Genomic DNA, 137,165 nt, shown 5'->3' with positions numbered 1-137,165 from the left:
GCATCTCTGACACTTGTAACTGGCTGGGTAACGCTTTCCTTAAGGAGAGGCTCCATCATCAAAATCACTTGCACCAAACCAGGAAGCTGCATTTGTTAGGAACGGTTGTCCCCACAGTAGCAATTTAAATTGCACGCTGGCTTTATAACCACGCTGGATTTATTTGTAGTACATGTTAATAATAAAGACAGGGTAGATGAGAGTAAGTAGAGAACCTGGGGCACAAAGGCTGCTTGCATCTCTGTGTTGATAGACTGTGTTTTGTAGCAGAATGCAAATGTGGACAAAAGTGCATTCTAACACTCAGTCTGTGAGAATTTTTCAGACAACCAGGCATGCATTTTAGGACTATCGAAAAAACAATATCCTACTTACTGATCAGCCTCCAGTAAAGGACAGAGACGTGCAATCCACACAGCAGATTCCTGGACAGTTCCCACCGCACGCTGGACATGCGTTTCCATCACAGTCACACAGACCTCTATCCTGGGAGGAGCACAGGGACTGTGTGCCTGCATGGAACAGGGATGTGATTGTGACATCACAATGAGATAAAAACCCATAGCCAGTCACAGGCCCACAAATACAGAAGGAAGAACTCATGTGGCTTGTCACATGGAGCAGTCCTCCCCAATAACTGACTGGTTACTCAGATCTGTTAGCGATGTGACTTTCCTGGTAGAAACCTGTTTTTAGAGACACACGTGTCAGACTGGGCGATTAGCAACCACTTTCTGAGGGCCTGGGACTGCATGTCTGCCATGGTCAGTGCCAGACAAACTTATTTTTCTAACGAAAGACGCTTCTACATATATGAATATATTGTAAGAGTTTTTTTTTTTTTTTTTTTTTAACATAAAACAGTACAGTGTTGTTTATCTGGGTATCCGCAGATTTCTTTGGGCATTTTCATTGTTGTTAGCATACATAAACCAATAGCGGGTTAAATAAAAAAAACTAAGTAAAAGTATTACCCTTCTGCTTGACCAAAGTATTTTTGTTTAATGTTGAGGACAAGTGCAATGTGTTTTGTAACTGTTATTTTTGTATCTGTATTATATATGTACACAGTATATCTACATATTTAATATATATTTATGTAAAATGTGTATAATGATGTCTGCTTCCTAGTTGGAATCAAAGCTTGCTGAAGACAGGCGTTCTGAAAGGACAGACAGCAGGGGTCCTCCCAGTCCAGTAACAACGGCCTGATTTGCAAGATGTTTTTTTTTGACAAAGGGTCAACCAAACTTACATTTTTTTGGGGAAAAAAAAAAAAAAAAAAAAGCACTAAACAAAGGCATTTATTGTTATGAGTTTTACAAAACCTTTTTTTTGTAATACACATTACTTTCCTTGTGTTGCTGGTTTTATCATTATAATTTTTTTTTTTTTTTTTTATAACACACGGATGCATTCATTACCCTTCTCACAATCCCCAGGCGGACCAGTAAGAGGGTATGACTGCACGCCTTACACATGCGAGCAGCAGAAACTGTTACGAACTTGAAAGCGTTGCCACTAAAACTATGCAGGTGAAACAGATCACACAGAACAGTAAGAGCCAGTCCCAAGCTTTTTCTTTTATGAATAACTAAAAAGCAGGAGAGACTCTTGTGGAAGTTCCTGCTTTAAACAGACGGTGCGTGTGGGAGCTGGGAGCTCAGTGGAACCCGGGTTCCTGTGATCTCGAGTGTGTTAAATAACGTTCTGCTGCAGCGTAACCTCAATGCCGCGTCGGGTAGCGCCTGCGCTTCGTCACAGACCCGCAGGGTCTGGATGGTTGTACCAAATATATTTATTCTTTTCGAGGGTTGGGTGGGAGTGGCTTGCCTTTGATTTGTTTTTTTTCCCTCTCCCACTATTTGGCTCGTCACGGAGCTCGATCAATGGCATTAGTCTCGGCATAGGCAGCAATGGGTTGAAGTTACCCGTGTGTGGATGGATTGTGTTTTTGTTTTTTTTTAATTTGTGGTATTGTTGGTTTCCAATGTACTATACAGAGATTTGTATTTGTAACAAAAAAAACACAAGCTAAAGTTTCAATATTGTAGCGATGGAACACGGTTTGTATAAAATGGTGAAGATTTTAATTGTGCACCACTTCAATAAAGAGGGTCTTCGTATGTTTTAATCCTGCTGAGTTTTCACAAATTAATGAATTAAGGGGACACATTTAAATCAACGGAATTATACAAACTGTAATGCACAAAAAAGCAAGCAAAATGCACTTGAAATATATATATATATTTATTACATTTTACCAAAAACAACATTTGTCAATTAAACATTTGTCCATTAGCTAACATTACTGTATGTATAAAATATATATTTATTAAAAAAATGTAGTTTGTTGCACTGCACACTTTCCAACAGCTGCAGCAGCCCATAGAAAAGTTAACTTACTCCTTCATACAAAAGTGGTTCCTTCATATAAAACATTACAAAAAAATATCTATTTATTAGTGTCTTATTAAATGTGTACCAGTTACATTAAATACCCCAAATCCGCTCACTGAAACACAATACTGTTAATTCCCTTTGTCTAAAGTCATGTTAGCTGTTAGTTAATATTCATATAATAATGCTTATACCTAATGGCTATAGAAAAACGGTTTAAAAAACATTTTTTGCAAAACAAATCACTTTTTTTTTTAATCAAATAAAAGCCAGCTGCTTTTGGGATCGGAAGACGATGTCAGCGTTACCGTACAGCTGCTTTGAAGAGACGAGGCTTGAGAGAAGCGTGGAGTACTGGAAGGATTATGAAGTCCCTGTGAAACACAGCCCTCCACCGCAGGTAGTGTAGAACTACACACACATATAAAAAAAACACAATAGAAACACACGCAGACACAGAGCCCAGGGCAGCGATAGGCAAAATGCTGGCTGTCAACATGAAGAACACACAGAGAGAGAGAGAACATGGTGGCTTAGACACAGGAGACACAGATACACCCCCCCCCCAGTGCTTTATCCAGCGTTAAGGGGTAAACTGAGCTATCATTATGACCCCATTCCAAATTTCTGCACCACGAGAGAGAAGTGTCTAGATACTGTGTATTTACACTGTAGTTACTTAGTAAATGCATGTGTACTTACACGTAATTTAAATATTATTCATAGTTACCATGCACTTGTGTAATTAAATATATTGTGCAAAAAGATTTACACATCAAGTACATTAACAATTCATAACATTGTAATTGTGCGAGCACACATGTATTTACTAATTAACTACTACATAAATACACAGTAATGAGACACAAGTGTCACCGAATCCCGATCAGTCAGATATGAACCTGTAAGCAAACAGAAGAGACAAGACCAGGTATGATGACGGAAGCTGCAGTCAGGCTCAGTTTCCTTTGCGAATGTTTGATAAGGCTGCATCTTTCCAGCTGTGGACGGTGTCCCGAATCCTGGCAGTGTTGTTTCGGATGGATGCTCTGCGCGTCCCCTTGTGTTGAGAGGACTCGTAGCTCTCTACCATAAGCTGCTTGTAGTTTTCAACGGCTTGATCACTGCAAAGAGAAGGGCGTGCCTTTTAGGGCCTGACCAAAGCAGCTCACTGAAGCAACGGAGCTTGAACAAAGAGATGAGCACGTGGGGAGGGAGCTGGGTTAAAGCACGGGGAGACACGAAACAGCCAAGCCCTGGATAAACAGGTTCGGAGGAATCGTTAGAGGCAGCAGCATCAGCATCAGCCACAAACAAGGGCGTTGAGACAAAAAACAAGAAACGCGTGTTACTGAGGAGGGTTAGAGGCAGAACAGGCAAAACTTTACCTTCCCTGCTGCTCCGCTTACTCCACAGATGAGAGGAAGAGCGAGGTCGCTACTGAAGAATGGAAAGAGTATTACAGAATATCAACCTTGAGATTTGAGTTTCTTCACTTTGTGCCCACTGAATTGGTGAAGGACCCTTGTAATGGGAAGTGTAGCACACGTACAATTTACTGTCAACATGGTATAACCATGGATTAATTACCAAACTGCAAAAGAACAAGGGAGCTCAGCATACTGCAAGACGCAACTAAGACACTCCAAACCCAACAACCTTCAGCACTGCATCCTGGCACTCCACTGACTGAGCTACAAGACCTTTCAGATTTCCACACTCCGGAGCAAAAGCATTGGGCAGGATTAATAAATCAGACTCTTCCCAAGCGCTCCCCTCCCAGTTCTCTGGAAGCGTGCCAGTCAGGAAAGCGCAGCATTTCCGAGGAATGCAAGGAATCCATTCAGTTAACAAGAGTTGCAGCTGTCCTAGCAAAGGGCAGGACCCTGGGGCCCCAACACAGAGGGGAGAGGTAAATACTAAAGACATTAGCAAAGCAGCAATGAAAATAGCACTCCCACTGAATAGCAGTTTGATCCATACCTGGTTTTACTAGGAGTTTAATAAAAGACACACCTTAGCTTGTTAACTATAGACTGGCGCTAACTTCTCTGCAATAGGAGTCTTATTTCCATCCTTGCATGAAACTGACCGGCATATCCAAATCTGGATCCTCACTAACGCTAAATTAAGATAAATGTAAAAGTGACTGAGTGAGATCCTGGTAATTTCTACTGCAGTCTGACAGTTGGGATAGGAGCCTAAAAAAAAACAAACACACATTTAAAACAGGAAACGCCCACTTCCTTTCTCAACCCTTCTCCCATATGTGGGAACCAAAAGGAACAAAAAAAATCTCTTTATATAAAAACCGGGTGCTTCAGATCACATTGTTTCATAACCAAACAAGTTCACGGCAGTGCTCTGTGAATCCTTGCAAACGCACACAGTAGCTTTTGCACACGTTTATCCAATTACCCCAAAGCAGTGAGAAGCTTCTAAAGTGTGCAGGAGCCGAAGCTAGACGCTCCCCGGGTAAGAAGCAGCTTGTTTTTTAAAAGTATGGGAGACTCACCGCTCATCTTTCCCGATGACGTCATCGAAGACCTGGGAGAGCTTCTTCAGCTTGCTCAGCCCCGTGGACACGGACTCGAGGTCTGTGTCAAACTGCCTGCGAGCCGAGAGGAGAGCAGTCACACAGAGGCAAGGGCAGAACGCATTTACTAGAAGCATCAGGCATTCGAAGAACGTGCTCGTAATAATGCCTTAGGCTCCAAACAGGTCAACAGACAAGGCAATCAATTCAATTGAATCATCGTACAATCTCTACTGCAAGGCGTTCTGCTAAAGCAGGGCTCTGCTGATGCAGCTCACCTTCTGCTGGGGGAGGCAAAGGGGCTCCTCAGGGCCGCCATTCGAACCAGCTTCCTCCTGCCGCTCCACCCCTTCCCGGCCCGCAAGGAGCCGCCAGCCTCAGGGGTCCTGGCAGCGCGAGGGGGCCTCTTGGAGCCCGATTTGGGGGTGTGTTTGGGGTTGTATTTGGGGGAGGCCGCAGGCAGGCGGGTGCTGTTTTTCCGGGGCGTGCGGGCAGCCTGGCTCTTCTGTTTCTCTCCAGCGGGGGGCTTGCCGGGGGTCTGGACCAAACAGTCTTCCCGGGGCACGCAGCTCTTCTGGATTCTCTGTTACACAAACACAAACGCATCTTTCTTTTTTGTTGCATATAACACAACTGATTCCGAACATTGTTCTGAACTCCCTGAAGTATCAAGTGTGTGTTTTTTTTTTTGATCAACTTGACACCCAGTTTGAACTTTCTAATGCTTCAGGGGCTGAGTGTTGGAAGTTAAGGATGAATCCCCTACTTCTGCTGCAAGATTGACTCGACAGAAGCAGGAGCAAACGTTTGTCTAACTATAGAACACACTTATTCAGCTACAGCTCTGTAGTGTTTTTGGTCTTGCATCATGATCTATACATGCCACTGTTACTATATGATATATCATGCAAAGAAAGAGCCATGGCTCAGCGCTACACCATGCGCACCACCTCATGAGAAACCCACGAATGCGGTGCGGGGGAGCCCCTGGTCTGATGGTCTGGTTACCTGGGACACGTTGCCCAGGGTGCTGCGAGCGCTGCGGGTCAGGCTGCGCACGGCCCCGGGTTTCTGCCGGCTCTCCAGTGCCTCCCAGGTGGGGTTCTCCTGCACGTTGAGAGTCACGCTGCGCAGCGGCAGCCTCTTGCGCAGGGACATGCGCAGCGTGTTGAGCGAGCTGGACGAGGGGCGCTTGCGGAAGCGGTCGGGGAGCGGGCTGTCAGGTTCGTCCTCCAGGACACTGTGTGAACGCCAGCCCACCGCCACGCCCACGCTCTGCAACACTGAGGAGGTCATGGTCACAGGCTGCAGGGGAGACAGGGAGAGGTTATAATAACCCTCCCAACGTAACTTCAAACAAAATCAAAAACTGCAATCACAAGCTGATGCCTTCATAACCATTGCAGGAGACCCCTCCCCTTTAAAAACATATTGATTTATATTTGTGATAATTTGTATGGTTTATGGCTGTTTTTATTTTATTACAATCTGATTGAAATAAAGTGGGGGATAAACTATTCGTGAGGTCAGTGCATACAAATATTTAAAGACAAACCACCCATCTTATTCGGGGATGGAAATAAGACATTGCATAGCGGTTTGATCCATTCCTGGTTTTACTATGAGTTTAAGAAGATATACAAGAGCTTGTTATCTATACGCTGGGGCTAATCCAGCTTTTAATAAAACCTGTAAGGGATGAAACTGCTATGCAGTGTGAGACTCATTTCCATCTCTGCTTATTAAAAGCTTGTGAATAGAAAAGCAGACAGGATGTGAAGTAGCAATGTTTCAGGATTAAAAAGCCCTTCTGAATTGAGAATGTTCTTTCTGATGGTTACGTCTTGATACAGTATTGAGTTCCCAGCGAAGGACAATAATCCCATCCTGGGGTGGCTTTCTTTACTTTCCATCCTAAGGGCATCGTGTAAAACTCAAGGCTGTTAATGAGGTGTATTGTTTCCTTTCATCAACAGTGTGATCAAAGGAGAATCAGGCTCAGACAACGCCAGTCTCACCGCGTTTAATTGATTTGTTAAGTTCTTTAGAAAAGGGACAGGGTCTGCCATTCTCTTTTTAGTCATTTTAATTCTCTCAGGAAGAAAAATGTATTTAAAATGGGAAAGAAACCCAGTGTATGGGTAACAAGCTCAAGTGAGTCTTATTAACCGCGTAGTAAAACCAGGCATGGATCAAACTGCTGTGCAACAAGAGTCCTATTTGCACCCCTGAGATACATGAAGGGGTTGATCCGATACACCTATAATACCCCACTGGGATAAGGCACAGTTTGACTATTTTATAGCACTGGGGAAATCGCATTGGAATTCCCCTGAAGATGCATGGGGAATTCAGTCCAGAGGTATCCTTTGAGTAAAGGATTGTTGGGATTCTGAGCCACAACAAGCTATGAAATTATATGTTATGTCGCAGGCAGAAATATTCATGTGATTGAATTCGCGTTTATGGAACAGTAAAACTTTGGAGGAAGAACGTGCACATTTTAAAGTTTAACTTTACTGTGGTAAACAAACATCCAGGAGGTAGAACCGACATTTTCCATGACATCGATCCTAAACACAGAACTCCACACACACGCCCTATCCTCTAACGCAAGATGTCTACATGCCTTGCGGCCAGACTTCGTAACTTTACTAATAATGAACTGCGTAAAGTCAATGAAATGAACAGATTTAGAGTATACACCCTTTCCTACTATCAGCTAGAATAAACATAAAAACACAACCTGACCGCCGTGCCCGCCACTGTAGTTTAAACGCCGGGCAGTACGCAATTGCACGCAATGTCTCTTTGTTTTCTTCTGGTTTGTTTTTAAAAATTTGAAAAAAAAACACGTGTTGAAACACAGCATCTATTTCTGTTTATTTAGAATTGCATGTTAGTATTTTGACCGTCCTGTGTTTTTTTAAAGAGCCATTCGTTTTGTTTTCTGCATTGTGCTACCCCAAAAAACCCACATGTCGGCTCACCAAACTCCTACTTATTGAATACACTATTAACTTGTTTAACAATAATATTAATTAATAAATTATATATATATATATATGAGAAAAGTACCTACCTCTTGTTAGTCTCAATAGTCACACAACGTTCTCTACTGCGAGCGAACGCTGATTTTCCTTCTTTTTTTTTTCTTTGTTTGAATTTGGCGCAAGTCGTCCAACCCACCCTGCTCCTGCGTTCTGATTGGCAGACAGTGTCGTCACCGTTGCAGCAGCTTGATTCTCTTAAAGGGACAGTAGCTTGCGATTGCGCAAAAGTATTACCTTTCCATGTTGTTATAATGCCCGTGTACGCAATAACGGGTCACCCAGAATTAACCAACAGCGTTTTTATATAAATGGCTAATTAAAACGCCGAATCTTCACAGTGTGACGCAGTTAGCGATAACAGGTTACCTCTGCAAGGAGTAGAAGCTTATTGGACTAATATGACATATAAACTAACTGTCCGGTTTACAAGGTCTGCTTTTTGATAACGTCAACAGATAAGGGGAAATGAAGTAAAAATTAAAGCGTTTGTTTGTTGTCCTCAAGACTTTTTTTTTTTTAATTACCAGTATATAAAAAATATTTTTTGTTTATGATATTATTGTGGGTGTGGCATGTGGCAATACCTTTGGAGAGCTCTTCTGACATTGTTACCAATAATGTTTAACTTGGACTGTGTTCACTGTTCCACACCAGTGTCAATGTTTAACTCTGCTTTAATGGATTAATTCCCCTGCACTGGGAATATGACAATATAGACAAATCATTGCAAGAATTGTGAAATGTGCAATTTGGACTCTCTTCTGTCCCCATGAACCAGGGTGGCGATCACACACTGTATATACCATGGAAATGCTGTATCATTTCCTGCTACACTCCTGCATCACAAAAACATTAATTTATTTTGTGGAGCATTAAAAAAAAAAAAAGTGCTGATTGAGGCTTTAAAATCCACTTTCTAGCATCGGTAACGCGTCAGTCTGTTGTGCTATTGTGTCATCTTCAATATGGGATAAGCATTTTGGAATACAAAGCTATAGATTAACGACACTAAAGTGTTTCGGAACCTAATCATTCCCTGGCATGTAGGTCACATGGCTTGATTGCAGCTCCACTTTTGGAGTGAGACTCCAACCAGCACACAGGAAGTTCATTTATGTTCTAAACTTTTAAAAGATTTTTAGCAGGGGAAATAATGGTTTGAAAGCCATGGTTAGCCCTCGTTTAAGGTCATTATAATTACAGAAGGGCAGGGGCAGCGGAACACTGAGGGATGGACATAAGATTCCTACTGCATAGCAGTTTCACCCATTCCAGGTTTTACTATGAGCTTGATGAGCCGCAGTGTGCAGGTAGCAAGCTCAGGTGTGTCGTCTTAAACTCATAGTGAAACCAGGAGTGGATCAAACTGCTGTGCAACGGGAGTCTTATCTCCTTCCCTGCATGCTCCAAGTCACCTGTTTCCATCTCAGTGAATCAAAATGTATGATGAACGACCCACTGCCAGCCTGTGTGTGTGCAGAAGTACCTTTAACTACCGGAATCATCTTTGCTGTCCATTCTGAAAATAGATTTTTTTTTTTTACCTGTAATCACCTGGTACAGAACGCCACACAGCACAATAAGCATTCGTAATGCATCTGCAGTCAGCGGCTGCTGCAGTCATCTTACTCTTACTCTGTGTTTGCTTATATACGCAGGGTGCTGCTGTGGAAGAAGAAAACCCTGATTTCAAGGAAGCCGTCCAATCAGGAGGGGCTGCCCGGCCTTGGTCTAAGGAATATCAATGGAAAAACCAGGGAAGTGCGTGGCTGAGTGTGCATGTCGTTTAATAAGGGAGGCGTGGTTCAAATCAAACCAAACACTGCATTGCTGTTTCTACTGGAATTGTAGCTTGGATCAGAAGGCAGTCAGTGGCAGATCCAGGATGCTAAAGCTGAGGAAACACGGCTTGAAACCTGGTTCCAGGAGACCAGGAGACCTAGTTTGAGGCTGCTGTACCAAACCCCAAGTCTCCCATGCAGTGTCCTGAAACCTAGTCTCCTGAAGTCAAGTTCCATACCACAAAGTGGCTTTGTGTTCCCTCAGCTTTAAACAATAGCTGTTTATTCAGTTCATATTGAGGGACGAGGATCTTCAGCCAGCTGTAGTCTACTGGCCAGTGGGAGGCAGCTCACCCTTCTTGCAGCACTGGAAAAAAAAAAAAAAAACCCGTGTTAGATACCTGGTAACCAGTGCCTGGAATACAAACTCAATCAAATAGACAGAACGTTTTTGTTTTCTGCTTTATTTGACAGGAAAAATCTCTAAGCACTAGTTTCCAATCCTTAAACCAGGCTCAAGAACAAACTGTACTAAAGATTTAATTTAACACTTTCAAGTCTGGGTGAATTATATTTTTGACGGTTTCGTCCTGCTTTTTAAAACAGATCAATAAATCAGATATTTTTCTCTGTCTCTGTACTCATGCTCCTTAGCACAGAACTATTTCATTGCTAGTAGCATAGGGTGACTACATGGTCCCATGTTCACTGGGATAGTTCAGGCTTTTCTGTTTGTGTCTCTATTCTTTAAGAGAACCAGGACTACACTTAACAGAATGCATTGGGGTGTGAGTTAAAAAGCCTCAACTGTCCCAGACTGTCCCAGTGAGCATGGAGTCATACAGTCACCCTATTGTACGAGGAGATTTTAAAATGGAAAGTCTCACCTTGGCTATCCTCCTTATTCTGGAAATGAATGCCATGCCTAGTGTCAACACAGCCACCACCACTGCGGCTACGATGGGCTCAAATGGGACTCTGCTACTCTTACCTTAGGAAAAGGATTCAAACAGTTACACTCCGCATAGAACGTCTGAGACAAAGCAGGCTGCTTACATTTCAATTTGTTACAAAACAACCTTTTTACAATGCTCGTTCTGAACTGACACACACATTTTATGATGCTTAATGTTTCTACTCCTTAAAAAAAAAATGGATTTCAATTTAAAACGCTGGTTTTAAATGCTTTAAATATTCCATCCCAATATCTACTGGAGCCAGTGTCATAGAACACAACAATGTTACAAAAGCTGTTTAAAAGAACAGACAACCAGACTCTTGAATTCAAGTCAAGGCAGAACCTCTCTCCCTGCTGTGCGCAGGCGCTCACCGTCCACGTGAAGCTGGAAGGTCTTGCTGTAGCTGCCGTGGCTGCTGGTGGCCTCGCACTTGTACTCCCCCTGGTGGTAGGGCTGTGCCTTGGTGATGTGGAGCCGAGCCTCTCTCCCGTCCTGGATCAGCTGGCAGTGCAGCCCGATGTCCAGGCTGCTGCTGTTTTTGCTCCAGGACACGGCCGGCCGGGGGTTCGAATACACATCGCAGGTCAGGGTGACCTCGTTCCCTTTCTCCACTCTCACCTCCTCTGAGCCAGCCAGCAAGGGGGGGACTGTGGAACCACACAGACAGCATGAGCCCATCTTCAGACACAGCATGAGCCCACCCTCACTGCACACAGGGATCAGATCCCGCAGTCTAAGAACTTCTAACGCACTGAAGACAGCGCCACCCGAATTGATGGTCTACTTGAGTTTTACCCCAGAACTTTACCAGCTTCTTTTAGTATTGCTACATGATTGCGTGTGTTTATGGTTTTGCATGATTCAGTGTTAGCCATCATGTGCTAAAACCATATTGTCTTCTCACTCATTAATATTAAGTTGTGTTCCCCGTGCTTTCAAATGCATATTCTTACAGGACTTCTCACTAGCATTCTCATTTAGGTCCCTTCTAAACGTTTCCTATAGTAAAAGCCTAGCAAAGTGCGATAAAGCACAGTAAAAGCATGGTTAAGCACAGGTAAGCAATGTAAAGCCCAGAGAGGTATGGCAAACTATAATAGACTATGGTAAACACATCAATCAGACACATGACTCTCACTGCAATCAGACACACGACTCTCACTGCAATCAGACGTGTGACTCACACTGAACGTTGAGCTGCACAGAGGCGTTGACCAGCTCATCTCGTTTCAGGTGGCAGGCGAAGGTAACGAGATGGTCGGTGTCCGAGATGGGGTTGATGCAGATGCTGCTGTAGTTCAGCTTGTTGTGGGGTGGGAGGTTCACCCTCATTCTCTCCCGGTACCACACCAGCTCCTCCTCTTTCTCAGCCCCCTCCACGCGGCAGTCCAGGGTCACCGCCTCGGAGCGGTTCACCGTGATCCAGCCTTTCTGTTCCACAAGAGCACCGCGATTCCAGATGCCCACAGTCACCGCCGCTCCTGCAGCAGCACCAAATACAGAATCAGCACTCAGCTTACTGCTCATACCCAATCAATCAAATAGTGTGTGGTATACATGGAGCCATTCATTTAGACTTGTAGAGGTGCTGTACAGAATTCAGGTGTTTTTAATTGAAAAGCTTCTAGAATGATATGCAGTGCTGTGCTTCTATTACAGGTTAGTTTGATTGAATAAAGCCACAGAACTGTATATTGAGGGAGAGAAGGACCAAAGGGCACAAATAGAGCACAATGTGAATTCAGTATAGAAAGTACACTGCAGTGCATTAGGAAGCCCTTGCTTTAGATATATTTCAGTGGTATAACTTTTCACCCAAGAACTTTACCAGAGAGAGAGAGAAAGTACAGAGAATTCAAAAACAGCAAACAGCTCTGTATCCAAGGAGAATCAGGATCCAACAGGCTACTTTTCAATCACTAGAAATACTTCACGAAGAAGAAAACTTTTTGATAAAACTGAAAACTCACTATTTTAATAATTAGCTACATTTCGGCTTCCGCCTTCTTCAGCTAGCATGGTAGAAATCGCCAGGCAGACTGATGTTGCTGTCAATCAAACATCTGATATTCTTAACGCATATGATTTTTCATGTGGGTAATTTTCTCATTTACTTTCATATCTTGTATTGCAGAGATAAGAATGCCCCTCCCTTGGTAATACAGAAGCATCAATGCCATTGTGCATTGTGTAACTGAATCGAAATGTTGTTCCATGTTTGATCCGTTAACTGAATGACTGAACAGCTACCAGGAATAAACCCCTGGACTCCCTGCCAGTGAAACCCACCTTTCAGTTGTGAGCAGAGGGTGAGCAGGAGCAGGCAGGGAAGCACCTTCACAGCAATTCTCATTGTAAATAGCAGCAGTCTAGCAGCAGAATAGAAACATGGGAAAGGCATCAGCAAGACCGAACACAGCACCGTGCAGCGCATTGACTTAGTCAACGTGTCTGCTGACATTCGTACAACTACCCAAGCTTTTCATGATCTAAACAGTAGAGCAGCTCAACAGAAACTCTGCCCCAAAATGTTAGAACGCTGATCTTCGGCTGGAGCTAGCTCAGTCTTCTGTGTTTTTGTATTGTATTTAGTAATGTTAAGTTAAATAACTGTGTGTGCATATATATATATATATATATATATATATATATATATATATATATATATATATATTTATAGAGCGTGAGAGAGAGAGAGAGAGAGAGAGAGAGAGAGAGAGAGAGAGAGAGAATATAAGATTTATCAATGCACTTGTCTTGTTTCCACTTACCAGCGTGCAGTCCTATCTCTTGAGGTCTCTCTCCGTGTCTAAGGAGTCTGGAGTTCCAGGCTGGACTGGCTTACTCTTTTTAAGGCACGCTGCCTGTTTTTCATAATTATATTTTATTGAAGATTTTATTGCATTTTATTGGTTCAAGGTCAAGAAACCCTTTACTGCCTGCAGTCATCTTTGAGCAAACAGAGGGCAGGGTTGACAACCGTCAGACTGTGAACCTGATTTAATTATTACTTCCCTCCGCACTACTGGGAATAGCCTTGAAGGAAAGTCTTAGATTCCTCCTCCAGTGCACAGATTGCACAAGAGAATCTCCACTCACATGATCCGTTAACTGAATGACTGAACAGCTACCAGGAATAAACCCCTGGACTCCCTGCCAGTGAAACCCACCTTTCAGTTGTGAGCAGAGGGTGAGCAGGAGCAGGCAGGGAAGCACCTTCACAGCCATTCTCATTGTAAATAGCAGCAGTCTAGCAGCAGAATAGAAACATGGGAAAGGCATCAGCAAGACCGAACACAGCACCGTGCAGCGCATTGACTTAGTCAACGTGTCTGCTGACATTCGTACAACTACCCAAGCTTTTCATGATCTAAACAGTAGAGCAGCTCAACAGAAACTCTGCACCAAAATGTTAGAACGCTGATCTTCGGCTGGAGCTAGCTCAGTCTTCTGTGTTTTTGTATTGTATTTAGTAATGTTAAGTTAAATAACTGTGTGTGCATATATATATATATATATAGAGAGAGAGAGAGAGAGAGAGAGAGAGAGAGAGAGAGAGAGAGAGAGAGAGAGAGAGAGAATATAAGATTTATCAATGCACTTGTCTTGTTTCCACTTACCAGCGTGCAGTCCTATCTCTTGAGGTCTCTCTCCGTGTCTAAGGAGTCTGGAGTTCCAGGCTGGACTGGCTTACTCTTTTTAAGGCACGCTGCCTGTTTTTCATAATTGTATTTTATTGAAGATTTTATTGCATTTTATTGGTTCAAGGTCAAGAAACCCTTTACTGCCTGCAGTCATCTTTGAGCAAACAGAGGGCAGGGTTGACAACCGTCAGACTGTGAACCTGATTTAATTATTACTTCCCTCCGCACTACTGGGAATAGTCTTGAAGGAAAGTCTTAGATTCCTCCTCCAGTGCACAGATTGCACAAGAGAATCTCCACTCACATATATTGCAATTAAATAAACTGTACCGTTTACTCTAAGTGGAACAGACAGAGTTTCAGCTAGTGCCTTCTGTAGCATACTGTGCATTGCAGCTTGTGAGAGCTATAGCATCGGGTGTCACTGTTTCTTTGTGTAATGAGCGGATCTTGCCATGTTGCAGGGAAACTGTCCAGAACTCCGAAACGCTCGCTCATGCTTTAGACTGACTGGTCCGCAGAAAATGAGTTGTGTATCTCTCAAGGGCTCTATCCTGGTTACATAAATACTTTTGAAATTAGATATTCGATACAGTGTACCCCAGGAGACTATTTGTAACCCCCAGGTGTCACCACTGGACTGTATTGTTAGGAACAGATCTCTCAGTGTTACAAAAGTCATGCAGATGAATCACACCATAGCCTTGGCTGTGAGTAGTCTCTTTTATTAAAATACTTTGCACAGCAAGATGTGTTTGAACTCCATAGTGGAGTTTATTTGAATGATTTGAACAGGGATCTGCCTCCCACTAATACAATAGGTGACACTGCGGAAGAATGTTCTACAATACTTTGCATTTTCAGACTCACATAATTAGAAATGAACTGTCACAGTGATACAGAGATTATACAACTAAGGAGGTCAAAGTCTCATTCTACAATAAAATACAAACCAGAAATCAAAGTCTTATAATTCCACCGAAAAAAACAAAACAAAACGCATTCACGGTCAATTTCAACCAACGTTTCTAGGGTTTACAGCCAACAATACCGTACAAGTGCAAATACTTAGTTACATTTCTCTTTTTTATTTTAAAATCACCAAGCTGGTTTATACATACAAAAACCTTCCATGCTTTTATAGTGTACTAGAGCCGCTAACTATTGATACCGATCTCGAAATCAAGCATTTCTGTGAATCAATTTATCAGTGAACATTCCAGATAGCATAAAATAAAAAATGGCTACATGACAAAACACAGCAGTAACAGATATGAATTTAAAAGTAGCCAGTTTTTCACATTCCTATAAGGCGATTTTTTGTAACATTTTTTTAGTAAAATTTTGTTTTTACAAATAAAAAGAAAATGAAAAACAAAACAGTTTGTTCTTGATAACAATGTTTCCAACACCAAAGTAAAATATTCACTGCTGGAAACACTTATCAGGAACACACTGGTTTCTGTTTTTACCCCGCTCCTCAAAACCCCCAGTTATTTTTATTTTATTTTATTTATATTTTATTTTTTAGATCTAGGAAACCTTTGTTATAATGCATCATATGAAGTAAAAAGATAAAGCTGAGTGTGTAAAAAAAAAAGATCTGTCACGCATATTGGTTACTGTGAATAGACCTAATTTAGACGTAATACAAATACTAAAAAAGAGTTAGCAGAGGTCCTTCACAAGAGTGAAACTGGAATAGGGAGGCTATTAATAGAGTATAAGAGCCACCAGAACAGAGCAGAGGGAGGCTGTTAACAGAGTACAAGAGCTACCAGTATAGAGCAGAGGGAGGCTGCTAAGAGAGTACAAGAGCCACCAGTACAAAGCAGAGGGAGGCTGCTAAGAGAGTACAAGAGCCACCAGTACAGAGCAGAGGGAGGCTGCTAAGAGAGTACAAGAGCCACCAGTACAGAGCAGAGGGAGGCTGCTAAGAGAGTACAAGAGCCACCAGTACAGAGCAGAGGGAGGCTGCTAAGAGAGTACAAGAGCCACCAGTACAGAGCAGAGGGAGGCTGCTAAGAGAGTACAAGAGCCACCAGTACAGAGCAGAGGGAGGCTGCTAAGAGAGTACAAGAGCTACCAGTACAGAGCAGAGGGAGGCTGCTAAGAGAGTACAAGAGCCACCAGTACAGAGCAGAGGGAGGCTGTTAACAGAGTACAAGAGCCACCAGTACAGAGCAGAGGGAGGCTGTTAAGAGAGTACAAGAGCCACTAGTACAGAGCAGAGGGAGGCTGTTCTAACAGCTTCTCTGTGCTCTACTTCCGCCAGGCAGGATGCCTATAGTTTTGTTCTTTTCAGGGTGTGCAGTCTGTTAATAAAAGGGAGTTTCTTTGTCCACTCTGTAACAGCCGTGCTAGAAGCGGTGCTGTGTTGCGTTGCTGCCTGTGTCTGGCGACACCGTGCTGTTGGAGTGCCATGTGAACTCGGTGAGAGTGACGTTGACGATGATCCCCGCAGCCAGGATGAGGAGCCCCCCGATCACAGCCAGCCCCCGGCGCAGGACCAGCTGCTGGAGGGACAGGATCCCCCCCACCGGGCTCATCGAGCCCTCTGCTCTGCCGTCCCCAAGCCCCTCCGTGTCAGTGTGACTGGGACTCAGGTCCTCCATTGCCATCTCCTGCTCAGCCTTGGAGTCTGCACAGACACAGCACAGGCACTTTACAATGCAGTTCCAGCAGCTTAGCTAGAGATAGCATGCAATCAGCTAGAGATGCATTCGATTAACCAGATACCACACACATGACTTTCAGCCAGAGCTGCAATTCAATCAGATCAACTTCCATACAAATGGCATGCAATCAGATTCACTATTAGGCTCATTCTAAATGATCAGGCAATGAAGTGCTATGCAGTCCCCAATGTAACAACCTCAGCACCTTTTACATTGCCTTTTACAATGTATGTTACAATGCATTTTACAATCCAGTTGAGGCTGAGTCACAAAGCTTCTTTCTCCAGTGTAATGTGCACCAGTGTTTTTGAATAAGAGTGGGCCATGGCCTGCTGGATCCCAGGACCACAACTAAAATCCCAATGAAATTCGAGTTTCAAAGTAAAAACACTTGATTGGAAGCCTCTAGGATTGGTAGGATTGGAGACTGTGATTATCAAGGAGCCCTGCTGGCCAGTGAGGCCGTGCTGATGAATCATTACCTGGGGAGGGGTCCGCACTGTCAATCCCGTTCACATGAACCTCGTTCTCTCTGCCGTCTCTCAGGGTCTGCACCCCAGCTCGGACCAGGGCCTAGTAAACAAAACAGAGAGTCACCCAGGGCTGCTGGCAAACTAAACAGAGCTGTGCTACCGGCACAGCAGCGCCGTTAGTTTGGTGAGCACTGCTCACACTGGAATATGCAAAGAGCACACAATGAGACAGTACCTCCTGTGTGACCTTCTTCCAGTCCAGTTTCGCAATGAAGATATTGAAGGAGACTGCCTGCATAGCCACGGACAATAGCATGCCTGACCACAGACCTGTCAAGTGAAGAAGAACAGGTGAGGATTATGTTTTACTAACTTGTCACTGTCAGTTCATGGCTTTTAAATCAGTTGATTGGCTATTGATTGGTACTCAATTGGAAAACGTGAGGGAAGGACAGCTTGTTTTGTTTTGAAATCATCATGAATGGATGTATTGGATACCTTCTGATAATTACTTCTTAAAGGCAATTCCGAGTATGAGTGTCAGCACAGCCCTACGAAATAGATTTCAAAGGTAATCAATCACTGGCAATCGTACCTGAGATTTTCATATAATGCATTTAAACAAATCTTTGGGTACCATACAGAATTTCAACAGGATTAAAAAGGTACCGGTATTTGTATAAGAAAAAAGGAACAAAAAGGAAGAAAGAAATAAAGAAAGATGAAATAAACAGGATATTGGCAAATAAAGGAAAAAAGAGAATACGCTGCATTATGAGATCTTACCAACAATTCCCATATGCATAGCGAACATTAATGAAACTCCTACAGGTAACCCCACTACATAGTATCCAACCAAATTACAGATGGCTCCAAACTTCTGCCTGCCAACTCCTCTCACAATACCCCCAGAGACACCCTGGAGAGACAAAATAGACAGGGTCAACAGGCAACCTCCTCACTCGCCTCTTTCAAGCTACTGAATCTTGTAGGAGAGGACTCAGTCTGGACCAGTAGGGATCACTGAAGCACAGTGAGGTGAACTATACACGGCCAATTTTCCTCCCTAACCCCACAGGAGAGCAAAGGCCAATACAGTGCTAACTGTGGAACTCCAGACAACTCAGCAACTCAGTGCAACCAGGATTCGAACCAGAGAGTTCCTGCCTGCATGACTCTCCTTACACTGCAGCCCCATAGTGCTGTACTGGGGACCCCCTCTTATGTGTGTTTATCCATATAAATCTGTGAAATGAACTGATGAAAGAAGATGCCCTTAAATGTCATTAATTAAGACTAGAATAAATGCAGTAATGAAAACTCTCACCGCAAGCCCATCGCAGAAGTGGAATGGTGCGAACAGAACCATGACTTTTGAAACCAAGTCAATGATCTCTCTGTTGATAAAAAAAAAAAAACATGACTTAGTTATTGTGATGGGGTGCCAGCTCGCCCCTATAATTTGTGTTGTTATTATTGTTATTATTTTGTTGTTTTCATTATGTTTTATTAGAATTCTTGTTCGTTTTGGATTGGCAGGGAGGGGGTTAAATTCCTCCCTGCAAAATACATGTGAGAATGTGGCTGGAGCCTTAAGTGGTTAATTGTTAATTATTGCTTAACTGGGCTCCAGCCACAGACTATAAAAGGCATGTGAACCCCTTTGTCTGAGAAAGTGATTGAAGTGGTTTTATTTGAAGAGACACAGAGTAAGTGTTGTCTGTAGAAATACTGGTTTAATTTTATTTATTTTGTTCTGTGTTTTGTTTGAAAGCCTTTGTTTGGTGTTTATACCTTTTGTTTGGCCCTTGTGTCTTTATTTTGTTGTCTTTTGTCAATTAAAATATTTTTGTTTCACTGCACTTTCTGTCTCTGAGTCTTCCCTCTGCTGCTATCCTGCCACAGTTATACATTACAAACCAGAGGACATGTAAGTTACCTGGCGGTGTGGTGAGCTGGAACCTGTCTTACAGGTTATCAGCAGGCTGGTCTTCAGTGTTCATGCAAAACTAAAGTACAAACATTTTACTTGGTTTTGTTTGTAGACCATTGAAGTCTGTAAAAGTTTCATATTTTAGGAAAGGAGTTCTGAGGATACTGTATTGTAGTCTACAATAGCCCAACCAGGGGAATGCCAGAACTCACCTGACCCTAAAACTTTGCCTGTGCAAGTTTGATCAAAACACGATGAGCAGTTCACAATATATTAGTAAACGTGGACATACTGAGATAAAGCTTTATTTGATACATTTCGGAGCTGTGCTGAGCTGTATGGAGGTGTATGGAGCTGTGTGGAGCTGTATAGCGCTGACTTACACTTCCGTGGTGAAGATGTAGCCGACCAGGTCCTTCAAAGATGCAATTATTATAGCCAACAGCACTGCAAACACACCTGGAAATAAAACACAAACACACAACCCAATGCAACTAAAACAATTTCATGACATGGAGATGGGGGGGGGGGGCTGCAACATGCACCTTGTGAATTTCTTCTCAGTAGTTGTGTAACATGAGTTTTTAGTTTTTCCTTTTAGAAAAAAGTGGAGCAAACATGGGTGCATGCTTTGTGATTATGGATCTTAGTGAGCAAGGGTCGAGAGCAGCTCTATATGCAAGGGGAATCGGGGTCCAACAGGATACTCATCAATAAAGCCTTAAGACTGTGAATTCAGAAGCTTTCAAACTTAAACAACATTAGTCTGCCTAGCTATTTCTAGCACGCTGTCTGAAGATACCATACACACGGCGCGTTTACCTGTTCAACATAGCGAGTCTATGTTGCATCTGTGTTTGCTCAATGTCCGCTCACCTGCACCCATCATGGCCACTTTGCTGGTGGTCTTGGCCTCTTCTGTGTTCCCAGCACCCAGAGCGTTTCCCACGCGCACGCTGGCTGCCACGCTGATGCCTAAAGGGACCTGCCCAGTACAGGAAAGAAGAATATGCTTACACAGTACTCATACTGTGATTCAAGATTCAGTAAAAGTATAGCACGCACACTACAGTGTAATAAAGCATAGGCAAGCTCAGAGAGGTATGGTAAAGCACATTAAAAAATATATGGCAAACCATGGTAAACTATAGTAAATCCACAATATAATTACGGAAAAAGCATGGGAGAAAACTGCAAAATGACTGTGCAGATTTACCATGGTGAACTTTTAGGGACTTCCCTGACAGGCCATTAACATTGGATAATATATGGCGTACATCTTCTCATTGCCTGACTGACTGTCTACAGTAGCAATTACCTACTGATTAGCTCCTGTAAGTAATTCAGTTGTTTCTGAAGTGTTCCATTATTTACCATGTAGGTAATGTAAGCCAACTCGTATATGACAGACTGAGCCCCAAGTTCCACTTCGCTGATCAGACCTGCGGAGATGAAGAGAGGAAACCGTCAGAATGGATCTGGTCTTGAACTCTCCCAACACTGCAAACACACACACACTGTAACTCAGCTAACACACACACACTGTACCTCAGCTAACACACACACACTGTACATCAGCTAACACACACACACACACACACACTGTACCTCAGCTAACACACACACACACACACTGTACCTCAGCTAACACATACACACACACTGTACCTCAGCTAACACATACACACACACTGTACCTCAGCTAACACACATACACTGCACCTTAGTTAGCACATACACACACTGTACCTCAGCTAACACACATACGCTGTACCTCAGCTAACACACACACACTGTACCTCAGCTAACACACACACACACACACTATACTTCGTATATAAATGAAAACAATTAAACAAACTGGTGCAATGACCTGCGAGGAAGCCTCCGATCTCGTAAGTCCACCACTCTATACAGAGCATGAGCATGCTGGGGATCGCCAGGCGCACGAAGTCCCCCCATTCCTGCAGGCATTCTGTAGTCCAGCCTGCAGGGGGTGACAGGCAGAGCGGGTACAGCGTGTTACTCATTGGGACTGTTGAATTGCAGCCTAAGCAGAATAGCTGGGATGCACATGTACAGTGTGTGATTAGCATGTTCTTACTAATTGCTTGTTATGTTAGTTATTGAGTGACTGGCATGCATATGCGCTACACATGCACTTAACCAAGGTTATATGAGTTCTTGTTGTGAGCACACAAGGCTAGTTGAGTAGCAGTACCACAGCACAGTACATCAGTGTAATAATGAATGATGCTGCAACACAGCACAGTGCACTGCAGTGACATGGAAGAACACTGCGCCCCTACCTGCCCAGGTGTCTTTATGTAGCTTCTTCCAGTGGATGTACCCAAACAGAAGAACCATTAGAATGAACTGAGATATTACGTTGGCCCCCGCGGAGCCCCTGTAATAAAGCAGACAGCACGCTGTCATCATGGGACTCCTTTCAGCAGAGACAGCAAGTCCAATGCAATTCCAGAGGAGCTCAGACAACGGAGCCTACTTACGCCACTCCCAGGTCCAGCACATACAAAAATATGTAGTTTATGAGCGCATTTATAACATTCCCAATTGCACCAGTGATTACTTGAGGCCAGATTATACCCTGGAGGGGAAAAAAATGAAAGAATAGGGATTTTTATTTTTTAATGGAACACATGAGATTTCAACTAGATCCTTTAAAAAAAAAGAAGCATTTTACTAAAGCATATCAAATAAAAAACACTAAAGCAGGTTCTCCTACCTGATTCTGCAGATAGCGACCTTGTAACTGGTAAATAAATGTTGCCTACGAACAAACAAAACAAGGAGTTATGGGCAATGGACCAGTCTGATCATCACCACGACTTAGATGCCACAGAGTTTGCATGACTCTGAGTAGTATCTGTGCCAAATTTCACTCCTGTTTCATTGACTCTTGCTAATGCGAAGCCTGGTTGTCAGAACTGATCTCAAATCAGAACAATCTTAATGAAGTGTGTCACGGGCAGTGCTGTGTGATGCACCTCTGTCACAGATTGTGTCCCCTGTCGGTGAGATGAGATGCGATTAAAAGCTCTATAAGCACGAATGCAGACGAGCCCGGCTCTTTTGTATAGCAGTTAAGTCGCTCCCCTGTGGTGCGCAGTGTTGCCGGTTTGTGCCCAGCCTCTGCCCTGTAACAAAGGTATGTGGATTGCATTTCCACACTGCAGGTGAATCTTACAATTACTGCCAACACCAATCCCGCCCTCATTACCTGCACCTGTAGAGTATACTGCGGGGTACCATTCGCATAATGTTTTTTAATAAAAAACATACCTGTCTTTATTTTCCCCAAAGGAATATTAATGATTGTAAAACATGAAACAAAGATTAGACCAGGCTTGTTTTGTGATATCTTGTAACAATTGTAAGTCGCCCTGGATAAGGGCGTCAGCTAAGAAATAAATAATAATAATAATAACAAATCAACTGGTTCCAATCAGCTTAGCGAGTGTGACTGCTGTATCTGTGCTATTGCATTGCACTATACTGTATATCACTAGCGGCGTTTGCAATGTATCCACCTGATGAAACCGGTTTTGTTTTTGCAGCTCTGGTAGCTTGAATCAGTGGATACTTTTCTCTACTGTTTCAAAAACAGCAGCACTGTTATCAGCTGCGCAAGGTTGAGATACTCTGTGTCTGTGAGCTTCTGCGAGAACAGCCAATCCTGCTTTCATTGTTTCTGCAGTGATCCTTTTAAAAGAGCACAGCTTGATCCAGCTCTTACCAAGAGCGTGCAATCAGTGCACAGTTGTACAATGTGTTTGGTGTAACTTCGTAGGTTTACAGCACTGAATATACTCACAGGAAGAGCGGGCATGAATATCTTCACGTACAGCTGGGACATCCTGAAAAAACAACATCCACAGTTACTGGCCTGCAAACTAAAAGCCTCACCTCGTTATTGAGCTACTTCAAGAACATCAGTGCTCCAATCTTGAACCTTCAAGACCTTGGGGAAGCCCAGTGTTTTATTTGGAGTCCTCATAGCTAGACACACCACAGGTGAGCATCAGATTATCTCCAGTAGACTGCTGCCTCCTACATGTTCTTTAATAAAGCCTCACCTGGCCACCTCTGGGTTCTGCCTCACAGCCAGTAAAAGGGATTCAGTGTTTATTAAAAGAGCCCAACAAGGGAAGCAGAACAGCAGTAGAATGAGGATGCTTCTTTGCAGAATCACTCCCACTCGCTTCAAGTTCCCACTGCCGTACGTCTGAAAGGGAAATTTTAAAAAAGTTGTATCAGTGGACAGTAGTCTGGAAAACAAAATCTGTACGCAATTCTGCGTGAAAGGCATAGGACACTGTTGCAGGCATAGGGCAGGCTTGAGGCATGGAGACTGAACTGCACCCTCCCTCACCCCTTCAGAGAAAGGGTACTCCCTCCTGTCCAGGGAAGGCTTGAGGCATGAAGACTGAACTGCTCCCTCCCCATCAAAGAGAAAGAATACTCTCCCCTAGTCAACTCACAACTAAATCAATCAATCAATAAATAAATAAATAAAATCAGTAATTACAAATAAATCTAGATTGTTACCCACCTGCGATATTAACGTGTCACATGCTGAAGCTAAACCGGTTCCCACAGAAATGCCTGAAACATTTATGACCTGAAAAACAAGAAGGCATGGATGGTAGGGTGCAGCAGGAAGGACTAGCAAATTTAGGGGGGCAGCAGTTCAGTTCATCACCACTAAGAAATGTATTAACAATAAATAACGATAAACCTGTCAAGTACTGTATTTCGTGTTTGTGTATTTGCCGTGCATACAGACAGTGTTTGCTGCCTTCATGTTTAATAATAGGTGCTTACCCTTAAGAAAAAAGAAAAAAAAGGTATGCATTAGGACTTGTGCAAGTACTCTAAAAGCAAGACGATAGTTTATTTACAGTACTGTGTGCAATTAGACTGACAGTACTGGGGAAGGTGGTAGTTGGCCTGATGTCTGTCTGTGTTGCCCTTTCTGCCAAGTTTTTGTACAAGTTTGTATTTTCAAAAGGTACAGTAGTTCGGGAGTGTTAATAACATTGTCTAGTTCTGTTTTCTCCATAGATAAACGTGTGTTTCCCAACGCGTTATCATTTTAATGTTAGCACAGAGTCGTGTTTCATTGGGAGCCATATGTTCTTCTGTAGGATAGTTATTAAGCAAGAAAAAGCTAATTTACAACATCAAAGGAATGTTAATGATTTTACCAAAACATTGCATTTCAACCAGTACATTTAGTTTCTTATTACAGTTTAAAATGATGACGTTATTTAGCTCAATAAAAAATAAAAAAATAAACATAATACTCACCGCTATGGAGAGTGCAACACTAGCTAGTTCTAGTTTTCCCAGATGGCCGCAAAAAACGGTGCTGACGAATCCGATCAAAAAAATCATCAGCTGAGACACAAACTGAGAAAGAAAAGACAGAGAAAGGAAAAACAGCTTTGTTTAAGCAGCCAATCGATCTAGAATAAGGTAGTGGGCCCTAGTCATAAAACAAGACTGTTTGAGGAATGTTTTGAAGGACTGTTTGTAAATATTCTCTCTCGGTTTAAAAAGTTATTTAAAAACTAAGAATAAACTCCCAACCTTGAAAACAGTTGAAAATGAGAAGTTGATATAATGAGTCAATACAAATTTAAAATAAAAAAGAGAGTCTGTACCAGAAACAGTCCTTAACAGCAGATGTTTTATGTAACTACTGAGGGTCGATTGCAGTGGACACTGTTAGAAAGAAAGGTACAAAAGCTTGTCTCTGTAGTGGTACCTTTCAAGGTACAATATATGTACTATTTTGGAGTGTGCAGATTTGTACCATCTCATTTTGTACCTCACTTGGCAGTTATGTACCTATTAATGGTACTAATGTATTGGTACCAAATTGTACCTCTTCCTAATGTACCATGACAGGTACAAACATTTACCTTTAAGGGAACTATAATAAAGGATCTAAAATGTACCCCATAAAAAAATAGATTTGTCACTTAATGGTACTACTACAGTGACAAAGCATTTGTACCAGTGTACCAAATGTCACTATGTTCTTTAAGTACAGGCATTTTAATTGGTAGTAAACACAAAGCATGTTTCACAAATAGTCATAGCTGGTCAGTAAAAAAAGAACTAAGAATAATTAAATTGGATGCATAAAAGTGTATGTACAATGAATGGCAGCCAGCTTTAATACCTCTGCAAAAACCATTCACTCAAGGACCAATAAAACAGGAATTTCACCTTTTATTAATCATGTATGCAAACAATTACAACATTATTTTTCATTACAATTCATGGTTATAATAAATATGGGGACAAACATATTGGAAATTAAAATAAAAACTCTAGCTGTGTATTCAAACTCCATTGCCTTTAAAAAAAAAAAAAGTGGTATCAAGCGGCAGGTTTTCTTAAATTCACTTACATTTCTTATTTAATTTTATACTTTGAGCATTGTAAAGGTACAGAGGGTAAGTATTACCAACACATTTATGTTAACCAAATGAATTGCAAAGTCCAGTTGCTGGACAGAACATATTAGCAGTCTCAGTTGAAAACAAAAAATATTTTACAAAAAACAATGATTTACGTCTGTTGTAGAAGCAGTAACATTAAACATTTGCGAAAAAAAAAACAAAAAAAAAACTCCAGTTCATAATGCAATCCAAGTATTTTCACCTCGGTGGTCAATGACGCCGTTCTGACTAGAAAGTACAGAAAATAGCTTCATATATATATATATATATATATATATATATATATATATATATATATATATATATATATATATATATATATATATGGATGCTACACTACAGTTACAGTATAACCGAATTTGTACATTAATAAAGTATGATAACACAACAGGCTACGCTGTTCCAAAATAGCTGACAGAAAAACGAGGTCATGTTTTACCGTTTAATAATTACGCGCTGTTATATTGGAGTCGATACAATTAATATGAATTAATAACATCTCTTTAACCACAAAAAGGAAGACATTACTAGTTTAATACTCTTTCAGGTAAATGTCACACCTTTTAGAAATTAAATTCCCCTGTCCTGTTCCTTAGTTAAAATACCCCCCTTCCCCCCTCCCCAAGTTATTTCACAAGGAAACTTTTATTTTATTTCTTTCTTTCTTTTAATTAATTTTCATTGTATTTATTTTTTAACCTACCTTAATTTTAAACTACTTAATTTTACGACTTCATCCTCAGTAAAATGCACACCGTTTTCACCTAATTTTGCTATCAGGTTATCTGTCGACAACAAAAGTAAGACTGACATTTTCACGAAATTCAACCGCCAAAAAAAATAAAGCTTCTTAACTTCAACCGTCCTTGCTCGCGCTGTACAAAAATCACTCGAGAACGCGCAGGTTCGTTTTCTCCTTTCTGTGACGTAGGCAAGAAGAAATTGCACCTTATTCGAAGGACACGTTTGTACCTTTGATTTATATTTTAAAATGTTGTACCTTTTAATTAATTGAAAAGTAAAAAAAAAAAAAAAAAAGTACCATCAAGGATCTTAAGCGTACCTTAAAGGGAATGGGGTACTTATTTGTTCTTTGGGGCACATAAAAGTACTCTAGTTGTATGCTTTTTTAATTATTTAAATACACAGGATCTTATTGTTCAGCGTTTTACTAAAGTTTTTACAATATTTTAACACCTGTACTAACTTTAGTCTAAGCAAGTGGACTAAACCTGCTTAAAGGCGCATCAAGCGGACTGTAACTTTGGTAAGCTGCAATCGACCCAAAGGGTCTGGGAGAAGTTCCCAATAGAAACTGGAAACCTTACCACTGGCCCTGCCAAACATGACAGCTGGTATAACTCTTCTTTGAAACCAACCGGGATCACGCGTCGGAAGCATCTTAAACAAGCAGTGCAGCTTGAACCTGAAGTGGAGCTCGACTGAGAGGCGACCTCCTCCTCCTTACTGCTCACTGCAGCCGTGCTGGCCGGCTGTGGATTCCCAGCTTTGGGCATTTTCAAACCACTCTCTGTGCACCACAGCAGTGAATGCACCGAAGAAGCCCGGGTGAGATGCTCTAACTCATTAAAAAAAAAAAAAACTATGAGAGATACACTGTCCCCGGGGTTAATGTTTGAGAAAGGCAGCCAATCAGCACGAGGGTTGCGACTCGTCCGTGATTTCGCTCTTCTATAACCTGCTTGCGATTTCAAGTCTTGTTGCCCCCCTCCCTCCCGGCCGGTTAATGTCGTTACAGACAGTGCCCTTGACTTTGTTTCTGCCCCCCTCCCTCCCGGCCGGTTAATGTCGTTACAGACAGTGCCCTTGACTTTGTTTCTGCCCCCCTCCCTCCCGGCCGGTTAATGTCGTTACAGACAGTGCCCTTGACTTTGTTTCTGCCCCCCTCCCTCCCGGCCGGTTAATGTCGTTACAGACAGTGCCCTTGACTTTGTTTCACGTCGTTGACTTGTCGGAAACAAAACAACGAGTTACAATGTGTTGAGAAGAACGGGAATTTACAGGAATTGTGAAATACAACTGAGAATTTTGTCCCGGGCTCGGGCAATCCGGAGGGGGGGTCCGGGACTGGCCGATTTTCGATTTTCACACTATTACAGCTGGTTCCCACTGCACTGTCTGCTAGCATCGGTCTTTCAAACGGCACGCTTTCCAGTGAAGTGTTTGCTGTGCTGATGAAAGAAAGGCGCAATACAGGCTAACCGAGTCGCGTCACCAGGTTCCCTAACTGCACCACCCACATTTGGAAAGCGCCGAATTGTTTGTTTTCAGCCGTCTACCCTGTTTATAGTTAAATACCTGAAAATAGAACTATCTATTTATATCCCTACGCCTTTCACTTAAACGCACCAGTAAATATATATATATATATATATATATATATATATATATAAAACTTCAAGAAGATCAGCCTGCGGTCAGATCAGTGTTCCTTCACACTACCCTTCACCTAAACTAACTTTTCTTCTTATAAATAAAAACACATCCATTGAATTTGACTTCTTTCTGCAGAGGAAACGCAAACCCTTTAGATCTGCTTCAATAACCGCAGCGGTAACACTATAGAAGTAAAGTTGAACTGCTTTGAATGGAAAATCTAGTACAGCGCAAATGATACTAATGACGCAGGAACTCTGACGTCACTCCGATTGACAAATGCATGCAAGCGTCACCAAACCAGTGCCAACGGCATCTGTGCACGATGACTTAACTAGATTTGCAATTCGACACTATACATTTTTCTTTCAAATTTGATACATTATAATTCCATTTTGCGGTTAAGAAATTTAGAGTAAGTTATCATAATAATATAGTTACAGATAACATTAAAATAACAGGCAGATGCAGTTAGAAGGAGCCCGAGCGGACGCGGGCGGGTTAATCTTTGCTGGATTCAGGTGCTCATTAAACACGCTGCGTGTTGATTATTGTTTGAGTCAGTCTGTGGTCAGTGTCGTGCAGAGTTCGAGCGAGACGCGCCAAGTCTGTCGGGTCATTACGTCAGAGATACATGGAGACCGACGGGTCGACCGCAGAGCACGTTTTAACCAAACTGAAAAATACAACCATAGACTAAAAATGATTTCCATTACACGAGAGTAGATGTTAAAACTTCATGCTGATTTGAACTCGGCTCTCGCCAAGATAAGCACCAACTAAGACGTAGCTTTACAGTAAACTAATGTGATCCATATGTGTCTCCCTCCATTTACGTTTCCTTCCATATGATGATGTAGATATCCTTCTGTCTGGTGTTAATGGCTGAAGTGTAATGCTGGCTCCAGGGATCAGCTTATTTTGCCTCCCTGGCGCATCAGCACACACAACGGCTGCGATGCTGGCTCCGGGGATCAACCAAAGTGCGGCCTCCCCAGCGCATCAGCATGACAACCGTCTGGATTGAGCTAAGTAGGGTACATCTCTGGGGTTTTCAAGTGGGCACCTTCCATCCTCAGTGTTTCGTCGACTAGCCCACGACACCTCAAGAGGGCTCGACGGTGATTCTGGCGTCCCAGCATCACCCCCCTCCGTCCCCCACTCAACTCAGCCCAGCTTACTTACCTGTCCCCAGCCAGAATCTTTCCGTCTCAACCACAGCCAGTTGCTGCTCCTCTCTGCTGCTTCAGATAAGTTCTTCACTGTGCGACGCAACTCTTGGCCACTGAATCCGACGTCTCTGAGAAACCGGGTTATAGAGCGTGCCACAAATCCTCGACAACCCACTTCCACTGGGTAAACCCGAACTCTCCATCCTCGCTGTTCCGCTTCAGTGGCTAGTTGAGCATACCGCAGTTTCTTCCTCTCATACGCCTCATCTACAGCATCCTCCCATGGCACTGTTAACTCTACCAGGTGAACAAGGCGTGCTGATCCAGACCACAAGACAATATCTGGTCGAAGGTTAGTGGTGGCAATCTCAGGTGGAAAAATAAGCCGTTGACCAACATCTGCCAACATATTCCAGTCTCTAGCAGCTTCCAGTTGTCCTGGGCGAGGATTGGTTTTAACACCTTTTCTTGGTGGTTGCTCTCCTGGGCGGAGGAATGTTGTCTTTTGTGTGTAATGTTTTGATGGAACAGGTGGCAACTTATTGGTCATGTTACGCTTGTCTTCCAATGCTAAGGCCAAACATCGCAGCACCTGGTCATGGCGCCAAGTAAACCGTCCTTGGCTAAGAGCCACCTTACATCCTGTCAAAATGTGCCTTAATGTTGCAGGTGATGAACACAAAGGACATGAGGGATCCTCTCCTACCCAGAGGTTTAGGTTCTGTGGTGATGGGAGAACATCATATGTTGACCTGATGAGGAAACTGATCCTGCTCTGTTCCATTGACCATAGGTCTTGCCAGCCAATCTTGCGTTGTTCCACACTCTCCCATCTCATCCATTCTCCCTGTTTGGCCTGGGAAATGGCCTTTATACACCTCATCCTCTCCTCCTGCTTTTGCACCTCGTTGACTACCAGCTTCCTCCTTTGAGCTGGGGCCGCCTTGTGCCATGTAGGAGGAGTTGAACTGAAACCAAGACCCCCTCTTCCATGCTGAACTTGCCCCATGATATCACCAATTCGAAGGGCAGCCTTTGCATCTTCCACAGCTTTCTTTGCCGCCCACTTTCTTCCAGTTTTCAACACAGGTGCTGCCTCCCTTACGCATTTATCGCGTGACTCTACTAATGTCATTTCCAGTCTGACCTTGGCGCACTTAAACTCCTCGGTTAGAGCAGAGACTGGTAGCTGCAGTATTCCTTTACCATAAAGTCCCACTCTGCTGAGGCAGCGTGGAACTCCCAACCATTTCCTGATGTATGAACTGATTAAAGCTTCCAGCTTCTCTACTGTTGTCAAAGAAACCTCGTACACAGTCAGTGGCCACAGCAACCTCGGCAGTAGACCAAACTGAAAGCACCAGAGTTTTAGTTTACCTGGTAGAGCGCAGCTGTCTATGCTCTTCAACCCTTCCACTGCTTGTTGTCTAACTTCTCTCTGATTATTGTTTGAGTCAGTCTGTGGTCAGTGTCGTGCAGAGTTCGAGCGAGACGCGCCAAGTCTGTCGGGTCATTACGTCAGAGATACATGGAGACCGACGGGTCGACCACAGAGCACGTTTTAACCAAACTGAAAAATACAACCATAGACTAACAGAGAGCTTAATATAAAACAGACATGCATTTATTTATTTATTTATTTATTTATTTATTTATTTATTTGTTTGTTTATTTGTTTGTTTGTTTTAATTATTCGACTATGTACATTGCATATGCTCATGATTAATCAATTACACTTTTAAATGTTTTTGGAGATTACTATTATGTGTCTATTATTAAAAATGCAATTAAAATATTTTCTGAAAAAGGGTAGCTAGATAGATAGATAGACAGACAGACAGACAGACAGAGAAATAGATAGAGAAATAGACAGACAGACAGATAGAGAAATAGAGGCACAGACAGACAGACAGACAGATAGATAGATAGATAGATAGATAGATAGATAGATAGATAGATAGATAGATAGATAGATAGAAAGATAGAGACAGACAGACAGACAGACAGACAGACCGACAGATAGATAGAGAAATAGACACAGACAGACAGATAGATAGATAGATAGATAGATAGATAAATAGAGACAGACAGACAGACAGACAGACAGACAGACAGATACAGACAGACAGACAGACAGACAGATAGATAGATAGATAGATAGATAGATAGATAGATAGATAGATAGATAGACAGACAGACAGACCGCTCCCTCACACATCCATCCCTAAGATAAACGGGATTTAACAAAACAAATCCCAACTGCATTGAATAATTGTACACAGTTATCAAAGCTTTTGTTAAAATGATAGCGGCGGCATAATTCAATTGTGATCACTGGGTCCATTTGCACTTCCGGCTGGTTTTAGTTTATTGTATTTCTAGGAACTTTGTACCTAACGTTACTGCACAGTGCATTGCTGCTTTGTGGCCACTAGGCGGCGAGAGCTGCTTATGTTTGCAACGCCAGTGTGTATCCGTGCGCCGGGCAGCTCAGCCAGCAAGCTGCAATCCTTGCATTCCTAAGCACTCAAAAAGCTGGGAGCAGGCAGGCAGACAGTCGGTCTGTCAGAGCACATACCAGTGTCTGCTCTTAAAAACGAAAAGAACGTGCTCCGGTCACGTTTAAATCAACGGGGTTAACGCAGAGCGATATTTGGATACCCCCCGGACCTGAACATGTCGGAATTTCTGGTGAGCTTGCTCGGGGAGCGGCTCGTCAACAGCGAGAAAGCCGAGGTGGATGTGCAGTCTCTGGGCAGCAAGCTGTCGCTGGTCGGGCTCTACTTCGGCTGCAGCCTGAACGGCCCGTGCAAGCAGTTCAACGCCAGCCTCAGCGAGTTTTACAACAAGTTTAAAAAATCCTCAGAAAACAGAGACAAGCTGGAGATCGTGTTTATTTCATCCGACCAGGATCAGAAGCTCTGGCAGGAGTTTCTGCAAGAAATGCAATGGCCTGCATTGCCTTTCAAAGAGAAGCACAAAAAGGTAAGCTGGGAATAATATAGCCTGAACAAAATACTACCAGGGCAGGCAAACTTTCTGTACTGCAACCAGCTGAAAAGACGTGAGAGTACAGTACTTGTATTACAGGTGTGTGTGTGTGTGTGTGTGTGTGTGTGTGTGTGTGTGTGTGTGTGTATATATATAATGATACCTGGTGTCAAAATGCATAATAATAATAATAATAATAATAATAATAATAATAATAATAATAATAATAATAATAGGTGCTGTTGTCAGTATGGTTGGTTAGAATTCCGATGTGTTTTTGTTGCACGCTTCATGCTTGTTGGAGTTTTGTTCAGTGTGATGTGAGAGTTTCCTCTTAACTCGGTCACTTACTACATGGTACTGTGTAGCTGCTCAGCGCTGGATACCTAATGCGCTGTTAATGGATTTGTTGGCCTTTTATTTTGATTTTCAGCCAGAACATAAAATAATAACAATAAGAATAAAGAAATAATAATAAAGAATAGAAATCACCGAAGAACTTGATTTGTACATACGATTTGATTTCAAACACATTACTCTGTGTGTGTTTAATTACATTGCATCGTTCAGCGTTAAAGGAAATACACAAAAGATAGTATCAAAGATTAAAACAACGGTGTAACGTGAATATTAGCTGCTAACAGTGCTGTACTTGCCCGTAGATACATTAATGTGTCGCTACTAAAAACTCGTTCCCTGTGTAATTGTAGTTTATTAATAATACAGCATACCCACCTGGATACAGTATAATATCATTCCTGTACAACGTGTTTATACGCAGGGATTCAGAAGATACACATTATTATTATTATTATTATTATTATTATTATTATTATTATTATTATTATTATTCAGTTTTCTGTTTCTTTTTTTCTGTGCATTGCATGTATTTTATAGGGTTATTTAGTGGCTGGAGAGAAGCGTCGAATGGTTCATTTTAAAATGAAAATTGCAATGCAGCTGCAAACAAACCAACTTTTACATCATCCCTGCAGAAGCACTGCGACCTTTTATTGATTCTAGTTTGTATGTCTTTGTGGTCATTTGGCTCCAGCAAAACACACAATAATTTTAAACTGTGTATATTTGATACTGCAGACTATTATACACACACAGACACACACACACACACACACGTACACACACACAGACACACACAGACACACTGTACCGAATGAGTTTTGCTATTGTAGCACAGTAGTTTTTTTGTGTGTTTATCCGCTTTGTATAAGAACATAAGAAAGTTTACAAACGAGAGGAGGCCATTCAGCACATCTTGCTGGTTTGGTTGTTATGTGGTGATGGTGTTATTATTAGACAGTGTGTATTATTAGACAGTTTGTGTGTGGTGATGGTGTTATTATTAGACAGTTTGTGTGTGGTGATGGTGTTATTATTAGACAGTGTGTATTATTAGACAGTTTGTATGTGGTGATGGTGTTATTAGACAGTGTGTATTATTAGACAGTTTGTATGTGGTGATGGTGTTATTATTAGACAGTTTGTATGTGGTGATGGTGTTATTATTAGACAGTGTGTACTATTAGACAGTTTGTATGTGGTGACGGTATTATTATTAGACAGTTTGTATGTGGTGATGGTGTTATTATTAGACAGTGTGTATATTAGACAGTTTGTATGTGGTGATGGTGTTATTATTAGACAGTGTGTATTATTAGACAGTTTGTATGTGGTGATGGTGTTATTATTAGACAGTATTCATTTATTTATATATTATTTAGTTCTTATATACAGTATATACGTCCTCAATGATAATGCGCTTCTTTGCTGCATCACGCATGTACCGAATTGTTACAATGCTGTGTGTTTGACTCGGACGGAATTAAATGGCAGTGAAGCCCGCTCCGTCCAGTGGATTGATTTACTGGGTGTGAGCAGCTGGGGTCCCTGCTGTGCACCGGAATTTACTGCAAATAAACCGGCTGGCACGACGATGCGTTCAGAGGGGCAAACTGACGCCACATCGCCTCGTTAATTAAAGGGGCTCGGAAGTGGCGCGGTTTCGTTCTTTATTTCTGCGTGGGTTCGTTGAAGCTGGATCACCCGGTGTTAGCGCGTTATCACATTTCACTGGCCGGGCCCTGCTTCTCATTTCGCGTGGTTGCAGGGGAAAGCGGCACCGCTGAATGCAATTATGCTGTCGAAAAAAAAAAAAAAAAGAAAGTATTGTCTCTCTATTGAAAATTGCGTCGATCTTTACTTACGAAATGGATTAGGCTCATAACCCTATTTGCATAACACAGAATTTATACAATTATAAGAATTTAAGTGTCTTGCAGAAAGCGAAGTGTTATTAATGTAGTCATTATTTACTTACAAGGTTGCTAATGGCAGTGTGGTGTTTTGACTAGCTTTAGCATGATTAATATTCCTGGTGTAAAAAAACAAAACTATTGATGTGATAATGGTTCTGTATCCGTTAGCGATTCTCTTAGTACTGTTGTGAAAGTTAGTTAGTGATTCTGTGAAGCACTTTTCGAAGTCACCGGAGGGTCGTGGGTTCAATCCCAGGTGGGGGACGCTGGTGCTGTACCCTTGAGCAAGGTACTTTACCTAGATTGCTCCAGTAAAAACCCAACTGTATAAATGGGTAATTGTATGTAAAAATAACGTGATATCTTGTAACAATTGTAAGTCGCCCTGGATAAGGGTGTCTGCTAAGAAATAAATAAAAAAAAAAAATAATAATAATAATAATAATGCACACTACAATATTAAACATAAACCAAAAACCGTATATACACACACACAATGAAGACACTTCTTGCTATCTCTACCATGTGTTATTTCTGGTGATTGAGGAGTATCCTGTTGGATCGTGGTTCTCCTTGGATAAAGAGCTGTGTATATGCATGCTGCTTTGTGTATTGCAGTGTAAGGGCGAGAGAGAGAGGGATACTGGAGGGTTATTGACAGGAGTGTACTGTGTAAGGTACACTATTGAATAAACAGGCAGCCAGATGTGCTGGAAAAACTCGACCCCGGCTTTGCCCTCTTCTGCATTAGCTGTCATCTTGACTGCATTGCTTTAGCATTCCAACAAATGTCAGCCGCAGCCGAGGTAGGTCTGCTCTGCGTTTATCTGGCAGGCAGTTCATTTACAGTAACGTAGTGGTTTGAAACTCAGGCTCTCCTGCCGTTATTAACTGCACTCCCAGGCCTCGCACTTAACCCTTTGCAGGGTTGCACTGCTTCACTTGGCTTCTTTTAGGCTTTTTGTTCTGGGTTTGTGTAAAAGTTGCAAGCCACAAACCTTGGACTACCTAATGTCGCTTTAGCTACTAATTGGAGTTTGAAACCAGCGGTTACTTACTGTGAACTCAGCTGCAGGGGTTTTGAAGTGCTGGGTCATGTCTTAATTGGATAACGCAGGCAGGACTCAAGCTTGGTTGTGTCGTTAAGCTGATGATAAACCTGGAATGGTAGTACAGTGTGCTGTTTAATGGAAGTCCTGTGGTATGCATGCATGGCATGCGAGTGTGTGCGGAGGAGATCGTTGTGTTTTTCTTCAAACTCAATGTAAAGCGCTGGGGGTTCTCGGTCAGGTATCGCTGCTGGCTCCCGATTAGAGATGTCCCTGAGAGTTTATTAATGTGTACGGCATGTGGAACGCTAGGAGGTTGTCTTTGGTTGATGCTCTAAATCATTCCAGCTGCATTTCCCTGGAAGCAGCTCAGAAGACTGCCTTGTGTTTCGAGGATGGGAATAAGAATGTGTTTGAGTGATGCTTCTCCGGGAGGGGGGCTCCCCGAGTGTGGAGGTCCTTCAGTAAGTGATCCTGTTGCGTGATCTTCCCAGGACTTTATATCCTTGCAAGGAGAACGGAGATGAGAGAGAATCAAGCACGACACGTTATATACAGTGAACCCTGCGTGTGTCATATAGGAAGCTCGTTCTGGTTGGGTCAGGTGTGGATCTAGGGGCACATGCTGTGAGAGTGCAGCAAGCTCCAATCCCCCCGTCTACTCCATACAGAACCAGGCAGGAGGTCTGCTTCCATTGACTACGGAGGGAACGGAGACCCACACAAAACTGGACACTCGCTTAGAGAGAAACACTGTTTTTATTGTTTGTGTTTTAGCTAAAAAAATAATTAAGACAGAACCTTCTGAACTGCAAATAAAAAAATCAACATTCAGCAAATTGACGGATTTGAACAGGGAGAGAAAGTAGAGATTTGCATCAAGTGTTTTTTGTATAACTTTTTAGATGCGAGGGGTTTAACCAGAGAAGTTTTTGTCAGAACTGGCATACCCCTATCCCCTACCACCTTCCACCCCCACTCACACCCTCCAGCATCGAGCACATTTCTGGGCCTCGGTCTGCAGCACTATGGGGACCCCTATGGAGCCCTGGCCCCTCAGTCCTGCAGCCTCCAATGACTGTGTACTGCAACACTCACACATATTTTCAGCTTAATCTCTTCATGCTCCAGAGGATGTGTGCCATTATGGGAGCACATGTTTGTTTCCACATAATTTAACGTAGCACATGTCATTTCTGATTTCCCTATCCACAGCTGCCAAGAGTGCAGAAACTGTTTTAAAAAAACAAAACAAACAAAAAAAAAAATGTTTAAAATTCCCAGCACGGTACTGAGAGCTTGTAATGGGAGTGTTCAAGCCTCGAACAAAGTGATTCTCACCAAGAACTTGTTGAGTTTGCATAGTCGGATTCCTTGCATCTGTTTCTTTTTTAGAATTCAGACTCTTTCAACACTACAAACCTATACTGGTCATACTGGATGAAGTAAAGTCTCTGATAAGAAAACTACCACATTCTGTGTAAATATCTGCCTCCCTGCTTCCTATTACAAGAGTCTGCCCTCCAAATATGAGTCTAGTAGGGACTTGACTCTACAAGTGCCTTTTCACCCCCTCGACCCGCTAAGTGCCTGCTCCCTGCCCCTGACACGCTGGTAGTTTAGTACCAAGACATGGCGGTAATATAGGATCATTAACCTAATTGCTTTATGGCCTTCTTCCTCTCCAAGTGGTTTGCACAGGGCAGATGTGGGAGAGGTTTGCTGTAATAACACAGTGCCAGAGAGTACTGTTGTATTATTTTGAGAGTGCTACGGTTTACTGCAGCTGTGCCGCATTCCACTGTACGCCCTGCATTCGTTACGCTGCAGATCTAGGAGTATTGCATGCAAACTGTAATGCCGTTGTATGCTTTAGTAACGGAATCGTGAAACCGTTCTGGAATAAAGATGCATTCCACTCTCCAGTGAGCATTCCAACCTCCACTGCAATAAGAACTGGTGCAACAAAATCCTATACAAAGCTCCACAGCTTTTTTTTTATTCCTGTAAGCCTGAGTGTGTGGTAATCGCTTCCTGGGCACACATTTTAAAAGGCTCTGCGGGAGTCTATGCACAGCTGTTTCCTTTAAAGTGAGACCTGGGGCAGGCTCTCGCTGAATCTCGCATCTCCAATCACTGTCATGGTGTCATGCAGGATCTTGCAGGGGGTCGGGGATTGGAAATAATGACTAAATACACCCAAAACTTTCAATTCTGCTGCAGACACAGAAATACAAGCCAGCAGGCTTATTGAGCTGCGTTGCTTTTCTGCCATGCGAATCAAATAATGCAAATAAATAAATGCAGTTTGTAAAATCTGCAGGAAACATGAGGGTGCGAAGCTGAATTTTTTTGGTAGCGATGAAATGGCGATCTGTAATGAGTTCCTTGTGATTTTCATCGTGCTGGCTCCAGGAATCTGCAGTATGCGCCTGGATCAATGTAATAAGGTAATCTGATGCACTGGAGAAGGAGCTGGAGGGGAGTTCGCTTAATAGAGCTGAGGAGAGACTGGTAGAGGGGTTGGGGGGCAGAAGGCAGCCTCACAAGCAGCCAGGCGATTGGTCCGCAGCCTCACAAACAGCCAGGCGATTGGTCCTGCCAGAGCGAGGCCCAATGCTGATCACAATCCCGGTTTTAAAGAGGTAATAAGCCAGGTTTTACTTGTGCTGGCAATGTAACTGCTGGTGACCTGTCTGTTTGGTTCCCCCTTTAGACAATTTGAAATGCAATGCTATAGAATGAATAGGTTCAAAGGGAACAATAAGAAAGCAGTCTGATCTTCTAGCCCTGGTTGTGCTCTTACCTATATTTGTACAACCTTTTAATACGATCTAATAAGCTTATATAGTGTAGTACTAATGGTACTGTGTTCTTTTTAAGTGCTAAAAATATAATATGCAAAAAAAATAGACACTTTGTTATAATTTTATTTCATTGTGTTTTTTCACAATTCACTGTGGTGTGATTTTAAAACTATGGATCAAACAAAACCAAAAAGTAGCCAAATGTTTTCTGCCAGTGCAATGGGAATCAACCCCACACCACACCCCCGCTGCGCTCCTGCCCCGGGTATCTGGCACCCCGCGTCGGGGCTAATCTCCCATTTGATATCCATGTGATCTGTGCTCGAGTGGAATTGAAGTCCAGGCTCAGTAAATGAATGGGTTTATCCCTAAGCTGCCTGTAAGACTTTTGTAAGTCTCTGCTTTTCCAATGAAAGCGTCCGGTCAATTAGCGCCGGCTCTTCTTCAAACACAGATCACTGGAGCAAACCCTTGCAAAGTGATGTGCTAATGCAGGTAACAAGCTCCCTTAGCATGACCATCTGGGGAAATAAGGAAGGCAAGAACGAATCGAAAGAGCTTGCACTGCTGGAGTTCAAGCGGGGACCCGTGCTGTAAATGACGGGGGGGAAAACCAAGATCACAGCTTAACAAGCACTGAAGAGCGCTACGGTATTAAGGAGGGAAATACTTTAACCCTGCTGGCTGAGCTGCTTGGAATCATTCGGGAACCTTCCGAGTGTTTATTTAATAGTTTCGCAATCCCCCACACAACAGACCCAAGTGTACAGTACATAAATAATTTCTCAAGCACTGTGTATTGGTTTCATTCACTCAGTCATTGTAGAATGTCAACATTTGGTTTCAATTTGGTCGTAGCTTAAGAAGGGTAAATGGGTCCAATTTGCAGCATTTTTTTGTGTAAGGAAAATGCACCTGGAAATGGCCTGGGTTATCTGTTACTAGTTTGCAAAGATGAACACCTTGCTTTTCCTTCTACAAAAATGGTGCCGAGTGGTATGAAGACCTTGATGAATCCCGGAGTTCTGAGGTAGCGCAGAAAAGAAAAGAAAAGAGAACGCTTTGTGCAGGCAGTTTGATTTGACGTGGTCCTGCATTCTTGCAGTCCGGTGTTCGGACTCCTTTTTCTGCCCACGGTTATTGTATGGAAAGCTGAGGTTTGCACCCGTTTTCTTCTGTTCTCTGGCTCTCAAAGCTGAACGCAGCCTGGATGGCGTTCTGTGGCTGGGGGAGGGTGGGGGTGCTCTGTTCCTGTTTAGCAGAACTGGTTCACGCTGTGTTTGGAGTGTGAAAAGCCCAGGCTGGGGGAGGGGAGGGGAAGGGAAGGCTTGTCAGCTACACTGTGGCAACCATTGCTCTTTTGTTAGACCCAGAAAGAAAAATGACCCTTATAAAACCCGCCTCCTTCCCCTCTGCTGGGAGCTCGATAGCTGGGAGTTAGCCACAGCTCCACACACACTGTGAATAATTGGAGGAGAAAAAGCCGGGCACCAGATTGTGAGAGATGGGGTTTCGCTGAGCTTGATGTGATTTATAACTTTCTTTTCGAGTAGTGGCAAACTGGTTTTAATGAAGAGGGGGAAGGGGGTGTAAGTAAGATTGTACTAAAACCAGGAATGGCAAAAAGAGAATGCTGAATTCCTGGACTGGATCCTGGAATTCTGCTGTCCTTAAATAAACACAACTCCTTAGCTTCCAGTGATTTAGTAACAGTTTTTCCCCCCCTTCTTTTCAAAGAGCTCTTGGGTGACACTACTGTACAATATTAATGCCGTAGCAGCTTGTCGCCTATCCTCACAGTGAAGTCATTAATCCTCTAGATTTGCTGTCAAGGTGTGGTTTTTAACAAGAGCCAGATCTGAGCTAATCAGGGCGTATTAGTTGCCAGCTTTTTAAATTCATTTGCGTTCATTATCATTGTATTTCCGGATGTTGGAAAGATCTGTAAAGTCAATTCCAACAAAGCTGACTTGCAGCCCATGAGGGGAGCCAAGCTAAACACATGGCCCAGGCTCAACATTTTGCCTCCCTCCAGAGGAAAAAACACTTCATGCAAGTCAGAGATAAAGGGTGGAGTTCTTCTGTAACGTGAAGGCTGCATTGTGTGTGAGCTGTTGGGAGCAGACAGTCGTTTTGCACCGCTGGTATATACAAATATTGACAGATTTGGGTCCACTGATCCAAACCGCGACAGACCGTGCCTGAAATAGAGAGGGGGGGGGTGGGGGGTGGAGAGGGCATGTGTGGTACATTGTGTCCATTTTTTTTATTTCATTCGATTTGGCCTTCGTTTGATTGAATTATACACAGCATCAATCTTTTGAAAGCTTCCTTCCTAAGGCTTCAGTTTCTCATTTAACTGTCCCTGCTGCTCCCTCGCGAAAGCGTTTCACTGTTAGAGTTATAAAAGTCTCTAAAACATCTCGACCAGCACTGAAGCCAGCAGCTGCTGCCCACAAGAATTAGGCTGGGTCTTGTTTGCATCTAATGTATTCTGCATTGTTTTTTACTGTATAGCATGTATTCTGCATTTCTCTGTATTTAAAGCATTCCGGATTTTCTTCTTGTTACTGCATCTTGTAAAGCGCTTTGTGATGGTGGTGCAAGATGAAAGGCGCTATATAAAGTAAAAATTGATTGATTGATTTGATCTCCCACTCTGAGTAGAAAGTGATTTGAGGTTCTGCTTGTTTCCATTGGCAGGGAGATCAAACCGCTTCCCAACTCGCTGTGCTGAAGGAAGTGACCTAATGAGTGTCCAGTGTGAGACGGGCTTTAAAAAACAAACTGAACGGAGGGCTGGCGATTTCTTTATAATATCAGGGGACTCTGGGTGGTCGCTGTAGGACTTTCTAAAGGATGCACTTAAAGGTGTTAGACCTTGGTGTGAGGTCTGGTTTCGGATTGGATGTAAGCTCTGCTCTGGAGGGGTGTTCATTCATTCTCATTCTCTGAGACTGTCTGCCCTGCACCTTGCATAGTCATGACAGTTTGATGCACATGTTTTGTGTCGGCACTGCAGAAGCTATATGTTGTGTTTTAAAGGTGCAGCACCGTATTTAGGAATACTTTCCTGGCAGTCTGGTTTCACAGACCTGGACTGCCAGTAACATTACTGTAGGAACTCCAGGGGTAATGAAGCCAGGCCTGAGAGGTTAAGGGGGGGTTTGTTTTTCTAACAGGAGATCCCAGCAAGCTTCTTTTTTCCCAGTTCCCAGGATCTAGTGATCTCAGCTCTTGGAAACGTAAATGAAAGTTGAATGAGTTGCAAGTGAAAGCAGCACTGTGAAGGTTCAGGCACGTCATTAAACTCGAGAGGCTGGTTAAACATGCGTCAGGAAGCGGAGGGAGCAGCGGGCAGCGATCAGGGTCGGTTCTCTTCACTCGGCACCCAAGGGGTTAAGTCCGAGGCTCATTGTTCCAGGGTGCAGGAGGACCTGCCGCTTCCTTCCTTTAGTAATAATATAAGCAGGAAGGCAGGGTGCGATTGAGTTTCCTCCACACTGTTGTAATAACCTTTCGGCTTCTCTCCTTTTTTGTTGTTTTTTCTCTCCTCCTGATAATTTGGTGGAATGAACACTGTGCAGTGCCCTGAGGGGGGCGGGTCGGTATGCAGGCGACATGCCAAGGGAATGTGATCAACACTGCTCTGGGAGGAGAGGCACGCCAACCGGGATGCTGGCTGGCTTGCTTTCTTTGCTGCTCTGCTTTCTTTCTTTCTTTCTTTCTTTCTTTCTTAATCCCTTGTAATGTGGGAGACACATCCGAAATGAGAAGATAAGAAAAGTTTGGGAGCGAGAAGAGGGCATGAGGCCCATGAACCGCACAACGTTTGCCCTACTAAAGGCGTGCAGTACCGGGTTCAGCTGCTGTGTGAGTCTTTATTAACAGTGATACTTTATCAGCGTGACGTGTAATAATTGCAGATCCAGGCGTCCGTGAGTCCTGGGGTGTGTGGAGCAGCTGATGCCCCATTACTGCCAGGGGAGACGGCACAGGCAAAAATAAAGCAGTGTAGAGAACAGGGTGGCAGCATGCCCAAGTGACTTTCACATCTTGAGGCCTGGGTTCAAGTCTTGCTGAGATCGCACTGGAATTAGTTTGGAGATCTTCACCGCCAGTGGAACAGGGAGAATGCTTCCAAGTTGGAGCTCCCTACTGTAGCAGTTCTCTCTGAGAAGGTTCCTACAGAACTTGGCAGAGCACCTGGATTCTGTTCTGAAGCAACTCCAAAGCAGATCAACCACGGCCACCCACCGAGATTTGTAATCAAACGCAAGCAGGCTTGTAAATATTCATTGGCTTTAAACAGCCACTGTGTCAGTCATGAAGGCTGGGAAAAACTGAAGGCTCTACAGTACATCACACAGAGAGCATGCATCTACAGGGCTGGAAATAAGACTCCTACTGCATAGCAGTTTCACCCATTCCAGGTTTTACTATGAGCTTGAGTAGCCACAGTGTATAAGTAACAAGCTCAGATGTCTTTATTTAACTTGCAGTAAAACCAGCTTTGTGGATCAAATTGCTATGCAGTGGGAGTCTTATTTCTCTCCCTGTTATTAAAGTGCCAATCAGGATAGTATGAACAATTCTGCCTCGCCTCGTAGCTGCATGCATTGTGTAGCAGTGGAGTACTGAAAGAAACTCCAGAAGTTCACAGACGGACAGTTTCCCTTTTTCTTCCTGGGTTCTGACCGAGCTTGAAGCTGTCATTTGAACCTCATACTGCTGCATGTATCCGCTGGAACGTGCCCCTTTGGCTGACCACACAGGCTTGACAAACTCTGCTGTGCTGGCGAGAATAACGTTGCTTCATAGATGGCTGTTGCTGAATGTGTTCCTGCCTGTCTCAAGGTCTCGGTGCATATTCTCATGTTCTCAGACACGGAGAGCAGTGCTGCAGCCCAGCGAAGCGAAGAGACACACAGCCCCTGGAACTCATTAAAAAAGCCTTTTGTATTTATTTATTTGCTTATTGAGTTCTGAAGCTGAACCCTCTTGAGAACTGATCTCATTTAGTGACCGGACCTCCTGCAGACTGACAGGAAGAGCCATGCTGACTGTCACAGCTATGAGCCCTTCTGAAACCCATTCATGCGTTGAGAGAATAAGGGGGTGCACAGAACACAACTCTTTGATAATAATGCGAGCATTGAACCGCGATGTTTGAATACAGCTTGGGAGCAGATTTCAGTTCAAGTGGTTGGTATGAGAATCTTCTTGAGAAGAGAGTTCAAGACTCAGAGATACTTTAACTGTCTTCAGTCACAGAGCACACGGGGGAGCTTTGAACGACTCCCAGTCTCTACTTTATTGTTATGAAAACTGCTTCTTGGTTTCAAATCTCCCCGGCACTTAGCAGACTAGCCAGACACAGACAGCACAGCCACACCGCGGGATGCGTTCAGAGGATAGGCAGTCGCTCATGCTGAACTTCGGTTGTTGTAATTCTAGTCTTATATTCTTTTCTATTTAGTTCTTTCACATTTCTGTCCCACAGTTTCTCTACAGATGTTTTTTGTTTCCTAATACAGAAGTGTGGTCATCTCAAGGTTTTGGGCCAGTAGCCGGCTATGAATGATTTTTTCCAATTGAGCTTCCATGCCGTTTTGATGGAATTTCCCAAAGCGTTTATTCCGACACAGTTTGCTACAGCCTGTAACGAAGTCCGTACATGCAATTGAAAACCGTTCCCGTCAAAGATCCAGCATGTGTTGGGATCCCAGTAACTCTGTGATTGTGTGCATTCTATTTAATCATATCCTGATGTAACTATCACTATTACCTGCTGTATTATTGAATTGTGGTTTGTCACACTTGTACTGTACTTGAACAAAAGTTATTGTATTTCTTGCTCTTATTGTATTACTTGTATTGTAACGCTTGAAATGTTTTTGCTTACGATTGTAAGTCGCCCTGGATAAGGGCATCTGCTAAGAAATAAATAATAATAATAATAATAATGAACAATGCAGCCCTGCCTGCAGTACTGGTATCTACTGTATGGAGGCAGTGTGACTGGAGGGAGACCTGAGATATAACCGTACAATATCAGTCTCTTTTTATAAGAGACGTTATATCGCACAGCCATAGGAATCCTCCAGCTTTGCTGTTCTCAGTGAGAGACGTCCTACACATGACTAAATAACTTGTGCAGCCAGTTTCTCCCCTACAAGCAGAAAACACGATCTTGACCCAACCCCACGGATTGGAAGTGCTAAGCAGAGGTAGTGGTGCACGATTCCAGCCTATAGATTTCTGTGTTAACAATACTGATCCCTATCTTGAAGTTGCCTGTGCTGTGCAGCACAGTGCAGTCCGTGGGTCTGGCTGAGCTCCAGCAGCCGCTGCTGTGATTGCTATCTGAAGAATGCTCCTCTTTCAAGTGGCATTAATGACCACTCAATGCAGCGCAGGTGTTAAAACTTAGTTCAGATTAATTTACACTGACGATCGGAACACAGTGGCTCTTGCCATGTTGACTTTGCAACCTTTTAATCAGGAACTCCCAGATAATGGCTTAATAAACGAGGAAGAGTTTGGATTCGTATATAATAACTACATTAATACTCCTTGCAACCTTTAGTACCTGTGTTGTGTAGCGTGCCTCCCTGTATCAGGAATAATGGTCCAGCATTGCAGGGCACCACACTGGCACTTATGTCTCCTGCATGTCGTTGTTAACCCCTTCATCTCCGGAGCTCAGCTTCCAATACGTCCAGCTATATAATCTGCTCCAGGGATTTGCAACTATTGACACACTTTAACCCGGAAGATGCTACAGAGGTGAAGCGACCTAGGAAGTGCAATTATTAAACAAGACTTCCCGAAAAGTATGGCAAGCAAACTGAGAGCTCTCTATAACCTGGTATGGGAATCATTATAGCAAACGTGTTTTTCATGTTTGAAAAATGTGCTTCTTTCAGCACATGGGAGACCTATACGGTGAATGGAGGCACACAACAGCTTTTATGGAGTGTCTTTAATATTTACAGTCCTGTGTAAGCCCTTTTAAAAGCGCTGTCACTAATGAAGGCAGGGCATTGTTAATCTGTGCAGAACTGGGAGCGGCCGGTAGATGTGAAGGCATTGCAGATGGGTGATTTTGTTTGAGGCACAAAGCAATGCCAAGTTAGAGCTGAAGGGCTGTTTTATTTTGGCAAAGTCTGAAATTCTACACGGTTGTTGTTACCGGGAAAAGTGAAAAGATGTCAGCTTTGATTTAATAGCTCTGCTCCGTGGTTTCTTTTTTGTTACATTTTTTCTAGAAGTTCCTAGAACTTTCCTAACCCAGTCCTGCCTGCCAAGCTTTCCTTCTGCAGCTGAATCCTGGAATGCAGTGTTCCAGGATTTTGATTTTTTTTAGGAATATAGGGCCTTATTTTCAAAGTGGTTCTTACATTGTTTAGTTAACTCCTTTTTTTTAATTTTTTTTTTTGAGTATGTTTCTTGTCCTGCTTCCCCTGCTTGTGTTATCTGTGCTTGGCTCTGCCTGTTCATGCTGCAGAGCCCAGATGACTGGATTCCAGTCCCAGGGGACGGTTTCCAGGGTACTGTTTTAACAAGAGCAGTCGCATTACGTCTATTGCTCTGCAAGCAAGTGGCTGTGGAAAACCTGAGTCGCAGGCTGGCAGGCAGCTGAAGGAGCTAGTCCCTTATCATATGGGAACAGGAAACTGCAACTGAGCAGCAATGGGGCTGTTTTGCCTTGAGTTACAGGTCTACTGCAGTGCTTTTTTTTAATTAGCTGTATAGTAGAATTTCTTCCTGTGTATCAGCGCGGGCAGTGGTGTGAGATTACTGTTGATCCATAAAACTGTGCAGGACTAAACCAGAATGCTGCAATTGGAATGTGAGTCCTAAGAGATCGATACACCTACACTGCTCTTTCTACATTAATATCCTATTCTTTGTGTTCTGTGTGATCGTCTCTGGTTTCTGCTTCGATCCCTATTTTCCATGCTATTCCAGTAAAACCTTTTCTTGTGAATATGAGGAGCCGAGACGGGGAAGCATGTTAGCGTTGCGATGAAGCATTGCGTGCTGTGTAACACTGATTATTCTTCCCCACTTCACTTGAGGAGTTTTCAGGAGCCTTTTTTTCTGGAAGAGTTAGATAAAGCCAGATGAATAACGATACGAACGACGGTAGAGACTCCTACCGAGCTTGCGTAATGGAATATAAAACAGGAAAGATATTAAATATCCTGTGCTGTAAATGATCCCTGTACGGAATTATTCTAGAACCACAGTGGCTGATCTTTGTGTGATAGTTAGGCAATATTTAAAAGGGGACCAAGCTGAAAGAAACTTGGACAAGAAAAGGACATTCAGCCCATCAAGGCTCGTCCCTTGTTAGCACACCATTGTCCTCTACAGAGGGGAACTCATTTAAAAGCACAGAATCTAGCCTTTAGATCCTAATTCTACTTGTACTGCTCCTGAAGCAGCAGACCCGACTCAGTCCTGTATTCTGCGCTGTGCAGTTTGGCTCTCCAGCCATGAGAGCAGCTATTCAGCGGAGGATGTGGCTAGAACACCTTCCTGTTTACCCTCTTCATAACCAGCGATTTCTGTTTAAACCCCACTTAACTCCACTCAGCCGCCCGGAATGTTGTTTTTGTTTGTTCTCTTCGCTCGTTCTGGTTTCTTTCCCTCTGTTGTTTTTTTTTCTCTTCCCTCTTGTTGCAGTGTCTTGCTGCTGGACGCACAGTTGCCAGGACTCTTGAGACATTCCTTTCCTTGGCCCTGTTTGATACCGGGGCTGTGTCTCGACTTTCAGTCCAACAATAACAAAGCACACGCTGCTCGGCCAGGCTGGCTGCAGTGCAGCTTTGAAGCGTTGGCTTGCAGGGAGGGTGTCGGGAGTCGGGTAACGCAGAGGGGTTAAGAGGAGGAATGCACAGTGTGGGCCGCTAATCCAGAAAGTATGCATCGCATTGTTTAATCCACTCCTCATGTGAAACTGCACAACTGCGAACCAGACCTGGGCTCAATTACAATTAAAAATGACAGTTATGCGCTGAAATTGCGTATTACAATTACAATGCTATTGTGTTCAGTTACAGTCATGCAGTAGTAATTTGTAATTATAATTACAAATACATTAAAAAGTAACTCCACACATTAACATGTGTGTTCTGAATATCCAGCAGTAAACACAGCTGCAAATACAGACACCTACTGTGTAATTTGTTATTTTTAAACAAACTGGGTCACTAAAAGCGGTTGGAAATACAAGAATACCGCTCGAATGATGATAAATGCGTAACTGAACTGTGAAGGGTTAAGATCGTGTTTAAGATATTTGTAGGTGTATTGCTTGCTCTACGGTTGAGTGTCTGAAATGCAGTGGGCTTCATGCAAACGCACTCGCAGACGCAGGCAGGGTGAGTGCTGGGTATCGCTGGTAAGGTTTGCACACAGTTTTATCTGCAGTTTAAACCTCTGCCTCTGTCTGCAGTTGGCTGTGTTTTCAATGCCCCCTCCTGCCTATTGAAGTGACTCGCTCTGTTTACACTCTGGCCAGCCCCGGCGCTTTGTGTCGGGCTCAGAGAGGCTCTTATCTCGGCTCCAGTTTCCTCCTTTCTGTAAAGCCGTGTTGAAAGCCTAAAATGCCTCCCTGTCAGCAGTGGATCTTTGAAAGTCCGAGGTTTGAGATTTTTAACCCTTACCCTCCACTGGCTGTTAAATTTACTGTAGTGGCCTGTCCAGAACCGAACAGCGATGCGCAGGAGTTCTGCAGATTCCCCATGCTTTTCCTCAAGGTCACACTATCCATGTACCATAGCACAGTCAGTAACAGACGCATGCTGTGGAATCTGATTCACGTCCGCTGGGCAATCAGTTTTGCAGCTGGATCTCCAGCCAGGTGCTGGTAGTTAATTGACAGTTTTCTCTTGGGTGTTTTCAGAGGGTGAAGAAGCTTAGCGAATCCAGACAGTTGTTTTGTTTAGAGATTTGCCAGACACCTCTGCATAAAAAAAAAGACGAATCAAGGTTAGAGAGCAATAGCACATTCCTTCCTGCTGCCTTGACCTTTGACCCTGTGGTATTGCACATGGAGGATCGCCTGTCAGTCATGTATCGTTGCTAAGCGATGGCTCCGCCCCCCGCTGCGTGTACTGTAAGAATCGAGGCATGGTGTCAGTTTTTAAAAAGAAGACTGGCAGCCATCTGTAGTGTTGTGTGATAGGCGCTGAGATATACTATAGTGAGATTTTTTTAAAGTTTAGTCTGGATTAGTTTCACGCAGTCAAATTGTTTCTTCATGCGTCAGACCAGTCTTTATTGAAGCGACTGGAGAGTCAGTGCATTGTGAATGGGGCTTGTAATCCTTTATTAAAGCTGATGCTGGCAGAGCAGGGCAGTGATTGGAGCCCAGGTGTTCTCGTCCACTAAAGTGCAAAAAACACAAAACGAGGGCTTTCAACAGCCAAGCTAACAGATGGGCATTAACACTTACTGTGATGAGATGTGAAATGCTGGCTAACGACAGCAGTGCTGTCAACTGCTCCTGCGAAAGCAGGCTGTGCGCGGCAGCATTAACCCTCCTCCAGTTCTGTTAAGCTTAGCTAGCGTTTTCTTCTGGTTGTCTTGGTTCATTTTGTGTCTTTTTATCGCATCCTGGTCAGTAGCGCTCTCGAAATCGTGTCTAAGTACAGCCGGTACCGCAGAGTGTCCCCCAATAACCTGCCCTCCTGCAACACTCCTAGTGGATACAGGAAATTCTACTTTTTTTACAGTTCTGTATTTCTTGCACGTTTGCAGGAGGGACGGTTTATTGGTTACACTCTGGTGCACTTGATGAAGGGGTTAAACAGCGGGGTTTGTGAACCCGTGGCGGAGGGTGGAGGGTGGAGGAGGGTCCTGAATAATTGAAGTGAGCGGCGCTTGCTGGTTGCTTTCGAAACATGTTTCCAAGAAGCTCTGTGTAACATAATGATTCTTGGCAGACAGGAAGGGTTTTTGTTTTCCAGCTCAGCATTCCCGTTTCTCCGGGTGGTGACTGGGCTGCTGTTAGGTGCTGATTTGGTAATCTCAGACTTGTTATAGTTAGTTGTTTGTGAAAATCTGCTGCCCCCGGGGCAGGACACAGGGTCTCCGATAGAGCAGGAGCAGCCAGCCTGTTGACTCTGGCCGAGATACACTTTGAAATGTAGCACTTTGAAGAAGTGCTTACCTAATGGCAAAACAAACAATAACTGATAAAGATAATTGCAGTCCTGGCAGCTTTAGCGGCCAGGGGATCACACTGCGGCTGTAGTATGGAATGTGTTTGTTTGTTGTTTTTTTTTTGACCGTCCAAAGGAAGTTTCTAAACTGGGTTTGTGCAGAAAAACGTATTTTTTATTTATTTATTTATTTTTGTTATTTATTTGACCTGCACTGGAGGAATACTTTTAGCTTGTGAGCGAGATTGTTAATCCATTACTATAACCCCCTCCCAATAGCGATACCTGTAGAAATACTAAAAGAAACTTCAGTATATCTAATGGTGTGGGAGGGCTCTGTGTGTGTGTGTGTGTGTGTGTGTTCACTACAGCCTGATGAAGTCCGCCTGGCTGAAGCTTTGCTTTGTTTTTAACTTCATTCTAAATAATAAATAACACAGAATGGAAATCTGAACTGCGATCTGTCATTAGGGTGTTGCACCTCTGCGTTCATCGATCAGGGTCATTGCTGGGATATCCTGGAGGATCACTGTAATTCAGTATTCCCTTCCAGCCTGGTTTCTGTGCGTTGTGAAAGCTCAGGCTGGCTGAGTCCTGCATTCAGGTGCATGCAGGTTATTGCTGGAGTCTGATGCTGATGCTGGATACAAAGGTTTCCAGTCCCACCCCGCCCCTCGCTGCCTCTGCTCTAGCACTGAATTATTAACAGCGAGTAATGAAGCAGACACTCCCCATGACCCCTCCAGCCCTGGCTCCCCATCGAGTGAGGGGCTAGGAGAAGAGGGGGCTTCAGTAGCTTACGCTCGCCATGTGAGATTGCTGTGTGGAGTAAAAACCCCAAGTTGTTAATCAAGCTGTCTTTGTTTCTTACTCTTCATGAATAGTAGATTATAACCCTGACCTTGCGTTCATTTTTTATGAACATTTTCATAAATAAATATGTAAAAAAAATCTCCCTAAAATATATTTACATATGTAATTAGATTGCTCTACAGTGCAGTGTTGTTAACAATCTTACAGTCTAACTGCGTGTTACTATGGTTTATATTAAATCTAGGATGGGTTTTAGTGAGCTGTTCTCTTTGGTTGAGGTCCAGCCAGGCAGAGCGTCCCGGCTGGGATTTCACAGCAGAGCAGTTTCATCCATTCCAGGTTTTACTACAAGCTTGATTAGCCACCAGTGTATAGGTAACAAGCTCAGGTGTGTCTAATTTTAAACTCGTAGCAAAACCAGAAATGGATCAAACTGCTTTGCAATGGGAGTCTTATTTCCATCCCTGGTAGAGCACATGATGAAAGGGTTAACAGGCGGTGCAAGGCTGGGAGCTGCTTGTAAACCCCCCTCACCCACCATCTCACACACCTGTAAGGGGGCTGTCTGCCAACATTCCTTCAGTGCACTGAGAGGGGCCCTGCACAACACAATAGACTGCAGTGCTGGCACAGTCCAGGAGCAGGGCTGGGCTTCCACTGTACTGGAAACTAGCTTGGAAACGGATCCTTCAGCTGTGTACTGCAGCCCTTCATGGATAATCCTAAAGATGCTACTTTAAATGCTGACGGCTAAGCTCATTTTTCCCAGATCTCTTGTATTTTTTTTTTTTTTTTTTTAAGAATGCAGCTAATTTTAGAGCTCCTGCCAGTCTCTCCTCTCTCCAGCTGTCTGCTCTGAACACACAGCTGAGCTGAGCTGTGCAGCACGCAGTCCTGCTCTCTGACCACCTGCTGTTTGAAAAGCAGGAAGGCCTGGTTCAGAGAGAGATCAGGCCATGGAATAGACTCCCATTGCATAGCAGTTTGGTCCATCCCTGGTTTTAATAAGACACACCTGGGCTTGTTACCTTTACTCTGGGGTTAAACAAGCTCCTCGTAAAACCTGGAATGGGTGAGGCGTGGTGTTTTGTCCTCAGCGATTAGACAGCTGTGTATCCATAAAAAGGTGGTTTCTTGATGGCTCTGAGGATAACTAAATAATGAGTAATGGAAGACACACCACGGGCACAGAGTTGGTCGCATGTCTTTCATTGCAAATGGATTGCGTTTGCGTTGCCCAGTTTTCAGTTTGTCAGCTCAAACAGATTTCTTGTTTCTTTTTCTGTTTTAAACTTCAGCGGTCATACAGAAGACATGACCGTACTTGAGTTAGGGTTTGGTTTTAGGGTTAGGTTTTTAGGGTTTGGTTTTAGGGTTAGGTTTGATACGCTAGGATTAGGGTTGAACTGGCATAACTCAGCTCCGAGTTCAAGCGAGCGTTTAGGGACGTGCTTTTCTTCCTGGGAGCTTGCAATTGATTTATGGAACGCACACGCACACGCGCATGCTCACAGAATCATTCCCAGTAGCGAGCGCGTGGAGCATCTCTGAATCGATGTGCTTTTTCAACATGCCCTCTCTTTGCCCCCCAGATGAAGCTGTGGAACAGGTACAAGGTGACCAGCGTGCCCTCCCTGGTGTTCCTGGACGCGCTGACGGGGAAGATCGTGTGCCGGAACGGGCTGCTGGTGGTGCGGGACGACCCAGAAGGTGGGCGCGGTCTCCTAACTGCACACCAGGGGGCGCAGTGAAACATGCGCACTCCTCTGTGGTTTAGATTACTGCTGCTGCTGCTAAATGTAGCGCTATTCACTTACCCTTAGAGATATTACATTGCCTTTAATTCTCTTAGTTTAAGGATTCAACACGTTTAACCCATTAACCCTTTCATGTATGGCGACCTTGTGTGCCCACAGATTTAAAAAAAAAACAAAACTCTCATCTAGTCTTTCCATAGGGACAGGGGTTTTCAGCTGTTTTCAATATTTCATTCAGGAAAGGGTTTAGCATTCGCATGTCAGTACAGCCTTCACATCTACATGGAACAGACTTTGAAATAAAGACAGTGTGCAAATTGTTCTCTATTAACACTGAAGCTGACACTTCTATCAAACCTGCATATCTTTTGAGATGGTTTATGGAAAGTTAAACATTCCAAACGCTTTGAAAACGTTTACACTATTAACACCCCTAACTAAGGTTTACACTAAACTAAATAACAGCCTCATTCCTAGTATGCGTGCAGCCCTGGTTTGGCAGCAGTGTGGAGTAGTGGTCAGGGCTCTGGACTCTTGACCGGAGGGTCGTGGGTTCAGTCCCCGGTGGGGGACACTGCTGCTGTACCCTTGAGCAAGGTACTTTACCTAGATTGCTCCAGTAAAAACCCAACTGTATAAATGGGTAATTGTATGTAAAAATAATGTGATATCTTGTAACAATTGTAAGTCGCCCTGGATAAGGGCATCTGCTAAGAAATTATTATTATTATTATTATTATTATTATTATTATTATTATTATTATTAATCAAGACAGTACTTGGCGCACTGGCGAAGTTGTCTCAGCACTGAACTCTCTCTTATCATTATTCAAGGGCTGGCAAAACCTCTCTTGCTTTGACACTTGAGCTGAGGTTTCTTAGGTGTGCAATCACATTCACTGAGTGTCACCTGCACATTGCAGTCTCCCTCTACTGATAGGTGGGAGGCGTTGCACCCTCCTGCTGTCTGACTCACAGCTGAGTAGCTGTTCAGGACCATATATATATACCACTTTAGTGGAATAACATGCTTACCAGGACTAGTTTCGAATGTGTCTTTGCTTCCATTCCACTCCGGGGGTGTGCTGCTGAAATTCAGGATGGGGTGCAACGTTCTGTCTACAAAGGCAATTGCAAAGAGGCCATAAACAGGGTTTGAAATGAATCCGCGTCGAAGCACAGACTGCTGACAATGAAAGTAAAGATCCGCCGGGTAAAATAATCCTTAAGCCAGGCAAAGCAAGCTGCATTCCTGAAACCGGTCATCAAATCTTATAAGTGTGCAGAATTGGCTGGCTTGCTTTTCTCTCCAAGCCCAGTATTAAAATGCTATTTTACCAGGATACTCGAGACATGACATATCGTCTGACAGCAGTATGTCATTTTTATAAAGGTTTTTTTTTATTTATTGTTTTTATAAAGAATGAAAGCACATAATTAACTGTCTGGTCAAGCAACCAAAACGGCAAAACATCCCAGCTGAAGGCACAGTTTGGTCAATGAATTCCTCTTCCATTGAGTAACATGTCATTACTAGGAGGCAGTTTCTGTCCCAGATGAAAGCACAGCTGTTGGAAGAGACATTTGCGTTGCCTGTTTCACCCCGCTCGCTAAGGGCCAGCTTCTCAAAGATTTAGTTTTGAAAGGACAATTACAATCCTAAAACTATTCAAGTCCCAAGTAGAAGATATCTGCAGCTACTACACTTCTAAATAAATCTGTTAAGATGTTGTTCTGTGAACACATATATGGACTAGAGTTAGGATTAGGGTCAGGGTGAGGGTAATGCTTAGGTTTAGATTTGGGGTCAGGTTCTGTATCAGAATAGATGAACACAGCGGCGCGCTGTGGGTGTTTTTCCTGATGCAGTGTTTCAACGTGCTGTATCCTTAGGTCTGGAGTTCCCGTGGGGGCCCAAGCCGTTCGGGGAGGTGGTGGCAGGACCTTTGATCCGAAGCAGCGGGCAGGTATCGGACGGCAGTGCCCTGGAGGGCTCCTTCGTTGGGGTGTATTTCTCTGCACACTGGGTGAGTGACAGTCTTTGCAGCACTGATTACAGAGAGAGAGAGAGAGAGAGAGAGAGACTTCTCTGGAGTCTCTTGCACTTGACCTCTTTTATATTTTGCAAACCTGATCACCACCTTCTGAACGCTGCTGTGCAGAAATTCAGCTGCTCCTCCTAATTGCTTTCAGGAATTCATCTGCGACTTTAAACAGTGAATCGGAAGATCTTTAATTGCACTGATAAGTTTTAGAACAGCGGTTTTATGTTGTAAATAGTTATGCATCTCCATAGATTCCTCAGTGGCTGTACTTTTGGCAGGCTGGCATGTCATTTTAAAACATGAAATGAATCCATCAGAAAAAAAAGTCATTGCATTTTATCAAACTGCCTGTATTTTCTCTGAAGTTTGTAATGGCGATTTCAGTTTAATTACATAGTTATATAACAGCCACTTGGCCAAATCCTGTTTTTGTTCAAGTGCTCTACAGTGGGAGCTTCGTTCCGATTCCTTTCCTCGGGTTCTGTCTGTGCAAAGAGGACAGTTTGTGCATCAGCGTCTCAACGGGAGGGGCTGCAGAACGACCCCCCCCCCCCCCCGCCCCCCCCGTGGTTTATTTTGGCATGGGGTGGGTACCGGCAATTGGAAGAGGAAGTGTAGTTAAGTAGTTACTGTCCTAAAGCAATAGACAGGATATCCTGAGCTCGAAGCTCCTGATTTATAGCAGCCCCCGGGGGGGGGGTTCAGTATATCTCTGCCTGTCTCAGTGTTTCAGGCACAGTATATTGGGAAGCCAGCAAGGGGCTTTGGGATGCTGTGAATCTCTTTTGGTTAAGGCTGTTTATTTAATCATCTTTAAATAAAATACTGTATTTTTAAAACTACATGTCATAATTTTTTTTTTTTTTTTGTCAAGAGTTTTTACTATAAATATGTAACGCAAGGAAAAGTAATTTGTTTTATTAATTTTTTTCACAAAATGTGTTCAGTAATACAATGCTTAACAGCAACGCTGCCTAAAAAAAAACACACAATATTCCTTTTTTAAAATCTTTTCTAACCACCACTTAAAATGGTCTCATTGGAGAGCTGAAGGAGGGAGATTACTGTACTTGATTTCAATAGCCCCAGTTTAATGTGTTATTAATTCAGTACCTCTTTGCTTGTCTGGTTCATGCTTTTTAAAAAGGTTTCCCATTACATCCACAAAGTCTGCCCTTTCGATCATTTCCAGCTTGGAAATCAACTTTAGCACATGTTTCTAATTGTTGCCTTCTACTGTGAACTCTCTCACACCTTGAAACTGACTTCTGTTGAAGTTCTCAAAGCTATTTGACACTTCATATACCTTTCCACCATGTGTGTGTGTGTGTGTGTGTGTTTTTTCAGTTAAGGGTGCTGTGTTTGTTAACCCTACGTTGTGTTTCTGTTAACCTGTGTTTGCCTTGCCAGTGCCCCCCCTGCAGGAGTCTCTCACGAGTGCTGGTGGAGTCGTACCGGACAGTTAAAGAGGCGGGTCAGAAGTTCGAGATCGTCTTCGTCAGCGCTGACAGGTGAGGGGGGGGGGGGGGCTCTGCACTCCACAGGGCTGTCTGCGCGGCATCTCTGGGGTCAACAGTTCAGTTCCCTGCTCCTTGCTTCTGTAAAACACAGTAAGACAGTTTTGTGTGAGGTTACCATAGCGCTGATAACCTCTCCGCATGCGTTTCAGATTGGATTAAACCCCAGCAGCAATCTACTCAATGCCACCCATTCTCCACTTACACTGGCACACATCCCAGAGCTCTGGGATTGGAGAGGCCAGGGGGTAGAGGGGGAGGGGGAGGGAGGGGGGGAGGGGGAGGGAGGGGGGGGAGGGAGGGGGGGAGAGGGAGGGGGGGAGGGGGAGGGAGGGGGGGGAGGGAGGGGGGGAGGGGGAGGGAGGGGGGGGAGGGAGGGGGGGAGGGGGAGGGAGGGGGGGGAGGGAGGGGGGGAGAGGGAGGGAGGGAGAGGGGGGGAGGGGGGAGAGGGAGGGGGGGAGGGGGAGGGGGGGAGAGGGAGGGAGGGAGAGGGGGGGAGGGGGGAGGGGGGGGAGGGGGGGGGGAGGGGGGAGGGGGGGGAGGGGGGGGGGGAGAGGGAGGGAGGGAGAGGGGGGGAGAGGGAGGGGAGGGGGGAGAGGGAGGGGGGGGAGGGAGGGAGAGGGGGGGAGGGGGGAGGGGGAGGGAGGGGGGGGAGGGAGGGAGAGGGGGAGGGGGGAGGGGGGAGGGGGAGGGGGGAGGGGGGAGGGGGGAGGGGGAGGGGGAGGGGGGAGGGGGAGGGGGAGGGGGGGGGAGGGGAGGAGGGAGGGGGGGGAGGGGGAAGGAAAGCTTCAAAGCATGCAGCCAGCTTTGCCTCGTCAATCTAGGGAAGAGCACCCGGTCCCAGCTCCCTTGTGTCAGGGGAACACTGTAAACACCTGCTCCCCTGTCGTCAGCCCCTATATTGTGAAGGGACGAGGCATAACTCCACACCTGCTGCTTCTGCCTCCATTCCTGACTGTGCAGTGCCTCTGCAGACAGGTTTAGGGATCAGTTGATGAAATGGGAGCAGCAGCAGAAGTCTAGGGCAGAGCAGCCGGCACCAGTCTTTTATGAAGGAAAAAAATCCCTTTGTATAGGAAATACAGAACAAGCCAGCTATGTAGGTGAAAGAATGTTTTCTTTTGCTGATTGTGTGGAACTGCACGGAACTCTTGAGAAAGCGTTATGCTGTTATCTGATGAAATGTATCATGTAGCCTTGGCATGTCAATCACTTTCTCTCCCTTTTGATTCGTTGAATCGCAGTTGTTTAGAAACCATGTTTTGGATCTAATGGTGGTTAGCCCCCTCCTGAAGCCGGTCTCTGAACTGGGGTTCAGCAGTTGATTCTTTGTCTTTGTGAATGTTTCAGGTCTGAAGAGTCCTTCACACAGTATTTCAGTGAGATGCCGTGGGTAGCCGTTCCGTACGCAGACGAGGGCAGGAGGTCGCGGCTCAATCGTCTTTACGGAATACAAGGTACTCGATCCAGCCGTGGATTAGTGCATTAGTATTGGTATGTGCGTTTAGTTATTGCTGTTCCCTCCACTGCCTCCAAAGCCCTTGTCAAATTGATATTTATGCATGAAAGATCATCAAACATCTTTTCTGTTGTAAATGCTTCATGCTTCTGCAGTGAATGCCCCTACAGTACATCCTAGGGCTGTGCCAAAACTTGTATTGTTCCGAGCAATTGCCTTCCAGAGATTTTCAAGTTGTTCGGTGTTGATTTAAATGGAATAAACCGTGTTCATTACTCAAGACAGAAAAATGCAGCCCCGTGCAGGAGTTTATTGCCGTGGATTGGTATTCGGTTGTAAAGGTGAGGGAAGGACAGCTTTTTTTTTTTTTTTGGTTTTGAAACCAACACGTTAATAATAATAATAATAATTATTAGATATCAATACTCTTCTCAGAACCAATACCGAACAGCTCTTTCCTGCAACTAAGCTGCTTGTCGCTGGTTTTACAGAATAGTTTTATTTGCCTCTGTCTTTTTGCACCTGCTAGTTAGTGTAACTGGGGTGGGATGCATCGTGATCAGATCAGAGGGGTGCATTACTCTCTCACTCTTATCAGCTGTGGTGTGCATCCGTGCTATTGAATTTCTCCTTCCAATCCAGGTAGCATACCAGCAGCCATATCGCCTGCAACTGTATCTAGAATAATCAAATCGGGATCAGTTCAAGTTAAAGCTCTTTATTCGTGTTTTTTTTTTTTTTTTTTTTTTTGAAAAATATATAGGAGAAATACAGTGTAGAGAAACATAGGCGCATTTTGAGGCTGGCTATTGCTGCGTGGAGAGAGGAGGACTGCGGTCTGTGTTCGGAATGCGTGGAATGCAGCCGGGGCAAGCCCGGACTATCTCTGCTCTCCACTGGCATTGCTTTCACAGCCTTGAGAACAGCATGCAGTGTGTGTATTTATATAGAGAGATACGCTGTGTCTCTTATAGATAAGGGCTTTTAAAACCTTTTGCAACAGTATTGGAGAAGTGGGGGTGGGGATATTGAGTTTGGAGTTGAGTTCATTAGAGGCACCCCTACCGTGTCTGGCAGGACCCTGGGTGACCTGTCTGAAGGTAATGCTGTTCTGAATGGCTGGGGGTTGCTGGGTCCTGCTGACTGAGTTTGGGTACTGCAGGAGACACAATGAGGGGCTTTGTCACGGCTGAACAAGGAGCGTGCTTTATCATCCGCTCTGAACTACGAGCAGGGGTCCAGCCAGGTCAGGGGGAAGGAATGGATATAAAGAACAAACACCATGCTCCTTTTCAATCCCTCAGTCTGACCTGCAAACACACCTGCACAGGCTAATCCAGAGCCGCACCTGGCCTGGCTGGCTGAGAGGAGGGACAGCATCACGTTTCATTGCTTCCTTTCATTCAACAAAAGATCCCTGAGATGTGGGGCCATGTGGAGTTTATTAGTATTTTTAGTAGGGGCACACACTGGAGGTAACAGGTGATTCCAGCAGGGAAGGGGTTAATGACGTCTTGTGTCTGTCTGGTTTTAGAGACGCGCAGAGTCACAACGGAGCAGCATGTTTGAGACGGCATGGTCTAACCCTGTGTCTTTGTGTCTGTGTGCCTGCGTGTCTGCTTGTCTGCGTGCCTGCTTGTCTGTGTGTCTTCGTGTCTGCGTCTCTGCGTGTCTGCTTGTCTGGGTGTCTGCGTGTCTGTCCGCCCCGCAGGTATCCCCACTCTGATTCTTCTGGACACAGAGGGGAAGGTGATCACACGACAGGGCCGGGTGGAGGTGCTGAATGACCTCGAGTGCCGAGCGTTCCCCTGGCACCCCAGACCCGTCCTGGAGCTCAACGAATCCAACGCAGTGCAGCTGAACGAGGGGCCCTGCCTCGTGCTCTTTGTAGGTGAGCGCCCGTGTGACTGCTGTCTCCTGAAACCCTCCCATCTACTCACTGATGCGTTTCATGAGGCTGTAGCACTGAACTAAACGATTGAACGGACTCATGAGGCTGTACCGTTACACGCAGTTACCAAACAGATTCGCTTTTTAATTAACGAGACAGACAGATAGAAGCGATACTCAAATACCCACTCAAAGAATAGTGAGATCTAGTCATACCCATCTGGATTGGAACCTTGAGTTTCGTATCTCGCGTCCTTCGCACGCTGATTAGTAACCAAACCCATTAAAGCTGGGGCTAAACTAAAGACTTGTGTTTTTTTTACAGCAGCTTTTTGGTTCTTGGGTGTTCTGGTTCACGTAGACACACGCACACTCTCTCACTCACGCCCTCCTTGCCTTTCAGACGCTGAGGAGGAGGGGGAACTAGAACCTGCCAAGGAGCTGATCCAGCCAATCGCAGAGAAGATTATTGCCAAGTACAAAGCCAAGGATGAGGAGACGCCACTCCTGTTCTTTGTTGCTGGAGAGGTAGGTAACGCCAGGATCCTGGGAGCGCAGCACAGAAACGTACTGAACACAAACCCACACAGTCGTGGGGAACAGGCCAACAGGCAAAGCGAAAAAAAATATTTTAGTTTTTATAGCTTCTTTGAGTACGGCTCTCGGGTTTAATCCTCCCAGCAATCAACAAGTCCTGCAGGACCCCGTTTTCATGGTTGTAAACTTTAACAGCATGTTGGCAGAGACTGAGCAAATGTGTGTGTGTGTGCGTGCGCATGTGCGTGTGCTGTTCCAAGTGCTTCCTCCCTGCACACCCCATTTCATTTGCTGTAAACCAGGAGAGAGCAGCCATGCCAAGCAGCACATCGGTGATGATGATGGTTTCTTAAGTGTGTCGAACACACAGCTCTGCAGCTCATTACAGACCAGACTGGGTCCAGCTGGAGGCACTGTGCCTGGATACCTGGAGCACTGCCCTGGGATGCATATGAAACGTGCTTAGCAACCGGGTTAGTAACGCACAGAATAACCCACCGGGATATCTCTGGGAATATCGGGCCTGGATTCCTGTGTTTTGTTTTTTTAAACCAGCTGTGTATTTTTTTTAAAAGGTCTTTCCTCTCCCTGTCCTCACTCAGCGGAGGGTTATTGAGTGAGTTTGAGAGCTCCTCTACACAGAACACAGCCATAAAAAATATTATCTGTTATTGTCTGTGAAATCAAAAGCAATGAGATGTGCTAATCATCTTCCGGTTCTGAATCCCTCCCAGTAGAAGTGTAATTTGTTCAGGAAGTCGTTTTTTACAGAGTGGGATTGAGTTTCTTTAGTTAGGAATAAAGTCGCGCACATCTGGTTTGACGCTGTTACTGGGGCCGTAAAACGTCTTCAAATTTAACCCCTGCCTCAAATTTCTTTAATCAATGTTTTCATGCACGCTGCCAGGTGATCGTCCCCCTTTGAAGTGGCTCTCGCTGCTCAGGCGTAGCTGTCAGGACTTCTCTCTCTGAGGGGCTGCTGGGAGTGTAAGTGACCTGGCTCTCTGAAGGCCTGGGGGGAGCCTTTCTTCAGGGTTATCCAAACAAAGTGCCGCCCCTCTGCCCGGTTCCTGTTTCAGAGGGTCACATGAGGAGCCGCGAACTTCAAGATCCTCTGGTTACAGGACCCCCCCCCCCCCCCGCCTCGTCTCTCTGGCTGTGATGTATATTGAGCAGCAGGGCTGTAGGAGCTTCACTCCTCAGATCTCTGTGTGATGTCATGGTATGATCTTCATGTGTCGACCCTGGTAAAGGTTTACCACAGCACACTGTGCACTGTCGTTCTGCAGTTTTCTCCAGGCTACTATGCATTTACACTACCACAGTTTCATACTGAACCTCTCAGGGCTTCAGCCAATCCGGGATCATCCCTTCTTAGCACGTAAAAGTGCTTCCTACCTCCTTAGTTACAATCACGTTAGCAGCAGGACCCCCGACACACTGAAGAGACTCCCGCTGTGCCCAGACCAGTCCGGTCTGAGGAGTGCTGGGAGAGGAGGTGGGAAGTTTGTGTTGATTTAGTTCAAGTTCCTCTCTGAAGCTCTCAGACCCTCGTTCCCGATCCCTTTTCTCCCACTGCAGCCTCCGGGCTTCCCTCCTAATCTCTGCTGTGCAGGGGGGCAGGTCAGTCCGTGCTGAAGCAGCTTCCCACTGCAAACAGCTGCAAGTACAACCAGACCCCCCCCTCGGAATTCTTCTGAAGGACCCGTGACGAGTGTATGGGAATCGCTTGGAACCTCACAGCAGTGCCCGCCACAGCTGCTGAGCCGATCTGGAATCCTGCAGTCGTGATGTATCAGGAGGGGAGCTGAAGTCACTGCAATCTGCTTACTCTCTTAAATCTGCACATTTTATTTCACAATTTAAAAGCAAAAATGACCTCAGCCTTATGAGAAATCAAATGTGCCCCTGGCCAGAAAACTTAGGGCAGCTTCATTAGTTTAAGATCTCCAGGCTGCTGTGTTTGCTACAGATTCTCATTTCGTTTGGGGTTTAGCTTCAGGATTTTTGTAATGAGGGCAGAGTGCACCCTAATGGGTAAGTAAGCCAACCACAGACCGATCTGCTCTGTACCCTCTGGCTGGTCATTATGTGTGGGATTACTGTGGTGTGAATTCCAAACTGCTTTCACTACACCGGAGGGGAAAAGACTGGTGTGTTTTAATAGCCTGTTTGTTGAGTTAGCTGTGGTATTTATGGAGGAGGCTGGGGTTTGTTCTTTTGCAAGTCTGAACTGCTCAGTACAGGAGGCTGGCGAGGAGCGGGAGGGGTGTGCCCGGATTCTTGGCACTGCCCTCAGACCCGGGGAAGACGATTAACGTCCTGGCAAACGCTTGCACTCGTCCTCGGCTGAGTCATCTGTCTGCTTGACTTGAGCAGGGGAGCGATCAGAGGCTGTTTGACCCATCAAGGCTCGTCTCTGCCTCACTGAAGGGATCTAGTTTAACAGGACCGTGATTGATTGCTGTTTCTGCCTCACCTGGTCGACTCCACCATGCTTTTATAGGAGTCTGCTCTGGTGCAGCACAGCCCTTTGAAACCGCTGTATTTATTCTGCTTCCCGTCCCCATCCTGGGTGCCTCTACAATACTGCAGAGACCTCCGCTGTGTCTCTGGTTCAGACACCTCTTAGTGTGTCTTCCTTTATTGGATACCCGTTTTAGATTCAGAAGTGATTAGCTCCCGGAAGGGGCACATGTATTAAATAACATGGGTGATTGTTAGAGCATTTTACAGCGCTGGGGAATCGCCCTGTATTGCAAGCACCGATCTGTGGTTATCCTGCGATTTACCCCTAGAAGTAAGTGGCTGATGTGATCCAGATGCTGGAAATGCTCTAATATAACGCAGGCGAGGCTTATCCCAGCAGGCTATAGGTTGATCAGATCAAGCCCTTAGAAAGAAGTCTACCTTGTGAGAAGTATTTACCTAAATGTTTTTACAGTGCAGCGTCCGCTCTTTTAATTGCATGCATTTATGTTTTGCAAAGATGTTTTTCCCAGCTGAGGGGTTAAGTGAAGTGAGGGGTTAAAGGACACACACACGCACACGCACACGCAGACAATGACACACACACACACACACACACACACACATGCAGACAATGACACACACACACACACACACACACACACGCAGACAATGACACACACACACGATGGAAGGAGCAGCTGGACACTGAAGGAAGTCTGGGCCATAAAATTGTAAAAACAAAAAAGCAGCAAGAAAGGAAAGAGCCGCACAACACGAGCTGTAACGCGAGCCCTGAGATTTACAACCAGCAGCCTGTCTCTGCAGACCAGCCTCCATCCCAGGGCAGTGCAGACAGCCACAGGGGGGCGTGGTATCAGAGGGGACTGAAGCCCCCAACACCCCCAACCCCCAACACACACACCCCCACCTCCCAACCCCCAACACACACGCCCCCCCATCTCCCAACCTCCAACACACGCCCCCACCTCCAACACACGCCCCCAACCCCCAACACACATAATAGCCTTGAGGAGTCTTTTGAGCCAGAATCACACAGAGCACACATAGGGAGATATTAAACCCGTAAGAAATGAAGTAATAATTGGGAAGTGTTGATGAGATCCCTTTAAGGCACAAGTCTATATTGTATTGTATTGTATTGTATTGTATTGTATTCTATTGTCTTAAATTGCTATTTTTCTCTTCCTGTCTCTGAAGGATGACATGAGCGACTCGCTGCGCGATTACACCAACCTGCCAGAGGCGGCTCCACTGCTCACCATCCTGGACATGTCGGCCCGCGCCAAATACGTGAAAGACGTGGAGGAGATCACGCCAGCCATCGTGGAACAGTTCGTGGGAGACTTCCTGGCTGAGAAACTCAAACCCGAACCCATCTGAAAAGGGGCGCGGTTAAAAAACAAAGACCCCTCCCCCCCCCCCGACACGACGACCCCCGGACTGTTTTAAAGCCAGAGCCTCGCTTTCAACTCTTCTTGCTGTTTGTTGTTATTATTATTATTATTATTATTATGTGTTCTAACATAAGATCTTATTGCATATCTATCGCGGTGCCTTCGTATGCTTCTGTGCCCCAGCCTGACTCTTTAAGAAGCAGCTCTGTGCCACTGATCAGAGACCTGGCCCCGGCCGGCACCACAGACCTCATCATCGCAGTGAACCACGGGAAACTTTCAACCTGCTTTTGTTTTTCTCTTTTCTTACCAAGGACATTTTTTTTCCCAAGAGATCTGACTTGGCAACAAATATAAGGAATAAATGAGTTTTAAAAATAAATGTGTACTCTGTAAGAATAGTGTATAAAGTATTAGGGCTGTTAATAGGAGCTGGTGTGTGTTATGAACAGGTGGAGGGGCTTGGTTGTGTTGTATTGTGAACTCCCTATGAAGGAACCTCCCTTGACCACTACATGCTGTTCCTTCTAATGTTTTTTTTAATAGCAATTAGCTCTTTTACTGCTATGCTATTTCATTAAGGTCTTAAATTATATGCTGTCTTTTTAGTCCAAAACATTTACAAAAGTTTACAAAAAATCTCAACACTGCTAACTTGTTCTAAATGAGAGTCTCACAGCTCTTTAGCATCTGCAGCATTACTGCTGGCACCTTCATTGCTGTGCTCAAGATGTTTGATGTATTTCTTTTTAAAGATTTCATTCCTCTTGATCCTGCTACCTGATCGCTTCCTACAGCCTTGGGTCATTGCTGGAGATAGGAGTGAACGCAGGATTGTGTGTGGGGGAATAAAGAGCTGGCAAATTGAAATCGGGAGTGTTGTGTCAGTCAAAAATACTAAATTAAATGGAGTGTTATATTTTCAGGGCTTTCTACCAGCCTGTTCTCATGATCTAAAGAACAGTTTAATCCTTTTTAAGATGAACCTCTCTGGAGACTCGAGATTTCAGATAAAGGTCACTCTTTATTACTGGGCTGATTTACCATAGTCAGCGATGAGGAGACAACAGCGCTCCAGTGCAGATAGTGGGTCACAAAGAGACAAGGAATGAGGGTCACAAAGAAAAGGAAGGTAAAAGAAAGGTGCAAGACAGTAAGAAAACAAGATAGACAGAAGGAAGAAAAACAGAAAAAAGCAAGGGCAAGCTTTCAAGGGTTTTTTTCTGCTTGTGGCCACAGTGGGTGGCTCGTGTTCCGATTGAGAATCTCTCCGCAGATGTCTTGTTGGCCAAGTTTTATTCACTTTACACCCTACCTATTGTTTCCGCTTGTATCCCGACACGCAAGACGCTTTGTCTTTCTGTTAATTGGAGATTTCCAAGGGCTTGGCTGACGACACCTGGGAACACAGCTGCTGTCGTCCCGCTCCTGTGATGGGTGTGAGGGAGCGATCTGAGAAAATGGAATCAGCATCTCGTGTTCTGAAGATCTCTGCTTAATACCACCCTGGGGGAGCAGGATTTGTGCTGGGTGTGAAAGCGTGTTAGGAGTTAATGAAAGAGTCTCTACAGGGGGCAGTGGAGCAGCCTGTCCGTTAGCTAAGCTGAATCCAGCACGCTGTGAGCTCCTTGCGAGCGTGGCAGTTTTTTGTTGCTGTGGTGCAGTCTGTCATGCATGTTAACAGGTTAGATCATTCCTACTCTCCTCTGAGCTGCAGACTCAGCATTGCACCTGATTTTATAGAAATGTGTTCTGCATGAGCCAGGGGCTTGTTAACCCCTTTACCTCCAGGGTCTCGCTCTGCATCGGGAATGGCCTCTTCATGTTACTGCACTACGACAGCTCCTTTAAAACCAGTGGAACGCCCGTCTATCGTCATTAACCCCTTCATGACTGGCACCTCCTATTGTAATGTCCCACTTTGCATCAGATATTGGGCTGCTTTAAAACCACTAGAAAACACACATCAATCCACACCGGGGTGAATTACATTGAAATGAAGAAGCTGTCGAATTTTAATCCCAGAGCATTACAATAATGTGTTTGCTTCTGGCCTGTGGTTTTACACTGCAGTGAAATGACCCAGCCTGTCCAAGCCAGTCTCGGTTACACCCTGAACCATCTGCTGGCAGGAAATAGGTACTACAGCTGTTTCTAGTTCTAAAGACAACAGGCTGTACACAGTGCTGGCGTTGAGATCCAGAGAGCTCCTGCTCTTTGTTTCACCTGTACCTTGTGTTACTTACCCAATTGAAACCTCTTAATGCTGTCATTATTTAATGATAGTGGAGGACAGGACTGGATGTGGAGGATTATCAGAATTACAAACCCATTCACCCTCATGATGAAAACCAGCCCCTCGGCTCTGTGGGTTCCCTCCCTCTTTCAAGGAATGGGGTTGGAGACTAAGGCTGGGAATCTTCCCCCAAGGTCATTTTATAAATTCTACAGCCATTTTCACACAAGTACAGCTCAATAGAAAACAGATATCAATGCAAGACCTTTTATTATACAGTAACTATTCAGTTAAACATGATGTGAAATTATTTCCATGACGTCTTTACAGCGCCCCCTGCTGCGTGATCCAGGCAGAACGGCATCTTTTTCTGATTAGCATCTAGACATCAATGCAGCTTCTGGTTAAGAATCTGATTTTTTTTTTTTTTTTTAACCTTGCCTTGCCCCCCCTCTTATTCTTTACACCCCAGGGTGTAACCATGAAGCCCCTCCCCTCGGAAAGTGGCCGTGCATTTCCTCCTTGGCAGACAGGAGCTTGGGTTACACTCCACTCTCACATGCTTTGGAAGCAGAGACGGGCCGTCCTGCCAAAAAGCGCCAGTCTGGACTGCACCTCAATTAACAGCCTCCCGAATCAGCAGGGTGAAGAATGCCTTCCAACGGGCATGTGGAGGGAAGCACACACGCACACACGCACATGCACGCGCACACACGCACACGCACACACGCTCTGGCACTGTTACCCGACACATAAAGAACGCTCTGCTCCCAGACGGGGACCCAGCACTCCATCGTCACGCTTGGAAAGATGCTAAAACCCCCGAGCAGCGTCCTGGATCGGTTTAATCTGAGCGAGCAGATGTGCCAAGTTTTTATTGGCTCAAGCAAGTACGAGACTTCAGAGCTACAGTGAATATGCTGAAACAGCTGGGGCTACTTGGGATTGCAGTGGAAACCTTAGAGCTGAACTATTATTACCGTTATGAGAACAATCTGAAAAAAAGAGAAGCAAGAAGTGACTTCTTGTTTGAGCTAATTCACAGGGAAAAAACGCAATTGCACAAGTGGGCACTGGGGAACGGTTAGCTGTCAAATTCCATTCACAAGAAGACAAGCTAATGCATAGAAGACAAGCCAGTCATTCGTATTCAATTACAAAACAGTCCAATGTTATGGAATTCAAGGACCATTAAACTGTGGAAAATTAAAGCTGACGCTAGACCAAGCGTCTCAAAGAGCAAAGCTGTAGAGCTGTGAGAAAAACAAAGTGTTGGTTTACAAAATACTCTCTGCAAAGCATTAGAGAAAGGGACAAAACAAACCAAAAAAAGAATTGCTGTGCTCTTTGAGCTTCGACAAAGCTTAGAGAAGGTACCCTGCATGCTGCTGCTGCCTGTATTACTAGCACGAGACCTGCAGGATAAACACTCAGCAGGTCATTGATTTCAGTGGACACCCTGTGGGAGATTGCAGCTTTTAATAATACGCAACAGCTAAATACAAAGGTCTAGGAGGTCACTGTCTCTGCACCTTCTGTGTCGGGCTGGATCTCTCTGCCTTCAGCTGCCTCTTTCCTTCGAAGAGCAGAATGCTGGCCGCCATGGCCGAGTTCAAACTGTCCACCCCCGGGACCATGGGGACCACCAGCCTTCTACCCTCCGTCCTCTCGGCCAATCGGAGGGCCTCCAGGCTCAGCCCGTGAGTCTCTCCACCAATCACCAGGGCGGTCTGGTTCTGTGCCCAGCCCTCGTGGTACAGCTGGGCCTCCACTTCAGGAAGGGAGAGGTCCGAGTCAGAGTCAGAGTCCGAGTCTGAATCCGAGTCCAGGCTGTGCTCCTCGAACCCGATTCTCTTTGGGTTTGGTCGGCTGGACACCCACCCATAGTCCCCGGCTTTGAGCCTGTCCGAGCCCCGGCTCTCCGAGGGGGAGCTGCAGTTATCTGCTAGGTGGACGGTAGTACTGCTGGGGAGGTAGTTTGGAATCTCGTCCCACTCCAGGTTAGGGATGACGGGGAGTCGGAAGTGAGCCCCCATAGCGGCCCGCAGCACCTTGGGCTCCCAAACATCCACGCAACCTGTAATAAAAAGAGACAGGAATCAGAAAATACAGTGTGTGCAGACCTTCCCACAGTTAAGAGGCTCTTAACAAATCTACTGTAAAAAAAAAAAAAAAGTATTCAGATTAATCTCAAACCCACCAGATTTTATGTTTAACGGGCTGACTGCATTAGATGGCATTTATTGCATATTAAGAAGCTTTAATGAACTTTCATCTCAAAGATAACAGACCCTGCCAGCACACTGTGCAACGAATAGAGGCAGCCGCTTGCAGCAGTTCCGGGTCACACAACCCCACTGCGGACTCGATTTGGAGGGACCCTGTCAGGAAGCAGCACTAGTACAATGTGAGATTATAAAAACGCTTGTAACCCTGAAGGCATGCTGCCCAGCTCCCCAGTTCCTCGGGGCTCTGAGCGGACACCCTTACCCTTGGTGAGGAGCGCTCTGCTGCACCCCGCTCCGGCTGCACACCGCAGGATGGTTCCCAGATTCCCCGGGTCCCGGATGTTGTCGCAGATCAGCGACAGGGGCAGGGAGTGCTCCAGCTGCTCGGCAGGGTAGGTCATCTTTGAGTGATCTGGCCTGGCAAAGATAGCTGGGAAACCAAAAGAGAAATCAATCAGAACAGGCATCCCATAACAAAACTCAGCCACACTACTGTCACAGATTTATTATGGCTTTGAGGTTGTGGAATTAAAAAAAAAAAAAAAAAAAAAAAAAAAAACACTGACACCTAGTGGCCCCTACTACAACTACATTTTCTATCATTTAATTATGGTATTTAAAACCCTATTAGCTTTTCTCTTCACCATTTTGTTTTTAAAGGAAATAAAAACGAATCCGTTTTTATGGACCGTTTTGTAGTATTACCCATGATGCCCTGCGGCGTGACGAGATCTGACCAGACCTTGATGTGGTCGAACTTCACTTTGATGAGGTTGACCCTCCGCAGCTTGTCCAGCGGCAGCTCCTTGAGCGCGTCGAGCGAGCTGAAGAAGAGCGTCTGCAGCACCGCCCCGGATCCCAGCGCGTCCGTGATCAGCCGCCGGCCTTCCAGCAAGATCTTTCCATGCTGCTCCCGAAACCTCCTCGACTTCACGATAGTCACCACCTTCCTGCGGGGAGACACAGCATGCTGGATTCAGCTTGGTGAAGGAAACGCAATGCATTCTGCACATGAGGGGAGACACAGCATGCTGGACTCAGCTTGGTGAAGGAAACGCAATGCATTCTGCACATGAGGGGAGACACAGCATGCTGGACTCAGCTTGGTGAAGGAAACGCAATGCATTCTGCACATGAGGGGAGACACAGCGTGCTGGACTCAGCTTGATCAAGGAAACGCAATGCATTCTGCACATGAGGGGAGACGCAGCATGCTGGACTCAGCTTGATCAAGGAAACGCAATGCATTCTGCACATGAGGGGAGACACAGCGTGCTGGACTCAGCTTGGTCAAGGAAACGCAACCCCATTGGTCATCTTCTGATTGCCACACCCAGCAAAGGGATGTTGTGCCGGACTCTCCCACGCCAAGTTCCAGCAACATGTGATCATGTAGGGAAGAGTCTGGTTGGCTTCTAGAATGTCCCATTATGGAATAAGCAGCAAGGATGCATAACTAGGCTAGTAAGCTTGTTGCAAAGAATTTCTTAAACATCAATAATAAAAGCTTCAAAACAGAATGCCTCTGGGTATGTTAATAACACTGTAATTAAAGACATTTAAAACACTAGCATTGGCCAGATTCATAGACCCTGATTAGCACTCATCTAGGACTACCTAATATTAGGTAAAGCATTCCGAGACTAGAGTTAATCGGGGGCTGTGAAACCAGCCGATAATTAATGTATTATCTTAACTTGTATTGCACAATATATAATGTATGCAATAAAACTGTATATAACCAAAAACCATTACCGTCCCTTAAAATTGCATGCTCATAAATAAACGAACTCTGACTCTGAAAGTGTGTGTACAGTTCTTACGCTAATCTCTTGTCTCCTGGGTAGGCTTTGTCGTATCTCAGCCCCTCGAGTTCGTCTCTGTCCCGTGTGTCTTTGGGAGGCGTGTTCGCTCGGACGCTGTTTTTCAGCGGTTCCGAATTGAAAGGCTGTGTCGGTCTCGGTCTCTTCTCGTTGGTCTCACTGGGCTGCGGCTTTGGTTTGGTTTTGCTGTTGTCGTCTCCTCCTGGTCTCCAGTACTTCGGGAGCGTCTTATTGTCAAACTGGTCGGCTTTGGACTGGTCCTTTACTTTCGCGGTCGTTTTTCTCGTTTTCGTTTCCGCGGCCTCGCTTTCTGGATATATCACTTTGACGGGTGTTCGTCGGAGGGCCCTGACATATCTCTTCGCGTCGATCGTTTGATTTGCTCGGATTGTTAAAAATGTAAACGTTTCGACCGCTGTCTGGCCGCGACTCACGCCTCTCATGAACGCCGCCATGTTGGCCGTGAGCGTCTCCTTTCTCAGCGATCTGATTGGCTGTACGGCGACCTTTGACTTTTCACTCAGGACACTTAGATGCACCAAGGATACAGTCGAGCACTGCGCCCTGCACCATAATAATGTCGATGCTTGTCTTTTATTAATGGTGCATATATGTTGAATATTTGAACCTATGTTCTGCATGTATTAGTGTTAGCATCTTCTCTAGTGTAACCAGCTAACTGCTTGCTCAGTCAGAATCTGAGCCAGCGTTTCAAGTTTGTGTTCAACTCGATTGTGAAACACTGTTCAAAGTTCACATGGTGCATGCTTTTTTCTGCTTAGATTTCCTAAACTCAATAGGGATGACATATTTCTCGACACAGGCGGAAGCTATCACGTGACTCGTGTGTACACCTTCCCTGTCTGTCAATCCCGGAGCGAGAGATCGCATTGCAACGCGGACACAAGCCTGGTGCACCGTTTAGTGATGGCTCTTAGACGGGCTTTGCATTTTGTCTTTAAAGTAGGAGACAGACCCAAGACTGCCACCTTCTTCAGGGAAGTGCTCGGCATGAAAGTAAGCAGAATTTGCGTTTTGTTAAGGTAAACAGCAGACCAGGCGTGTCACTGTGACGTTTAAAATTAAAGCACGTCCTGGTTTTTTCCACAGAAGGGCACAGCGCATGACTTGATAAAGTATTAATAATACTTTTTTTGGTGACATTCGTTTGGAGCGTGGATAGTGTTGCTGTGTACTTGTATAGAATTGAACCGAATTATGAAACCACCCATGACACTGTCTCTAAACTAGATCTAATCGATCACTTCTCTTTCTTTAGCCCTGATGTTAATCTGCTGGCAGCAGTCTTTCTGAGGCTTTTTATTATATCACGTCTTGTAAAATTCAACAAGACTTCCTCGTCACCGGCTCCCCAGCACGATTCTTGGCTTCCAATTGTATCTCTCTTGTTTTTTCCCCACAGATCTTACGACATGAGGAATTTGAAGAGGGCTGTAAAGCTACATGTAATGGGTATGCACTCGCCACACAGTTATTGGATATTCTGGTTAATTGCATAACAAAGTCAAGTGGTCTTTAGTACACCGCTGTATCTGTGAAAGGGTCATGCAAATGAGTATTATTAAACATTCACGGTGTGGTCAAAGCACATCTAAAGTGTGGGAAACTTTAGCCTGGGTCCCACTGCCTTTCCCAGGTATAGCGGAGCTGGCCGGTGTGGACAAGGTGTCATGAAAGACAGCTGCCTGCGTTCCAGTGTTACTTTGTCAGGTATAGCTGACCACAGGTGACCACAGGAAAAGGTCACGTTAGATTGGGGGGTTGATTTAAGATGGACGAAGTTGAACAAACACTTGTGGCTGTTTCTAGTTTCTACAGCTGTCCGAAGTCTTATGAAAGAGGTTTCGTCACTGTAGAGAAAAGCCTCCAGCTGTGCCTGGGGAAATCAGTGAGATCTCAGTGAGAAGCGTGTTCTGCACTTTGTGTTGCAGCCCCTATGACGGGAGGTGGAGTAAGACCATGGTCGGGTACGGGGCAGAAGACGATCACTTTGTGGCTGAGCTCACCTATAACTACGGCGTGGGAGAGTACAGGCTTGGCAGTGACTTCTTGGTGAGTGTCACAGACAGAGGCAGTCACGTTTAAATCCGTGGTGTGTTCCTAATGAGTGTTTCCTCACCTCTCAGGGCCTGACCCTGCAGTCCAGTCAGGCGGTCAGCAATGCCAGGAAGCTGGGCTGGCCGCTGGCAGAGGCCGGGGAGGGGACGTACGTGGCGGAGGTGCCGGGGGGGTATAAATTCTACCTGGTGGACAAGGAGCAGCCTGCTACAGGTGACCGGCGCTGACTTTGAAACCTTGTCAAGCTCTCACTGAAGTTCAAACGCACAGGTCAACTAACGAGACGCCCCCCCCCCCCCCCCCGCTTGTTGGGTTTGTTGCCCTAGATCCGGTGCAGAAAGTGACCCTGGGGGTGTCTGATCTTCAGCGTTCCACACGGTACTGGTCAGCCCTCCTCGGGATGAAGGTCTACGAGAGGAACGAAGACAAGAAGACTGTCCTGCTGGGATACGCTGACCACCAGGTGACTGAAAGTGTCTCCAGAACATCATGCAAAGCTGGTGTAATGTGCAGCAGCCCAGAGCCGGCACTGACCCCACCTCAGTGGCATATCAAAGGCTAACACCTTTGATCACTTGTCAGGGGCACGTTTGCAATGGGTCTGGATGTTTGATTGAAAATAAACCTGTAGAACAGGGAAATGACTTGGGTCATAAAGCACAGCTGTACTTTCAAATATGACCAATCCTAGGCGTGCCTGCTTCAGGTTTTGCACGCTCTGGATGTAAATAAATGCAGCCCTGTGTTTTGCAGTGTAAGCTGGAGCTGCAGGACATCGGTGCGGCTGTGGACCGCGGGACGGCATTCGGGAGGATCGCTTTCTCCTGTCCCAGAGAGCAGGTAACTCCAGGGGTGGGAGGGCAATGAAACTACCCCAGGGGTCCGATTTCTCTTTGACATTCCCAGGATTACTCCAGCAGGGACCGGAGATATTAGTCTTTTGAATGTGTGTTTTATGATGGCATTTGAAAAAGCATTTCAAAGACCCAGTCTGTTGGTTTTCTATGTGGTGTTTCCAGCTGCCTGAGATTGAAGCCCTGGTTAAGAAGGAGAGCTGGAAGATCCTGACCCCGCTGGTCAGTCTGGACACCCCAGGGAAGGCCACGGTGGAGGTGGTGATTCTGGCCGATCCGGTGAGCATCTGGGCGTCAGCAGGACTCTGATGTTTGCAGAAGCCTTTTAAAATGGACTTTTTTGTGTGTGAAATGTATATGGGTCGCTGTAACGTGCTGCTGCTGATTTGAATCTGGTCTTTTTCTCGTGGGTGCTTTAGGATGACCACGAGATCTGTTTTGTGGGGGATGAGGCGTTCCGAGAGCTTTCTAAAGTGGACCCCAACGGAGACACTCTGCTAGACAATGTAAGTGTTTTTTTTTCCTTGTAATGTACAGAAGATTAGGTAAGCATCTGCCTCCAGGGAGACAGATGCTTACCTATGCTTAAAAACAATCAGACGCGTTGTATTTGTTTTTATCGGTTGCCTTAAAGATATCATGTCATCAAAGCTACATCTCGATTGCCTTGCAGGCGATGGCAGCTGACAAAAGTGACGAATGGTTTGCCAAGCACAAGAAGCAGAAAGCCTCTGCGTAGGAGGAGTGGGGTTCCAGCATTTCTGCATCGCGTCACCCAGCACTTACTGACGCCTTCCCCTGAAAGAACAGAAACCGAGGCCACAGTCACAGCAGAGCGGACCCTGAACCCCAGCAGAGCGGACCCTGAACCCCAGCAGAGCGGACCCTGAACCCCAGCAGAGCGGACCCTGAACCCCAGCAGAGCGGACCCTGAACCCCAGCAGAGCCAGGGTGCCACGTTCACATATATAGATATAGGACTGTGTACATATCACTGGAGCTGTGTTTCTACTGCCCTGTCCTGTGCTTGGAAACAGAGCTGGTAGCAGGAGCTGCAGGCAGTCTAGCTCTGGGATAAGCCACAAGCAGCAGCAGCTGCAGCATCGCTACCACACTGTGTTTTAAACATGGGCACAGAGTGCTGTAACTGGAGGCTTTGGTATCACAACACATTAAAGATGATTTACAATGGAAACGTGATGCTTCATAAATGTGTCTCATCTAACCCTCCTCAAGCTACCCATGTGAGGATTGCATTCCCAGTTCCTCTGTGTACTCTGCATCTAAGCCAGATATGAGCTGCAATGGGGGGGTGGGGGGGGGTTCAATGGGATTCCTGTGCAGACAGGTCCAGATGCAGCAGATCCTCCGAGCCCCCTTGAGTTTAGCGTGCAAACTCTGCACGTTTGTTTTCAGATTCAAAGCAATCTGTCCCAACAGGACAGATCCCCCTGGGCATGCAAACTTAGTCAGTAAGAAGCAACACCTTGATTTTTTGAATCACATGCATTATTGTAGAACATTATTAAATGTAGGCGGTCAGGTTAAAATTGCTGCGCTGATATCCACTGACACTGGTGTAAACGATATGAAAAGGGAATCTGCACACTCCCAGTTTCAAGCTTGAGCTGGTAATGCTCTCAAAGGTCACTTCCTCTCGGAACACACTGTACTCGTATCCATGGCAGCAAGCTAGTCACGTGACCATGACTACACACCAGCCTGTGTCATATGATCCAGTCTGTTTCATGCCCAGCCACACTGCAAAAACCACATACATGCAATGCTCCCATGCTTCTTTCTTGAATGAAACCTCTCATAGCAAACAGCATGTGGTTTCTGATGTTGGTAGCAGAACTGGACCTGTGATCAATGCTAAATGCATGTCGACGCAGCTGCAGTCCAGTGAATTTAGGTGCAATAAGGCTTTTGATCGTCACAATACTCAACAACCTCTCAATCGTGATCTGCATCCCGACTCAGCGATACAGCACCTTCAGTCACGTTTTTAAAATGTTATTTCTATTTTCTTTGAAATAGTTGGTGTGAACTCAAGGTTTGAGAATTTGCCCTGCCAAAACTTTTGTGGAAAAAAAAAAAAACATTAAGCATTATAAAATAGACAGACAGATAGGAGACTTTAGTGGCACAGATATACACGCAGTGGCTGACGGAGATAAAGCACCCCTTGACTATATAGACCAGACTGTTAATAACCTGTCACGCTGCTAGAATGGCCAGTCACGTGAAAGAATAGATCCACATCGAGCACCTGCAGGGTCCTCTTCTCAAGCAGTTTATATTTACAGCAATGTATACACTTGTGTGATGAAACAACGGGTTTGTTGCATCTACAAAACTACGCAAATAAAATATTCTAGCAGTGTGTGTCTGTCAAACAACGCCTGGTAAGCTTACAGTCGGCCTGTTCCCTAATTTCTGCTTGTTTTTTGATATTGCAACTCCGGGCTGGTTCACATTTGCCCCAGAACTACCGGAACGCGGAACGCTCCAACAATCCCCGGAGTTGTTTGAGGATCTCGACCCGAAGTCTGCAAACAGAACCCCGGGGAGGAAGAACCGGACACCCCGCGGGTCGGGAGCGAGTGCTGGGTGCTGCCGCTGAACGCAGGGACGGGACTGCAAGCACACAGGAGGGACCCGGGCGAGGAGAGGTTTGAGTTTTCACCTGGCACAGTCAGGACTCAACCTCAGTCAGACAGAGAGCTGTGGAGCTGTCAGAGTCCGGGCGAGAGTTTACCCGAGAGCCGCAGACAAGCCGTGCTGTGCAAACAGCAGCAACAGGGCTGAAATAAAAACAGCGACGAGGAGGGAGGAGAGGGACCGTGTGCACATGGGACCCAGCCGGGGGGAAGAAGTGATCATGAGCAAAGACCTTTAGGTAAATACATGCATCAGTATTTTGTGGCCCAATCATTCGTTTCTTTTCTTTTTTCTTTATGTATTTTTTTTTGTAAGTCGGGCTTTTACAGGAGTGTACGTGGTGTAAATAATAAGACGAGGAGGGGATAATAATACACGTGAGCCTGGGGTGTTCTGTAAACTGCACTACAAGGAAAGTGCTGTGTTCATTGTTATAGTGTCACCTGCGACCCCCTAGTAATAACTTATCCCAGTTAAAACTTAACATTTACTTGACAACATATGTAACTTTATAGAATATTCACTTAATACATTATTATTATTATTATTATTATTATTATTATTATTAGAACAACTTTTTATTGTTGATGAAAATTCATTGTTAAACACTACTGAGTTAAAAAAAAATCAAAAGGGGGGGGGGGGGTGCAGTTAAAATGTCAGGTTTCAACAAGTAGAAAGATTCTGGAATTAAATCCGATATAAACCTCACATTTCATTATGCGATAAAGCATTGTGTTAGCATCGTTATCATGAACTGCAATACTAGTTACACACACACACACATATATATATATATATCCCGTTTCTGGAGTAATTATTTAACCCCTTGTACTCCAAGATCCAAACCGCTATTGCCCTGAATGTGGAGTTCCAGTTCCACAGGAACCTCTTCTATCCCAGGATGCCGCTGGTCTGTTTGGTTCTGGTGTCGCTGCTGCTGGTGGCTGTTTTCATCATTCTCAGGTAGCATTCACTTTTATATTCTGTACATTAGCGACATGTTAAAGGCGTATTACTGATAGGGTTTCAAATATGCACTGAACTGAGCACTGCACTGTTTATATTATAGAGGATTTACATTATCTACACTTATAAGCTGCAATTAAGAAGCGCTAGACCAGGAACACCATCAGATTGCAATTCGTACTCTAAATAGCAGGGAGGAGACCATGACTCCTGCATAGCAGTTTCACCCAGCGGAAACCACCTTAAAGGAATCTAACCTGCTTAGACAACCTGTTCTGTTTTGTTTCTTTGGTAGCTGTCTATTAGAATGTGGTCTCTGGTAAAGTAACTGGAAGCTGACTCATGTTATCAGGATCTAGAATAGAAAGCCTTTCTATCAAGGTGTGTCGAGTCGCTCCCACCTGAAACCTGAGAGCTTTCTTCTAGTTACCTGCCTGCCTTCCACGTGTAAGCACAGAGATCTGCAGGGACTTGCGCTGAGCACGTGCTGCCCAGGTGAAAGAGAGCAGACTGGGGGGTTTCTGAAGGGGAGTAGAGTGTGCGGGCTGGGAGGGAGTTTGAGTCGACCCCTCGAACACACAATCTTGTGTTGTCGCTGTCGCTGTTAGAAATGGTGGTGGAATCAGAAACGAGTTTTCTGCATCGGCAAATTCACACGCATGCCCACGGCAACTGCAGCCAGCACACTGCAGACTGTGTACTCCAGTGATGCACAAGACTGTCCCTTGAAAGTCAAGGCTAGTCCAGGCCTTTACAGCCAGCTCAAGGCTGAGCACTAATAGTTTATCCACATGGTCCTGCTCATGAGAATGCTGATTAACCCTGCATACACTTCATCAGGGCGGTCTCGATAGACATGTCATATACAGGTGGTGCTTAACGCAGGTTTGAATGCACTTTCTTCCTCTAGGGGAGGAAATAAGATTCCTATTGCTCAGCAGTTTCACCCATTCCAGGATTTATTGTGAGCTTGATTAGCCACAGTGTACAGGTAACAAGCTCACTTATTAAGAGCAAAACCAGGAATGGATCAGACTGCTATGAAGTGGGAGTCTTACTTCCATCCCTGCTCCTGCCCCCTCTGCAGGTGGTTTCTGTGTCGGCTGGCTGTCCAATTCTTTCAGAGCAAACTGAAGGCAGATCTGCAGATCGGGTCGCTGGGTCTGTTCTCCCTTCACAGGATCAGCATCAAGTTCCAGCAGCAGCAGCAGCAGCAGACTCTGGTGTGTGCTTTCATTTAGTGGTCATTTCTCTTGGTTTGATTAATCGTTTCATTCACACTAATAATTCTGTTATAATAACATGAATGTGCATATCACTTGAAATGTTGGACGCAGCCTTTAAGATGCATGGTGTCATGGAAGTGGATAACTTAAAGAAGCACAGCTTACAGGACCTGGCTTTAAGAAAGTAGGTTAGTCAGCAGAAAACACTTCTCCGTGTCTCCTTTGCTCATTGCATGCAGCACAACCACATATTACCCACGTAATGTCAAGCCCCCTTGTTATCAATGCATACACAACAACAGTTTTTATTGAACTGTATTTTTAGCAGCTTGTCTTATCATCTTCTTATTGCGATTTCATCTCTTTTCCAGGAAATTGACAAGATATGGATTTCCAATAAACTCTTTAATCAGGAATTGCCGTGAGTATAAAATCTAGCCTGTCCTGTCCCTCTTTCTACTTGCTTAATTGCATAACCCGCCCATGCCTTCAGCCACATCGATAACACGGAGATGGTACAAACACCACAGCAGTTTGATCTATTCCAGGTTTTACCATGAGCTCAGATAACTACAGTGTACACAGTGTAAGTGATAAATCTCACGGTAAAACCTGGAGTGGCTTGGAATGCAGTGGGAGTGTTCCAACACGACATCTGTTATTTGATTATTCTTCATCCTGTTTATTTGTTGTGTTGTTCAACAGCTAATCTCCTGGCTGACTTGTGAGAGGCATTTACAGACTTTTGCTCTGACCTGTTTCAACTGGAATGCCCGCCACTGCCAATTTCAACAGCAGTTGAGGATTTTTTGAGTGTTTGTAATGGCCCAACTGACAGAGAGCATTAACCAAATGAATTTAGATTGTAACCCAGGTGATGGGCCGATGTATTCCCCTTTAAGTCACTCTGGCCTTTCGTAGCTCTGCCCTGGGATGTTCCACACTGGCCTGTAGCTCTTACTGTGTTTGTTTGTGTGTTTGTGCGCTTCCCCCCCCTTCAGTCGCTACTTTGCACTCTGCGTGGGGGAGGTGCGCGTCCGGGCCGACCTGCAGCAGGGGCTCTGTCCCCAGGAAGCCCCGCTATCCAGAGAGGAGGCGGGCTGCCAGCAGGCTCCAGGGAAGCTGTCGGGAAGCACCCCCATGCTGAGAACCCTGTCCCAGGTGAGGTGTCCACAACCTCAGCCTTCACTGATTGGGGGTCCTGGAAAGATAACGCCACTGAAAACTGTAGCCCGTTACTGCGGTGTGGGAAAGATGAGGGAATCAGTGTGAACCTGACACTGCTCAAGCCATTATATTAGTTATCTTACTGAATAGCTATATAATATATTTTTGGGATGGGCTTGAATCAGCTAAGCCAATGTAGCAATTTGATTTGGGGATGGGGCTCTGTTGCTTGCTTGAAAATGAAACCCTATTTAATTGATTTTGTGTCTTGCCCCCAGTGGGTCTCGCTTCATGTTCACTCCATCAACGTCATGGTGCTGAATCTCTGTGTACCAGAGTCTCTTTGGCACATGACTGTGACCTCCATCGCGCTGCTGCTGGACAGCGATGGAAAGAGGTAAGAAAAGAGCAGGGCTGGGAAGGTTCACATGGTTATTGAATGCAGTACAGTTACAGAACTGAGAAAATAACAGCTCGAGAGTGCTTGACTGGTATACCACCTGCTTGTTTGGTTTCGTTTTATAAAACAAACAGGATTTTAAACCTGTGTTAAGCTTTCGTTCATATAATAGTTTAAACAGTGAACATCTACACAAAAAGGTTTAAATGTGTATCTTGTGTTTTTAAAACGTAGTTTCTGCTCATAATGTTGCTTTATTCTCTCCCCTCTAGGCTGGGTTGTGAGTTCTCTGTCAGCCAGCTAAGCAGTAAAGTACTGAAAAGCAGCCAACTGGTGAGTATGTAAAAATGTATGTAAATGTAGTTTTACAGCCTTTAATCAGAATGATAGGGTCTAAAATGACTGAACTGAAACTCTCTCCTCTCTCTCCCTCCCCTTCCCTATCTTTCCTTATTTCTTATCTTTCTCTCTTCATCTCTCCCATCTCCTGAATCTCTCTCTTTCTCTCCATCCCCCTCTCTCTCTCTCCCCCTCTCTCTCTCTCTCTCTCCCTCCCTGTCCTGCTCTCTCTCGCTCTCTCTCTCTCGCTCTCTCTGTCTCTCGCTCTCTCTCCCCCCTCCTTCTCTCTCCCCGCCCCCTTCTCTCTCCCTGGTGCTGCTCAGCAGGACTCATGCCTGGCGGAGGTGTCACTGAGCCTGGCCCTTGCTGCGGAGCTGAGCGTTCCCGAGGTGCGGCCCGTCTCCCTGGACCTCTCTGTGCGGACCCTGCAGGCAGAGCTCCACGAGGGCTTCTTCCAGAGCGAGTTGCTCCGCGCGCTGACCAGCACGGAGAGGACTGACCCACAGAACCAGAACCAGCGCCCGAGCCCGGACGGTAAGGGAGATCCCACTCAGCCAGAGCACGAGAAAAAAAAAAGTGACTGTGCTCAGGCATTTCCTCCGTAACTGTAAAACGGGGAGGTCACGGGGGGTGCTGTGGTGTTTGAAACATACCTAGACACGCGCTGCTCCAATTGGGATGAAACTTGGTTAGGAATTTCTTTCCCACTAGTCGTCGTCTAGTCCGGGGATGTAAGGAACCTCTTCATTTTGTACGTGCGGAGTTTGTTAAGATCCGTTTTTTGTTTTCAGAAACGGAAAACGATTCTCAGATGCACTCGGCAGCTTTACGAAGGTTTCATCGCTACGTCCCGCAGAAGGTGAACGTGGAGCTGGAGAACACCAACGTGACGCTGTCCATGAACAGTCAAAAGAGGTACGAAGACGTTCCGCAGCGTAGCTTTTAACGTGTGACCTTGCCAGAGCAGCGCTGGCGAAGGAATGATCAAAGTTACTAAAAAAAAGCCCAAATGTAATTTCTCAGCAGTATCAAATAACATCAGCATTCCTGTGTTATTAATAATGTTGTCAAGAAAGGAAATAACACTCCCATTGCATAGCACTTTGATCCATTGCTGGTTTTACTGTGAGTTTAACAAGACACACCTGAGCTTGTTACCTGTACACTGGCTAATCAAGCTTCTAGTAAAACCTGGAATGGGTAAAACCGCTCTGCAATAGGAGTCTTATTTCCATCCCTGGGTGTCATTGCTGCTGTGTTGGCTGAGAGCTTCTCTACCCCTACAGGCACCTGAACTGGACGCTGAAGTCTCTGTTGTTTCGTTACGGGCGGGAGGAGGAGCAGCTGCCACTGAAAGGGTTCACTCCCGAGATCAGCCTGCCACAGACCAACATGGAGTTCCTGGTGGAAGGTCAGTGTAAACACAGCCCCAGTGAGGGAGGGGCTCTCTCAGAAACCCTCCTGGAAAGATGTGGGACCCTATTCCAGTGATGCAAACGCGACTCCCATTTAATAGCAGTTTGATCCACTGTGAGTTTAATGAGACACACCTGAGCTTGTTGCCTGTACTCGCTGCGTCTAATCAAGCTCGTAGTAAACCCTGGGGTGGGGGAAACTGCTCTGCGATTTCCAGCCCTGTATTCAAAACTTGAATCACTTTTTCCGAGGATTTTTATTTATTTATTTTTTTAACCTTCATTGTTTTAGTTTAAAGAGAAAATACACTTCTAACTCTCCCTAAAACAGTTAAAAAAAACTGTACAAAAAGTCCTTTAACAAAAAAAAGCTTAAAACAGTCCGTTAAATTGTATGAATAGAGCCCTTAATCTCGTATGCTATTGAGTATTCAGAGATTTTTTTTGAAAAGTTGTGTCATTCTTTTTCTATATCATTCTGCCATCAACAACAAAGGATTAATAATTGGAGCCATCTGTGCTAGTACTTGATAAGTCCCAGTTCTTTGATTTGAGTAAGTATGTGAGACACCTTGAATGCCCCTCGGAGGGCTCCGATCGTCATGACACTGTTTAAGCCACGCGCTTGCGAGATTCTCTTTGATCACCTCAGACGGCACGTCCTTGCGCTTTGCTGTAGCTGGCTGCGTTCCAGGTACAGAACGGCCTGTCTCTCCAGCTCTGTTCAGAGGGCCCTCTGTCTTCTCTCCTCAGAGGGGTTGCTGCTGTCTCAGAGCCGGCAGAGGATCCTTTGTCTGAATTCCTTCAAAGCAGCACTGCAGGTGAGCAAGTTCTATAGCATTATGTACAGACTTGTATATGTATATATATCTATTTGTTTTCATTCATTGTGGTTCTCTACACTGCTAGAGCAGGTGGAGTTAGTTAACAGAGTTGAAAGGTCATTGTCTCCCTTGATTTTCTCCAGTAAGGAACTCCAAGCCCATATGGCAGTTCCACAGCTCCGTTTTATTTCAGGCAACCTCACTGGACGTGTCTGGGTCAGTCACTGTGAACACCTGCATCATTCACTACCGGCATCAGGAGTTCTCTCATTGGCTGAACTTGTTCCCATGGAAACAGCTACACAAAAAACCTGTTCAGAGGAAGAGGAGGTGAGAGGAGTTTGATATCAGTGAACGAGCAGAAAATCATGTAAATGTATTGAGCTGATTGCAAAAGTGTTTGAATCTGATTTTGAACCGGCGTGTCTGAATTCCTTTTTGCTCCACCGAGCAGGAGCTTTCCCAGGCTGGACGCTCCCATCATGGTTAAGACCTCGGTCTCCAATGTAAACGTGTCTGTGCAGCTGGGTGACACTCCACCGTTTGCTGCAGGGTTCATCTCTGCCTCTGCAGGTATGTATGTATGTCTGTATATAACCGCATCACACAGGCGTCAATAGCATTTCATAACCCAGTGTTCTCTGCTGGAACAATGAACTTGCATGATCATGTAAAATAGTCTTGGAAAGTACCCTCATGCACAACCCTCCCTGAAACGTTTTCCAGCTGCACTTTGTTCCAGTTCTGCTTTTGCTAGTGTAGCCAACTAATTCATTTTCGCTGTCCTGAACAATTTCCACACACCTCTCACGAAACTAGGTCAGTGTAGAAATGCGCTCTGGGATTGGAGCCGTCGTGCTTTTTAAAAGACAACAAAAGCAAACCTCCTTTACAAACAGACCCAGCCCAGCCTGATTAGCTGCGAGGGTTCAATATGAATAACCTTTTCCTTCAGACTGAATAAAGGCTTCATTGTAGCTTTGTTCTGACGGCTGGCCAATTTGACTAAAGCTTTTTTTTAATGTCTTGACCAAACATTAATGGAATTCAGCGATACGCAGTGCAAATGCCACCGAGGAGATTGTACTGTGTAAAAGCAGTGGCCCTCGCTTGTGGCTCCTTCCATCCATTCCACTAGGGACATGATCTTCTTTCATGTCCCTAATTATTAAACTGAGCAGAACCAGGTGTTGAATTAGACCCATGAGGACGTGGTTGGTACAGGTCCTGGGATTGGAATGGACCGTGTTTATAATTGTTAAATAGAACCAGTTAAACCTCTATCCAGGTTCCCAAGCACTTAATCCTCTCATTATACCTGTTAAAGCTGGTGTAGCATCCAGGACTAGACTGGACTGGACTCCTAAAGCCCAGCATACACGAGTCAGTAGGTCCCCATCTTGCACAGTCACATGATCGACGACTGACAGAGTCTCTCCTGATTGGCCGAAAGCAAAATGATTCTTGAACATGTTTCGCAAAGTAGAACCCAGGTCTGTTCCGGCATGCAGGAGGAAGCATTGTGCCTGGAAACATGTTTCCTCGTGTGTGCTGGGCTTGTTATTAAGCATGACGGGTAACGTGCCTTTGACCTGTCAGACCTGCAGCACCTCATGGACATCTCCACTGACGTCCAGCACCTGAAGACCCAGAGCCTGCACCAGCGAGCCACGCTGTCCGTGGACCACTTCTGGTGGCGCGTGGGGGACGGCTCTCACATCCAGCAGGCCCCCCACCCCCCTGGGAAGCACGTCTGGGGGGAGGCGTTAGTTCTGGACTCCCTCAACCTGCAGGTAGGGAGGAGGCTGGCAGACAGGTTCGCAAAGTGGTTTGCTCCCTGGGGAAACTTCAGAAGTCAAAATAAAACTGTGCAAACTAACCCTGGATGTTTAAGGTCTACATTCATATTTTTTGCCCCCCCACACACACACTGTGGCTAATCAAGCTTGTATTAAAACCTGGAATAGGAGTCTTATTTCCGTCCGTGTAATGCTGATTAAGGAGCCTTTGTGGTGATGCTGTGCGTTCCCTTCTCCCAGGGACACTGCAACAAGCCCCAGCTGGAGTCGGCCAGCCATCCCGAGACTGTGTTCCTGGACTCCAGCGTGAGAGGGCTGCAGGTGGAGATGTCTGACACCTGCACACAGTGCCTGTCCCGCGTCCTGTCCCTGCTGTCCCAGGACCCTGGCCAGAGCTCACCAGGTCACCCCGATCCCGAGCCGGCCCCCGTGTGTGAGGAGAACTCCGCCCCCGAGCAGCCCGGGCACCCCCCGGTCCTGTGGAAGCTGGATCTCAACCTGGAGGATGTCAACGTGTTTGCGCTCTCTAACGTTGCAGGTGAGGGCTATGGGAGTCTTCATACATTTCCATTTGTGAGTCACTAATTCGTAGCGTGATCTGGAAGAACTTTCTTTACCTTCAGTTTCCACTTGTGATTTATTTATTTTGTACATAATGAGCTGATTCTAAAAAAAAAAAAAAGTTAGACATATTGGAGCTATGAGGATATAGAGGTAAGTTTTTTGTTAATATTTGTTTTATTCATAGCTGTGGCGGGGGAAATGTATGTTACATAACTTGATCGCTGTTTTAGGGGAATTGTCTTGTTTTTTTCTCAAAGATCGGAGTTGTATCTGCATCTTGTAACAATTGTAAGTCGCCCTGGATAAGGGCGTCTGCTAAGAAATAAATAATAACAATAATAATAATAATATTGAGGGATGGAAATGAGACTCCCATTGCATAGCAGTTTGATCCATTCCTGTTTTTTTAATAAGACACACCACCTTGTTACCTGTACACTGTGGCTAATCAAGCTCTTATTTAAACCTGGAATGTGTGAAACTGCTGTGCAACAGGAGTCTTATTTCCGTCCCCTGGTATTGATCACTCTCTCTCTCTCTCTCTCTCTCTCCCCCTCCGTGCCGTGTGACCCAGGTGCCTCTGCCCTGCGAGTCGATGCGGTCACGTCCCTGTGCAGTGTAGAGAACTCCAAGGTGTCTGTGCGGGGGCTGTCCCTGGCTCTGGTGAAGTCCCTGACAGAGAACATCCAGCCGTGCTGCAAAGCCTCCGACAGCGCGGCCCCCATCGTGAGCCTGGCCTCCCTGGCTGTGTCGTACCACACCAGCACTTGGGCTCTGGAGGTGAGGAGCAGAGACTGTTTGAGTGATCCTGTATTTAACCAGGAGAGCCCAGTTGAGATCCAAATCTCTTATTCAAGGGAGACCTGGTCAAGAAGATGGCATATAATACAATCCAAAAAACATACACACACACAGTTCAAATACAAACAAGCTAATCAAATTACAAGGAGCACCTGCTAAAACAAAAGCATGTCTCGGCTACACACTGCAAGCTAGAACACTATTGAATACTCAGCAGAGCGAAATATACAAACACTAAAAGAAGCTTCATAAATTCAATGACAAACGTTCCTGCTGGTCTTAATGTGGTCAGTGTTGAGTTTCGATTCACAGTTTATCAATCATGAGTTAAAGAAACTTGGCGACAGACACATCAGTTTTAGGCTAATCCATTCTTCAAAGTGTGTCTTGCACACATACACAATGCTTCCTCATTATTTCAATCTTCAAGACTGTTGAAAGTATATTGTACAGTGTAAAGGGTCCCTGCCACCAATATCTATATATGCTGTATATATGTTTTAATTGGAGATCCAGGTTATTCATTGAAAATGGGATCTTCGATTTTCTGAAAAGTTCTTTTCCAGAACTGTGCTTCTTGTCATTTAGATCCAGTGCGATCAGGAGCTGGCTGTGCAGTGGACCCCAGGAGACCACATGTTCCTCTACCAGCACTTCCTGGAGACGCTGCACTGCGGGGAGACCTTGGCCAGCACTGTGGGGAGAAGCAGCAGGGCTGCGCTGGGTGACCAGGACCGCGACCAAGCTGACCAGGAGAATGCAGCCCTCGCAGCTGACCAGGCGGATCAGCCGCCAACGCTGACCCCTAAGGAGGGTCATGCAGCTGCAGCAGCAGCCAGAAAAAAAATCCTGAGCATCTACCTGAAGCTGAAATCCACCAGGCTGACCGCCTTCGTTACGGAGAAGAACTTCATCAGCCTGCAGCTGGACAGCCTGTCCCTGGCGCGCCACGGCAGCAGCGTGGAGGCGCGGACCCCCGAGGTGGTCCTAAACTTGGATGGCAACAACATCTTCACCTTCAAGGAGGCGGAGGTCCGGATGGCGTCCGAGCTGCAGGAGATGATGCTGCACCGGGACCAGTTCCCGAGCCTGCTGACCAAGAAGAACAGTGTCTGGGTGTTCACCTTCCCCGTCCTGTCCGTGGAGTTCCCTTACCTGTATGACTTCTCCAGCACCATCGACGAGGCCATCAACGTCCAGAAGTGGCTGAAAAGCCTCCACCGCAAGCCCAGGGAGGGCCCCGAGCCCCTGCCCCCGGACCTGGTGTTCAGGGTCAGCCAGTTCTCCTTTGTGTTCCTGGACGACGTCTTCGAGATCAAGCTGCGGGACAATTACGAGCTGATGAAGGACGAGAGCAAAGAGAGCGCCAAGCGGCTGCAGCTGCTGGACAAGAAGGTGTCGGACCTGCGCAAGCAGCACGGCGAGCTCCTGCCGGCCCGCAAGATCGAGGAGCTGTACACCTCGCTGGAGAGGAAGAACATCGAGATCTACATCCAGCGCTCCCGCCGGCTCTACAGCAACACGCCCATGAGGAAGTCCCTGCTCACCTGGACCGTGTCCGACCTGGAGGTGGTGGCGCTGGCTGACCGCTCCTTCCACGGGCCCGAGCGGGTCAAGGAGCAGATGAATGACATCGACCCCATCAGCCCCCTCCCCCGCGACAGCCTGCCCCTGGTCATCCAGTGGTGCCGGGCGGTCAAGTTCAGCCTGACCGCTTTCCTGGGTGAGTGATCTCCTGCTTGTTGGATTTGTATTTCTTGTTTAATGTTTTTTTTTTTTCCATTATTTTTCCATGTGTCTTTTATAAGCAGTGTTTCAAAATCTAGTTGGGTTTTTTTTTGGAGCTCTCTATAGCAGTCCAGAAAAGATTTACAGCAGGCCAGTGACACAGTGTCTGGTATATATATATATATATGTATATATGTATATATGTATATGTGTATATGTAGTTACGTTGTTTGTGTCTGCAGTGCGTATCCGGGACTACCCTCGCTATCTCTTCGAGATCCGGGACTGGACCCTGTCCGGCCGGCTGATCGGGACGGAGCAGGACGGGCACCCGCGGGCGCGGCGCAGGCAGAGGGTCCAGCTGGGGCAGCCCTGGGGGGAGGTGGTCGTGGAGAGGAACATGCCCCCGCTCAAATTCTACCACGACTTCCACTGTGAGTGCAGCCGCGCCGTGACAAACGCTCGCTTCCAAGGACTCGTTGCAACTCAAAGCTGCTGCAAGCGCCAAGCACTGCCCAGCCTGAACATGTGTAGCGTGCAAATTACTCAAATTAACACCGAACACGAGTTAAATACAAAATACAAGATAGTGGGCCAGTTAATTGAGAATCCGCTTGGTAGGCTTCCAATACTAGACTCTGTACTGTACTTCTATTTAATCTGTCTTTTGTGGCAACATGTATTGCGTGTCTTCCCAAAGAAAAGTATTTGATAAAAGCATGACGTCTGCTATTTCACTCCACAGGGAGTTTCTGTGAGTTAAGAATCATAACTTAAGTGCATACAATGTCAAGTGCTTTGTGTGTGTTTTGTGTGCGCAGTCCCAGGCTGTGACCCTCTCGTTTCCCTCCCCAGCGGAAATCTCCCTGTACACCATCGTGTGGGGCCCGTGCTGGGACCCGGCCTGGACTCTCATTGGCCAGGCTGTGGACCTGCTGACCAAGCCCTCAGTGGACCCCAGCCCCCCGCTGGCCTGGTGGGACAAGAGCCGGCTGCTGTTCCACGGGCGCTGGGTGATGGACATCGACCAGGCCAACCTGCACCAGCTCGCCACAGAGGTACAGTCGCAGGGAGCACTGTAACTCCCACTGGCTTTCAGAACTCTCCTTGTTTAGGTAAATTACTGAAATGACCAGGTGTTCGAAAAATCAGGCTCCTAGTCAATCTGCTGTGAAGTGATTGCACTTCTCACAGATTCACACCAGAGTCTGTAGGGTTACTAATGTGACTTGTTCATTGCAGCTGGCTTGTGATCGTTTTACTTAACTGAAGGTAGTTCTGAAAGCCAGGACTGCGTGCAGCACCAGGGGGATTTCCAAGTCATGCAGAGGACATGCTGTTTGTGTCAGTGCTTGCACCTTGACCAGGTCAGCCTGCATGCAGCTGAGCTCAGTTCAAATGATTTATTATTTAACCAGGACAAGAACCCATTGATGCTTGCATCTCATTTGCTGTGGAAGACAGATGCAGCAGCAGCAGAACACAGACATACCAAATCAGCTACAAAACAAATGGCGATATAAATTTTAAAGCTTACATTTGAGTTTGAACAAATCATACATCAAACCGTACACCATTAAATCAAATCATACACATGTAAGAATTGGTAAAAGTCTAATATTCGATTTTTCTGAAGGACCACATTTGGCACCCGATCTTTGGTTTGGTCACCCCTGTAAGGTTTGCATGGATAAGCGCTGTGTTACTGTATAGATAAGCGCTGTGTTACTGTATAGATAAGCGCTGTGTTACTGTAGCAGTACTGCAGTTGTGCTGTGCTTTCCCCTGGCTCAGACACGCTGACACTCTGTGCATTGTTCTGTGTCTGCAGGACCCGTACAACACCACAGAGAACATGCACTGGGAGTGGAGCAAGCTGAACTACACCTGGACTCCGGGGCAGTTCCTGTTCAAAGGAGACCTGGACGTCAACGTCAGGACCGCTTCCAAGTAGGGGCCTGGTTTTCAGCAGAACCAATGTTCTGATGCTACTGTTAAAGATTTGTAGTACCTCGGGTCCTGGGGTATACACGCGGTATTGTAACTGCATTGAGCTGTGAGCTGCAGAAACTGGAGTAAATAATCGTACAGCAACCAACAGGTCCACAATCCTATTGATAAGCAGTTTGATTGTTTCTAAGCGGGTCAAATTAAATCACTTCCCTTTCCAGCCTAGTGCAAGGAAACTCTCTTTTTTTTTTTTGGCAGGTATGATGACTGCTGCTTCCTGCACATGCCCAACCTGTGCATGACCCTGAACCTGCAGTGGCTGTGCCACGGGAACCCCCACGATCACCACGGCGTGACCCTGTGCTCTCCGGGGTTCGCCGCTGAGGTCACCTCGGGTCAGCCCCACGACTCCTACCGGGCCTTCCGCTCAGAGAACCTCAACCTGTCCATGACCATGGACCTCAGCCAGCACCGGGAAGGTCAGCACGTGCTTCAGAACCGGGGGACCGGACCCCAGAGACGACCTCTTACACACTGGGCTGATCTTCATTTGTTTAATCTTCATATGATACGTCAGGGGCTTAGATTCACACAAGCCCTGCTGCACCTGTTCCTGGGTTTCAGAACTACCTTCAATTAGATATATTTAAATGATCAGGACCCAGGAGTTTTATATAAGTTGTTCCTCCTGTATAGCTGCATGTGCCACTCCTTTTAGTAAACCTTCAGACTCAAGTATGATTTCATCATGCTGTGCTGAGAATTATGATCAGTTCAGATTTGCCAGGAGCCTGATTGTTCAAACTCCTGGCACCTGCTCATTTGAATAATACACCAAAACAAGCAAAGTTCTGAAACCCAAGATTTGACAAAGCATGTGCTTTCAGAAGACACTGTGCAACAAGAAGAAACAACGCGTTGATTTGTGGTTTTGCTCTTCTGTCCTCCAGAGGTGTCCCAGCCCCAGATCCTGCTCTACAGCTCCACGCTGCGCTGGATGCAGAACTTCTGGGCCACCTGGACAAGCGTGTCGCGGCCCATCTGCCGGGGGAAGCTGTTCCAGAACCTGAAACCGAGCCGCAAGAAGCTGGGGCAGCACTACAAGCAGCTCTCCTACACGGCAGCCTTCCCACAGCTACAGGTGAGCGGACACAAGCCAGGCACACCTGTACCCACACCCACACACCTGAACCCACATACCTGTACCCACACCCACACACCTGTACCCACACCCACACACACCTGTACCCACACCCACACACCTGTACCCACACCCACACACACCTGTACCCACACCCACACACACCTGTACCCACACCCACACACCTGTACCCACACCCACACACCTGTACCCACACCCACACACACCTGTACCCACACACCTGTACCCACACCCACACACCTGAACCCACACACCTGTACCCACACCCACACACACCTGTACCCACACACCTGTACCCACACCCACACATACCTGTACCCACACACACCAGAACCCACACACCTGTACCCACACACCTGAACCCACACCCACACACCTGAACCCACACCCACACACCTGAACCCACACACACACACCTGTACCCACCCACACACACACACCTGTACCCCCACACACACACACACACCTGAACCCACACACACACACACGTGAACACACACACACACAATCTGTCCTACACTGAAGCTTTCCCTCAGATGACTATAATACTGTCGTAATGTTTTCTGAAATAGATTCAGCTGCATCTCCATTTAAAACAGCCTCTATGTAAGGGGATACCCCTGAAGGTATGGTCAATTCGGATATGTCCTAAACATCATAGTGATCCAGAATCGTCCTGTGCACTCCCAGAAGGATTAGTTACCTGTACAGGTGTAGCACTCCTTTAATGTGTGTTCTCCTCTCCCTGCCAGGTTCATTACTGGGCATCCTTTGCACAGCAGCGTGGGATACAGGTGGAGTGCAGCAAGGGGCACGTCTTCACACGAGGAACACAGAGACTCATCCCTCAGGGTAGGAGGCGCATCCTGTACAACAACCAAAATCTGGCCAATGACGGCCACGAATGTTGATCGCTTTATAGTTTAAGTTTTTGTCTTGACACTGGAGTAACCTTACATGATAATAAACTAAAAGTTTTATTTTTCAAAAAAATTCAGTGCCTAAAGTAGTTACTTGATCATAAATACATTTGTAATCGCAAGTAGTTTTTTTGTGCAATGTGTAACGTTCTCCTCTCTCCTGTCCCCTCTCAGCTGGCACGGTGATGCGGCGCCTGATCTCCGAGTGGAACATCACTCAGATGGTCAGTGACCTCAGCCAGGTGACCGTGCACCTCATGGCCTCCACCTGGGACGAGACCGCTGACCACCAGCTCAACGCACAGGTCAACAAGACCCACCTGCTGAGCCTGTCCTCACTGAGCTACCAGCGCCAGAGCAACCGCATGGAGGAGGTACGGAACCTGTTATGATGTTACTATGTCTGATAGAATTGGTATGGAAATCAATTCAATGACCAGTTTCTTAACCAACTCATTTTGTGTGTGTATCAGTTTAGAATAACAAGGATGCAAAGAAGACATTTGCATAGCATTTTTAATAAGACACACCTGAGCTCATTACCTATACACTGGGGCTAATTTAAGCTTGTAGTAAAACCTGGAGTGGGTGAAACTGCTATGCAATGGGAGTCTTATTTCCATCCCCTTGCATTGCCCTTCCCAGGAGATGAAGGAGGAGGGGAATGGCTTCTACACCCACAAGCTGTGCCTGGTGGACCTGCGTGCCTCCTGGACCACCCCCAACCGCAACATCGCCTTCGGGCTGTACGACGGCTACAAGAAGGCCGCGGTGCTCAAGAGGAACCTGTCCACCGAGGCGCTCAAGGGGTTAAGGATCGACACAGAGCTCCAGGCCAAGAAACTGAAGCGCACGCTGTCCAGCTACTGCCCCACACCCACCACGACCGCCCCGGCACCCCCCGGGAGAACGGAGAAGAGCCTGGAAGGTGGGCCTTCCTGCATTCACTCATTCACTGGAAAAACATTGACGTGACTTCAGCATTGTGTGTATTCTGTTAGTCACAAAAAATCAATGAGCCTTTTCCACTCACTGACCACATAGTTATATAGTCACTAGTCGGAGTACAGTTACACTGCACTGATGAACCCCAAACAGGGCGAAACATGTATGCAGTTATATATATATTCTTGGTATAAGTCATCCATAAGTATTAAACCACCAACAGTGCTGAATTTATAATTACTAAAAGAAACTAAATGACTGAAGTGACAAACGTTTCCACTAGAAGTCTTCCTGAGTGTCTTTGTTGTTGTGTTCAGGCACCTCCATGCTGCAGAAGCTGATAGAGGAGACCGATAAGTTTGTCGTGTTCACGGAGGAGGACTCGGGCGTGAGTGACCAGCTGTGTGGCATCGCAGCCTGTCAGACCGACGACGTGTACAACCGCAACTGGTTCATCGAGCTGGTCAACTGTCAGGTACTGAAACAGCGCCTTGGAATGCCCCAGACCAGCTGCTGTGTTTGAGACCTTAACTTTTATTTTGTTTTGCATAAGAGTCTGGTTTCACAGAACGCAATTCATTACCCTTATAAAAGTTCCCCACAGTACTGCAGCACAGATTATGAAAAGATAAGGCAATTCATGCAGACTCTGCGGGGGCTGTATTGGGTTTGATTGTGCTTGTCCTCCCAGATGATGCTGCGTGGCACAGAGACGGCTGGCTGCGTGCTGGTATCGGCTGCTAAGGCTCAGCTCCTGCAGTGCCAGCACCACCCTGCCTGGTACAGCGACACGCTCAAGCAGAAGAGCACCTGGACCTGCCTCCTCGACGGGATGCAGTACTTCGCCACCATGGAGCCCAACCCCTCCGAGCAGGAGGACTGGCAGCTCTGGCTTGAGGTCAGGCGCCACAACACATCCGTCACTCTCTTCTTTCAATCCTTTCTTTCTTTCTCTCACTTTCTCTTGTCTTTTTTTTGCTTGCTTTTTCTTTTTCTTTACTCTTTCTTCAACTTTCACTTTCTCTCTTTCTTTGTGTCTGGGCACATGCATTTAAAAGCAGTGTAAAGTTAAATGTGAAATTTCAGCAGTGGTTTAAGAAGAGTCTGCGTGCCCTTCCGCTAGCTTTCATAGTGAATGCATGTAGTACTGCAGTTGTGCACGCTGGGTTTTCACATGCTGTATTAGCTCCAGTAATGGGAGCTGTGCAGGCTGACTCTGACCTGTGCTGGTTTCCCTCGGTTCCTCCCAGGTGAAGAACATCGAGGAGCACCGGCAGCGGCACCTGGACTCGGTGCTGGAGCTGATGGAGAGCGGGCAGGCGGTCGGGGGCATGGTCAGCACCACCACAGGTCAGTGCAGCACAGCGGAGCCCCCCGGGTACATTCACTGCCTCCCTGCTTCACTTTTACTGGCTGGTGTACTGACAGGGATGGATACAAAGACTCCCATTGCATAGCAGCAGTTTGATCCATTCTTAGGTTTACTGTGAGTTGACACACCTGAGCACGTGGCTCGTCAAGCTAGCATTAAAATGTGGAATGGGTGAAACTGCTATGCAATACTTATTTCTATCCCTGAGTTACTGCTTAAATGCTGTGATGGTACTGCTGTCTAATGCAAAAATAGTTTTGTTATGCAAGTAACTACAAAAGCTAGATTTTTGTTTAGACTTCTGTGATTTAAGTAACTTACTGTACATTTTTACTTAAATAAAATAAAGGTTTTACAGTAAGTGGAATAAACAGATGTTGTGCAGCGAGACGGAGACGTGATTGGGGGGTGTGTGTGTTTTTTTCCAGACTGGAACCAGCCAGCCCAGGTAGCGCAGACCCCGCAGGTCCAGCGCATCATCTCACGCTGCAGCTGCCGCATGTACTACATCGGCTACAGCCACGACATCGACCCCGAGCTCGCCACGCAGATCAAACCCCCCCAGATAGGGGACGAGCACGAGAAGGAGGACCTGCTCAAGAAACAGGATGGTACACACACGGGCTCAAGAGAGGCACTCAGACACACGCACAGGCTCAAGAGAGGCACTCAGACACACGCACAGGCTCAAGAGAGGCACTCAGACACACGCACAGGCTCAAGAGAGGCACTCAGACACACGCACAGGCTCAAGAGAGGCACTCAGACACACGCACAGGCTCAAGAGAGGCACTCAGACACACGCCCAGGCTCAAGAGAGGCACTCAGACACACGCACAGCATCAGGATTGTACAGCACAGGAGTGTGCCCTGTACTGCTCGCACACGCCACCACTGAGACCCGCTCTAAAGAAACAGGACAGTCCCCTGATACACACTGATAGACATTCGTTTCCACACACACCAGTGAAAAGCTCAAGAGTTCAAATGAGTCCTGTTGCACAGCAGTGTCTTTGAATTTTAACTGTGAAAAGGCTGTGCTGTGTGCCTCCCCTTTCAAAGTGTATCAGCCTCCTAGTCCAGTCTGATTTCTGGCCGTTGTTGTTGTTGCTGTTTTTACAGGAGCGGTCGATACCTTTACTCTTATCCACCACGACCTGGAGATTTCAACCAATCCGGTGCAGTACGCCATGATCCTGGACATCGTCAACAACCTCCTGCTGCACGTGGAGCCCAAACGCAAGGTACTGTCCCGTCCTGTACCGGCGTTACACTGGAATATTAACAGCGTGTGTGAGTCAGCACTATGGGAGAAGCCAGCGCAGTGATTTCAGAACCGGGGGGGGGGGGGGGGGGTAGGAATGTGTTGAGAACAGCATGTGTGAGTCAGCGCTGCAGTGTTTTGAAGCGGTTGGTTAACGCTCCTGTTGCTCTTTCTCCAGGAGCACAGTGAGAAGAAGCAGCGGGTTCGCTTCCAGCTGGAGATCTCCAGCAACCCGGAGGAGCAGCGCAGTAGCATCCTCCACCTGCAGGAGGCAGTGCGGCAGCACGTGGCACAGATACGCAAGCTGGAGAAACAGATCTACTCCAACATGAGGGTACCGAGCGAGCGCTCCTCCACTCTGCCTAAAGGCTTTGTCTGCAGGGCGGGTGGGGATCAGGGGCTTAATTACAGCAAAGTAACCTGAGCAGAAAAGCTATTTGTGCATTATCCAGGGGGAGTATGAGGTAAAGCTAAAGTCAAGCAGACACATGTACTCAGCTAGTGCGAGTGTGTTTTAATCTGTAGATGGTGATATTGTTATATCCCTCCTATTTAAACAGCACCTATCGTTCTGTTAATAGTGGGTGATCAGGGGCAGGGTATGAAATGCGGATTTTCCCAAAGGCAAAAGAAAAGTGGAATGTAAGAAGATGCGAAGAATGAGAGAAAAAGTATATTTGATTTTGTAGGGATAACCATTCATAAGTACAGTATAAAGATGAGAGTTTTTAAAAGGGTGCTCTAATGCAAATCCTCACGTTGGGGTCTGTTCACTGGATCTGAATAGCACAGCTGTTTTTAACTCTTCCTTCGTGTATTACTTAAAGAGCACTATAGCGGTGCATGTGAGGCTCTTTCTCTGATCCTAACCCTAACCCTCCTTCATTCAGTCCCTGCAGGATGAGAGCAGGAACAAAGAGCTCTCCGATATAAATTTGAAACTGCAGAATCAGCTGAACCAGGAGAAGACAGACATGCAGATGAAGAGCGAGGAGCTCAATATACTCATCAGGTAACAGCACTAGCGATAATATACAGCTGGATCATGGTACAGTCAGGGAAGTGCAGGGGAGCGTCCTGGCTGTGCCAAGTCACCAGTTTCCGCTGGGGATTCCCGAAGGGTGCGTCGCATTGGCTGTGGCGCTCCTACGGGTGAGGGAAGCAAAACCGGCAGGGACTGTTCCTCCTCATCACGCTACAGCACACCCTGCTGGACAGGCGCCCAGTGAGCTCAAGGGCAGACACCTGCAGGGCTGGCCTTCGTTCTCCAGAAAATCAGTGGTAAAATAATTGGGCACTCTAAATTAAAACAAATGAAATGAAAAAAACATAGACTCTGCTGGTTCGTTAGTGCATCGGCAGCCCCATTCCCTCTGACTCTGCTGCTCCTCTGCCTGCAGATGCTTTAAGGACTTCCAGCTGCAGAGAGCCAACAAGCTGGAGCTGCGGAAGCAGCAGGAGGACGTGAGCGTGGCGCGCCGCACGGAGATCTACTTCGCCCAGGCGCGCTGGCGACTCACGGAGGAGGACGGGCAGCTGGGCATCGCCGAGCTGGAGCTGCAGAGGTTCATGTACAGCAAGGTAAACCGGGACACAGCGCAGCGGGCAGGGGCTCCACATAGCACCATAGAGCTCTCCTCTGAGGGGCTGGGCTTCGAAGCTGTGTAGCACATGTTGAGTTTAAATCTGTAGAAATACTGAAAGGAACTTCTTAAATTCAATGAGAAACTTTCTCTTGAAGAAATTGAGACTTCTATTCGAAATGTTTTGTCATTTTGAAAATGTTTCTTTTAGTTTAGTTTATGGACGACTTTAAATCTCGATTTCTCGTTTTTCTGTCTGTCTTTAGCCCTTGCTTTGTGTTTTTTGTTCTGCAGCTGAACAAGTCGGACGACACAGCAGAGCACTTGTTGGAGCTGGGCTGGTTCACCATGAATAACCTGCTCCCCAACGCCTCCTACAAGGTACATGACACCCCCTCCCCCTCCCCCCACATTGCAGCCCATTGCCATTCCTCAGAACTAAGCTGATCAAGGCATGCAAACTCCAACTGTCTGAAAATAGTTAAATAATTCAGGGATGGAAATAAGACTCCCGTTGCACAGCAGTCTGATCCGTTCCTGGTTTTACTGAGAGTTTGACAAGACACACCTGAGCTTGTTACCTGTACACTGTGGCTCATCAAGCTGGTGATGAAACAGCTATGCAATAGGAGTCTTATTGCCATCCCTGTAATTGCATAACCTAGCATGAGAATTCCTCTTCAAAACCAGTAATGAACATCTCTGAATGTGAATGCTTCAAAGTTATTTCTTCTCAAACTTGTCAAGCTGTGCAACAGTGGCATTTTACAAATGGTAACAATACACAAAGCACAGGACTCCTAATATAAAACAAGTACTGAGCTTGGTGTGAAAAAGCACACAGCATCTCAAACACCCTGCATCAGTTAAAACCAGCATGTACCCTACCTGGGCTTGTCTCCTGACTCTTATTAACATTCCTTTGCTTGATTTCCCCTTCTGCAGCATGTTCGGGTATGTATTGTATTTGTAATATTGTCTCGGTGCACCTTCCTTGGACCTAAAAAAGTATTTTGTTCCCTTGTGAAGTGTTAAGATCTGGCAGTTTATGTATTTCCCAATTTGGTCTATGTAATGTATATACAAGAAACTTGGAATCAAGGACAAATATTTTGATATAAAAATGCAATAAGTAAGGTTGCTTGACTAGTAAAAAAACTGATAATAAATTACATTTAGAGGTATACCTTTCAAAAATGTAATGATGAAATCCCATGGGATACTGATTTTAGGTCCAGTGCAGTAGAAACAGACCCCCTTGTAGTCCCCTGACTGTTTAATATTGCAGTGTTATACAGCTGCTTTGCTTTTGTGCTCTAAATGTGCAATCTTAACTGAGATTTGAACTTTGCTGCAAGAATGCTTTTGGGTGATGAGGATTCAGAAATATGCATCCTGGTCTTCGCTTCAGCACAGTAGAAACAAAAAAAAAAAAAATGAACCGTGAACATTACGATTGTATTAAACATTTAACCAATGAATGAACTGCGAGTTGGGGAGAATCTACACGTCCGTAGGTCTGCGGGGTGGTCACGGAGTTTACAGAGCTTTTTAAACACAAGCTGTCTTATTGTTTTGCAGGTGGTGCTGAGGCCTCAGAGCCCCTGTCAGTCCGGACGCCAGCTCGCTTTACGCATCTTCAGCAAAGTGAGACCCCCAGTGGGGGGGATCTCTGTCAAGGAGCACTTCGAGGTGAGGACGAGTCCGGGGGGGGGGGTCGGGGGGTTACAAGCACAGCTGGGGGATTCAGTAACAGGATTTTAACCCGGGATAATCTAGCTCAGTATGTTGTGTGGAAATATCACCCAGCCTATTGTCCCTGCTGTCTCCCACGTTCAGTGCAGAATAGTGACGGTGTGTGCAGTATTCGCTAGGCTCTTCCAGAGGTTTGCAGGGGTCAGTGGGGTTCTGGTGCCCGTGCCCCTTCTTGTTTCAGCCCGGGTTTGTGTTGGCAGGTGAACATGGTGCCTCTCACCATCCAGCTGATGTACCAGTTCTTCAAGAGGATGATGGGGTTCTTCTTCCCCGGGCGCAACGTCGATGAAGAGGAGGTGGGGGATGAGGAAGACAAGTCCAAACTCGTCACCACTGGTACGCATTGATGCCTGGGTTATGACAGTCGCTCAAGGGACTGTCTTAAAATAACAATGCTGTGGATTAACATGAAATACATACGGTGGGAGGGTTGGTCCTTCCTGATCTTATTGCATATACTTTTAATCCGTTCCTTCTTTTAATTGAAGTGAAACCAGTGCACAGCTATTGTGAAGTGTAGACTTAAATAAACTGGACGGTCAAGAAAGCCTTTGCTGTGAAAGAGTGCAGACAAGCATAATTTTCTTTTTTAAACAGCTTAAGATGAGGGTGTGAAGCTGGCTGCTTTAAGTTTGATGCTGGTGTCCCTTTGCAGCTAACTCTCACTGTGTTTCCTCACACTCTTTCAGGGGTGAAGCCGCGGCAGCTGATCAGCACAGAGGATACGGTCAGCTCGCTGGGGCCCAGCAAAGGGGTCACCCAGGGGTTAAACCGCACTGCCGGGGTCAGGAGGTCGTTCCGCAAGCCCCCTGAGGTACACTTTCAATACTGAAAATAGATTGCATTTCTGCTCCTTTTTCTAAGTTAAAGGACATTATTATCTCATTTTTTTTTAATTGATTTAAATCAATATATATATTTTTTTGTGCCATGTGTTTTCAGTTGTAATGCGTTGTGGTCTCTCTCTCTCCTGCACAGCACCCGGTAGACGATATCGACAAGATGAAGGAGAGAGCTGCCATGAACAACTCCTTCATCTACATCAAGATCCCACAGGTCCCGCTCTGTGTCAGCTACAAGGTCAGTGTCGGGGCGCTGTGCTGTGGAGGGAGACGCACAGAGCCACAGAGCCACAGAGACGCACAGAGACGCACAGACACACAGAGCCACACAGACACACAGAGCCACACAGACGCACAGAGACGCACGGAGGGCCACTGATCTCTTTCTCGTTTTAATAATGAACAGTTACTTTTGCAATATGGACAGCATTTAACATTTCGCTTTTGAGATTTGTTCATTTTGATTTGAGCCATCACGTTTGTCCATCGTAACGCTCATGTGAGACAGACATGTACAAATAGGCATGCAGTATACCGTCTATTCAGATTGATATCACCAAGCAGCTAATTAGGAAAGCATCATTACTCAATAAAACAGCAGATTGTCCCTACTTAGTTCAGACAGAGGGTGAAGTGTCTGCATTGCATAAACGTACACTCTGTGTACATTTGTTTTCTGTGATGTATAGTAGTGCTCCTGTGTCCTATGATTTCTGCTTAGAGAGTAACATCTGGCTGAGACACACACGATCCAATCCGTCTGCTTAGCTGCCATGGCAACCCTTGCTCCGTCCAATCCCTTTACGCCACCCGCAAAGCTGTTTAGTCATAAGAGATTTCTGACTTCATTCCTGGGGATTTCACCATCCTGCCTAACGAGAGCCACCTGTTACAGTTCACATGTTATTATTATTGCTATTTTATTTATTTATTAGCTCAGTGTCAGCTTTTGGTGAACTTCTTCCCATAAAACTCCCTCACTCACTGACTTACTTTAGTGTAGAAGTATATTAGGAGCATATCTTCTGTGTGGCGATATTGAAAGAGATTAGGGAGAAGGAGCTGTGAGTTATTAAGGTAAAACCACAAGAAACTAGGTATAGCAGACAAATATACTGCACACAGAAGGAGAAGAAGGAGGAGGCACTCGCCGTAATGTTTGCATGCAGCTTGGCTTGGTGTCTTACAGTTGTCTCTTTGAATTGTGATTTGAGCGTGTTTTGATGTTGTGATGTAGTTCTGATTTTCCAGCACTGTGTAGGGAGATCCCAGTGCAGTGAGTGGAGAGTTTCAGTGTCTGGTGGTGTGTGTGTGTGTGTGTGCAGGGGGAGAAGAGCAGCGTGGACTGGAGGGATCTGAACCTGGTGCTGCCCTGTCTGGAGTATCACAACAACACCTGGACCTGGCTGGACTTCGCCATGGCGGTGAAGAGGGACAGCCGCAAGGCACTCGTCGCCCAGGTATCTCACCTCTCCACATCCCTGTACTGTGCATTCCTCCAGTCACAGAGAAAGGGGAGCCCCTCACATCCCTGTACTGTGCATTCCTCCAGTCACAGAGAAAGAGGACCCCCTCACATCCCTGTACTGTGCATTCCTCCGGTCACAGAGAAAGAGGACCCCCTCACATCCCTGTACTGTGCATTCCTCCGGTCACAGAGAAAGAGGACCCCCTCACATCCGTGTACTGTGCATTCCTCCAGTCACAGAAAGGGGACCCCCTCACATCCCTGTACTGTGCATTCCTCCGGTCACAGAGAAAGAGGACCCCCTCACACCCCTGTACTGTGCATTCCTCCAGTCACAGAGAAAGGGGACCCCCTCACATCCCTGTGCATTCCTCCAGTCACAGAGAAAGAGGACCCCCTCACATCCCTGTGCATTCCTCCAGTCACAGAGAAAGAGGACCCCCTCACATCCCTGTACTGTGCATTCCTCCAGTCACAGAAAGGGGACCCCCTCCCATCTGGTGTCCCCCTGTAATCTGCACTTGCTTCTCCCCACCCCAGGTGATTAAAGAGAAGCTGAGGCTGAAGCCGGCGTCCGGATCCGACACGAAGGGCAAGGTGTCCGACAGCAAGACCGACACCAACCTACAGCAACAGGAAGAGGACGAGAAGGCGCGGCTGCTGATCGGGCTGAGCTCCTCGGACAAGACCTCCAGCAAGAAGTCCATCTTCAGCCGGCGGAAATGAAAAGCAAAACCAAACAATAAATAAGTGAACTTGGGGTGATCGAGGAAGGGAGAAGAACGGAGAGACTGTTTGACCCAGCCAGCTCTGGAATCTCTTACTGATACCTCGTCATTGTGCCCCTGAACCGTGCATCAGGAATAATCTTGTGTATCGCACTGCACTGCACTGCACTGCACTGCACTGGAGCTGGGGCGCGCTGTCAGTCATGTGTCAGAGCAGCTGCTGCTAAAACTACTGTGTGTCAAAATCAGTTGACAGATAACACTGGAATATACATTCCTGTTGAGGGAGGGGTATAGGGGGGGGGTAGAGGACTCTAAACCTCCTGTACTCTGGGCTGCCTGTCCTGCACAGAGCAGGGCTTCTTCTATTGGGTTATAAATGTAATACCAGACCTGCTCATTCAGCAAGGTGAACTGAAATGACAATGCCTAGAACCATGAACAGCTAATATTCTAACACCTGGGTTTGTACCGCAGTAATAATAATAATAATAATAATAATAATAATAATACAGAAGAAATGTGTGTATTAATAGATTTAATATTACACAATAAAGTATTGTGCTGTAGTGATATGCTCACTGGGTTACGTATTAACTTCCACCTTTTCAGGATGGTCAAAACATATAGATTTAAAATATTACTGACATTTTTGACCGATATCAGGGATAGGAATAAGACTCCCATTGCCTAATAGTTTGATCCATTCCTGGTTTTACTATGAGTTTATTAATAAGACACACCTGGGCGTGTTACCTATACACTGTGGCTGATCAAGCTTGTAGTAAAACCTGGAATGGATGAAACTGCTATACAATGGGAGTCATATTTCCATCCCTTTATATTATTAATACATCCTGGTGTACATGTTATTTCAGGTAAGGTTTGGCAGTGTGATGTTATATATAATATATATATATATATATTTTTTTTTACGAAGGCTTGATCTGCATTAATGAATGCGCCCAGACAGAGCTGTAAAAGTGATTTCACTGCCCATATCCCCGTGTGGATATTTCAGATCACAGTATTCTTCAAACCCTGTTTAAACGGTATTGTATCTAAGAGTTGCCTGGGAGCTCTTGCTGTCTGCTTGTCTTTGATTTAGGATATAAAAACGTGATTAACATGTGATATGAGAAGGCGTGAGGCTGAGGAGAAAGATTCAGTCTAACCTATAGCTGGCCACGTGTTACTGTTCGGCCCTTTGCTGATGCATTCTGCCTATTGCGATGATAGGAGCAGGGCTAACGGTTCAAAAGAGAGACGGTGAAATATAAATTGCTACACTTTATTTGAATGCTTTCATCTGAAGTACGCTTGTTTCTGTTATGGTATAGTACAACTTTTTGGTTAGATTTGCAGTATGTTTTGTTTTTAATATAATTTAGTATTTTGTACTTTTTGTTAACCCTTTCAAGCATGGCGACCTCATATGGGGACGGATAAAAAAACTCTCTTCTAGTCTTTACACGGAGACACATGGAAGATGCAAATGCATGATGACCTCATATGAGGAGGCCATCCCTCCCAATTTATAAAGCAAATTAAAAATGTTTGTGTTCAAAAATCCACCGGAAGGTTTTAGTCGAGTGCAGGGAGGTTATTCTAGATAGGCATCGGGCTGTCAAAGCACCTTATTGACTAGAAAGATTCCCGACGTGCAATATTTCAAAGACGACAGCATTTACAGAAGCCCCCTGACCCTCTTCACTGGACCCAGATAACCGCTTGATACAATGTGTTGCTTACGAGGGAGAATGGCTTTTAACACTACAGCACTTTTTAAAGCAAAGTATTGCCCAATATTTCTGTAAACATAATGGTTTCTTTGTGCATTCTGTAGGTTCCGCTGAACGGGCCTGTTTGAGTACAGTTTAGCATTGCAAAAAGAAATAATAATTTGTTTGTTTGTCTGGAATGGATAAGGAAGGGAAAGCTGTCTGTCACCATGCATGTAAACCACTTTCATCTTTGTAAATAAACCAGTAAGTGTGTTTGTCCAATACTGTACTTTTTTTTCCAGCTCAGAAGCACTGTAACCACAAACCCGGAGGGGAGGGGGGTTTATGTAAAATACAGCTGCGTGTACTGCACTGCTGATACTAAACTAAAACCACTAGGCACTAAAAAGCAAGTAGCGACGTTTTAACTAGCTGATCTAGATACAGAGTTGAAAGGTCATATTGTCACATGGTTTGAATGGAGAGAGGCAGGCCGCTCAGTGCCCGGTAGGTCGGATTGTCCTGACAAGATCAAATTCGCTCAAAGCAGGTGAAGGCAGATGCATAGAAATACTGTAAAATCATAGAGCAGCACAGTACACAGAACTAATCCGGATCATTGGAAACACCGTCAGATAATAAAGGAATGTGAAGGGAAAAATACTATTAAAAATGACAGCTGGCGCTGCTTGGTGTTAAGTAACTAGTTTTAGTTCACTGTCGCTACTCCTTGAGCAAGCCCAGGTCTGCAGTATATTTTTGTGGAAGGCGTTTAAGGACTGTTAAAATAATCCCATTACAATTTTAAAAGCGCTGTGTATGCATGCATGATTTATATTACTCCTGGGATAATCTACAGTAATCAAAGTGATTTGAGCTGTCTGGTTAATTATTAATGAGACTGGTCGTGGAGGTTCGGGAAAGAGAATGGAACATTAATTATTAATGAGATGGGTGGGCAAGAAAAGACCAGTCGATTAATAAGTAATGAGGTCTGGGTGTTTTTCCAGACGGGGTTCTGCTTCATTATTAATGACAGGGGCGGGTATTAAGGGTTTAAGTTGCGTAGGGGGGATCCATTTACGTAACGGAGTCCCGGGTTACTCTTGTGGCGTGCGTGGATTTACAGGCGATGTATCCTGATAATGAACTGGACACCGGAACAAAAACAGCTCCACTGCGTTTGAATTAAAATCCAGAATGTGTGTCAAAGCAACCCGGGGGTCCTGAATGCGAGCCGAGAGTAGAAATGCAACCGTTTTAATAGAAACAATATATTATAAATGCAGATTATGATTGATAACCCGATGACTGTACTGCAAGCAACGCGCGGCTTCGCTCAGTTAAACCCAGCAGATTAAGGACGTTACCACCTGGCACTGAAATAACCGAAAAGCAATAAGAGAGAGCCGCAGACTGGGATGGGTGCTGGCGTCAGTCACAGCAGTAACACGGTGAGTTAGTGTTCTCTTTGTAACTGGAATATCAATCATTCATTGAGTAGTAGATGTTTAGTAACAATCAGGGGTTCAGTCTCGTCCTGTTCTCTATGCATATAACGAGCGGCCATGCAGCGCTGAAGTATTCGGGTTGTGGTCCCCTCTTCACCGCAACACAGAGCGGCATTGTTGTGTGCTAGTATCGGCGTAGCCTGTAGCGTCCGAAGACTATTTATTTTTTTAAATTGTTATTATTTTCTTTGAGATTTATTAAAATTCGGACTGACTGTAAACTGTAAAATCAACTGGCCGCAACCTATTTTGTTAAATGTTATTACGCGCGTACAAATTCCAGTCGTTATTCATTTCGTGTTACAAATGGATGTTTTTTTAGTAAGTTCAATATGATATTTAAAGGCGTCTACTCGTTTACATTAGCGACGTGCTGTAACCGCGGCGCGCGCACAGGTGTTTTCATCGCACCCAGCTGCGCGTGTAATCGATGACGCGTTGAGTTCCAGGGGATGCAAGGTATCTGTGCTCGCGGTCTGAGCAGACACTACCTGCGTCAGCAGGAGAGCGCACGGTTAACCTGCAGTGCATCGCCTGTGTTATTGACTAACGTTGCGGGGAAAATCCTTTTTACCATATAGGATTTGTCTGGTACCAATTCAGCTGGTTCCGCTGCTGGCGCCCGTATCTGCACAAAACACATTGTTAATATAACCACCTGTTTCCGTTTCTGTGAACTTAAAGTGAATAAACTATAAGAATTTCTCTTTCCTCAGCCCTGATGTTAAACTACAGGCAGCAGTCTTTCTGGGGCTTTCTTACTGGCAGTAGAATATATATATATATATATAATATATATTATTTTTTCCATAGTAAAATGTGTTCAGACTTTGAGAGTGTGCCCCGTGGCCCGGTGGGTCTGTGCGGTAATAACGTGGGTGATGGTGATCCCTGCAGGAGAAGGGCTTGCTTGCCGATAACCCCTGCGGTTCAGGCTGGAGGGGTCTGCTGTCCAGTGTGGGTATCTCGCTCCCGACTGGACTCTGCCAGTTCGGCCCGTTCCGCTTCACGCGGCGCAAGATCAAAGACAAACCCGAGCAGGGTCCGGAGCTGCTGCCGCTGCCGCCGCCTCTCCCTCAGAGCCCCGGCAAGGATGTCCTGGAGTGGCCGCTGTCAGGATTCATCTCGCTGTTCCTCCCCGAGTTCCCGCACCGTTCCTTCCCCGGAAAGGAGCGCTTTCAGGTACGGCTAGCCAGGGATTTGAGGTGCGTTCCTCAGTCCCACTATTAGATGTTTTTATGTATGTGTTTTGTGTTTATGTTAAAGTCCTCCAGAGGTGAAACGAATGCAGTGGACACGTGTTAAGGCTTCTGCTTTCATCTGTGGATTATTTATATTTTGTTTCTTTACTTAAGGATTTGGGGCTGAATTAAACAATTTAGCAAGTTTCCTTCTTGGTCAGCATGCTGCAGTAACACAGAGACAGCCCTAACGCCCGGGAATGAAACGGTCCGTCCCCCTCTCCCCCTCCCCTCTCCCCCTCCCCTCCCCTCCCCTCCCCTCCCCTCCCCTCCCCTCCCCTCCCCTCCCCTCCCCTCTCCCCTCCCCTCTCCCCTCTCCCCTCCCCTCTCCCCTCTCCCCTCTCCCCCTCCCCTCCCTAAGTACTAAAAATGACACATTCAACTAGCTGCTTAAAAAGTTGCCAGAAAAAAAGCAGGGTGATAGTTTGCGCACCCGAGTCACAGTATTTTTTGCTGATTAGTCCTGCACGCTGTTGTGAAGTTAATGTTGGCTTTGTGTGCTAATCTATACGTCTCATTGTTCATGCAGATCCTGGACTGCATAGCCAAAGGCTCCTATGGACCAATTCTGAAGGTGAAAGACAGACAGAAGGAGAAGACATGCGCAGTGAAGGCAAGCTGTCCAGGAAACTCGTTCTAATTAACGCAGCGGCTTTGTCCGTCTGGCCAGTTAATAATACCGAACAGAGCAAGACACGGCCGTATACCTCCCGAACACAGAGCCCGCTCTTCAGTTGAGTGGTAAGACGTTCCTCTTTTGAACCCGTGTGGTTCGCGGTCCGCCTTTCCATTCAATTCAATGGGCCGAGAGATGCCAGTTCATTTTTCAATCTCCCATTCCTCATTCGAAAAAGCTGCAGCCACAAGTGGGCACTGCGTACTTCAAAAAAGAATGTCTGTCCCATTCGAATTCAAGGTAAAGAAAACTACTGTGCAGACACAACGGGGTTTGTAGATGAGATATTTAGATTGCTTTGATGACATCTCTGATTTATTTTTATTTTTTATTTTGTTTTTTTGCAGGTTTTGCTGAAATCTGAGATTTTAAGGCAGGGGGTTTTGGAACAATCTAAAGAAGAGGTGATCATCCAGGTATTAAGTGACCTTGTTGATAACTCATTAGAACAGCTGCTGGTTATCTCATGACGTTATAAATGAAACGAGAAGGCTTTCTAACATGCCCGTGTGTCGTACCATTAGCATACTGGAGCCACTTCATTCCCCACGGCATCATTCATTATTCATCATCACATTGCATTTGAAGCTGTGTTGTAAACTCCCATTTTTCTCAGTGCTTTCCGAGAGGCAGTGCTAGCATTGTGAACGATGGCAAGTCTTTATCATTCTTTATCAAGGAAAACGGCAGCGCGTGTGTTAGCAGTGACTGATTAATTACATAACGCGGTGAACAGGAGCAGGAATGGATACTCCAATTGCATAGCAGCTTCACCCGTTCCAGGTTTTACTTCCAGCTTGATTAGCCACAGTGTGCAGCTAACAAGCTCAAGTGAGTCTTATTAAACTCATAGCAAAATCAGGACTGGATCACGGAGCTCACAGTAGCAGTTATTGCAGGGTACGCGTGCAGCTCTGTACTCGCTGTCTCTGTTACGGCGTTGTGTTCACTCTTCCTCCCCAGCGCCTGGTGCAGCACCCCTTTCTGCACGACCTGCAGGACTGCTGGCAGACACTGCGCCACCTCTTCATTAGTGAGTGCCCGTCGCTCCGGCGCCACGCTCGCATTCGGACGGGACGGGGGTTAAGCTGGGCTCGGCGCCTCCAGTGGTTCTCAGACTGTGGGAACCATTGAGGGGGGTCACAAAAAGTTTGCTAATTTTTTTAGTGGTGGTGGTGGTGGGGGGGGGGGGTCCCCTAAAACAAAAGGGTTTGAGAGCCTCTGCACTGTGCGCTGCGCTGGCTTTGAGATTGCATGCTGGTTCTGTACCCCCCATGACTGCAGTGAGTTTCATACAGCAGCTCAGAGTTCTCACTGCTGGATCTTATTTTAATGTGGAACTGCTATTCTCCGAAATGCCGTCCCGTTCCTCATTAAGAGGGTGTGGCTGGAACGCAAACCCAGCGGACCCCCGTTCGAATGCAAGCGCAACGCTGGCAGCTGGAATAGACCCCCTCTTTCTTTGCTCCTCTAGTAGTGAGTACATCATTAGTTAGATACGTTGGTAGCGTTTGATTGCTTTTCTCCTGATTTCCACTTAAAGCAACTGTATTCCCTTCTGCGCAAAACTGAGCAGACGGCACAGAAAGATGCGTCTGTTTGAAGGATTTCACCTCCTCAGAAAGATGCGTTGTGTGAGGTAGCATGTTCAGTACAGGTATTCATATTTCATTTTCCATCTCCTCTGCATTCCCAATCAGTTTTGTGATGAGAGGTATACGAATCTCACAGTACACCCCCACGGTCTAGTGTTCTCAGAGAGAGCACACCAAACCGTACGATGTTCCAAAACCTGAATAAGCTGTTGCATAACCACAGCTGTTTATAACCTGTATGCACAGTCAAGTGTGTACATCCATACAGCAGATGTGTAACTGGCTGGGTGATTTTAAAATCACCGGCTGGTTGCATTTTGTGTTGGCTCTGAATCGACCTAGAAGGTATATAGTTGCTTTAAACCCCCTGGTTTTAGCTGTGGGTATTGTTGGGACCCTGGGCACCCCCGTGTTATCTTCTGAACCCCCAGTGCCTGACCCAACTGCTGTGCTGTACCAGTCACCTCCTGAACCAACCCCTACAGATTCGAAATGTTCCAGACCCAGTCACCCCTCCTGTGTGAAGCCAGCGTCGCTCTTCAGCCTCATCAGGACCACCCTCTATACCGCTTCATCCCTGTGTTCTGGAAGCATGTGCGCCTGCTCCAAAAGAACTGGGTCCCTTTTAGAGTTCGTTTTTTAATCGAGCCGAACTGAGCCCTTCTCGAGAGGTGGTCTCGTTCCGTTCGGGGGAAAAGGACTGAGTTTGGTTGGTTTGTTTCAGTGCAATGTGAAAGCACAGTCGGTGCAGAAAAACATTGCAGTGCACCAGCAAAAATAACTTGATTTTTGAAGTGAACCCAGTTCTTTTGCACGGAGGTGGACATGTGAATGCAAAAGGAAGGGAGTTCCTCCACAGTTTGTTTCCAAGTGAACTCAGTTTGTTTAGAAAGTAACTGAAGGTGCAAAAGCCCGAAAGCAAAAAGCCCCATATGGATAGAGACAGTAATGAAGTGTAGAGGGCAGACTATACCTACATACTGAAAGGAGACCGGGGTCACAAAGGGGTCATTTATTTCAGTGGGTAATCCTGGGACAGCTGTGGGAGGTTGGTACAAACCAGGCTGATTGCCCTGGTGCTGTAAAATGCTCTGAATGCTCTGTATAGATTGATGTGATCAGGGCAGTGCTCCCAGCCTGGACAGAGGTGGTATAAACGGTGATCCTGGACCGCTGGTTTCTGTGCTGCTGTGTCTGTGTTAGCGCAGTTAACATAACACCTGCAATCACAGCTGTCTCTTCCTCCCCCTGGTGGCAGTGTGTGAGTACTGCAGCACAGGCGACCTCCACACATACTGGTCCATGATTGGACAGTTCGGAGAGGATGCCGTTCAAGTGTTTGCTGCAGAGCTCGGCTCAGCTGTCGTTGAGTAGCAGGGACCCTAGATAGGGTCGTTCTGGGGGTGGGAGATAGGAGAAATCTTTGCCTTACCAAAATGTAAAAGTCATAGCATTTGGGCATCTTAGTGGTATCCGTGGTTTAAGTCAAGTAAACACAAAAACTTACAAAGAGAAAAAATATAATATTAAACTAGTGAATAAGACTTAATACGAAAATACTGCAATGTGGAATGTGCTGGAAGAAAATGCCAATGCTGTAACGCCCACCAGGTGGCGCTCTTTAGCTGCTGTTTGAGAAAGCCAGACTGTGGATGGTGAATTAGGCACCAACAAAAACCCAAACTGTCCTTGCAGGCAGTGTGCATACAAAGCTGGCTTTTATTTTTACAGAAGATGTAACTCGTTGTGTTTCTCCTCCAGGGTTTCTCCACGATTTCGGAATTATACACAGGGACATCAAGGTAATGGCAGCTTTTATGGGATGAAAAATGTGTTTTTAAAATGCTTGTATACACAGAGCAGTTTATTGTTCATAATGGTATAAATAATTGAAAAAAAAAAAATCGACTTTTTTTTTTTTTTTTTTAAACTCAGATGGAAAATGTACTTTTGAATGACCGAGGTACGTCTTTTGTTGAAATCTTTTTTACATATATTTGTTATATTGCATGTAATTTCCCACCAGCCACTCGTTGAACCCCTTTCTAACCCCCAGTGAAACACACATAATGTGCCTGTGTTGCATCTTTAGCCCTTTCCTACTTCCATGTGTATTTAATGTATTGGCATTGTTTTCTTGCTGTTTGTATTTAATGTACTATGCCCTGTATTTCACTGTATTTAATGTATCATGCATTGTTCCTCACTATCTTGTAAAGCGCTTTGTGATGGTGGTCCACTATGAAAGGCGCTATATAAATTAAATCTTGATTGAATCTGAGTCTGTCTTGCTTTCAGGACACCTGAGGCTGGCAGACTTCGGGCTGTCCCGTCGACTGGAGAGAGGAGGAAAGGCGTACACTATCTGCGGGACGATGCAGTACATGGGTAAGGAGACGCTGCAGGGGCGGAAAGCAAACGCAGAACTAGAAATGTGCTAGAACAGTTTCCCCTAAGGGCAACTCTCTGGTAAAGTGCTCCTCCACTGTAATTGTTTTACCTGGGTATGGAAAATCAGACCCCCCACCTGCACAGGCACGTGGTAGAATCGGGAGAGAATGTGGCCGCTAGCGTCCCGGTTTGAACCGTTCCAGGTTGTTCTGCGGGTTCGGTTTGTCGCGCCTGGCAGCGGCACAGCTCCTAAATGAATCCTCTTCTGTTCCAGCTCCAGAGGTTCTGAGTGGGGGTCCCTATAACCATGCTGCTGATTGGTGGTCGCTGGGCATCCTGCTCTTCTCATTGGCTGCAGGGAAGGTAAGGGGCTGCTTTTTCTGTCATTCTTTTTTTTTTGTCAGCCCGGGCCATAGAAGCTGCAGTGGAGAGTGTGCGTTTGCAATAGTTTAGCCTGGTCTGCTGTAGTTTTTAATATGCTTTACCACTCTGTACTTGACAGTGCTTTCCTGTACTTTACTGCAATTTCTGTCCTTTTACAATACCATGGCAAATGTGTAGAGCTGCCATTAAGTGCTGGAATGTGACATCAAGGTATTTAGAGCCAGTGTTTTTCTTTCAGTGAACAGCATGCCTGTTTATTTGTCACTCGTCCATAAAGGCTTACAAAGCAAGCTTTGACAAGCTGGTGTTTGTACTGTTTTTAGTAAATGCAATTAAGCAGAGGAACAATTCAGGACAAGTCTCAACTTGCATCTCTTAACAGAACTGCAGAGGCAAATAGAAACGCAAAGTTTACCCTGGAAAACTCTGGGACTCTGTGGTCTCCTAACAATGCCCTTGTCTTAGTGTCTCTTTCCCTGTGTCTTCACCCAGTTCCCTGTCTCCGCGGAGCCGGATCACTCGTCCATGCTGAGGATGGTCAGGAGAAGTGAATACGACATGCCGAGCACGTTCAGCCCACAGCTCTCCCTCCTGCTCAGTGAGGTAACCATTGCATTCAAGGCTGCCTGTTCACACGGCTGTTTGAAAGAGACTGCTGTCTGCTGTTAAGCTGTATTTTCCATCGATTGGGATTTTCACATAGCACACAGCGCCATTAGGTGGCCAAATGATGTAACTGCAGCAAGAAATGTAAAAAAAAAAAAAAAAGTAGTCTAAAATTGTGCTGAATTTATTTTTAATGTTTTAACTGCTGTTGCTGTTGAACTGGGCTGTACTTGTTTTAGCAATGTTGTGGGGGAAAGTGGAATCTGGGTTTACTCCACATCGTCTCACCTGCTGCTTGTGTCCGTTGCTTGTTTCAGCTGCTGTGTAAAAACCCTGTGCGGCGGCTGCACCACCTCGATCGCTTCAAGAAGCAGCTCTTCTTCCGGGGCACCACCTTCGACACACACCTGCTGCAGAAGAACCCCATGGGCCTGATCCTGGAGCTGAAGAAGCAGCGAGGGCCTGAGCTGGGGCAGGGGCAGGACCCCTTCCAGAACTTCGACTGTGACCTCACCAAAGCACTCAACTTGAAATAACACCTGAAATGCACTGATGAGAAGAACTTTATGTTATACAATTTACAATTTTCAGCTAGAAAGACAATCCGGATTAATCCATCTGCTGCTACAGCACGTCCGCCCTGGAGCACCGAAGCGGTCCAGTGGCAGGAGTCCAGCTCTCTGGTTTACCGAGCGGATTCGATCACAAACACAGCCCTGTTCTACAGGCTTCCAGTCAGAGTTTCCAGAGGCACAGCTGAGCCTGTTCATCAGCAGTGTGTCAGTCAGCATGGGGCTGTTGCTGCTAAGACAGAGCTTAGGGTTTCACTTTCATAAGTTTGATTGAACGGCAGTGCAGAACAGAGGTGCTGTATAACAATGTAACATGCAGAATATAAACATGGGAAAGCATGCAAAACTGCCCTTTAAATAACCCCTCAGCTTTACCATGGTAAACGTTTATAGTGACAACCCAGCTCTGAAGACCCACCTGCACACAAACTTCACTGTGAACTGCAAGGTCATCTTCTACTGAGATAGCCTCCTCTTACAAGAGCAGTGTCAGGGGGTGATTCTGTTCCAGGTGGAGTTGTTTTATACTGTGAACCTCTGACCATTTATTAAACCTCACTGTGCAAATGAAACACGTGCGAGCTAAGACAATCAATAAAGCGTGTGAGACAATTAAAAGCCGTGTCTCACATATGCGTCACATGCCCTTTCCTTTAGTTCAGTGGACTCGCCGCAACGTAAGTTTTGCCGGGGGTTGTTGTACAAGTCTCTGTCCCGTATTGTGTGTTAAATAACTGAACTGTGTTTAGCGATGGGAACGGTAAGGTAACATGTAACGAGCTTTGCTATTGTAGCGAATAATAAACAAACACCAATATATTCTTAAAAGGAAATATTATTTAAAATGTGTCTCAATACGTAGTTTGTCCGAATCATGTTTTCTTTTCCAATTGTGTATGGATTGCGAACTTTAGTGTTCGCTATATAAACTCTCAAGCCAAAATAAATGTTGTTTCTGTATTATTGTTTGTTATAAAATCTCAGGTGTCCAATTCACTAATCAAATGCTCTCCGGAGTGTACACGTGTTTCCCTTGCAATCAAACACTCACTGTGTGGAATAAGGATGCGTGATTGATCAAATAGAGGCTTCTTTAGCCCAACCAAACCAAAGCCAGACCTCGTGCAAAAGGAGATCCAGAAACTGGTGCTTCAGCATGTTCAGCTTTACTATTAAAAAGTACTGTATTACTGAAAACACAAATCTCAATTTATATATATTAGTGCATTAGAAAGTAATAATGTGGGTTTCCTTAAACTGAGACCCCCCACCGCAAAATCAATCAATCAATCAATCAATCAATCAATCAATCAATCAGATAGGCATTCTGGGTCGACACTGGTACAATTATATGCAGCATTTCCATTCACAAGAACGCGCTTACGATCCGCGTTCTGGTAAAAAAAAAAAAAAAACACATCAACGTTCGCCTCTCTACGCCGTGACGTTGCCAAGCGAGCATCCAATAGGAAAAGAGTTTTGTTAGTTTTGAATCGAGGCGGGGCCGTTGAGTTTTCCTGCTTGTAGACGTGGGTGAGTGTTTTTGTTTGTATATATTTATATATTTTTTTCTAAATTGGAGTGCGTTCTGGATTAATTAGACATTTATATAAGAAAAGAAACGACTGCGAGTGAGTGGGTTTGTATGTATGTGCTGTTAGTTTGGTGTTAATACGCTCTGTTTTGTTTTGTGCGGGAAATAACGAGAGAAATGTAAACCAAAGTTGGTTTGCATGTGTGATTGAATGTGTTTTACAATCACCGTACTTGCGTTGATATCAGAATATAACTTCAGTACAGTATTTAGTATTAATATGTAAGATGAACAGACGTATGAACCAGTTATAACAAGAAAAACATAGATTAATTATTGCGGTATTGTAATACAGTAACTAGCGGTTGAATTAATTATGTTCCATTTCATTTACTTGCTAAATTAAAATGTGTTCTCTAGTCTAGTCTTGCCAACTCAGATGACACTTATCCCAGCCATTGTACTTGCTTAATTTTGTATTGATTAATTTTTGTTTTCTTTTTAGGATCGCTCTCCAACTGAAAAATGTCGACGCGGAGAAAATCCTCAGCTCATACTGTAAGCCCTGCCTGAATATTGTACATCCTCGCAGTCTGTAGTGTATATTTACACAGCTAATACAGTCTATGAATCAACTGTCGGATGATGATACCAAGGATAGGGGACGTTTCTGATAAAATATATGCATTCAGATGTAAACAGTGTATTACAACCCCGACCCTATACAATTGTATGTTTTAAGAAATAAATTCATTCAGATCTATTGCTAAATTGACTCTAGGAGTCCTGTCCAGGACTGAAGGGTAAAGTATCAAATAGGTTTTATTAAGTTTCAAGTGAGACAGTGTCAGTAAAGGTTTTTATTGATTTGTGTGTGTGTGTGTAAATCGTACCTGTGTTTCATTTACAGCCCGTGGGTGAATTGGTTAGGAAGTCAATTGGAAGGACTCCGCTGAAAGATCTGCAGAATGGGATGAATTTTGCAGTACAGAGTTCCTCTGTATTACCTCCAGCATTCAGCAACCTGAACACAAAGGTGTGGTGGTACAGCATGCTTCAGTGGTGATAGCCTTGAATTCAAGAACAAATAGAAATATTAGTGTATATTAAACAAATTTCCATTGAAGTCTTTTATTTTCTTTTTAAATAATATAAAACCAAGCAAGAAACCATTCATAATAAAGCTAAACCATAACTGTCTCCAAAATTGAAACTAAATTAAATTCTTATAATTTCAGGAGGGCGGAGTTGGTTGCCGTTTTAATTCTGAAGAAAACCCAAACTGCCCAGTTACTGACAACGAGGCCAAAAACGTTCTGGGTTTTAAATCTCCTTTCCTGCCCTTGAGAAAAGCAGAACGAGAGAATAAAATAGTCATGGCTTTAGATTGTCAGAAAGAAAATGAAGAACGGTTGTCCACTAGAGACAATGCTGTGAATTCCCTTACAGCTGTACAGCCAGGTGTGCCTGTAACTCCCCATCGCGGTAACAAACCCTCACTAGAAAAACAGCCTGCCCACTTCTCTGGTGAAAATACAGAAAGCCCTGAAAATCTGGGGGACCTTGAAGAGGCGAGTGTAGAGGCGTGCGACCTACCTGACATGCGAGAAGAGGCCCAAATCTGTGATCAAGAGCTAACTGATACTCTGGAACAGGTGGACAAAGAGACTACCTGTTGTCCCATTCCTCTAAAGGAAGATACTTTGAAAGACACATCGTTCCTGGAGGAGAGCATAATCAATTCCATTGAGGTTCTGTTTCAGACCCCTCAAACTATGAAAACAGCCAATACTGAGATCAGTGTCATGGACCCTCAACACAGTAACAGCAGTGTTTGTGAACCTTCCTTAAACCACGAAGAGAAAGCCGGGATCTTTTCTGGTGCCATAAGCACCGTGCCCATTGCTGATCCTTCAGCCCAGCAGAATATCGAAACCCGCTCCAGTTTAGTGGTACTAACAGACAGTGGAACCCTAACTAGCCCACAGGAGAGATGTGATGCAGAAACAAACACGAGTTCCTTCTTGGCTGTTCCAGTTCCAGAAATATGTGTTAGTCTTTACGAAAATACAATGGAAGATCAAGAACAACATCCTATCTGCACTAGACCCAGCAGGCAAATAGATGCAGAGTTCAGTCCGCAGGGGACCCAGGTAATTGAGCCGTGTTCCAGTCTGATTGTGGATAGAGAGGAGGATGCTCCATTGAACTCTTCTGTTTCTGCACAAGATCTGTGTCGACTTGAAGAAAAAGAACAGGATTTTGCTTCAAGCTTTTCAGAAGGCGAGTGTCCAATAGGTGCTGCAGATGGCTCTTGCTTTGTAAACCGTCCCTGCTCGGCCGATGCTGTGGAAGCAGTTCTGGGAACACCTGTGTTGTCTGCAAGCCCAACTCCTGCAGAAAACGAACAGAGATCCTTAGCCTGCGGACCAGAGTCTTTGGCTGCTCCATTGGCTGATGAGCAGAGTCATGTGTCTTCAACAGATGAGGGGACCTCCAAAGCGCACCACCCTGCTGGCTTGGAAGGTGAAGAACAGCAAGAAGATGAAATTGCAGCTGAAGCACTTGCTTCTGAGCTAAACACAACTCTTCAGCTCTCAATCAAGACTGAAGAGTCCCTTGAAAGCTGTGCAGGTGAAAGCCGGTCGCTATCCCAAGGCACGTCAGGCTTCTATTCAAGCCCCAATTCAGAAGCAGAGGGTGGCAACATTCAGAAGTCTTTTGTAAATGATTTGTTTTCAAGCCCCTCAGAAAGGGCTCCTGTGCTAAGTAAATCTCTCCAGTTGGCTGGCTGTCCTCTCCTGCTGTCAGCCAAGCGAGGGGTTCAAAAACAAGGCAACACAGAAGATATTTCCCTAGCTGATTTAAAAGAAGTTGGGAGCAGCACTGTTGGCAGTGAACCAGTAGCTGAACTGCTTCCGGCTCCAAATGTTGCCTCCACCCCCTCCAGCCCAGTGACTGGGTCCGACTCTGAATCCTTACGAAGGGGGAAGAGGAAATTAGAAAGCCCTGGTGCGTGCAGTTTAGCCAAACTACAACTGACCTGCCGCTCAAAAGGTATCGACAGCCCAGTGCCCCAGCTGCAAATGAACTCCACTGTTGATGCAAGCCCCAAAACGCAGATTGACTGGGATATTAGTCTGTTAACCGCAGCTTCCTCAGAGGAGCTATGTGCAGAAGGGGAGACTCCTGATAAGCTGTCCGCTGCAGAAGAGCTGGGAGCACTGCAGAAGAAAGTGGAGGTTTCCAAAGCGTCTCCCGTTCTCAGGACAGACGGGCGTCGCTTCGGCTCCTCTCAAACGGCAGCCAGGGCTCTGAAACAGCTTCTGCTGATGATGGAGACGGAGATGACGATGAACACTAGTCACGAGGTCGGGACCTGTGTCACTCCAGTGGAACGTGCCACTGCCACCACGTGGATCACCCCAGTGACCTTGCACGAGCGCGGCGCCAACACGTCCGGGGTGTTTGAAAGGAAGAGGGAGGTCTCTGTGAATGAAAGCGGCACCAACACAGATTCTCTACTGTGGAAGTAAGTTGTGTGTTTTTTTGTTTTAGTCCCAGTTTCCCACAGTTGACTGTATCACACTGCTGTCAGACTATTAATAGCTGTGTTTCCTTATAGATACTGCAGCTGCAGCATTTCCCAGTTGCTTTGTGTAACTGTTGCAAATGTTGTCCTATGCGTTTACAATCTTTCTTCTTTTTCATCTTCTTCCAGCCTACCCAGGGATACTCTGAGCTCAGCCCCCAGGCAGGAACTGGAGAAGCGGCTGGAGTCGGCTCTCATTGTGGCGGAGGTGCTTTCCCAGCAGCTCATCGCATCAAGGGAATCCCAGAGCAAGGCAGCCAGCGTGGGGCCTTCTGAACAGAGGGATCGCCTCGTTCAGACTGACCACACAGAGTTCAGCCAGGTGAGCTTTATTCAATTTAAACAAAAAAAAAATCTAGACCAATTTCTATATTCCAAAAAACTAGCAATTTAAAAAAAATCTAATGGAGCGGACCATCAGTACTGAAGTCCATGTACAACAATGTGTTTTTTTGTTTTGTTTTGTTGCATTGGCTGAGCCACTTGTATTATTGGTTTTAAAGTGCAGTGTTTGTTTAATTTAATTGTGTTAGGTTGAACAGCAATACAGAAAGCTTTACACTAAAGCAGTGGATAGAATTCAATCCTTGGAACTGGAACATGAAGAAAGGCTTCATCTACACCGAAGAATGTCAGAAGTGCGGAGTGAGATGGTAGGCAGTCCGTGCACGATCGGCTCTGCTGCCTTTACTTAAGCTTACAATTTTCTTAACGGCAAGGTATAAGGCACTTTGCGCCTAAGTTTTTTTTTTTTTTTTTTTTTTCTTTCTGCCCACAGAATCGCAATTTCACAGACGTCAATGATACACTTTCAGTTATTAATGAAATCTGCACCATTGCCAGTGAGGACAAGAAAGCCATGACTAAACAGGTGGGTGTGTTTTTCATCAAGTCGTTTGCTTGGGTGATTTCACAAGCCTGCAAAGGGAATATGTTAATGCTCAGTAGCTCTACCAAAAGAAAAATGCATATTACTTTGTCAAAGCTGTGTTTTAGAAATAGACTTGATTTCTTATTGGTCTTTTCTAAAAAGCCAGTGTCCTTGGGAATTAAGAAGGAGGGAGAATGAGTTGCTTGATTCTTAAATGCCTACATTATTTGTCTATCTAATTTAATGTCCCTATTTTACTGTTTTGTGTTGTAATGTATTCAGATGGTTCAGATGAAGGAACTTCACAGCAGAAATATGAAGATGCTGAAAAAAATGAAAGAGGCAACGCAGGAGAGTGTTCAGGAGAGGGATGCAATGCAGCGTAGAATGGAGGGTGCTCTCAAAGCCCAGCAAGCGGTACACACAGACCTTCTTTACAGCGGGGGACCAGGTGGAGGAGCATGCTGCCAAAACACAAAGATCGCATTATACCAAAAGGAAAATCTGTTTACCAGCTATACCACCGCCTTCACATGCCCAGGAGAATGACATGCATTTTCATTGCACGTGCTAGCCGATAGAGAGATTGTTTCACTATTCCAATAATTCATACAGGGCTCCTATGTAAAGTGATGTTTTGTTCTCTTTTTGTTGCTCTCCTGCAAAGCCTTCCGTCTCATTTGCCTCCCCGGTTCTGATTCTTCACAGGCCTGCTGTGTCACTGAGGCGCTGAGGTCCCGTTCCACTGCGCGAATAAGAGAACTAGAGCTGGATGGAGACGGCTATCAAGCCCTCTGCAAAGCCCTGAAGCCTGCCTACCAGGAGCAGGTAACTCTAATTAAAGAGCACAGACCATGGGAATGACTTGCTGTGAGCCTCAGCCACTAGGAGAGTTACTTACTGGGTCAGATCAGATTGGGTGCGAAGAACCTTTAATTCTCAACACTGCAGACCAGTTAACCAGTCCTGGTCTTGGGTATGCCCCTGTGTGTGTGTTTTTTTATATGACTTATTTCTATATAAGACACAAACTGTTTCATTAGTAATAGCAGGGTTGCAGAACTGTAATAACTAGGAAGCTAGCACCATTTTTAAATTGCTCAATTAAATGTTCATTTTTTTTAGATTTCTCTGAAGAGAGAATATGTGGAATCAGTTCAAACTGCAGAAGAGCTCTATGTGGCTGTGAAAGAAGATCAATCGAAGCTCAAACTACAGGTTTGTACAATTATTTTCTAAACACTAAAATTATTGTGGAGAGGTGTGGTCTCAACAGATGTGCAGGCTTCGACTGAACAGCTCCCTCGCCTCCAAAGAGGATGATTAAATATTGTGCTGTCCTGTACTCTCTGGATAAACAGGGCAGGCTTCAGGCTGCCTCTTTCACCAGCACTAAAGCTCTTGTGAACTGTTTCCCAGCTGAGAGAAGCCCGGGGTATCCTTCAGCAGAACCGTCAGGTTCTATCCGCTCTGCATGAGAGAGCACAGGACGCTATGAGTCAGTGGGAGGCCATGAGACTGGAAGTGGAGGATGCAGTCCTGCAGAAGGAACAGGTATCGGCTCCTAAATACTCTGCTTCTCAAGCACTTCTTGTTAATTGTAATAATTCCACTGAGGCCCGCTTTGAAAGCTAGTTTACCTGCGTTATCTGATTGCTCTGTCTGCCGATTGGGGAAACAGAATCTCTGTGGAACTCCAAAGGGTTATGCACTGTGTTGTTGTTTTTTTAATTCAGTTTATTCATTATTTTTCTTATATAAAGTTCTGTATTTGTGACGGTGTGTGAAAATTTGTTACAGATCCAGGGTGAACTCACGCAGGCAAACTCGGAACTTGAAGATGCCAGGAATACGATTGGAGACCTGAATGTGCACAACGCCATTTTCAATTCGGGTAAAATTGTATTCCATTTGAGCCGTCAGTTTTTGGGGTTCTTTTTTTTTGGGGGGGGGTGGGGGGGTGGGGGGGTGCCCACTATAATCTGATTCAACACTTTTCTGATTTAACCCTTTTTGCGTACTTATCAGAAACTGCCAACTTGTGCATTTCTTTCAAGTGATCTCTTCCCCCTTGTGTCCTGTTTCAGAGGTTAAAGTTCTCAGAGAGCGACTGAGCAACGTTGAGCAGGAACACGACCAGCTACAGCACAGGAATGAGAACCTGTCCATACAGCTGTCCTCCGCTGAAGCCTCACAGGCACTCCTGCAGCAAGCCTTCGCTGCAGAGACGGAAAAGTGAGTGAATCCTGTCATGAACAAAACTACTGTATTCAAAAGTTATCATCCATCTCTACCAGCATGGATTTCAACCTGGAGGATGGTTTTTCTATATTATAAAATTTACTTTTTTATGTTTCTTATTACAGGGTTCAAGTGTCTTGGGAGAAGAACCAAGAGTTGACTGAGATCCTTAATCAGTAAGTAGATTGCTGGGTGCTTCTGCTTATTTGTTTTGTTTTGAATGCAACGGGGTAGACAGTGATCAGTAGTGGCACAGTGGTTAGTGGGGGTAATACTTCACTCCCTTGTAAGGTTGGTCCTTCTTAGCTGCTTGTGGTGTGTGCTGCTTCTTCCAAGTAAGGTTTTCTGCAGCCAGTAACCACATCACACAAACAGGGACACTCCTATTGGAATCTGAGGTCTGATGTTATTTTGTGACTTCTTTTTACTATTTCTCCCAGCATGGAGAGGGTGCTGGGAGACACTCAGCAGGAGAATACCGACCTCAAGGCTAGACTGGAGGAGTGTGAAACACAGCTGACCCTCCTTCAGGGGCTTCAGCAAAAACAAACCCAGAAGCTCCAGCACATGCAGGAACTGCAGAAGCAGGTCTCGTCCATGAAGGATCTCAATGAGGTAGGGAGGGAGCAAAACCCCAACCTGAGCCACCAATAAATAGAACACAGTTTTTCAAGAACTGAATAAGCGGTTTAGGATTTCATAATGGGTGTCTCATCACGTTGTGTCTCCTTTCAAAGTTTATTCAGCAGGAGAACCAGCTGTCCCGTGAGCAGGTAGCAGAAACTGAGGTCCTGCTGAAATCTCACCTGCATGCTCTCCGGGAGCGCAACCTGGAATGTGAAGACTTAAGAGAAACTCTGTCTCTGCTGAGGTCAGGATAAAGGGGTTTTATTGCTTTTTCTTTTCAGGATTGTTGCTCTTGGTAGCACCCTAAAGTTTGTGTCCTTGCTTTACAAACACTCAGGATAGAAAAAGAGAACTTGCAAGAGGAACTGGACAGTACGAAGGCCAAGGCTCGCACCATGATGCTCGATATGGGAAAAGAGATCAACACGGCCTCCTCTGAAATCACTCTTCTGCAAGAGAGACTCAAGAACCTCATGAGCTATCTGCAGGCTGCACTGGAGGGGCAGGTAGGGAGCAAAGTCTTGATGTTTTAGCTGATTTCAGATTGGTTTCTCCCGAGGTACATTTTGTGCATTAAAGATCAACCCCTTGGCTGTTTTGGGAACCTGTTCCCTTTTAATTGGATCGTTTTTTTTTCTCATTGTAAGAAACCTGGCTCCCCTGTAAAACAAAGCGCCCCCAAGCTGTGTGCACAAACTCCCTATCGGGCTGCTGGGGCTTCCTTTGTTGGCAGTGTATTGGTGGCCATTGCTGGAGAAGAAGCCAACGACCCCAGCCGCACTGACACAGGTAGGGCAGGTATGGTACTGCTGTTCTGTTTGAGGCAAAACCGCTCACAACCTGAAATGTCCGCAGTTGACTCCAAATTAGCGACTTGAGAACATTCACAGCGGGTTTCTACAGACTGCTGTAAAAGGTGTGTTTTTATTGCCCCTTGTTTTGTAATTTTGTGTTTTGTGTATCTAGATTCAGAAGAGCAAAAGCCGGATGGTCTGGGCAGTGGAAACAGTGCGTTTACTCGTGTTGTGCCGACTACTCCAAAGAAAATACAAGGTACACGTTTTACTGCTTCAGTTTTTCCCTAGGAAGCAGAGTCATATCGTTTTCTGATTAATTGTGATCACAAAAAAGAGAAATTTGATCCAGGATCCTCACTAAATGGTTTGAGTCGAGGTTCAGGTCAATGAGTTTTTAGGGCTGTTTTCCGTGGTTTCTGTTCAACATTGTGTGTTTTTTAACTTTTTCTAGAAACTGAGCAGGGGGGTCTGTTGGAGAGACTGGAAGGTTTGGGAGAGACCGTGACTGAGCTCTTCTCCACCATATCCCAGCTCCGAGAAGCCAAGGAATCTGAGGAGAAGGAGCTCCGACAGAACAAGTAGGTTTGACCCTGTGTGGGACTAAAACCAACCAAGTTTCCAGATCTACATTTATTTTATTAACACAAAAATAAGTGGCCCATCTTTTTATAGTATAAACCTAAATGGCTGTCTGTAGCAAAGTGTGTTTAAACATTTTACTAACTTTCCATTGACCCCATTTAAAAAGAAACCGCTGTCTTGTGATCCGAGACTGACCTATTTTACTGTGGGATTGGGAACAACCTTAATAGATCTGAAATTGAAGCAATCTGTCTTTATTCATTTCTAATTAGATAACATTTAAAGGCTTATTCCCTAATGTAATTGATATAATTATTTAACTAGAATATGTACAGCCTTCCCAAGCTTGCACGTTACACGTCCACAACGTAAATACTTCAGTAAAAACTTTTACCAAATTAAAATAAATAAATCATTGATGAATAGGGTCTCCTTGTTAATTTCCCAAATAGATTTTGTTAAGGATGTATTATTGAAGTATGACATGAGGGCTGGTTCACTTTTGATACGTAAATAAAAAAAGGCTGGCAGATACAAAAATATTTTAATGTGGTGCCAAACCTGGCAGAATGCAGCTGTTTCGATTTATAAAGTCATCAGTTAAAATTCCTAATTGCCACAGGCTTAACATGGCAACTGACAATAGCATGGAATCTAATGACATAAGGGCATCGATTTACAGAGATCAAGCAAAGCCTGCTGCATTTTTTTAAAACTTGTTTACTGTGCCAGGTTTTAATTCTAACACAATAGCACTGCAACCAACTGTGTCTGTTTTGGTCCAATCTTCCTTTCAGCGCCGACCTACAGAGCCAGCTGCATGCTTTGACTCTCAAGCAGGCGTCTGAAGTGAGCGATCTGAAAGAGGAGATTGAAGGGCTGCAGACTAAAATAGAGCTTCAAAACCAGGCCCTGAAGCGCAAGGCTGAGGTGAGCTTCTCACAGCCCGTTCAAAGCACCCTACTCTGCTGGTGGCAGGGGCGACGGCTCCAGTTGCAAATGAGATATTTGTCTACCTCAATATTTTATAATCCCTGAATAACTATTTGTTTCTTTTTTGTGTAGTATTGACGGGCAGTGATGATACACAAACGCACTCAATTTTATGCATCTTAAATGGGAGGGGGGGGTGGGGGGTGGTAAACAGCATTTGTAATCTCTTTTAAGTGAGGGATCCAATTTTATTGATCCAGGCATAAAATTGCAGATGTCTATTTCAGACACTCGCTTGTTCTGTTCAGTAGCCTGGAATGATCCACAGCCGTTACAACATTGGAACGTGAGCGTTTGCACGCGCCCCGTGTTCCGAGTAATGCAGTAGCTGTGGCTGATTTATTACTCCTGATTTTTATTTGTGTGTGTGTGTTTCAGAAAGAGAAGGAGTTGGAGAAGCTTTGTGAGGAGTATGAAGCATCCAGACAGCTCTTTCACAGCCAGAGGTCGGAAACCGTGGTAAGGAACTGTGGCTTGTGACGTAACCAAACGACGATAAAAAAAGTGAAGAGTTCTGTTTGTGTGCAGATTTACCATGGTAGCCATTCATTACAGCGGTGTCAAATGGAATATTGTAGCATCTGAAGCATCTTTTAATGACCTGTCCAAAAAATATATAGAGAGAGAGTCTGTAGGAAAGGAACAGGGCCATTACTGTTCTGACATGTGGATTTATTTCCCTGCAGTGACTCAGCAAACCCTGCAGGTGGGATCAGCTTTTATAATGTGAATGAACAGGCTGTGCAGTTTAACATTATTACTGAGCTTCTGACTGGGACAGCAGTTGTATTTGGCAGCACAAGCGGGTCGAATAGTGTGCACACTTTCTGGATTTTAGGAAGATCCATGGGTGAGCTGGGTTTAATGGGCTTCTAATGAGCTCTGCAGTAAGGGCTTGCACAACTGTATTTGCAGTTGTCTAGTAGTCGAGGCAGATTTTGCCTGTTTGTAGCAGGCACTTCAGAAAGGACACTGTTGCTCAGTGTTGACGGCACTGCAAATTAGAATTCAGCACAGGCATAACATTTGTTAACTGCTGTTGCATGGTGTATAATTAACGCATATTTTAATAAACCTGTTCTTTTGCCAAGAATTGTAGCTCTTTTATATTTTCTCATATTTCTGAGGCTGGAAGGTGTTCAGGTCCATTCATTTTTATGTCTTCTGTCTCCTAGCCACTGATTTTGATTGATTTTAAAGATCCAATTGACCTTCATTTCTGCCCTTGAAAGCAGATTATCCTTCACGAATGATCTCGCTGTCTTTTTCCTTCAGGGGTTCCTAGGAATACCTATTCCTAACCTTATTATCTTTAAAAGAATAGGGACCATGTTCTCCCAGTGGAATTCAATGCAAATTTCAGAATATTGCTTTGAGCTATTAATACTTTAGGAGTCCTAGGGGTGCTCCAGTCTTGATGTGCATGCCCATCTGGGAGATAAACAGGCAGACATTATTCACACATGAAGTGGCTTAACCTTCTAGAACTCTTTATTGACTCTGCAGAGCCAACAGAATGAACTATAAACCCCTAATATATACATTTGCTGCATTTCATGGGGGATTAGAACCTTGCTGCTAAGCAGTAAGAATCAAGTTGGCCTGGTAACCAATGTGCTGTGGAACTGACCTCACACAGTATTAAACTAAACAAGTTGCAATTATCTAATCCGTGCACCTGAACTCACTCCCTTAGGAGCAAAAATCCTTTTATTACTTGGGTGCCATGTTTCATTATTCCTTTATTTAATAAAGGACTTTGTCACCAATTCCTGGGTTGCATCTCTATCCCAGGATGGAACATGTTTGCACTTATGTGAAGCTTTTGCTTTGAATAATGTTTTTTTTTCCCTGCTCTGTGTTTCAGTCCCTGCGGAGAGAGATGGCTGAGTTGCAGCACTCCCTGCAGATGGCAGAGACCGAGGCCTTGGCCCTGAGAGAAGAGCTGTCCAAGAGACAGACAGAGACTGGACAGGGGGACAGCTGGGTGGAAGAGAAAATCCTGCTCCGCAAAGAGGTAGGTGCTGCCAGGGAGCAGGACGCATGTAAACCCATCCATGTGCACACAAATGGTCCATATCCCTTGCTAAGCTGCATAGACCTCTCCTGCTGTATTAACTTCAGCAGCTGCTTTGCGTTTTCCCTGGGTTTGCAGTAAATATTTTTGTTCCAATAGGTGAGGAAGCTGACGGAACGTCTGCTGGAAGCCGAGGACGGCAAAAGCAAGCTTTTATCACGAGCGATAAGACACGTGAGTGAAGTGTACTCTTATAACGCTGTGCTGTAAACTCAATTTTATTTTTTAATTGTTTTAAACCTGTTCATTTTGTGTGTGTGTCACTTTATGAAACCAGGCTGTGTTTCACTGAGGAATCGTGTCTAATAAATTTTTGTGGTTTAATTTCAGCGGGCTGTGTTTGAGGAGAACCTTCGTAAATCTGATCAGGAGCTGAAGGGTCTGGATGAGATGATCGAGGCTGTCCGAAGGGTGAGTAACGATGGCCTCTGGAACAAGCTGCTCCGTGGCTCTTCAAGTGGATACAGCAAGGTTGAAAGGACACTGGGAGCATACTGCTGGACGACCACCTATACATGCTGGCCCCCAATTGGCTATTCTGTGCTAGTTTAACAGGTTTCCAGCTGATACTTGTCTTATTTGTTCACTAGACAAAATCAATTCTCCCGAGTTTGAATGGTGCATGTTTTTGTTTTATATAGACGCTGTCCTCGATACCGAATGTGGTAGCCAACTGTGAGGAGCTCAAGAACCTGCAAACGTATCTAGGGTGAGGAGAAGCAAGCCTGGTGTCTCTGTGTCTGTAATTAAAATGGTGTGTTTTGTAAAAGAAAAATGATTCCATGTTTTGTTTTTTTAAATATATATTTAACATTGCAATAAAGTAATTATTTGTGTTTTGCCCTGTGTTTTTTGGAGTTTGGTTACAACTATGAAAAGATGTGTTGATATGTTTGTGAGGTGTCTTAACTTGATTTTTAATGTCTGGCTCTCAAACATGACCATGACCCCTTGCACCAAAATACAAATGCTTGTAATCAATGGTTCTGGTTATCTGACGGATGACTATTGGAAGTGAGAATTAGAACTACGTTACATTGGATGTCACTATGTGTTCTACAGCATCTTTTGCATTAACTAAGGGTATGTTATTTCATACAGAACTGCCTATACAGTGCTTTCACACATTAACATGATTCAACATACCCAACGCAATAGTGAAGAAAAAGATACCCAAGATTAAACTTGCATTGGATGTAAACCTGCCGTACGAACAATGCAGTCAGCCAGTAGGAAAGTGAAGATACTGTAAGCATGGAGGGGAGCTTGTCTCCGTAGCGAGGGTCACAGCTACTTTATATACAGTAATACACATTCCAGTGGGTTTGATTTCTTCCATCTTAAAGAACAGAGACTAGGTGAATGAACCGATGAGCTACGCACCAGTGACTAAATCAATAAACCCATTACATTGAGCTTCATGTGTGGTACATTAGGGACTTGATGCACACAGTTAAAGGTAGAAAACGGCTCTATACTGTACAGCAGTAAACCAGTAAGCATTGGTATGTGGGGCTGGTGTGTTACCAACATGGGGTTTTACCAAGTCGCTGGATGACTGGTTTATAGTAACCTGTATCTGAAGCTTGTTCAAGTGTCCACTTACATTCATTTATTTATTTTCTACACCTAATCCTAAAGCAGAAAAGCCTACTGAATTAATCAACATTGATTTGTATGTCCTTCACGGCTCATGCTCTCTGTATAGGCATGTAACCATTTAAACCGGGCCACAGAAATCCAGTTTTGTTGCATCGTGTACCACTTCTGTCTATCTATCTATCTATATATACACACACACGCTGTATATTACCTGCAGTTGTAACGTCATTAGAATGTAGTTTTGTGTCTGCCAGCCCGAGGCGTGTTGCATGTTTGCAGGCTGAGCTCTATTGAAAAGCTTGTTTATTTAGTAGGGTTAATGTTGAACTTTGTTTTCTCTTGTGTTCTCTCCACTGCAGGTGCTAGGTGATGTATTACGAGTGTGTGTGTGTGTGCACAGTGCGCTTGTAAAGAGATGCAGGAGCGGTTTACATGACTGAAGCAGCAAGCGAGCGCGCTCATTGTAACAGCGTGCAGAACCGCAGGATCACGGCGGCTTACATCAGAGTCGCTTGCAAAGTTCTGTTATCAGTTTTATTTCTATAAGCAAATCTTTTTGTTTTCTTTCTTGGTTTAGAAAACACAACAGTGAGCAAATAAATAGTCTTGTAAAAAAATACTACGCAGTTTTAAAGTTTTGACGGTTCCCTACATGTAGAGTACAGAATATAGCGAGTTCTTTGTCAGCAAGCTGTGTGGTAAATGGGTTTTCATCTACCAACACAATACAAACCCGCGTTACAAACAGCGGAAACATAATCTAGACATTTTACACGGCCACGATCCAAAAAAAATAAAAAAGATATCTGCACAACATTAAATCGTTACAATAAAAATACATTTTGTTCTTGAACATAAAAAGGAGCGTTATACGTGTTTAATATTATATTTTATAAAGCGGCTATCATGCAGTGATAGGGGAACGTAAAAACATCAACTCATGCCACTTTTTCTAGTGACTGGACCCTGTCAAACAGACTCCCCTCTGTTTAGAACGCCACTACATACTGAATAATTTAGTAGGTTGGTGACGTAATCAACGACGCAGAGCGCTCTCCACACTGAGAACATGAATATTCAGTGATTCTAATTAGGGTCTGACGTCAAGACCCCGCCCCCGACTACCTGTTTTTGTTGAAAGTCACGTAGCTCTGCGGCATTCGAGGAGCTCTTCAACCGAGCAGAAGGCACTAAAGTCTCGCAGTGACCTGCAGCAGCTCCCGACAAGCAGACATCCTGAAGGAAGAAGTTGCTGCGCTTCACACTTGTACTGCACCGGTGAGTTAAGGTTTTAAACGCGACAGTTAAATCAGAACTGTATTCTATGTTCTAATCTGTGTAACGCATTTAAGAGTCATGTATTACAAAATGCATTTAATTAAAAACAAAATATCAAAAAGTGCAATGCATTTCGGGTTTTATTTTTTTATACTGATTTAGAGTTTAGAAGCTGTTATTTTATTTTTTTGAATCGAAGTTCTTCATTTCAGATAAATGATGTAAAATGGATGGGATTATGACGTAGATAATCTATTACGTAATGGTATACCACCAGATAAGTGAGTAATGATAGTAAATGTAGTATTGATATAAAAAAAATACGATCTTGCAATCGGAGAAGACTTGTTAAACGGTCCACAGTGGGGGCGGGGTTAAGATGGTGTTAATTAGAAAGCAGTTGCCTGCTGGTAATTGTATTGTAATTAACTTGAACCCTTTTTAAGTTTAATTTGGGGTTTGTTGCATGTGCGTCTGTTGAATGAAATTTGATCTAAGCGGTTAAATGGCCTTCGACCTTTCAAATATCTGAAATTGCTTTAAAACAATTGAATAGAATTTTTAAATGAAATAGGCCTATATGTGTGTGTATAACTAGTATTGTAGAAATACAAAAAGGATATGTGAATTATTTATATAAGGGATCAAGTATAACATAATCATCAAACGCATTTTATATGTGTTTAGAATATTCTGAATTGATAGGGCTGTATCAACGACGGCATTACATTATAGAATAGATAGATAGATTTCACAGATACAATGTTCCGAGTTCTAGATTTCACAGATACAATGTTCCGAGTTCTAGATTTCACAGATACAATGTTCCGAGTTCTAGATTGTCAATGAAAAGTATGACTATAGACAGACAATCCTTAAAGATGCGTATCTGCCGCGTCTGTAGAGTCATACAGGGCTGCATGTTTAACACGCAGACTGATGCTAAATGGATTTGGAGGTCGTTCTGAGATCACACCCTGTTCTGCACGGATACGCAGCTCGGAGATGGATTCTCTTCAGAGCATCTCTCATCAGACCCGTTCCACCTGCAGCGGGGCTGTCAAATGCCGCTTGCAGAGAAAGAAAGGGGCATCTGGGCTTCAGAAAATGACTGTAATTTCGTTCAGAATACAGGTTTCGCATGATGCATTTTAACTGCACATCGTGTATTAATGTTTAGTGGGCAGGACTGAGGGGTCTGTTCACGATTTGCAAAACGCAGTTTGAAATGCATTCTAATGACATGCTGGCCTGCTTTGGTGCATTTTAAAAGCACCATTGTGTAATGTGTCGTGATCTGAAACGATGGGTTGCGCCTCTTCCTAGTTAGTAAATAATTCACGGAGCTCAGGGTTTTAATTACTGGTTTATCCAATCCGGTGCAGTGATGGACCTACACCGCGTTTACATGCCAACCCGTCTTCCTTTTCGAGCGCTAATGCCGAACACACACGTGTCGGGCCGATTCCCGGTGTCGCGATTCTGAATTGAGCAGAGGCTGCATTCTCAGTGTGGAGACCGGGGGCTTAGGTTGACATCCAGACAATGTCAAAACCTTTTCCAGAGACACACACAGAGAACTGTGGCGATCGATAGAGCCTGATGCGCGTCCACATTGATTACCTTTCAACATACCCGGAGGAGGATAATGCAGTGTTATAATACCGGCGGCGCTGGTCCTGTGTGTGTTACTCCGGATAATGATTTCATATCGGGATGAGGTTTTATCAGGGTCTAGAAATAGATGCAATGTATGTACAGTGAGCAATCTATGAATGTAATGCGTTTAATTCTTCGGCATCTGTATTTCTAATTGGATTTGTATAGAGGTATTGGCAAGGTGTTCTACAAATAGCAAGTTTGCCCAACACAGTAAAGGCCTGTCAGACCTCATCAACAAACCCTTCAATCATAATGTTGATGTTATTATTGCCATTATTACAAATTCCTTGAACCTTCATTAGAAACATATTATAAATAGGCATAAGAGCAAACATATCCTTGTGCAAAGCAAATAGATATACAGTTGCTTGGAACACAAAAAAACATCCAACTTTCAAACCAGAAAATTATATATATATATATATATATATATATATATATATATATATATATATATATATATATATATATATATATATATATATATATATATAATGTTAACAAATATTCCAATCTTTCAAATAAACGCTTGGGTTGATTTGAGGCAGGATGGGAATGCTGTTTGTATTTCAGGACCCGTGTTGATCCAGTCGGGTGTTACTGACCCCCTCCTCCTCCTCCTCCCCTCTCTGCTAAATCCTAGCCCCGGATTGCAAGAAGCCTGGGAGGAATTTACACAAGAGCAGAATGAATAAATAATGAGACCAAAAAGCATTTCCTTCATGAATTCAGCAATGCAGCTGTTTTTGTTTTGTATGCGAAGGACGCATTTTGTCCAGCGTGCAAACCATTTCAAACAGGTTTGTAGTGGATATTAAATACAGCAGAAGTACAGACTTCAGTTTAAATTGCTTGCTAACACATTCCCCAAACATTTTGGTTTCAGTGTCCTTATTCATGTCTTGGTTAAGGTCAGCTATCCCCTGTGCTGAATGCTCCCTGAAAGACTTCATTGAGCACATTTCAAACAGCCATTGTTTCTGAAGCAGAGCTGAGATGAATTCTCCTTTTATCAGGCAGACCCTGCTGTGGTGCTTTGCAGTTTGCTTGTGTGTTTTCTGAGACGCACTGACTGTTTGCATGGGAGTCCTGACTACACTTCTTATTCCAGCCCAGCGTAAACAAGCTGCTAACTGTCTCGCTGTGACCGTGAATGAATGAATGAAGCCATGCAATGCTTTGAACTTTTCCCCTGGCTGAGTGGAGAGGAGAGGAGCAGCATCCCAAATGGCTGCATGATGAGAATTTGTTTGATGCTGCAAATGGCAGACTGTCCCCCCCCTGCCTCCCTGCCTGCCCCCCTGCCTGTGGGGGAGGGAGGGAGGCTCACTGCATCACTGTTGCTTGGACGCAGAAGCCCATCAGATCTCTTGCTGAGTGTCTGAGCCAGCGCAGTTTATATAACTGGCCTGTGATAACCCCGGTGAAACTGCTGAAGTAGAACAAAACAGCATTTTGCATAACAGAGCAGCGCTGTGGCGAGATCACGGATGTCGGATTGGATTTGATGTGCTCGGTGCACAGCTTCACAACAAAATGATGCACAGCTTTCCTACACAGTTGCAGAAATCTTTTCGATGAAGACAGCTCCTAAAAACAATGCCTTTTACTGCAGTCGGGTCCTCCCTGTTTTATTTTTTAAATTTTTTTATACAAAATCATGTAAGATTTTGAAAGTCTTCCAAATGCTGGTTGTGAACTTCAGTAAATACAATAATGTGGGGGGTTTGCTTTTAAAGTCTGTAGGCTGTTCTACATGAAAGGTCTCTCCTGATGCAGCAGTGATGCTGGGTGCCTCTTGAGTTAACGATAATGATGCTTTCTTCAAACCCCTGGCCCCCCTCTTGTCTTGCAGCTCCACCCTCTCTGAAGATGCCGCACCAATACCCAGCCCTGAGCCCTGAGCAGAAGAAGGAGCTGGCGGACATCGCCCAGCAAATCATCGCTCCTGGCAAGGGCATCCTTGCCGCCGATGAGTCCGTGGGTGAGTCGGGGCGCCGGTTTCTTTATCAGCCGTGTCCCTCGCTGATCCGTGCATACCGCACCTCATATTAAACAATTCTACTTCCTCTCCACAAGCGAGGTGCTAATTGATGCTCTGATTGTAATGCTTTAGCATCTGCAGAGCACGCAGTGAGACTGAGACAGGCTCACAATGAAAATGAACAGGGTTGCAATGTCTGTATGCTCATGACAGGAACAGTACGGTGTAGCAAATCTCCTCCTAGCTGCAGATCAGTTAACAATACTGACATTCCCATAATACGAATATGAAATATGAATTCAGTATTAAAGGAGGTTTATTCTTGAAGATTATTTTAGTGCTATACTAAAGGCTGGTGGAAGAGCCCTGACGCACATTGTCATGTGAGCTGGGTGCCGGCTAGGTGTGTGTGTGCGTGCGTGTGTCTCTCAGGAGCAGTGCCGGCTCGTTCTCTGAGTGTGTGCGTGTCTCTCAGGGAGCATGGCGAAGCGTTTCAACCAGATCGGCGTGGAGAACACAGAGGAGAACCGCCGTCTGTACCGCCAGCTGCTCTTCAGCGCCGACGAGAGAATCAACAGCTGCATCGGTGGAGTGATCTTCTTCCACGAGACCCTGTACCAGAGCAATGACGACGGGGTCTCCTTCGTCCAGATGATCAAGGACAAGGGCATCCTCGTGGGCATCAAGGTGAGACACCAGCGCACCCCCGTCTTCAAGGGACACCTCTGCTGGTCTTCCTGACCTGATAAGGTCCCAATGCCCGGATTCTTCCTGATCGCATGGCGTGCTGGTCCTGGAATGTGTCCTTATTGAGAGGGTGATTTCAGACGCTATTAATAGCTCTGCCGGACCGAGATTACACTGGTAATGCCATCCAGACCTGATAATGGAATGGAATGGGATCTGTGCACAGGGCTGCATTCTGTTGTGTTCCCAGCCCTGCTGCCTCGTGTCTCTGAGCAGAAACGTGATCAATCATCCCCTACTGACACAGGACGGCAGTCAGGGCTCGTTCTTTTTATTACCTTATTTGTGTTCGGGCTAATTCATTAATTATTGCACGCATGATTTTAATAATGCCAAGTGCAGCAGGTGACATAGTTTAATCACAACAATAAACCAACATAAAAAAAAAATAAACAGCAAACAATATACCGGTTGAACTAGCGATCCCATTGCAGTGATACTTGGTGTGGATGTTTAAGCTCAGTTGTTAACCGGCTGTGTCTCCTGTCTCTAGGTTGACAAGGGTGTTGTCCCTCTGGCAGGAACCAATGGAGAGACCACAACCCAGGGTAGGTGGAAACAGGAGAAAGGACTTGCCCCCTCACACCCTGCAGCGATCTGTAACTAAATGAAGCGTTATCAGTGAAGCCCGTGGAAACAGAGCTGTGGTTCTGAAGCGTGTGCTTGCGTTTGTTCCAGGTCTGGACGGTCTGTCTGAGCGCTGTGCCCAGTACAAGAAGGACGGAGCTGACTTTGCAAAGTGGCGCTGTGTTCTGAAGATCAGCGAGACCACACCCTCCGAGCTCTCCATCCTGGAGAACGCCAACGTCCTGGCGCGCTACGCCAGCATCTGCCAGCAGGTGGGGCTGCTTGCATTTCCAATCTATCCTGAGACCGTGGCAGAGCACAGATTCTGAAGGATCTCAGTTAAGAGCTGGAGACTTTCTCAAGCACACAGCTTAGAGAACGTGTCTGCTGAAGAGAAGCAGATCTGTACTTGTTCATATCCAGACGTGCTTGCTCAGCTTTAATCTTTGTGGTTCCTGTTTTTTTTTCCATTGCAGAACGGAATTGTTCCCATCGTGGAGCCGGAGATCCTCCCTGACGGAGAGCACGACCTAAAGCGCTGCCAGTACATCACTGAGAAGGTGAGCGCTTCAGGGTGCCCGGTCCAAAGAGAGGGCGAGCGCTGGTTCACGCCGACTTGTTACTCTGTATTATTACCAGTCTGTCCCAGTCAGTCTTTTAATTGACTTGTATTGCCCTGTGTTCTAGACCCCGCTCTCTATTGACTCGTATTGCTCTGTGTTCTAGACCCTGCTCTGTGCTGACTCGTATTGCTCTGTGTTCTTGACCCCGCTCTCTATTGACTCGTATTGCTCTGTGTTCTAGACCCCGCTCTCTTTTGACTCGTATTGATCTGTGTTCTAGACCCCGCTCTCTATTGACTCGTATTGCTCTGTGTTCTAGACCCTGCTCTGTGCTGACTCGTATTGCTCTGTGTTCTTGACCCCGCTCTCTATTGACTCGTATTGCTCTGTGTTCTAGACCCCGCTCTCTTTTGACTCGTATTGATCTGTGTTCTAGACCCCGCTCTCTATTGACTCGTATTGCTCTGTGTTCTAGACCCTGCTCTGTGCTGACTCATATTGCTCTGTGTTCTTGACCCCGCTCTCTATTGACTCGTATTGCTCTGTGTTCTAGACCCCGCTCTCTATTGACTCGTATTGATCTGTGTTCTAGACCCCGCTCTCTATTGACTCGTATTGCTCTGTGTTCTAGACCCTGCTCTGTGCTGACTCATATTGCTCTGTGTTCTAGACCCCGCTCTCTATTGACTCGTATTGCTCTGTGTTCTAGACCCCGCTCTCTATTGACTCGTATTGCTCTGTGTTCTAGACCCCGCTCTCTATTGACTTGTATTGCTCTGTGTTCTAGACCCCGCTCTCTATTGACTCGTATTGCTCTGTGTTCTAGGTCCTGGCCGCAGTGTACAAGGCTCTAAGTGACCACCACGTCTACCTGGAGGGCACGCTGCTGAAGCCCAACATGGTCACTGCCGGCCACGCTTGCCCATCCAAGTACACGGCCGAGGAGATCGCCATGGCAACCGTCACGGCCCTGCGTCGCACTGTCCCCCCTGCTGTTGCCGGTACGCTCGTTGCAGTGTCGCCGTTTCTGATAGAACACGTGAAGCTCAGCAGTTACAGCTGTTGCCCGTCTGGCTTGATATTGTAACACACCGGTGCTTCTGCATACTAACAGATTGATTTTGGATTGTGGTTTTGACCCGTACTGCTGCACAGTTCTGCCCGTCCTGCCTCTCTACCTTCCTAGCTGTGCACCGGAGCAGAGCATCCGATTACACATTCCGTGCAGAGCAGCGATTATCCCACAGCCCCAATCTGTAGCAAACAGAAGCTCAGGTGTGTCTAACAATACATTGCACAAATTATTGAAAGCAAACTTAAATCTCTCTAGAAAGAAAGCTTGCGCGAGCTTGTGAGGTTTCTGGGGGTGATGGCAGATTAAGTTGGTCGACATGCACTGGGAAGGGTTCGTAAAACCCCTAAGCGTGAATGTAACCTTCCCCAGTTCAAGGAGACCCATTTGATCCTGGTTCCTTCCTCACAAGCTCTCTGTGTGTGTCTGCAGGCGTCACCTTCCTGTCGGGCGGGCAGAGCGAGGAGGAGGCCTCCCTCAACCTGAGCGCCATGAACAACTGCCCGCTGGGGCGGCCCTGGGCCCTGACCTTCTCGTACGGACGCGCCCTGCAGGCCTCCGCGCTCAACGCCTGGCGCGGCCAGAAGGAGAACGAGAGTGCCGCCACAGAGGAGTTCATCAAGCGCGCCGAGGTGAGGAAGCAAAGACCCCACGAGCGTTCCGTCAGGCGTCTCAGCCAGTGCCTGCATCACGCCGGCATTCCCAGCCATGAAGGGAATTTGTACACGTGGCTAAGGGAAAGGGAGAAATGCTAAGGACATCGAAATACACGGATAAAAGAAATGGATTTTATTAGTTTCCGTGTGCAGCAGGCGATCTAGGTAGACACAGCTTGTTTATTTGGCTCCTCTGGTTTGGAATGTATATCAAACCCATGCTGTCAATGCTGGATATTGTCTCGGTTTAGCATGCAGATCAGTAAAGCGCACACTTTGGTTCAGTTTGAACCTGAGAACCAGGAATATTTAGAAGCAGAAATGTGAGGCGTGGGTTTGTTTTCTCAAAGTCTGGTTCACTTCACCCTCGGTTTGGATGATATTACAGTTGTCCAGTTATCGATTTTTATTGGGTAACATTTATCCCAAAATCAAAAGCTGTGACTTTAACCCCAGTTAGAAGTTTTTGTATTTAAGATCATGGAAATTGATTCTTTTCCAGGCCTGGTTCATGACCCTTTTCTCTTTGTCCCCTCCCCCCAGGTGAACAGCTTGGCGGCGCTGGGCAAGTACGAGGCCAGCGGAGACGGGAGCGGAGCCGCCTCCCAGTCCCTCTACGTGGCCAATCACGCCTACTGAGCACCGGGCGCCGCCCACATTCCAGCTTCAAGCCCACCAATAGGATCTTCCACTGCTGCTACCTTCCATGTCACCAACCTATCACAGGCCTGCGCTGTCTTCTGTACTTTAGGAGTAATATAAAAAATAAAAGATTCTAATAATAAATGGCTTCTTGGAAGAGCGAATGGAGCATAAAAGCTGAAACGTACGTGTGTGTGTGTGTGTGTGTGTGAGTGTGCTGTTGAGAGTGTTGCAGGTACAAAGTGAGGTGCTCTTCAGTGTGTGAAGAGAGAAGGGGAGCAGGCAGGTTTGTAATAAAAAGAGCCAGTATCTGAGACTGAAAGAAACAGGAAAAAGAGCCTCTTGAAGCCTGTTTGTTAGACCCTCGGACTGAGAGATGAAACCAGCCTTCACACAAGAATGACGTCAGTCCCGTTCAGTGTTGTGTCTGTCATCCTTTTTCATTTAGTTGGCAAAATCTAGAACCGCATTATCCCGTCTCCTCTGAAACACACGGAGAACGCAACAGTAAAAACGGTGGCCACACAGCCTAGCCTGGGTACTGTTGGGCTTAGATCAAAGGGATATAGAATACCGAATGCCTGTCTGTCTGTCTGTCTGTGTGTGTGTGTGTCTGTCTGTCTGGTTGCATTCCACTGTGACAGCTCTGAGGGGATAAGGTAGCTCTATCTACCACACTAGTGTCTCTCTGTTCCAAACCTAACTGGGCATGTGCGTTGAAGTCAGATTTATTTTAAGAAAAAAAAAACTAAAAAAACTTGCACCTGTGTGTGAAAATGTTGATTTAATCATGCTGCTTGTGTGTCTTTCCCCCTCCTCCCCTCCTGTGATGCACAGTGGTACAGGCTCTGTGTGATAATCTATTGTGTGTGTGATGGAACGCTACACAGCGGCTCAGATTTTAGGGGAACAGTAACTGCTGCGTGGGGGAGGGGAGATAAAGTATTTTTGTGATAGTAGTGTTGTTATCTATGCACCTGATGTACCAAATAGTGAAGAGAAATTAAACGTGTAGAACCAAACGCTAACCCTGTGTGTGTGATGTTATTTCTTTACGAATCTCAACTGCGTTGCACTTGCTGCCAATAACAATCCAAACACAGGAACACTGATAAAGTGTACATGCGTGGAGTATTGGAAACGCAGCCACACTACAGAGAGACTGCCACCTTCCACAGCATGAGGTAGCGTTCAGGATCCTCAGCTAGCCAGTGTCACCCTTGCTGGGGGCCTGTGTTGTTAGCCTCATTGCAATAACAGTGACATCCTGCACTGCGGAACACAGCCATTCTCTTCAGCTCTCCTGGGCACTCTGTTGCTATAGTTACCAAAGCTCTCCTGGGCAGTCCGTTGCTATGTGAACCTGTTCACTCCCCCAGCCTTGCTTATAGATGTAATATCCAATAATATAAAAAAAGAAAAACAAAACGTTTTCTTACCCTTGTGTTTTGGGGTTTCCCAGTTTATGAGACAAAGCCCTTGTTTCCTGTCCGGTGTAGCACAGGAAGTGAGTGTTCAAGGGGGGGGATCCTAATTTGTGTTGCACTT

The 137,165-nt window shown here is 45.4% G+C and overlaps 10 protein-coding genes and 1 long non-coding RNA gene across 18 annotated transcripts; 6 read left to right on the top strand and 5 right to left on the bottom strand.

The window, feature by feature from the left end:
* Nucleotides 1-1,946: 1,946 nt before the first annotated feature.
* On the bottom strand, nucleotides 1,947-8,148 carry LOC117430261 (protein PIMREG-like). 2 transcript variants are annotated; one of them, XM_034050127.3, is made up of 6 exons: nucleotides 8,019-8,148; nucleotides 5,945-6,241; nucleotides 5,215-5,519; nucleotides 4,916-5,011; nucleotides 3,789-3,840; nucleotides 3,392-3,524 (listed from the first exon to the last, which is right to left on the bottom strand). In XM_034050127.3, exons 2-6 carry the CDS (start codon nucleotides 6,230-6,232, stop codon nucleotides 3,522-3,524), a joined length of 744 nt encoding a protein of 247 aa, XP_033906018.3. In that variant the 5' UTR covers nucleotides 6,233-6,241; nucleotides 8,019-8,148; the 3' UTR covers nucleotides 3,392-3,521. The 2 variants fall into 2 exon arrangements, with proteins under 2 accessions (XP_058853904.1, XP_033906018.3); XM_058997921.1 differs by lacking the exon at nucleotides 3,789-3,840 and having other exon boundaries at nucleotides 1,947-3,524; nucleotides 8,019-8,141.
* A 1,611-nt stretch (nucleotides 8,149-9,759) lies between these two features.
* Nucleotides 9,760-14,360, bottom strand: LOC131700546 (transmembrane and immunoglobulin domain-containing protein 1-like). The gene is made up of 7 exons (XM_058998453.1): nucleotides 14,350-14,360; nucleotides 13,900-13,979; nucleotides 13,019-13,098; nucleotides 11,914-12,210; nucleotides 11,101-11,376; nucleotides 10,658-10,761; nucleotides 9,760-10,137 (listed from the first exon to the last, which is right to left on the bottom strand). Exons 3-7 carry the CDS (start codon nucleotides 13,080-13,082, stop codon nucleotides 10,099-10,101), a joined length of 780 nt encoding a protein of 259 aa, XP_058854436.1. The 5' UTR covers nucleotides 13,083-13,098; nucleotides 13,900-13,979; nucleotides 14,350-14,360; the 3' UTR covers nucleotides 9,760-10,098.
* Nucleotides 14,361-15,082: 722 nt separating this feature from the next.
* On the bottom strand, nucleotides 15,083-27,704 carry LOC117429804 (multidrug and toxin extrusion protein 1-like). Its single transcript, XM_058998452.1, has 17 exons — nucleotides 27,280-27,704; nucleotides 24,789-24,890; nucleotides 24,031-24,099; nucleotides 23,555-23,703; nucleotides 23,293-23,335; nucleotides 22,204-22,248; nucleotides 21,968-22,065; nucleotides 21,767-21,864; nucleotides 21,331-21,444; nucleotides 20,832-20,899; nucleotides 20,334-20,442; nucleotides 19,841-19,916; nucleotides 18,852-18,921; nucleotides 18,311-18,443; nucleotides 17,760-17,854; nucleotides 17,534-17,624; nucleotides 15,083-17,014 (listed from the first exon to the last, which is right to left on the bottom strand). The coding sequence occupies exons 1-17, from the start codon at nucleotides 27,466-27,468 to the stop codon at nucleotides 16,734-16,736; spliced, it is 1,830 nt and encodes a 609-aa protein (XP_058854435.1). The 5' UTR covers nucleotides 27,469-27,704; the 3' UTR covers nucleotides 15,083-16,733.
* Nucleotides 27,705-31,978: 4,274 nt separating this feature from the next.
* On the top strand, nucleotides 31,979-64,595 carry LOC117963272 (nucleoredoxin-like). The gene is made up of 8 exons (XM_058997919.1): nucleotides 31,979-32,505; nucleotides 52,226-52,343; nucleotides 54,284-54,417; nucleotides 55,846-55,946; nucleotides 57,303-57,409; nucleotides 59,123-59,302; nucleotides 59,705-59,829; nucleotides 63,529-64,595. Exons 1-8 carry the CDS (start codon nucleotides 32,197-32,199, stop codon nucleotides 63,709-63,711), a joined length of 1,257 nt encoding a protein of 418 aa, XP_058853902.1. The 5' UTR covers nucleotides 31,979-32,196; the 3' UTR covers nucleotides 63,712-64,595.
* Nucleotides 64,596-65,481: 886 nt separating this feature from the next.
* On the bottom strand, nucleotides 65,482-70,751 carry LOC117429142 (rRNA methyltransferase 3, mitochondrial-like). Its single transcript, XM_034048363.3, has 4 exons — nucleotides 70,013-70,751; nucleotides 68,895-69,139; nucleotides 68,452-68,619; nucleotides 65,482-68,038 (listed from the first exon to the last, which is right to left on the bottom strand). Exons 1-4 carry the CDS (start codon nucleotides 70,651-70,653, stop codon nucleotides 67,479-67,481), a joined length of 1,614 nt encoding a protein of 537 aa, XP_033904254.3. The 5' UTR covers nucleotides 70,654-70,751; the 3' UTR covers nucleotides 65,482-67,478.
* A 14-nt stretch (nucleotides 70,752-70,765) lies between these two features.
* Nucleotides 70,766-74,140, top strand: LOC131700491 (glyoxalase domain-containing protein 4-like). The gene is made up of 9 exons (XM_058997920.1): nucleotides 70,766-71,029; nucleotides 71,436-71,485; nucleotides 71,965-72,085; nucleotides 72,160-72,304; nucleotides 72,418-72,554; nucleotides 72,845-72,931; nucleotides 73,111-73,224; nucleotides 73,365-73,451; nucleotides 73,619-74,140. The coding sequence occupies exons 1-9, from the start codon at nucleotides 70,940-70,942 to the stop codon at nucleotides 73,682-73,684; spliced, it is 897 nt and encodes a 298-aa protein (XP_058853903.1). The 5' UTR covers nucleotides 70,766-70,939; the 3' UTR covers nucleotides 73,685-74,140.
* Nucleotides 74,141-75,232: 1,092 nt separating this feature from the next.
* On the top strand, nucleotides 75,233-102,836 carry LOC117429518 (bridge-like lipid transfer protein family member 2). 2 transcript variants are annotated; one of them, XM_058997917.1, is made up of 40 exons: nucleotides 75,233-75,847; nucleotides 76,451-76,575; nucleotides 77,666-77,801; nucleotides 78,176-78,225; nucleotides 78,806-78,965; nucleotides 79,250-79,368; nucleotides 79,644-79,704; nucleotides 80,034-80,244; nucleotides 80,502-80,625; nucleotides 80,997-81,121; nucleotides 81,879-81,946; nucleotides 82,143-82,279; nucleotides 82,404-82,522; nucleotides 83,549-83,742; nucleotides 83,989-84,286; nucleotides 84,887-85,092; nucleotides 85,702-86,836; nucleotides 87,084-87,275; nucleotides 87,697-87,899; nucleotides 88,673-88,791; nucleotides 89,050-89,270; nucleotides 89,742-89,932; nucleotides 90,706-90,805; nucleotides 91,048-91,247; nucleotides 91,519-91,801; nucleotides 92,136-92,293; nucleotides 92,510-92,716; nucleotides 93,069-93,168; nucleotides 93,619-93,801; nucleotides 94,313-94,434; nucleotides 94,633-94,788; nucleotides 95,345-95,466; nucleotides 95,855-96,035; nucleotides 96,332-96,418; nucleotides 97,619-97,729; nucleotides 97,993-98,128; nucleotides 98,482-98,606; nucleotides 98,771-98,872; nucleotides 99,960-100,094; nucleotides 100,643-102,836. In XM_058997917.1, the coding sequence occupies exons 2-40, from the start codon at nucleotides 76,514-76,516 to the stop codon at nucleotides 100,826-100,828; spliced, it is 6,825 nt and encodes a 2,274-aa protein (XP_058853900.1). In that variant the 5' UTR covers nucleotides 75,233-75,847; nucleotides 76,451-76,513; the 3' UTR covers nucleotides 100,829-102,836. The 2 variants fall into 2 exon arrangements, with proteins under 2 accessions (XP_058853900.1, XP_058853901.1); XM_058997918.1 differs by having other exon boundaries at nucleotides 75,234-75,847; nucleotides 80,037-80,244.
* Nucleotides 102,837-103,656: 820 nt separating this feature from the next.
* On the top strand, nucleotides 103,657-112,490 carry LOC117429423 (ribosomal protein S6 kinase-related protein-like). Of its 3 annotated transcripts, XM_034907569.2 has the most exons (12): nucleotides 103,657-104,008; nucleotides 104,963-105,247; nucleotides 105,836-105,919; nucleotides 106,330-106,398; nucleotides 106,946-107,015; nucleotides 108,836-108,943; nucleotides 109,339-109,379; nucleotides 109,513-109,540; nucleotides 109,876-109,965; nucleotides 110,243-110,331; nucleotides 110,845-110,955; nucleotides 111,276-112,490. In XM_034907569.2, the coding sequence occupies exons 1-12, from the start codon at nucleotides 103,976-103,978 to the stop codon at nucleotides 111,492-111,494; spliced, it is 1,227 nt and encodes a 408-aa protein (XP_034763460.2). In that variant the 5' UTR covers nucleotides 103,657-103,975; the 3' UTR covers nucleotides 111,495-112,490. The 3 variants fall into 3 exon arrangements, with proteins under 3 accessions (XP_034763460.2, XP_058853899.1, XP_058853898.1); XM_058997916.1 differs by lacking the exon at nucleotides 104,963-105,247; XM_058997915.1 differs by lacking the exon at nucleotides 108,836-108,943.
* On the bottom strand, nucleotides 110,355-111,342 carry LOC131700490 (uncharacterized). The gene is made up of 2 exons (XR_009308381.1): nucleotides 111,247-111,342; nucleotides 110,355-111,088 (listed from the first exon to the last, which is right to left on the bottom strand). It is a non-coding gene; the product is annotated as an uncharacterized LOC131700490 (long non-coding RNA).
* Nucleotides 112,491-112,918: 428 nt separating the features above from the next.
* On the top strand, nucleotides 112,919-125,681 carry LOC117429806 (uncharacterized). 3 transcript variants are annotated; one of them, XM_058997912.1, is made up of 26 exons: nucleotides 112,919-113,063; nucleotides 113,570-113,622; nucleotides 113,975-114,100; nucleotides 114,303-116,596; nucleotides 116,786-116,978; nucleotides 117,190-117,309; nucleotides 117,435-117,527; nucleotides 117,810-117,944; nucleotides 118,236-118,355; nucleotides 118,653-118,745; nucleotides 118,947-119,081; nucleotides 119,328-119,421; nucleotides 119,615-119,762; nucleotides 119,894-119,944; nucleotides 120,209-120,383; nucleotides 120,506-120,639; nucleotides 120,733-120,901; nucleotides 121,043-121,193; nucleotides 121,362-121,448; nucleotides 121,644-121,770; nucleotides 122,572-122,704; nucleotides 123,146-123,226; nucleotides 124,635-124,784; nucleotides 124,944-125,018; nucleotides 125,175-125,255; nucleotides 125,486-125,681. In XM_058997912.1, exons 2-26 carry the CDS (start codon nucleotides 113,590-113,592, stop codon nucleotides 125,555-125,557), a joined length of 5,070 nt encoding a protein of 1,689 aa, XP_058853895.1. In that variant the 5' UTR covers nucleotides 112,919-113,063; nucleotides 113,570-113,589; the 3' UTR covers nucleotides 125,558-125,681. The 3 variants fall into 3 exon arrangements, with proteins under 3 accessions (XP_058853895.1, XP_058853897.1, XP_058853896.1); XM_058997914.1 differs by having other exon boundaries at nucleotides 112,920-113,063; nucleotides 121,043-121,184; XM_058997913.1 differs by lacking the exon at nucleotides 112,919-113,063 and adding an exon at nucleotides 113,105-113,161.
* Nucleotides 125,682-127,569: 1,888 nt separating this feature from the next.
* Nucleotides 127,570-136,645, top strand: LOC131700489 (fructose-bisphosphate aldolase C-like). 2 transcript variants are annotated; one of them, XM_058997911.1, is made up of 9 exons: nucleotides 127,570-127,724; nucleotides 131,242-131,370; nucleotides 131,846-132,057; nucleotides 132,611-132,665; nucleotides 132,796-132,956; nucleotides 133,161-133,244; nucleotides 134,074-134,248; nucleotides 134,752-134,951; nucleotides 135,519-136,645. In XM_058997911.1, the coding sequence occupies exons 2-9, from the start codon at nucleotides 131,259-131,261 to the stop codon at nucleotides 135,612-135,614; spliced, it is 1,095 nt and encodes a 364-aa protein (XP_058853894.1). In that variant the 5' UTR covers nucleotides 127,570-127,724; nucleotides 131,242-131,258; the 3' UTR covers nucleotides 135,615-136,645. The 2 variants fall into 2 exon arrangements, with proteins under 2 accessions (XP_058853894.1, XP_058853893.1); XM_058997910.1 differs by lacking the exon at nucleotides 127,570-127,724 and adding an exon at nucleotides 130,911-131,048.
* Nucleotides 136,646-137,165: the final 520 nt, after the last annotated feature.

This window comes from Acipenser ruthenus, chromosome 24 (genome assembly GCF_902713425.1).
Source record: "Acipenser ruthenus chromosome 24, fAciRut3.2 maternal haplotype, whole genome shotgun sequence".
NCBI classification, from domain to species: domain Eukaryota; kingdom Metazoa; phylum Chordata; class Actinopteri; order Acipenseriformes; family Acipenseridae; genus Acipenser; species Acipenser ruthenus.
This window is presented reverse-complemented; position numbering and strand designations above follow the sequence as displayed.

Bases quoted from the DNA above. Each gene is read 5' to 3' on its own strand.
- LOC117963272 (XM_058997919.1), top strand. From the start codon at position 32,197: ATGTCGGAATTTCTGGTGAGCTTGCTCGGGGAGCGGCTCGTCAACAGC. The intron at 54,418-55,845 runs GTGAGTGACAGT...TTGCCTTGCCAG, and splicing joins TGTATTTCTCTGCACACTGG to TGCCCCCCCTGCAGGAGTCT. The intron at 59,830-63,528 runs GTAGGTAACGCC...CTGTCTCTGAAG, and splicing joins TGTTCTTTGTTGCTGGAGAG to GATGACATGAGCGACTCGCT.
- LOC117430261 (XM_058997921.1), bottom strand. From the start codon at position 6,232: ATGACCTCCTCAGTGTTGCAGAGCGTGGGCGTGGCGGTGGGCTGGCGT. The intron at 5,012-5,214 runs GTGAGCTGCATC...CTCGGCTCGCAG, and splicing joins TTTGCCTCCCCCAGCAGAAG to GCAGTTTGACACAGACCTCG. The intron at 3,525-4,915 runs GTGAGTCTCCCA...TTCTCTTTGCAG, and splicing joins GTCATCGGGAAAGATGAGCG to TGATCAAGCCGTTGAAAACT.
- LOC117429806 (XM_058997912.1), top strand. From the start codon at position 113,590: ATGTCGACGCGGAGAAAATCCTCAGCTCATACT. The intron at 117,945-118,235 runs GTACACACAGAC...GATTCTTCACAG, and splicing joins CTCTCAAAGCCCAGCAAGCG to GCCTGCTGTGTCACTGAGGC. The intron at 121,449-121,643 runs GTACACGTTTTA...AACTTTTTCTAG, and splicing joins TACTCCAAAGAAAATACAAG to AAACTGAGCAGGGGGGTCTG.
- LOC131700546 (XM_058998453.1), bottom strand. From the start codon at position 13,082: ATGAGAATTGCTGTGAAGGTGCTTCCCTGCCTGCTCCTGCTCACCCTC. The intron at 10,762-11,100 runs GTGAGCGCCTGC...CCTTTTCCTAAG, and splicing joins CTTCCAGCTTCACGTGGACG to GTAAGAGTAGCAGAGTCCCA. The intron at 10,138-10,657 runs GTGAGACTTTCC...TTTTTTTTCCAG, and splicing joins GAATAAGGAGGATAGCCAAG to TGCTGCAAGAAGGGTGAGCT.
- LOC117429423 (XM_034907569.2), top strand. From the start codon at position 103,976: ATGGGTGCTGGCGTCAGTCACAGCAGTAACACG. The intron at 105,920-106,329 runs GCAAGCTGTCCA...GTTTTTTTGCAG, and splicing joins AGAAGACATGCGCAGTGAAG to GTTTTGCTGAAATCTGAGAT. The intron at 106,399-106,945 runs GTATTAAGTGAC...CTTCCTCCCCAG, and splicing joins AAGAAGAGGTGATCATCCAG to CGCCTGGTGCAGCACCCCTT.
- LOC117429804 (XM_058998452.1), bottom strand. From the start codon at position 27,468: ATGCCCAAAGCTGGGAATCCACAGCCGGCCAGCACGGCTGCAGTGAGC. The intron at 22,066-22,203 runs GTAGGAGAACCT...TTTCCCCTCCAG, and splicing joins GTCGCTATCTGCAGAATCAG to GGTATAATCTGGCCTCAAGT. The intron at 20,443-20,831 runs GTAAATAATGGA...TGTACTGGGCAG, and splicing joins TGGCTTACATTACCTACATG to GTCCCTTTAGGCATCAGCGT.
- LOC117429142 (XM_034048363.3), bottom strand. From the start codon at position 70,653: ATGCAGAACATAGGTTCAAATATTCAACATATATGCACCATTAATAAA. The intron at 69,140-70,012 runs GTAAGAACTGTA...GTCTCCCCGCAG, and splicing joins CCAGGAGACAAGAGATTAGC to GAAGGTGGTGACTATCGTGA. The intron at 68,039-68,451 runs GTAAGGGTGTCC...TTTTTATTACAG, and splicing joins CAGAGCGCTCCTCACCAAGG to GTTGCGTGGATGTTTGGGAG.
- LOC131700489 (XM_058997910.1), top strand. From the start codon at position 130,964: ATGAAGACAGCTCCTAAAAACAATGCCTTTTACTGCAGTCGGGTCCTC. The intron at 132,666-132,795 runs GTAGGTGGAAAC...CGTTTGTTCCAG, and splicing joins TGGAGAGACCACAACCCAGG to GTCTGGACGGTCTGTCTGAG. The intron at 134,952-135,518 runs GTGAGGAAGCAA...CCCTCCCCCCAG, and splicing joins AGTTCATCAAGCGCGCCGAG to GTGAACAGCTTGGCGGCGCT.
- LOC117429518 (XM_058997917.1), top strand. From the start codon at position 76,514: ATGCCGCTGGTCTGTTTGGTTCTGGTGTCGCTGCTGCTGGTGGCTGTT. The intron at 78,966-79,249 runs GTGAGGTGTCCA...TCTTGCCCCCAG, and splicing joins TGCTGAGAACCCTGTCCCAG to TGGGTCTCGCTTCATGTTCA. The intron at 80,626-80,996 runs GTACGAAGACGT...CTACCCCTACAG, and splicing joins TCCATGAACAGTCAAAAGAG to GCACCTGAACTGGACGCTGA.
- LOC131700491 (XM_058997920.1), top strand. From the start codon at position 70,940: ATGGCTCTTAGACGGGCTTTGCATTTTGTCTTTAAAGTAGGAGACAGA. The intron at 72,086-72,159 runs GTGAGTGTCACA...CTCACCTCTCAG, and splicing joins GGCTTGGCAGTGACTTCTTG to GGCCTGACCCTGCAGTCCAG. The intron at 73,452-73,618 runs GTAAGTGTTTTT...ATTGCCTTGCAG, and splicing joins GAGACACTCTGCTAGACAAT to GCGATGGCAGCTGACAAAAG.